Below are 114,663 nucleotides of genomic sequence, written 5' to 3'. Positions count from 1 at the left end.
AAAATTTATATATAATAATTTAAAATTAATATTATTATATATAATATTATTTTATATAAATTATAATTTTTATTTTATAATTTATAATTTATTTATTAACATTTTTTAAAATTTAAATAATTAATTATATATATATTAAATAAAATAAATTTATATCGAAATATAATAATATTTAAAAAAAAAATTATTAACGTATAAAAGATTAAATTAATAAAAAAAAGAAAAAAATATTAAAATTTAAAAAAAATTAATTAATTATATTAAATAATAAAAATATTAAAATAAAATAATTTGTTAAAAAGTTAAATAAAAAAATATTAAGTTTTTTTAAAATTTAAAAAGTAATTTTTTTTATTATTATTAAATTTTATTTATTTAAAAAGTAAAAAATTTATAATTTATTTTATATTTTATTTATTAAATTTTATTATATTAACAATTAAATATTATTTAATTTTAATTAAATTTTATAAAAAATAATTTTAATAAAATTTAAAAAATATTATGTAAATAAAATTAAAGATTTTATATAAGTTTAAAAAAATGTAAAATATTTAATTAAATGGAAAAGTTAATTAATTAAAAAGTATTAAATTTAAAAATTTTTTAATTATTTTAATAATAAAAATATTAAACAAATAATTTTAATATTTTATTAATAAAATTTAAAGAAATTAATAAATTTTTAAATTTTATTAAAAAAAATTATACTTTTTATTTAAAATTTTAACTTAAAAATAAATTTTTTAAAAAAAAATAATATTATATAAATAATAATGTTAAAAGATTATTAATTAAAAAAAACAATTAATAAAAAATATAAAATAATTATTTTAAAATTTATTAAATAAAAAATATTATAAAATTATATAATTATATATAAATAAAGTTAATATATTAATAAAGATTTGGTTAAACCAAAAGATATATATTTTAAATTGTTTATAAATAAGTCGAGATTTTTTTTTAAAAAAAAAAAAAAATTAAAAACTTTAAAATTTTAAAAAATTATTAATAATCTTAATTATATTTTAAGCCTTTTACAGCTTTTATTACACGAGCATTGATTTTATTTTTTAAAATATTATTAAACAGTTATTAAATAACTTGTAAATAATAAATAAAAATTAAATTTATTTTAATAGTTTAAATTAAATTCGTTAAAAATCGGGCTTATGCCCGATTACGCCATAAACGCTATAAAACGCCTGGCCTGTATAATTGTATTTATGGGTTATAAGTGTAAGTTTTAATAAATTTTAATTTAAAATAATTTAAGCGTTTTTAACCATGTTAAAATAAGTTTTTTTAAAAATTAAATTTTATATTTATAATAATTTAATATTTAATAATAATATATAAAATAACTTTTATTTTTATGATTTAAAGTTAATATTATGTTTTTTTTACTTTTTTATATTTTTTATATATTTATATAATATTACGTTATAATATTATAAGTTTTAACGTTTAAAAATACGTAATAATATTAAAAATGTTATATTAATATTTATATTTACGCGTTTATATTTATAACCACGTTTAAAATATTTTTTATTTTTATAATTTAAAATTTTTAATTTAATTGTTTAAACCTTTTAACTATTTTATATGTTTGTATAGTATTACGTTGTAATGTTATAAGTTTTAACGTGGTATATTCCCAAAAACGTTGCGACTGGTGTTGCAACCACCCCGGAACGTTCGAAACGTTTAAAACGCGTGTATTTAAACGCTTAAAAAGTTGGGCAAACGCGTGTATTTATTAATAATAAAGTTAGTAAATGTTTTAGATTAATTGAGACTTATTTTAAACGCGTTGATGTTATTATTTTTAATATTGTTTTTAATGTTGAATGATTTGATGTGGTAAAAATCGCCTGAGTTGTCTTAGATTAGAGATGCGAAATTCGTGGGGGGGGTAGGTTGGGGATGTGATTGGTTAAAAAAAAGGTGTGGCGGGAGGGGTATAACGAAGTTTGCGTTACTGGTCTGAGTTCATTGAGATAAGACTAGATATGGTAACAAAAAAATGGGAAGCAAAGTCATATGGCGAAGAGTTGCTCGCATTAGATCAGTCTAAAGAGATGATAAAGAAACTCGTTAACTTGAATGGCAGATCCCAAACAACCATAATTATCGATGCACTCGATGAGATTAGCCATGACGACTTAGCTATTTTCTTTGAGGTGTTGGATGGCCTTATGCAAATGAAAACACCCACATGCTTGTTAAAGGTAATTTTATCAAGCCGGCCAGAAACCCGAATTAGCAATGCTCTCGGTCATTGGCCTAAGATAGAAGTCGCCCCTATAAAGACGAAGAGCGATATTACTTTCTATATCGGTACTGAGGTAGAAACCCGGCTTAGAGATAGAGACCAATACGTCAAGGATAGGATCAAAACGACGCTTGCGGGACGAGCACACGGAATGTTAGTATTCCCTTCCTTGGTGGAAACTACCACTAGGTGGAGAGGATATTTTACAGGTCTGCCATCACCTGGTAGTTTTCAACAGGGAAAATGATCATTTCGACTTTAGACATTTTTCGGTTCTCGAGTTCATCAGGAAAGTTCAGCCGATCGATTATAATCCATTCGACGCGCACGCATTATTAGCCGAGACCTGTTTTCATGTTCTCTTCCAGGACCATGTCAGACGGATGCTGAGGAGCGGCCAAATCAAGTCGTGTTGGGACGCACTGGCGTATTACGCGATGATTCATTGGGCTTTCCATTGCCAGAAATGCGGTTCAGTAAGGAGTAACAAGAGCCCTCTCAAGGAGCTGTTTTCCTCTTTTATTGGGAAGGGTCTCGTAACTACTACATTCCAAGATTGGGTACGAGAAATTTCCCGATCATCGGTCATGCCACGCAAACCTTCCCATTGGTATCCCTTGATAGAAGCAGACTTCGAAATGAATATTCAAAAAGCGGAGTACCCACCGATAAGTCCCTTCAGCATGGCTTGCCTCTTCAACTTCTGGGAAGTTATGGAAGAAGTAATTATTGAAGATAAATGGTTGCCTATGGGCATCGCAATAGCGTCAAGATATGGGCATATAAGAGTGGTTAGCCAATTATTAGAAAAAAGATCAAAATATGACCTATTATTAAATACGAAGTCTCTCACATCGAGAGGTCCAAACACCGTTAATAGAGGCGGCAACCAGAGGCCACAGGGACGTTGTCTTGTTGCTTCTCGGATATGGTGCGGATTTAAACCTAACTGGGCATGATGGACGCACAGCTCTTCACATGGCCGCATATAAAGGGCATGCACTAATAGTTGAAGAATTGTTGGCACGAGGAGCCAAGGTCAACGCCCTAAAAAAATCGGCCGTGGCCCCTCTACATGCGGCAATCGAGGGGAGGCACGAGTCGATTGTTGCTAAAGAACAAAACAGATCCCAATTCTCGAGACAATCATGGAAGAACAGCACTGCACTGTGCAATAAAGCAGCATCTTGAGATATCGGTTGAATTAGCCCAAGAGTTGTTGGAGAATGGAGCAGACCCTAACATCCAGGATGCAGCAGGGGAGACACCTCTCCACGAAGCCGCAAATGTGCTTCCTCGTAGGGTACGCGGGGTATAAAGCACAGGCCGAGCTGCTTTTAAGAAATGGGGCGGACCCAAATATTCAAGATGGCGATGGCAGAACGCCACTACACATCGCTTTCACCAAATCGAACGAGATATTAGCAAGGATTCTTTTGGGTAATGGGGCTAACCCTGATATCGCAGATAAGGAGGGAGTTGCAGCATGGATTGACTTGGATTGATTGTCTTGCATGTTCGTGATCATGCGTACTCTAAACTCGGAATAATAGAATAATACCGTGGAAGCGTTCGGCACCAGATAGAAAAGAGGATTGATGATTTAAGAGGATGATATTCGTATATCAGATACCCTTCATCTAATAGTAAGCTGACAAGTTGGGAACGCCCGGACATGTGATATCGCGTTTGGGAGTGGGTGGATGATACGATGAGTCAAGCTTGCAGGGGATATCGTGATGTCATCGGCGTGCTTTCGCTAGCTATATGAGTTTTGACTAGAACTGTGTGAAATTGTATTACTTATCCTACTGTCGTATTTCTCAGAAATCTATAGTTATACGTTTCTATTTAAAGCTGATGACTAATTCGGGAGACACAAAGATATGCGGGGATCGGGATCCGCTAAAATTAACTTTCGGGACCGACCTTCCCCAGCTAAGCCTTAAGCTCCGCGTCCTTCTTTCCCTCCGGAATTATCGTCCGCCGTTGACTCAACTTCTTCTTGCTATATTGACTTAGCTACCTATTTGTACTTCCGACACAATAAACCTCAAAGGACCTCAAAGGGCTGTGGCAAGTACTTGAGTTGCATACTTTAGGTTAGGTACGTAGAGGCGCACAGAGCCTCGCGTTATTGGGAATACCGAGTGTCTACACTTAGTATCTAATATAGCTAACGGCATAGCGAAAAAGCGAAGAAACATCAGAAAAGGAACGTCTTCTAGTTAAACATATCAGACGAAAAGGAAATAAGCCATGGATGCCCGCTGTCAATGCGGTGCCGTCGCGTTTAAAACGCCCCTGCCCAAGCCCCTGGCTCTCTACATTTGCCACTGTGCCGAATGTCGCCGACAGACGAGCTCTGCCTTTGGCACCTCCGCCATATTCCCCCGTTTTCCTCTACCTCGCGCTGAGCTGATGTCTTGCTATACGTGAGTATATTATCTATTTGTTTTTTTCTCAGTATCTATGTTATGATATATATGGTTATAGATGGTTTGAAGTATGACTCACTGACTCGCTGGTGATGATATAGCCGGCCGACACCTTCTGGTCATACGCTTTATTGGTAATGACTATACCTCCCCCTCGATGATAGATTGATTGACTTATTCCCATTAGCTATTTTTGCCGCAACTGCGGGACTAGACTGCTTCACACGACACCGGTAGGTGCATGCCATCGGTAACACATGTAACATATACGCTAATAATATGCAGGGCAAGAATGTTGTCTCCGTCAAAGGAGGAGTAAGTATATCTTCAATATCTTCTTAATCTTTATCTTATTCGGTACATCAAACATATAGGCACCAATATATCCCCAACCCGTGACTAGGTATCTTATTTGACTCTAACAGGAATAATCACTAACTTCTCATGCTCCTAAAGTGTATAGACGGGCTCGACTGGTCAAGAGCTATCCACATATGGACCAAATCAGCCATGATACCCATACCCGAGGGCTCCGAAACATACTCGGAAGAGCCCACGGAGTCCGACTACTGCGCCTCTCGGGAATCTCTTGACCAACCTCTCGACCCGGCGGGCATACTCGTGAATAGCGGGGCGGCCCCAACGGCGGCTGATAGAGCAGGGAAAGCTGCTCATATGGGGCCTGTGAAGGGCGCCTGCGAATTGAGTGGATCATAGATGATGTTGAAAGTTTTGATGAGCGGCGTTGACGCTCGTGCCTGGTGGTTGGCCGATGGTAGCTGGTGGCGTAGTGATGGTAAATTTGAACCGGCAAAGTTATCCATGTAAAAGATACCCTCGTTTCACTCAAGTTCTATCTTTTAAGGGCTATTCAATCCGGCGGAGGTCAGGAGGGGGTTCTCATACCACTCTTCATCCGCTGATTTGCCTATTTTCGGTGATCTCCGAGTGTTTGGCCGGATCGAATACGTACATAGGAAACTCAAGGAACACCGTCCTCTTTACGATAGTAGGGAGCCGTTCATAGATCTGTGGCGGAAACGGGATAAGGATGCTAGTACGGTTTAAATACCGCCGATAGCCTTCCCAATTCAAACCCTTCTCGTACCGCTTCTTAGCGGCCGGGCGCTCGGACAGCGGCAGCCCCGAGACGAACATGAGCAGGATGGTGAGGAAGAAGGGACCCAAGATTGTGGCGTAAAGCGCATTGAATGCTTGTCCGGCGACGGGGCCATCGGCAGCGGGCGAGACGCATATCATATATATAGCTTTTACCGTCAGTTTAAATCCTCACTAGTTAATATCCAAGCGAAAACTTACAGAACTGAATAATGATTTCCCCAAAGTAATTCGGATGACGACTCCAGTAGAAGAATCCCGAGTCGCAAATTGCGCCCCGATCATCCCTTGACCGAAACACAAACTTCTGCACATCGCTTACGCTCTCCATAGCGAAGCCGATGCAAAATAAAACCGTGCCTGCTATATCCCGACCCGTGCCGAAGGAAACCTGCGGCTGGTAGCTGCGGACGGCGGGGGAGTTTAGGATAGTGACGGGCAGCGAGACGGCCCACACCCAAAGCATCTGGAAGACCCAAAAGCCAAGGAACGGAAAGAACCGATCGCGCGTGCCATCGAAGCGATCATCTTTGCCCGTCCGTAGTACGCGGTACAGCAAGAAGAGCGAGAGCCGCAATCCCCACACCATGATAAATACCGAGGCCACGATCTGTCGTGCATCGGGATTGCGGCTCAGGGCTAACGTGAGCACGGCTAGGACCACGAAGTTGGTACCTCCGGCGAAGTCTATAATATTATGAGAAGATGATCTTTAATTAGAACTCGATTGGGAAAGAAAGAAAATAGGGGCAGAACCTGTAAGTTTATCAAACTTGGAGCTGTATGCTAACGCGAAGAAGAACAGCTGATACGCGACGGTGACGAGGAGCGTGATGGAGAGGTAGTAGTCGTCGAGGACGTGTACAGGACCCGCCATCCTTTCGTGTTCCCTAAATCTATAATGATAAATCTATAATGAATGGTAGAAATTATACTAAGCTGTTATTTCTATTTTCATAGTATTAGTGGGTTAAGGTTGATGGAAAATTAGGTATGGTTGAGTATCAAACGCAGAAGACTAATATGAAACACTTCGATTCCAGGGGGATAGTAGATAGCGTCTTGTGACTTATTTAGGTATTTATGTCATTTCTAACCAAATTATCTATGAGAAGGGATTACAACATTATGAGACATTATAGGCCCTAGCATGAACTTAGCAATCGCTAGATTGAGCGCTAAATGGCTGCTTCAGCCCTACGACGTCACGACCTGTACTTTGTAGGAGATTAGAACAATTCAACAATGCTAATTCGCACTCGAGAAATGAATATGGAGACGATATATATTAGACGTCGCATGAATCATTTAGGTACCTAAAGCAGGATCTAACATTAGACGAACAACATCTGCATCGAGTCTTGAACCTCATCTCCTTTTCCCTTCCACCGATCAAGTAAACATACACTCATCAACCTCATTCCGCGACATCTAATTAAACACGAGCATAACCAGAATTCATTACTTATTGAACGTGAGACATGAAACCTCGGACCCTTATCGAAATGAAAACTATCAGATACAAGGGACCAAGCGACTCCCAAACCCCGCTGCCACCCAACCGACCGAATAATCATGTTTGTATGAGAATTGGACCTAAAAACGCCAGTCTCGACCTAAACCTTCCATGAGACGGGCAAAGACGCATATGTGCAATCTGTGCTCAGCAAGGTCATCTGCAACTGTACGCCCGAGGCGTCCCGACGCCTAATCTTATTTAATCAAATACCTTCACGGATAGAACAATCAACTTATCGCCAAGACAGAGTTCCCCTCTCCCTCCTCGCACCGCCTACAGCCGCCATGCCCGCGCCACCAATAGTAATGCGTCGCCCGCGGTTGCTGGCAGCCTCCAACCTCCTGTCGCTCGGGCTGGTCAGTGCGCTCGTACCCCTTACGCTGTTGCTTATATTCATCCGTCTGGCCTGGCCCGGCGTGAACGCTTTCGACTCGCGGGTTCCCATGTCCGGCGGTGAACAGCTGATGGGAGGGCTCCTATATCTTTCCGCGCTACCGCGTCGTAACCGCGAGATACCGTTCGTGCTCGACGCTAAGGGGGGGCCTGCGTAACTGTTGCTGGTCTTATGGTAGTTGCCGCCGATAGATCCGATCGAGGACACTCGCCTAGAGACCACAGCCGGACCCGTCACGCTTCCTGCTAGCGAAGAGAGCCGCCTTGGTCTCTTGTTGGCGTGGATTGCCGAGCGAAGCTTAGACGTGTCAATGATGGCCGAAGTCTCCGAGTCGGATGATGGAGGGTGATTTTCGTCTGACGACATACTTTGAGGCACTGGTATGGATGATTTTGGACTTGACGATAACCGTATCTTGGGGGAGTTGATATTACCAGCTCGCGACACGTCAAGGTTACGCAATGGGCTAATCCGGCCCGCGCTGCCGGGTGAGGACGTCAGGTTTATAGAGATCGTAGGTCCGGTGGGCGAGCCGTTAACTTCCGACGTACGAGATTTCGACAAAAATCCTGCCTGGAACCTATTAGGCTTCGCAACCGGAAGGCTTGTCGTCTCGGGGATCGTCAGCTCGGTACTGGAATCATCTGCAGTGTCATCTTTGTGTAAGTAAAACGGGATAGGGGGGATCGCAGGTACAGCCTTCTCGGGTGAGCTACGCTCCGGCGAAGAGTAGAACTTCTGGGGTGTTTTCTCGAAGTCGGCTAGGGTGCCCGATTCGCCATCGTCGTCACGCCATCGTACCGCACGCTTCGAGGTCTTCTTAACCGGAGTAAACGAGACGCCTTTACGCGCGTTAAGCGCTTTACGACGTCGGGGGGAACCCTTGACCGGAGAACCGAACATTTGTGGCTGGGAGGCTACGACAGCTGCTAATGCTGGGTTAGGGATTGGCTTTATCGCGTCTTTTCCCATGCTTATCCTCGTCGTCTTCTTCCGCTTCGGAGTCCCGCGCTTCGTTGGCGGAAATGCCTCTACCGGCATCTTGGCCCCGTCCGGCTTAACTACTTGGGAGGCGGCCGCGAATCCTGTCTCTAGTAAACGGTTGATGATACTTTTAGCATGTGCAACAGCCTCATCCTCGCTCATATCTACCGTCTCTGATAGCGAGGCGAGGATTTCAAACTGCGCGGTAAGAAGGACTTGCATAATCCCCGAGTCGCCGGCTTTATCCTGATCGAGAACCTCGCGGTCGGCTTCGCGCGCAAATTTGGCTTTCCATAGTTCGGCTTCTCTAGTGAGGCTTTCGATCTCGCCGTTATCCACATGTACGTCTCCCTTTGGTAGCTGGTTGATACTATGCTGGAGAGCTCCGTCGATAGCGCGCTCCCAATTCATCCTGTTCAACTTCTGGTGAATATGTTGCCGGCTATCCTCGAGTTCCAGCTGAATTCCCACCGCCGTTTTGCGCATAGCGGTAAGGTTTGACGGCATTGTATCCTCGTCCTCTCTCATATCGCAAACCGCGTCGAATGCGGCGATCCACGACGACAAAAGACCGATGCGACGCTCGACTCCTCTCTGCTTCTTCATTAGGTTCACCTTCTCCTGCCTTTCAGCCGACGAGTTCTCGTATGCCGCCTGGATCCTCTGAACTCCTTCCTTGACCGACCAATTCCTCTTCTCTAGTTGTTTCTGGAACTTAGCAAAGAATGTTTTCTCGGCATCTTTTTGCTGGGCTTTGAGTTCGTTGATCAACGCCATCTGCTCGTCGATCTTCACAAGGAAGTCCTTGACGTGTCGGTTGACATTGAAGACGTTTCGTGTCACCTTGGTTTGGATATTCTTTGCCCTGTTGGCATACCGTAGCGTATTCTGGGTTTCGTCGAAGTGTACACTCGACGGACTCACACAAACGATCATGACCGTTTTGCAGTTGCCGCCCAACGAGAATTTGAGAAGTCGTGTCAGCTTGCTGTTCCTGTAAGGGACGTGGTTCTTCTTTCGGGGATCGCAGAGTGCATTAATACAGCTGCCCAGTGCGAGCAAAGACTTGTTAATATTAGCACCCTCCAACAGGCGCTCGCCTCGATTCTTGGTGGCGCTGGCTCGCTCGCTACCTGCGAGGTCGATGATACTCAGAGTAGCCATCGTATGAGGTTCGTTGACGGCAGCGTTGCGGTCTTTCTGGGCAACGTTGATCTGCAGGACTGCGTGGGATCGTGAAGAAGTGGCGTTCGCCTCGGTTGGTGATACCGTCCGATATTCGTTTCCTTGAACGATCATGTCCATAACCTCTTGAACATCCTTGGGGTGATGGCTTGTCAGTCCTGAAACTGTTACGGCTTGGTTGGAGTCCTCGCGGAGCATCAGTCCTTGCTTGCTACCTCCGGGGACTAGCAGGTCTCGAATGGTTTCGTTGTAGATCTCTAAATACGACAAGGATATGTCGGTGTGCTTTTCGTCGCTACGGTCGGCAATCTTTTCGAAGAGTTCCTGCATTGTCAAGAATATGATGCCGGGCATCTGGGCTGTGCCAGTGATTGTGTGCGTTTTTCCGCATCCTGTAGCTCCATATGCAAATACAGTGGCATTGTAGCCATCTAGAACGCTGTCTAGTAAGTTTTTTGTCGTAGCCTCGTATACTTCTGTTTGTGTTGTGTTCTCGTCGAATATACGGTCGAAAGCGAAGACTTGATCTTTGACTTTCTTGCCATTGGGTACCACGGATCTCGAGAATTTTTGTATTGGGTTGTCCTCTGGCGGGTCAAACACTCTACAATATGTGCAAGTCAGTTACTATAATGTGGTATCTTTTGTGTGAATACTTACAAGCATCTGTCATCGACTACTTTAATAACGGATCGTATGCCACCTTGCTTGAGTTTCGGTGTGGGGACCGCAGCCAGAGAACCATCCCCTAGAAATAATGTGCCATCATCATTCTTTTGTCTATACTACTAGGTTAGCATGTCTATCTCGGTGATATGGAACCGGGATTGGCATACAGTTGTGCAGCTTCTCTGATGGTAAACGGTCGGACTCGAACTTTTAACACGTCAGCATCATCTAATTTACTATTTTATACGGCGAGTCTATCTTACCTGCGACCGTGATAGATGATGCTCCTGGGTCTATCACAGCCATTTTGGATAGTTTTATTTTTTTGTCCGTCTCAATTATCCTCCCTTGTAAAGTCGTCTGAAAATTAAGCTAGAAGTGTCGACATAAACAACGTCAATAAACAGGCAGCATATGTCGTTGCCGTGGGAAAGAAATTAGTGCTCGTCGCGATTTCGAGATTTCAAATCGATTAACGAGCGTATATACACCTGCTTAATGGGTGTCGTCGAGCTAGATTAGTTAGTAGTAAGAGGTTGCGTTGTGGGAGGTCCACGCGAAAAATATCGTCATCAGGAGCTAAAATGTGGATGGAAATTGTTGCAGGCGGCTAAGAGGTAATACATATGTGTTGAACCCATGTTGATTTTTGGCTCTAAAAATTCACCAGGGCAACCGGTATCCGCCTTGTTTGTAGTGTGCACTGTGCAAGCGTGGCAGCCCTAACCATAAATTTAGTGGGGCAGAAAAACAGACTTCTGGCAAGGTTCAAGCCTACCTAGGTACCTACATAGCTGGACCTACGCACCCCCGGACTTTTGTTTCAGCAGGCTCTAAGCCAATTAAAACCGGACTTACTGGCATAAAGTCAACATCAAGAAAAAGTATCCACTGACAACTCAGCTGTATTGAAATAGGGAAGGGGATTGCATGATCGAATATAGAACCCTAGTAAAGTTGAGGCTTGCAAAAGTATGAGCTAGGAAGAATTTAGGTAAGCGTTGAGAAATCTAATTTGCAAAAGCTTTTTACCCTACAAGCAAACGAAAAAGTTTCAGCACTATTGTACCCCTTTAAACTCCAGTCATGAGGACATTGTTGCACTGATAAATGAAAGTCTATCGCATAACCTTCATTTACTACTCTAGAACATGGTAGTTGAGGTTTTACGATGATAAGTAGGTAGAAATCGAATTTTCACCATATAACACATATTATGTGTTCACAACTATCCTACCTCTTCGCAGCTCCGCCAAGAAACCCTGGGCTATCTGCAAAGCTCGTTTGATTGTAAATACCTAGCTCGTCTCTCCCGACAAGGAAATTCTCGGGAGGGCCGAGATAACTGGGTCGCACGCCGCCTAGATCAAGCACGATCTTCTGTACGATGACGCTCGGCGCTAGTCCCCAAACCCTGAGCGTGTATGCTCCTTCTTGTGCGACGTTCCAGGTCGTCGTGGTTTTATGACCCGGTGCGAGCCCCCAGATAGCGTCGGCGACGGCGCGTCCCCAACCGGGAGGCATATCCGCTCCGATGCTCTCACCCACGAAGCGGACAACTTGTGGCTCAGCCTGCTCTGCGCCCGCAGGGAAAAGAGACACGGCAAACTCGAGGGGCGTCTTGTCGGAAAGGTAGTTTTGGGTGGGCGAGAGGTATAGCGTTACGTTGGCCTTCGAGATGTTGGTAAATAGATACAAGTCGTATTCGAGAGCCGGGGCCGACTCGGTAGTTTGGGGTGGCGTAGTCTGCGGCCAGAGAGTCACGCCGCCGAGCGTGCGCCCGTAGTTCTTCAGCGTGTGATATTTAATCTCCGAGTCCGTCACTACATCAGGCGGCGTGTAGATACGTTGGTAATTCGGCCCTTCGATGGCTACGTGCTTATCTGACTCGACAAATCCCTGGGTGAAATTTGACGGGACTGTACGTAGGTTAATGGGAAGTTGCACGATCGGTTTACCGTACCAGCTTGAAAAGCCTTCGCGGCCGCAGCCCGCTGAGAAGTTGATGCTGGCCACGGTGTTGTTGACGATTTGCGGTACCTTTTCCCAGTCTATCAAAACGAAGACGCGGGAATCCGTACCGTTATCAGGACCTACTGTCCCCTTGTATTGTGACAGTTGAACCCAAGGAATATCCGTTTCGGCCGACCAGTCGCAGTTCAACGTGCCTCGCGAAAATACATCAAACCACCGCGCAGTAGGCCCGTAAGGGTCTAATGGCGGAAGCACGAGAGTATTGCCCGAGTTACTATGATACTTATCATCACCAGGAATACTAGCATTTAACCCTTCCACGGCGATGCCAACGTTACCTGCTATCGAAGATACAGCAGTCTGGACGTAAGCCATGGCCGGAAGGACATTCCGCATCGGCTGCTGCCAGTAACCGTCATATCCAAAGTGAGTTTCTATAGAATTAGTAAATAATATCTAAGCAATTCGAGGTGGTTCGACTTACGATCCAGCATACGCTTCCACTTCCCATCTAATAGGCTATCCCATCTTGCCGTAAGACTACCGTCGGCATTGAAGCTAGATAGGACTTGGGAAATAAGATCGTTCGCCGCGTTTCGGTGCTGGTTTGCATAAACCATATTCTTTTCTGCACCAATATGTACCTGGTGAACGATTTGGCCACCGAGAATAGGGTGCAGAACCATCTCAAAGAACGCCGGCTGGTGGGCTTCATCCAACTGCTCGTAGATGGCTTGCGCATCGTCAGCCAGGCCTTGCCATTGACCCAATACCGCATCGCCTTCGTTATAATTGACGACCGAATACACGTATGGTTCCACCAATTCGAATTTCCTTCTTGCGGCAAACATGCCGAAGCGTGTCATGATCTCCGTGATAGCTGTAGCATGCTCTGGCCCGAATTCGCGAGCCGCCCAAGCAAGTGTCCAATTGGCCACTCCGTCTACATCCCACTGATTGATGTCATATGCCATGTCTAAGAAGTGACTGAGTGGGATTTCTAAGGGCTTTAGGTCTCCAACGTTGACGATCCATATCCTATCAGCACCGTGGGAATATGCAAGCTGCATCTGCTCTGCAGTCTTTTCCAGTTGGATGGTGTTTATCCATTTGTAATTTCTGGTATCGCCAACGTAATCAAAGTGGTAATATACACCAGCTCCTCCAGATCGCGTCGTCTCGTTGTCGATAGGCACTCTCCGAACATTACCCCAATTGTCATCCGCCCATAGGAGGGTAATATCCTCCGGAATCGTAAGTCCTTGGAGAATATACGACATGACTTCTTTATATAGGCACCATAGCTGAGGTGCCTCGGCGGCTTTAATATCTAGTACGTCTTCGATGATGGCCCGTTGGTTATGAACAAGAGTCTCTAACATCTCGACGATCACTTCGACGCCCAGGCCTTCAATAGCCGTGTCGCCAGACCCCCGCATACCCATAGTCCATAAACTATTACGCGCATAGGGCTTCGCACGTTCCGCTCCGTAAACGAAGTACTCGTCAATCGTTTTGTTATTTAGATTATACGCCCAGGGACCTAGGCCTTTGCTGGTGTAGAACGTGCCGAATTCATTCTGTGCGCGCATCATCGGCTCCGTATGCGAACTTCCGAGCACGATCTCCCACGCGTTAGCTAGTGGCTGATTCGCTGGGTCATCAACCTCGAACATGGTGCCCCAAAGGGCAGGCCATAGGTAGTTCGCCCGTAGTCGAAGGAGGAGCTCAAATACGTTTGAGTAAAAGTCGGCGTTGTAACCAACTCCATAGGGTGTGTCAGGGTAGTTCCATTGGACCCATCCTGATAATCCAGGCTGCTCATCGTTGATGAAAAAGCCACGATACTTGACTGAAGGAGACCCCTGGACTTTATCATCTGGTAGGACGTATATTTCCTTCGAATGCTTGATGGGGACATCGGCCCACCAATACCACGGGCTCACGCCGATCTGCTCGCTAATGTCGTATATGCCGAAGATAGTTCCACGAGGGTCGCTACCTGTTATGACAACTGCCTTTGAGCATCCGGCAACTGGATCTTCGACAATTTTAGTCGTGAATGATTCCCACTTTCCTTCGATATCCGAGACATTCAGCTTCCCAGCACTAACCAATTCGTCAATCGCTTTAGAATGTCCCAGCGTACCAGCAATTATGACGGTGCTTTCAGCCGACGGATCGGCATATTCGGGACCGCGGAAGTATTGCGTATCATTAACCGCATACTAGATCATATATGTCAATAGGTGATTGCTAGGAATATCCCATATCCATCACTACGCAAAGATTTATAAGGCAGAGATATTGAAGTTTAAAAGCTACTAAGCTTTCGACTGATCGCATGTTCCGTGTAATAAGGAGTTCTGAGGTTTACTTACGTGCGTGTAATTCCGCGTGATTGGCCTGTATTCGTATGATGCCGGTTCAGCACCAGATTCCCCGTTGCTTAATGTGAAGTTGGTTCCCGTCACTCGACCAAAGTCCTTGGCGAGATCGCCCGCAGCACGAATGACTCCCCAATATTCGTTGCTTGAAACCAGGATCTGAGGCTGGGAAATCGGCCCGCCAGCTACTTGGAAAGCACCCTCGCTACTAGTAAAGCTGATTATCTGCTGCTGTCCGAGGGCGTTAGTGAAGGGCGCGAACCCAGCCACTACGGACAGCAATTGACATCTCAGGGATTGTAAGCGCATAGCAGCATATAGCTAGTTAGCCCGTCTCTAGAGAGGTCTGCCCTGGGGAACAGGCAACGCTAAGCCAAGGGTATACAAAAGCCCCAAGTACGCCTAGTATCTCACGAGCGCACACAAAGATCACAACCATATAGCGGATCATAGAACAAATATATATAATTCCCAGCTGTTTGGTCTCGGCAGGATTAGAGCGAACTGCCCCGACCCGCAGCTGAACCATCGTGAAGGTGGAACAGACATCTCGGTTCCGCTAAGCTTGTTCGCATAATTTTTACGTAGTAACGCTCATAACGGAGATACTACCCAAGATCGTATTGGTTGATTGCCAAGTACGAAGGTGCCTGAATTGGCTATAGCATAGATAAATAATACTCCGCATTGGTGTTGAGGATCCATGTTTGGAGAGGTAGAGAAGCTCAAAATGGTGGAAATCGGTTGGCGGATAATTTGGAGAAATGTGATGGAAAGTCCTAAGATGGGGGAATTCGCAAATGCGCTAGAGGTTCCCCGCAGAGCGCTAAACTCGCTATAGTTAGAGAGATTAATAGTGTGCGGAGTGCCTTACAGTGGAGTACCTCGTGGAATAAATAGGCGGCAACCGTCCCGTACGGCCGGTATTAGAGCTTTGATACCGTCCTTGCCTTTCACATTTACCCGGGAATATAACCACCCAATCCGATGTCCCGATTTACATTTTAGGTCACCGCTAAAAGAAGTAAATTTCTAAGTAAATAAAATCAATTCTCATAATTCACATGTTTCGTGACGCTTCTAAGTCGGACAGGTCAAGGAGTCTGTAGATATCTCATATTTACTGATATATCAGTACATATCTATATACTGAAAAATGCTGGTCGTGACTCGGAGGCTTTCCATTAATAGGTTTCGGGGAATATATACCAAGATGGAGTACCACCAGCTTCTTGTCTTCGCCAATCTTTCATGTGGTGCTCCGGTCGGGGTTGGGACTCAGACGGCGTACTCGATTGGGTAGATACGGATTGCGGGTTCTGGCCATCTTTCTTAAACCAAGATTGTATATCAAACTTGGTCCCTTGAAATCGCCAGGGTCCCAAAGCTGGGTTAGGTAGAGAGCTAGGGAGGTCTTCGGTCGAGCTCAGAAGAGAGCGGGCTTGATAGAGATGAGAGCTCTTCGGCCACTTCGTGGAGAGAAATTGGCCAGCCACGATAGACCGAGCGCTTCTTGGCACCTCTGCCTCATGGCCAGACTCCCAGACGTGTACCATCTCGGTTTGGTCGAGACTAGGGAGCTCGCCTTTATAGAACCTATAAAACTGACGAAGTACAGCGTCAACCCAGTAACGGCGGCCTATATTATCATAAATAATTAGTATTATATTCTGGATAGCTTATTTCACGGCAAGATGCAAAGTAGATCCTCACCTCGGCCTTGTTGGAGTTGATATCGAGTTACGCCGGACTTCTCCAACTGATCTAACCAGTCCTCAGCCTTGGTATATGTATTAACCTCATTCCTAAAGCTACAGGCATAGCCCTCGAGAAGCTCAAACTCGTCATGATCCCTCTCCGCCATGCGCATAGGCGCCCCTTTTCGGCAAATGGTAATAGTATTGCCACAAGCATCAGCCTGTTTCAGTTCGATGGTGATGTTGTTACCATGGGGAAGTTCGAGAATAACTATCCAGTCGTTACGCTTTTCAAGATAGCCTTCTAAGTCATACGTGATCTCCCGCTCCCGGGCCGCAAGCCAGCATCCCGTTATAGGCTTAGCAAGAAGCCCACGCCAATCTACTTCATGCGAGAGAAATATCGTAGGAACGAATCCAGAGTTGGATGCATGGCGATGGCAGATATCGAGCAACTCTTCAGGTGTGTAGCGGATAAAACTGGAAGAGGCCATGGTAGAGATGGATACGCTGTTATCAGGAGTGAAGTAGGCGAGAGAAGGGTTGGGATAGGTAAGCCTATAACAGTCGATGATCATATCGTCCTAAAGAGTATTGTAATGGGCAGAGTAGTAGATAAAAATCCATTGTACGACCGCTTTTTATAAAGGGGCATTCAACGAGTATGCATCGGGAAGCTCCTGCAAGAGATCGTGAATCAGATGGAAAAGGATAATCTACGACGCGACTATTTACCCAGGCCGTGGATATCTAACAACACTCATGAAAACAGTTAAAATAAACGCTGTTACTCAGGGGGGTAAGGCGAAACTCGCAGGATAATAAGAACGTATCGTCTAGTTGAAGGCGAAGTTGACACACCGTGATACAGGGAACTCGGTGTCTAAGGCGTCAGTGAGCCTTCCTTAACATGGAAAGAATATTTACTAGCTATGCTTAATAACTAAACCCCAGGAGAGTTTTTACAACGACTTACTATTCGGGGTAACCTATATGACTATTTAGGCTTATGACAAAGGTTTTGGTCTTAAGTAAATACCTGGCTGCATCACTCGAGACATCAGCTACCTATGGAGAAAGCTCTTCTATATTACGAAACCCAAATCAGTTCGAAGATTGAGCGTCCCTTCTCACACTCTGGTGTTCGAGGAGATAGCACTCAAGTCATGTTACTATAAAGGTATGTTTGCATCTTTGTTTTTTATTGACTAGTATTAGACACTGAATTCAATTTTCCCATTTGTTAATCAAGCATATTTATCACACCTTTTCAATAAAATCTAGTGTACAAGTATAGTCGGCTGCCCCAACCCTTCAATTATCCGCCAGTCACTGCCTCTCCCTAACTTTTATGAAGACCTCAACTAGGTCCATGGGATCCTGCACGCCGCCAAGGCGATGCACTCCTTGGACGACGAATGCTGGAACACCCTCCCCTCCAAAAATCTCCTTGTTTTTCCTAGCCTCCTCGTCCACCACCTCCGCATCGGCGTCGGAATCCAGCCACACATCTACCTCGGCGCCATCTATGCCGGCCTTTACTGCGACAGCTCTTAAAACCCCGCGTTCCGAGATATCCTGTTCGCGCGCTTGATATGCATCTAAAAGGCCTTCGACAAGAGCATCGCGTATTTCGCCACTTTTAGTGGAGCCTAGCCGGATGAGCCGGTGGGCTTCCCGTGTATCGGGGCCGATCCTACCGCCCCACATGAAATTGATCCCGGCAGCGCGGCCGGCCCGGTTCATGTGTAGCGTAAGCGCCGCGCGCTGCTTAGGTGTTAAATGCGCAAGGCGCGTCTCGGCGAGTTCCGTTTTGTCAACGCTATGCGGCGCCTTGTTGTATTCGAGGTAGTAGGGCGACCATGTTATAGCGAAAGTATCCGATCTGCCGCCGGGGTACGTCTTCTGGTATAGCGAAATGGCGCGGTCGAGGTTGCGCTTACCTATGTAGCACCACTAATCCTTAGTGTCAGTCTAATGCAACATCTCCAGGTACTTTGTCGTCGTGATTTATGTGTGATATACGTACCGCGCAAAGGAAGTCGAAGACGACTTGAACTTCAATTACAGCCATTGGTTATTAAATGTGTATATACAACAGTGAAACTAGGCGATTATTTCTAAGAATAATTGAGTTTGTTGAAATTTTCTGGTTTTGAAGCATCTTGTTTCGGTCTTCGGCTCGTTTAGTTCACCGGCAAGGTATTGAATCCCCAGTTCCTCTCGCTTCATAAGATCACCCAAAATTGTGGGTTTTATTTCTCGGAGTGATATCTTTACCGGAATCAATGCGATGACGTCACAGCAATATGGTGATAATTAAATATAAGAAGTGGCAATTACAAACGTCGAAGTCTTAATCAATTCATATTCTATAAATATTCACTAATAGATTTTACTATGTACATATGGTACCGCCACTCATTAGAATCGTAGGAAACTCACATTTGAAGCTACTAAATTACATCTTGACTACCTACTTAGGTATGTAAAGTTGTCTTATATTAGATTTCGCTCATGTTCCGCTCTAAGCTTACGACAAGACAATCCCCCAATCATGCGCCACTAATAGCAAGCATCATCCGTAAGAGTGATGAAATATGTCAGCAGGTTATTATCTGAAGGATGCAGCACAGGATCAAGCTGCGTATATTCTTTGTTGTTTAACTACTTGCCTCAGTCACGGTGCTTATCGTCGGTGCATTTCCTTTTCAACTTTACAATAAATAGGCTATATACGAATTTACGTGCAGTCCTTTATTTCACTTTCTTTACAGCAACTAAACTTTTACATAATCTAGCTACCTTTTTTTTGACCACTTCCTAACATCATGGTATTCAAGTATCTTTTACTTACCTGTTTCGTCAGCATACTATCGCTTGTTTCATCACGACCTGTCCCAAATTTGATTTCACCTCGCGTAGATGAGGCCCTGAATGACAATACTTTGCCCTCATCAAAATGGCGAGACGATATTAGCCGGTCGATAAGACTGATACAGACGAACCTGGAGCCTCAGCATCTGCAATAACTCCACGTCGGGATCACTTACACCCACCGTACGCCCAAAGATAGCGCGGTATAATAAAATTTCAAAAAACTGTCATCAATGGTTATAGCTACCTAACCATGCCATACGACAGCATTATATCGAGTAAATGTCACTTTATGCGCCAAGAAAGATTCGCTCTAGAAAGAAATGCACACAAGACGGATCTCCGGTGGAGCTACAACGAAATCTTGAGGACCGGGAAAACATATGTTATTAGGGATCACTACAAAAGATATGCCTTTGTTGTTCCCGAGACTATCCCTAATTATCAGCCGTTTCCTCAATCATTGGGCAGTATCTATAGGGCGCGGTATTGCGAAAACCAGCGTCGGCACCCACATGCTGAAACCACTTTATCCGCCGTAGTCATTATTCATAAAAGGTCTCCATAGGTCGCGAACGACGCGTAGGTACTGTGCGTCTCATCATGGTCGTGCCGGGGACTGGGCGAAAGATTTGAACTGGGTTTATGGGCTGCGTCCAGTTTGAGCGACAGTAGTTGTTACAGCGGTGTTGGCTGAAGAACGAGCTGATACCATCGGGTCCAAGATCAGTCACGCCATAGTCGCGGTTTCGCGACAAGATGACGGGGTCAGAGAGGACAACCTCGTGCTGGTAGATGCCGCCCTGGAGATCGCACAAGACGAACTGGCCGCCTGTGACGTGGTAGCTGAAGTGACTGAGGGCCTGCATGACCTCTCCCCACGCCTCCGAGTCGTCGCTCCATCCGGTGTTGCTGTTGAACTTTTGATAGTTTTGGATGAAGGGTTCGCATAGGACACGTTGCCCCGCCCAGTCTGCCCTGGCATCCTGCGTGAACGTCCATACAGCGGGTACGTTGATCTTGACGGATTTGTTGACTACGTGAAGTTCATTGAACTTATTGACAATCTCCAGAGCCTTGTTGACAGCTTTGATGTCAAGAGTGAAGTAGTCTGCTTCGAAGACGGCGCCGGTCTTGAACCACTTGGCGACGCATGCCTGACCGTTGCGAGAGCCCGAAGTGTAGCTTCCCTTAGCTACCCACCGGAACGCGCCCTGAGCAAAGGGGTTGTCGAGCTCATGGCCTGGAAATCTGGCGTTGTTGGAGTTGTTGTATCTGCCGCTATCAAACTCACCAGTCAATGGAGTATCGACATGGTGTCCGTGAACGCAACCCGCGCATCGCGATACGCCAGCACCCTTGGAGAACTGGTTGGCTGAATAGGACGACCGAGGAAGATTGCGGTCGCAGGAAGCACACTTACGCATAGTTGAATCCATCTTTGCAGATGTGAAGATCGAAGTGTTGTTGTGGCTGCTGTACGTGTAGTTTGTTGTTGGGTTTGGTATTGTGTTTGAAAAGGTTTAGAAATTTACCTGGAAATGACATGTCAAATTTATACATGAGGCAAACACCAGGAAGGTCCATGTAACTTCTCCTCTAGTACCTTAGGTACCTACCTAACTTACCTACACGTGTGTTAGTGCCCGTGCATCGTGTTGTCAACCGTTACCAAGGTACGTATGGGACTTAGACCTTGCTAAGAAGGAGAGGGGTAACGGGAACAAATTTTTAGGTGTTTGAGGTAGCTTAGTAGAAAGTAATAATAACAATATACCTTCATCATAGAGTTTCATTTTTTCTTCTAAGTATAGGTACCTAGGTACCTGAGGGCGGCAGACTGCAGGTATCATGATGAGTCGTTGTACAAGAGAGAAAGGAAGTTGTCGAGTTCGGTCATGTCTGGTGGTGCATGTAGTTGGTCAAGGCGCCGCCGTTTGTATATTCTATATTGCTCTCGAACTTAGCAGAAGGCCTTTTCCTGGAAACTTAGAGTAGAATATTTTTCTCCCGCTTTATGGTTTACGGACCTCTACCTCGTGGACCTCAGCGAGTTCCACGAGTTAGGTCAAGTCAGATATATTAAATTTCGAGGCTTACCTAGCCGTATTGTCGATTTGGCCTATGTACCCTTATAAAACTACACTTAGCTATATCAGCCACCTAATATATTTCACCTAAAACCTTTACCAATAACCAATAATATTGCCTTAAGAGAATTTATATAAAATACCAAATAAATTTTTTTTACCCTTGGCTCGGATAGATATCCCTAAAAAAGGATCTACCTAGGCTAAATCAGGTTAGGTATAAGTTAGGTCAAGCTATCATCTGACTTGTGGAACTCGCTGCTCGTGGTTAAAATGTCTAGAGTAGTGGTTTCTAGAGGATGATGATATTATGAGGATCGATTCGTACGAGTGTTTGATTAAGACATAAAATATACCCCGTTGTTTTATACTGTCAATTTTGGCAATGATATAATTTTAACTCTCCCCCTAAGCATCATATCACGTTTCAGTCATTGTCCCCCTTTTCGCCTTTGCCAGGAATTGTGTACTAAACGGGTCCTCAATCCCCCTCCTTCATCCGGAAGACGAGGTCTGGGTTTGAGACGAAGCATCGATCGGGCACGATACTTGTATTATTGACCTTTTACTATCGGCATGGAGCCTAATCATCATCGTTAATCACTACTCACAATCAAAATTACATCTCATCACGATTAAATACCTTCCGTCTTCGATCATTAGTGGATCCAAGCATATGGCACGAAGCTGTTAGAGTTACGAGGGAGGCTTAATCACTCTCGGGTTATCCTCATATGTTGCTATCGTAATCCTATTTGATGAAAGAAATGCAAATCGTGGTACATATTTTATATATCATACACCTGTAAAGGGGCTGAATAACATCTGAGAGTAATCGCTTGAGCTAATACTAGAATACGCCAAAAGAACGTCAATAAACTCTTGAAGTGTATTATTTAGATTACTAGGCCTTACTCGAACTTTGCCTGCGAGTCGTGATACCTCATATGCATGAGTTTTAAAGCTTCTCGTATAATACATAATAGCGGACGACGTCGAATCTTCACTGTACCTAATATATCTTCACTACTTCTTAGATATCTGGTCGGGAATATTTTTATATGCGTCCCCGGATAGATCCGGTCCTATCTGGCTATAAGTGGGGGACTACCCCGACCTAGTGATGCCGTGAACTCCGATTCCGGGTGGGCGGAGAAGCCAACACTTGTCTTAGATAATATACCAAGTTTCATAGCAATCATGAATCCATTAGTCTAATATGCATAAACCTGCGACAAGAAACAGAAGCTACAGAGAAGAATCGCCGTAATTTCAATAGCTAGAAAGCCCCTGAAGACATCGCGATTCCCAAAAACTTTGATACAGAGATAATGGGGCCCTATCAGTTTACGGCAACCCAAGCGCTTGCGAAATTCAAAGACGGTTCAGTAACAGTGGAAGAATATGCTCGATCGCTACTAGAACGAATCGAAAAGAGAGACGATGCTGTCAAGGCCTGGGCATATATCAACCCGGAATATGTAATCCAGCAGGCAAAGTGGCTTGATTCTCTCCCCCCTGAACGTCAGGGGCCTTTGCATGGTGTCGCTGTTGCGGTAAAAGATATCATGTATACGAGACGTCGCTCTACTCTTCCTCACTACTGACATGCGGTCACTAATTCCTTGTAGACATGCCGACGCAACATAACTCCCCGATCTACGAAGGAGATGGGCCAAATGTCGATGCGGCGGCTGTCGCAACGCTGCGCCAAGCCGGCGCCTTAATACTAGGTGAGATTTTGATGGGTTTCTAAAGAGTAATGTGCTCGAGTATTAATTGGTTAATATAGGCAAGACTACCACAACAGAGTTTGCATCCACCGCAACTGGGCCAAAAACACGGAACCCGCACGACGCAACGCGGACCCCAGGCGGATCATCCTCTGGGTCTGCGGCAGCAGTGGCTGATTTCCAAGCGCCTATCGCACTAGGTTCTCAGACAGGCGGAAGCACAATTCGTCCGGGCTCATTCAACGGAATCTTTGCGTTTAAACCGACGTGGAACGCCGTCAGTCGCGAGGGTGTGAAAATATACTCGCTCAACCTCGACACAGTTGGCTTCTTTGCGCGGAGCGTGGAAGATCTCCAGCTACTAGCCGATGTCTTCGCGCTTGAAGACGATACGCCTACACAAGACGACTTCTCAATCAAGGGGTCCAAATTCGCGCTTTTGAAAACAACGGTATGGCCCCAGGCGGGACCCGGCACAGTCGCGGCGTTAGAAGCCGGCGCAAAGCTACTGCGAGATCATGGAGCAGAGGTCGAGGAGATCGAGCTGCCAACAGAATTCGACAGGATGTCTGAGTGGCACGGCGTTATACTTGACGCTGATGCGAGAGCAACATTCTTGCCGGAGTATCGGATTGCTAAAGAGAAGTTAGCGTCTCTCCTGGTTGACCATGTTGAGAATAACAATAAGATATCGCGGGCCACTCAGCTTGAAGCTTTCGACGGAGTAGCCGCACTAAGGCCTAGAATTGATGCGATAGCCGGAAGATATGCTGCTATTCTTACACCGAGCGTGGTCGATGAGGCGCCTGTGGGCATAGAGTTTACTGGAAACCCGGCGTTTAATAAGATATGGACGGTAAGTCATTGTTTCTAAGTGATAAGTTGACCATTGCTCACTTTCTTTTTAGGCTCTTCATGTGCCGGTAGTGAACATTCCTGGTTTTAAAGGCGGGAACGGAATGCCGATTGGTCTGTCGTTGGTTGCGCCGAGATACCATGATAGACGTCTACTTGCGGTTTCTAAAACTGTTGGGAATATTTTCCAAGCTGAAGGGGGTTTTCAGGCTCAGAACCTCGGATAGCTACAATTTATCACCTATGCGAGATGAAATCCTACTATCTTAACTAGTTGTACATAGCCGTTGAATTACTGGCAGGCTTTTGAATACTTGGGTATACACATAGATAGCACCTTTATTAAAATATCCAATGGTGAGAAGTATTGGGGTTCACGAGCCCCAGTATACGGGATGAAAATCACCTAAGATGCGCTTGAACTTGAATTTTCGTTGAGAAGTGAAACAAAAAAAATTGACGTGAATATTATTCAGGCCTATGGCCCAATTATGGACCTTTTAATCCGAGCCTCAATATTCCACAGCTATTGGTTTAGCTCAAATGCATGGTATGATCACCATATCTTCTCATTCTCAGCCAAGGGTTCGACGGGCACTGCCGGACCCCGAGGAATAATGATAGGGCCCTCGATCTTAGCGACCCTTGCCCTCGCGGTCGCGTATCCTTGAGCATACAAGTTAATCCACGGGGCGCTAGTCTTATGAAAGGCACCACCGGTCACTTTGCTGCCCTCGTCCCAGTAAAGCCGGCGTAGCCACTTGTTCAGGTGCGGGTAGTCGTGGCGGATACTCTTGAGGTTACATAGGAACACAGTGTAATACGCGGCGTCGAATCGTACTATCGTTGGGTACAGGCGCACATCGGCTTCGGTGAGCTGGTCCCCGAGTAGGAAGGGCTTGCCGTGGCCGGCCAAGATGCCCTCAAGACGGTCGAGCGACTTGAATAAGGGGTACACATTCTCCTCGTAGGATTCCTGCTTGGTGGCGAATCCGCTCTTGTACACGCCGTTGTTGACCGTGTTGTAGACCCATTCGTTGATCTCATCGATCTCCTTGCGCAAGTGTTCCGGGTAAAGACCGCCTCCAGGCTTGTTAACCTCCCGGAATTCCTCGGGGATGAAAGCGTCAAACGCAGAGTATAACATGCGGATGATCTCGCTAGACTCGTTGTTGACGATGGTTTCGGTCTTCTTGTCCCATAGGACTGGCACGGTAAACCTGCCGTTGAAGTTGGGGTCTACTTTGAAGTACAGTTCTCGTAGATATGTAAAGCCGTATAAAGGGTCTTTCGACAGACTACCATTCAAGCCGTCGAACCACCAACCCTTGTCGCCCATGGATGAGCTGAGGTAATATAGGTCAATGATATCTTCAAGGCGCTTTAAAGAGCGCAGGATGTTGGTGCGATGCGCCTTGTAGTTTAGGAGTTACGTTAGCAATCGTTGTATTGATATAAACTTAGACGTCAACTTCACATACCCACGGACAGCCGCCAGCAATATATAACGCATAGCGACCTTTCTCAGCAGGGAATTTTGAGTTGGGGTCTGCGGAGATGAAATCGCGGAATGTGCTATCAGGTCTGGTAAAGCGACCATCCTTTTGGTATTCGATTTGGTTCTTATTTTTATGGTCAGCTTCACGTACTGCAATCGGGGTTGATATGGGAAAAGGTAACGGAAGCTTACAGGTTGAGACATGCTTCTGAAATGTCAATGATGAATGATATAAACTTCTAAATAAATTATCTTGAAAGATGACTACTTTCTGAAACAATACCGAACTCGTGGGTATATAGCCTGTTAAATAGAAGAATAGGAGAATAGGAGACTCAAGTCTTCACTTTGATATGTAGGTTAGGTACTTGTAACTTGGTACCTCGCTCACCATGCGGAGCGGCGGTTGAAACCCCGACTACTCGGCTTAAGTGTGGTGTAAGTAAAGGATGACGCACTTGTATGTACTACTATTACGCCATCTTATTGCAGCTTTGCACTTTTTACCTATGCGCGTAGTTTGGTTAGAACTTAGGTTTCGTCTCTTACGATTGGAGCAAATCTCGGATTTATCATGCGTCGTTCGTCCGTTAGTATCATGACAAATCTTGCTGGACCGGATTGTTGAAATGATTCCAAAGCTTCAATTATAAGCTATTAAAGTGTTAGGTAATAAAATAGGCCTGCTTACCGCATCAGCGCATTGGTATTTACTAATACGAACCACGATATAAGTCTTCGTCTTTCTTGTTAGGTATTTAAAGGCACGCTTTACTTGGTAAGTAATCACACATCCACTATACGTGGTGACATTGATTTATTTTATTTTCATTATGGAATCGTATGTGGCGTCTATGCCATTACAAGATGGACCAATATTCACAGCTTCGACTCTTTCTTGCGAGCCCCCTCTTCCCCGCTAGTAGGAATATAGTCGCTTGTCTCGGCCTTGAGACTGACCGGGTCGCCTAGCTGACTTGGATTGGCATCAGGTCCTTGGAGCTTCTTCACTGCTTTCTCTCTCAGGGTCTCTCTATCTCTGTTCCCGTTACCCTTGCCATTTTTGCTGCTCTGTTTGGAATCACGAGAGGGTGACTCTGAAGCATTAGTAGCACCCTCTTCCTGCTTAGTTGGCATAGTATCACTTTGCTCTGCCTTGATGCTGATGGGGTCACCGAGTTGGCTTGGGTTGGCGTTGGGGCCTTGTAACTTTTTGGTTGCTTTCTCTCGTAGCGTCTCAGGCATATTGCGTTGCGTATTATTCAAGTAGAAATATGTTTTACACAGCCTTGGGTCAAATTAATTTCCCCTATTCTGGCAGCTATGTGTTTGGAATAATGAAATATTCTTGTGAATATAGAACAGATGAGACTCCGATAAGCAGATGAACCAAGTAATGATAATATTGATAAAGGAAAGAACATTAGATATTATCTAGGTCAGTAAGCCATCATACACCTTGCTTGTCTTGTTCTTACAGCTCATGATTCGTGCTCGCATATATATCGAAGTCGATGACCTCACCACGCCCCCAATTTACCTCGTACCAGCTGCAGATAGGCATTTGGGAAGCGCAAACTTTTAGCGTCTTTAGTGCCTAGCACTCCCTAGAACTATGAAAGTTTAGAGTAAACAGCGTTGGAGAATAGGCACTTACACGCTAAGATCTAGTAGTAGTAAATGTCATCACTTGCTACAGGTATCCGCGAATAGTATCACTCGTTAGGTACCTACATATGGTAACAAATCTGTTTCAATCAAGTATGACCTGATCACCTGTCCCTAATTTTAAGATTCATTAGCAATCAGAGGATGAAACGAGATACCTTATTATTAAGACACTAGCATATCACTAGTTCTACCTCTGTTATCATACCTACACGTCAAATCTCGTTGCCGGGAATGTTATTGTGTAAGTTAATCAAGTTAGCACTCATGACAATCTCGAAGCATTCACTACATCCTCAAAAGGAGATCTCGACTAGGAGAGAACACGATAGTGAAGAAATAACTTAACGTGTCAATGGGTATATACAACAGCATCATAAGGATATATACAGTTTCGTGGCGGCATCAACTGCCTAGATAACGTCTTCGACCCTTGGGTCTGACTCTTGTGGGGTCTGGTAGGGGCTTTTGCACCCGCCCAATTTCTGGACTCCTCCGTCGCGATCTTGCTAGACCTGGACTTCTATCGCGAACATCTCTACGAAGTGGGCTATGCTTAGATGATACTGTCTTTACAGCCTCACTACTTATGTATGAATCCGAGTGAAATTCGGTTCGGGGGGTTGGCGTCTCTAATTCGTTCTTATCGTCCCCCTGGACGTCACGTCCTAGAGATACTGGCTTGTTCTCATCCGCGATATCCTCCTCCACCTCCTCCTCTGGTTGAGATTCCAGGGACTCTAGATCCGACATATCGGACACATAAGTAATTGGAGTATCAGGCTCGTCTGACTGTGATGTTTCCTCGTCGTCGAAACCGCGAGACAGCGTTCCGGATAGCACCATCGCATCCGTCTCGGGTTCCGAGAAGGATAATGTTCGCGCTGGGGTTGACACCGCAGAATCGTCCGAACACATCGTAAGAGACCGGGGAGAAGGAGGAAGATGGCTAGCCGGAATACAAGAACTAGTATCGATAGCGAGGGGTTCGTGCGTCATGACAGGGACATCGTCCTCCAGATCGTCGAAGAATGGTTTCGATGTTGGATCGTCGGTGGATTGATGCCAGGGATGATCATCTGGAAGATAAGACGCGAAGTATCTTACAAGGGAGTCCAGCGACTTGGTGCGGAAAAGCTGCAGAGCGTATTGCCACTGTTGAGTACCGATGAGGCTCGGGTTAGCGATGATCTCGACAGAGGCGGACTCTAGGCTCTGGTTCAGCTCGTTCAGCCGGAGCTGCTTGCGGTCAGCTAGCATACAGTGGAACTCATCGACTGTGCTTGCGGTATTGGAAATCTCGTAAACATCATGGTGGAAGGCCTCGGGATCCTGAATAGAGAAGGCGATTGTGTTGTATCGATCATGAAGTCCGGTGAAGAGTTCGTCCCTCTTCATCCCAAACTTCCAGGCAGGCCATGACCATCCGGGATCGTCCATCCTCTGGCGGAGCGTGCGTTATCTCGTCAACCTCAGAGTCCCAATAGGGAAATGGGTATCAGGAGTCGGATTTTAATTCGACCGGGTAGATGTTGTGCTGTGGGCGGTATTCTAGGTGGTATAAGGAGTCGGTTTCGGTGGTATTAGGGCGGTTACTGATGCGTTAGAAAAGAAATGGTAATAGTTGGTACAAGTACAATATTATTGAATTGGGTCACGATACAAAGGCTGCTAGAAGTGAACGAAGCCATTTAAACACAAGATGTAGAATCCATTTCGAAGAGAAGAAAATTAAATGTTGTCTTGTTTGACGTTTTGGGAGTGTTTTACACCAAAGGAACGATTTCTAGCAGTGTCGAGGCTTTGTTGTGGTGTAGAAATATTCACTGCTGCGTGCCTTTGGTTAATTCACTATGTCTTTGTTGAAATCGTAGCTGCTGGGCGACGATGAGAAGGACAAAGTGGGAACTCGCTTGGTACCATATCTCCAAATTAGGTGCCTTAATTGCCTCAGGCATCAAGCTGAAGTGCCAATTGTGTGCCGTTGGGGGCCACAAGGACACCGCGTCCGGACAACATTGGCCACATTGCCGTGATGAAAAGCCAATCAGAAGAAGTTCAGGTTTTACTCTATTTACACTTGGCCAATCAACAATTATATACAGATAGCCAAGTGGAGTATCTTACCTCACGGACCCACACATGTGCTACACGGACCACACCATCTTCCTTCTTTTCCGATCCTTTTTTCTACCAGCTATCTCTTTCCACTTTAGTCTCTTCAATAAAGCACGCAACACGCAAAATAACCAAGCAACATTGCAAAAATGTAACGGCAGTAAGAAGCGAAAGGCTCCGACGCTTCCAACACGAGGTGTCGAGATCGATCCTGTATATCATACTCGCAACCGTTTCTATAAGACTCTTTCAAAATAGATTTCGAGGCTATCGTTCATTCTCTATATTCCTTGAATTGAAGCAGATGCACCGCTCAAACGATAGCGGTATGAAATCTCGAAAGCGATGAGCACACTCGGCAAAAAGGTCTGTATTGGGACTGACTGGCCAAGTACAGAGCGGTACTTCCAGTTTGAAGCAGGCTACGTCCGTTAGTCGGCGGTGGGATGATGGCTCAGCTTACCCAGCCGCCCAGCCACTATGGTGTCATTTAGAACGTTTAAGAATTGGGCTCTCCGTTCTCGCCGCCTTCTGTGCCTATTGTCGAATCACTTGACAGATCTAAGCCACCCGCACCCCTCAATCCCCTAACCGGCTAAATGAGACAGTGCGATTCCATCATGACTCCTATAGTCACTTGGAACTGTTCACGCAGCGGGCCGCGACCGTTACCTCCACTGTACCTCATACGGTGTCACAGTCAAGACCATGTCGAACACTCAGCCCTAGAAATCCGTAACATACAAGAAGTTTATTTCTCCCCGGGTACCTCTGCTCTTATATGAGTTGGTAAGCTACCTACCTAATCTGATATGGCCCCCACTGTCTCGATGCTATTTGCCTTGTTATATAAGGCGGACGTCTTACCGCGAACTAGCATCTCGTAGCAGGGGCATTAATAATAGGACATCTCTTCCCAGCCAGGTATAGTTCCGTGATTAGGAAGATAACCTAGGTAGGTTGACTGACCCTAGGCAGCCGATCTGTCCCTAAAGCCTCCAGAGCAAAAGGGCGGGATCAGCCGCACAGCATCTCATTTCTCTCCAAAGCTTTCCTAAAAATGACATTATGACTCTCTACCAGGGGCTTACCTGAGGTAGTTTTGACTGAGAGAATCCGGTCCTGAGGACAGTTCACCTGACGGTTCTCTCTTCAAGAATGCAGAGACACCCCAGTTTACTCTAAGTGCCCCAGAGAAGCTGGTCGTCGAAGCGCCTGTGTTGAGTTGCCCAATTTCTCTCGGAGTTTTATTTTCTTATTTTCTTCAACAATATCCAACCGCAAGTGAGCCAAGCAACAGTCCACGCCTATGCCATTGAATTTACCTAAATTTAAGCTCAAATCTTTCCTTTTCTTTTCTATACCGCGTATTCCTTTTCAAAGTCTCACAATGGCGGAAGTCTTCCCCTCCGAGGAGAAGACGGAGCCGTTTACTCCGGAAGAGCTCCAACAAAGACTCCTCGGAGGCATCCAAGTCGACGAGGTCGAAGATGCGCACCAAGATACCGTACCCCTGGACGACCTGGTCGTCGAGGAAGACCATCATAAGCAAGGTATCCGTATCTTGGTACGGCCGCTGACACGGAACCGCTCAGTGAGCCCCGGAAACGACAACATCCAGTGGTTAGCCTTGCGCGCCGAGGTGTCTGACCCTTCCCAGCCTATGTCCAAAGTACTCGCGGTGACTCAAACCTCCAAAGATATCAATTTCTCTATTAGAATACCGCAAGGCGATAATGAGAACAGGCCGCCGATATGGTGCGAGCTGTACTATAATCCGGTCAGCGATAGCTTAATTTTGTGGAACAAGTCGGATGTGCCTATCGTCCTCGCTAGGATATCCCAACTAGGTCCTCCCGCCGGCGTAAACTATGACCAGGAGCTCGTCCCGGGTAATACCAAGGACCTGTCGCCAGGTACCTGGCGAATCAGCGTCTACACAATCCCCGTCCTTGACTTCAGGATACTAGAGAAACGACCTGCGACACGTCTACTCCCTCATGACGGCACTGACTCGTCCGTAATCTCGAGCTCAGACGTCGTGAACTCTTTTGGGAAGCGGTCCTTTCTATCCGATGCCGGCGACGACGAGCCAGACAGCCCAGTCGCTGAGAAGAAGAAGAAGAAGGCTCGCAAGGAAGATGGTGAAGAGAAAGACGGCGTCATCATATTCATGGGCCCGGAGGATAAGCAGCTCATGTTCCCTCTTCCCAACGCGGCCAAGACGAAAGAGGTCGCCATACCCAACGGCCACGCTCTTCTGGAGATCCAGAAGGATGAGACAGCCTCCATCCCTGGCGGGTGTGAGCTCGACGAGTACCAATTGACGAAGCGCGAGCAGATCGCCACGACGGGTGCCTCGGCGGTGTTTACCGCGGAGCACTCCCACGTTTCGGAGGGAGTCATCACGGTTAAGGTGCTCAAGACCCGCAATCCTAACGCCTCGGATGCTCGGCCGCAGGAGACGCACCGTAACGTGATCCGCCAGGCGGATATCTGGTTACGCGAGTACCAGAGCCAGGAGGACCTGCGTCATGAATCTATCGTACGGCTATACGGTGGCGACGCGCGGTACTTGTCGCTATATATGGAGCACGTGGATGGCAAGGACCTCGCAGCCCGCGGTGTATGGCGGGACGGGGCCACTGATCTGTTCGTCGGCGGCCGCCACGACGCTGTGCGGATCCTGCGCGACATTGCTGGCGCTCTGCATTACGTTCACCAGAAGCGCAAGATCCACAACGATATCAAGCCAGCTAACATCCTGTACTCACGCGATCGCGGCGCCGTTCTCTGCGACTTCGGCTTGTCGACTCGCACTATCGATCCGGCCACCAACGGCGGTACGCCCTACTACGTACCCCCCGAGTTTATCGGTCAAAAGCTACGTGGTCCCGAATCCGACGTATGGGCTCTTGGTGTCACCATGTTATACGTTCTACGCAAGATCCCCTTCCCAGACGCCCGAGGGCGACAAGGCCACCCTAAGCAGTTGTACTGGATGATCGCAGACCTAAACCGGAAAGCTCCTCCTTTGCCACATAATCACGGTCATACAGGTAACAGAGCTACGCCGGCCGTTCATCAGATGCAGCAGTGGCTCAGCGAGGTCAACGAGGCTAAGGCTCGCCTAAACCAACGGGACCGCGTCGAGTTTTTAGTCCGACAGATGCTAACACCTAACCCGAACCAACGCATCACTATGGAAAAGGTGATAAGCGAGTTACTAAAGGAGAATGCAGCCTCGAATAAGTGAGCGAGAGCGTACGTATGGATGAATAAGCAAGCGAATCGAATTAGTAGAGTAAAACCCTTTCGCCCGCCTGTCACAAGCCAGTTTGATCCGATCCATCACGATCTCATTTCGATCACAATTCTGCTTTACCCAGAGCTTCGTCACAAACGCGCGATGTTGCTCCTACATGCTATTTATCTCTACGCCACTTAAGCCCGATATATCCTGAAGGAAATTTCGGAGAGAAGGGTCGGTGCTACTAGAGGGCTTCAGCTTCACATCTCTACTGATCATGGTATCGTCTGATTTGACGAGATCAGGTCCGGCCTGGAAAACGTTTTACAGGTGTTGGCTCTGTTCGATAGAATTGTATACGTCGTAGCAAATTGTTGCGACGAATTGGGATGAATTTAGCGATTCGAAGCGCTTTACTTGCTAGTGCTAGCAGTCGTAGCGACGAGCTAGACGTCGACTGCTATTGCATCCATCACCTTAGATTAAGCCAAGACAGTAAGTTGCAACACATATCCCTTTTTTTATTAGTGCCATCGCATTCGCGCAACTTGCAAACTAATGTGACATTACATCGGTGTAGCCATATCCATCCTCCAAGCTTTACGCCCAGGGGTGCTTTACATAATTATATGGCCAATAGCATCTTGCACAAGTTCGTTGTTGCATCTCGTCTAACTGCCAATTTCTCTCGGAAGGCAAATATCTCCTTTTATCAGACTACACTGGTGGCAAAGACACAGGCTAGACCGAGCATAGTTGCCAGTACAATTCCTTCTACGGCTATTCCCGTCGCCGAATTATGGGTAGAGGTGGAGGACGGGCAAGCCGCCGTGGCTGATGGATTAGAGGCTGCAGCCGACGAATGGCCAACAATGACGGCTGACATGCCCGTGTCGTTCTTGCACACGCCAGCCGGAACTTTTGCAGAAGATCGAAAGACGATGTCAGCACACTGGAGCGTTGTTAGCTTGAGGTCATACTTTAGATTCGCACGCATGTCACGTTAACGTGCCTATATATACTACTTACGTTATACAAAGCAGAACCAGAATCACCACTGGTAACAACTTGAATGGTGGCATTAGTGCCGTCGCTAACCTTCATGGGGACGGAGAGCGACGGAAGACAGAATCCGCCTTGGCCAGTGACGTTCATCAGGTCAGGCGTGAAGGACATGTTGAAGTTGGTGACAGAGGAGCCAAGGCCAACGTTGACGAAGAGATAGGTCCATGGATGATGGAGGGTGAGCTGGACAGCACCATCGGTGATGGGCCACTCGGTTCGGTTGCCGACGCCATCGGGAACGCCGCCGCCTACGTATCGGATTGTTAGCTTTAAGCAAATCTTTGAAGAGGACATGGTAATGGCACTAGACGATGGGTACATACAGGGATACGTCCACTGGGAGTAGTTGAGAGCTTCATTGAAGGTGTCACTACGCCAGGCCGGGTAGTTGATCTTGAAATGGGCGGATGCTTTGTGGGCAAGCGCAAGGACAAAGGTGATCAATGCGATGAACATCATGATGGGGGTGGGTTCGTGGTGTTGGTGGCGAATTAGACGAGTGTTGAAGTTAACAGAAGGGTATACTTCGATTAGATGTAGGTCAAGTTGTTGGGAGTTGAGAAGGGGGGTGGGTGGAAGAGAGTGTGGAAAGAAGGTAAGAGAGCGAGGGCGATGATGCAAGTGGAAATATTCAATTGTGATTTAGAATTTGTTAGATTTCTTGTCCAAGGAAGGCAGGACCCAAGCCACCGGGTTCCCATCTGCGTCAAGACAGCTACCTACTGCCAAATGTATTCAATATACTGGCAGGAGCGCTATCTCCTCGTGGGATAATCAGCTCAACCCGCGATCTAGAACATCAATGCATATACCAATGATGTATGTACCTTGTACCTACCTATCCGGGTGGGGGGGGTCTTAGGACAGTATGACTCTAGGATGTTGGAATGTATTACACTGTCAATTCGGGGAAAGCCTGTTAACAGAGCTGTACCAGAATTATATAGAATAATGTTAGCCTTACTTCCGATCCTTTTTATAAGAATACAAATTCTTATTAGCCACGCATTCTCGCACGGGCCCCCCTTACAAGAATAATACGTTGATCAAAATAGCCTCAATATCGTCAACTTTATACTGTTGCAGTAGGTGCTACTGTGGCCTTGAAATTAAAATAGGAAGGAGACTCTTGTGGAGGAGATAATGCTTGCAGAGATAAGAAAGACTGTCAGAGATAAAAAAGACTGTTAGAGATAAGATGCTATTGCCGTCGATAGCAGGTGACTCTTGCCAGTATAATAGGGCTTGTCAGTACGGCTATTACACCTACCTCGTTACGTTGATTTTAATTCAATATAGTCAGTATAATAGGGCTTGTCAGTACGGCTATTATACCTGCCTTACCACGTTAATTTTGATTCAATATAGTCAATATATCAGTCCCTATTTACCTGGAAGGAGTAGGTGCCTCAGTATACCTTATATAAGGTAATAGGTCACCTTCCCACACGCGTACGTAATGTAATGTAATGTAATGTAATGCCTCGTAGTCAATTTGAATAGCCCGTAGACTTGTAACCTGACTTCTAATCTGACTTGCAATCTGACTTGTAATCTGACTTGTAATCATTCGAATCCCATCGTGACTTAGTAAAAATAAACGATCTCAAGCACCTTGAAATAAGAGGTGTTTGAGATGGCCTCTTTTTAATTTTTATTCAATATATATATATATATATCCCTTGGTGCACAATACCTATTAAATGAATATACTAGTGGTGCCACTAGTATTATATCAGGGTGTGTATCACGTTAGTGTCCCTATTATAAGCATAACATGATTATATACCATATACACTCTGTTCGTGTAACCCCAGAATTGTGCAGCCAACACACTGTTGGAGACACAATACTGGTGGGGGGATAATACTGACCTAGCCTTACCAGACTATTATTTTTATTATTATATTTAAATTAAATCCACAACCTTGGGGATATCCTTATTAAAATAATCAGAATCTCCAGGTCGAATAGTGTCCGATACAAAACGTGTGAGTCTCTATTGTTTAAATAAATTATGGTATATGATTTGAAGTATGTTGACAGATTGGTATCAGTCTGTCCTAGGACCCCCCCCACCCGGGTAGGTACACTTGTACCTTAGGTACATATATCCACATCTAACATTGAACGTATACCTTGAGTGTCTTAATTCTATCGCATGTGATTTCAGGGTCCAGAGATGTCCTACGTTGCCTCTATTCACAAATCGAAATATCAGCTACAGGCCAATTTCTGACGTGGTACTTCCATCGCCTCTGAAAGAACTAAAGGCTACCTGCAGACTGACTGAGCAAGTTTCCAGCCAACCAAACTCCATCTTTAGGTCGCACGAGCTTAGCACAAGGGAAGACAGGTAGCTATAAGGTACCTGCATAATTCACTTGGTCTTTTTTTCTTATTTTTTACTTTAGTATACAAGTACTTGGATATACAGGTGCATGTAGATCTGGTCATACAATCTGGTTCCGGGATGTTGTTTCATGATCCCGTAATAAGACCTTATATAATCGTTGATGTCTTCAACGCTCACCGTTCTAGCGGAATCAGACAGATGCTATTAGATTATGGGGGTTGTCGAGGCTAGTGTCAGCCACGAACGCCTTCTAGCTAGGGGTGGAGTAAGGACGACTAGAATTGGAGTTGGGACACTAGAGGCTCAAGTGGAGGAGGAGATGGCTAGGACCAAAGGTAGAGAAAGGAATGATGAAGGAGACATGAATGTAAGTAGAATAGAATAGGACGAGCAAAACAATTGCCGAGGCATCTTCAACTAGCAACGTAATTGTGAAAGGGATAGGAGAGTAAAGATTTATTAAGAAGATAACTATATGTATTCGTTGAAAAGCAATATTCATGATGGGCTTATGTTAAGGTCATATATGATATAATATACTCGAAATTATTGAGTTTACTATCTTAAGAACTCCTACGGATTCAAATCAATGCTCGTCATTCGCTGGGTTGTATATTAACGTGCTAAAGATTGTTAGCTACTTGAAGTTATGCCCTCTCCTCAGTTCCAGGTATAGAGTAAGCTTCTCAAGAAACATACGAGGGACCTACTAGAATTTTTTTTTATCACCCCATCCCCAAAGAAGCCAGAAAGGAGAATAGACCACACTTCTCCATTAGCATATCCCCACATCGACACTTAAACAGTGTCACTATAGTGAACTCAAAAACTGCCTACGTACAAAACCTTACTTCTCCCACTCCCCGTCTCCAAAGTACCTATCGGGCATATCGACATCCCACAGCGGCCTCTCCACCAACGCCACTTCAAGAACCTTTCGTGATTCTAGCCGCGTCGCCTCATCACCTGCCCCATGTACGGATGGTTCCTCTCCTTCGCCAAGAGGCACGATCCCTAAGATCGGCCTGTATTTATACGTATGCCAGAAAGCTAAGCGATTACCCGGTTGCGACTCGGAGGCCGACTTCCCTTGGACACCGCGTAAAAGCGCTAGCTCGCCTTGATTTTCGGCATCAGAATCATCGCTCTCGCTCTCTTCTTCTCCGGGCTGGCTAACTTCGTCTTCGTCCATGGGATCGGACGCGGGTCCGTCGAGAGGGATTTCTTCGACTTCGCCGTCGACTCTGTGGGTGATCTTCGTAGGCCCGGCGGCTCCAATTTCCGTCCTGCTACCGGCACCGCTATCGAGTCCCCTCTTCCGCTTCGTTCCTTGCTTCACGAGTTCTCCGTTGGGGGACTCGTGGGACAGAACGGGCTCAGCTAGATCCTGGGATAAATCTAGCATGAAGAGAAACGTGCTGCCGTAAAGCCATACCCTTTCGCCCGACCAGAGAGCTCCCTTCACAAGATCGCGGATATTTCGAAACTCGGCCGGAAAGCGCGTAATCGGATTCCGTCTGGACCAGGGTGTTAGGGAGCCGAGAGTGGGGTTAATTACAAGTATTTGCGGTTTAGCGGTGATAGTAAGAAGTATATAATCATCTGTAGTGTCGTTGTCGTCTGATATAGAAGGGTTTGAGACTGGAACGTGATCGGAGTAAGATAGAACGGTAGGAGCGGCCTGCAGCTTAGGGATAAGAGACCCCTTTGGGTTACGGGTCCATCGCGGGCCTTCCGCGTCGACTGCGGGCTCTTCCTCATCCTCACTACCGGATGAGACCTCATCGTCATGAGTTCCGTTAACGCCGTTCTCAAGCTTCGGCCGTGTCGCATCCAGCACCCAGGTGTCTATATAACCGGCGAGGTCTGCAACGGCCAACATCTTGCTATCCGGAGAGAAGGCAATGTGAGTAACCGTTCTATCGTATTGTCCTAGACCGCCTAGAGCCGCATGCTTCTGTATCTTCCGCTCGATGCGTTGTAAGCGAAAGGCTTTAGAGTGGAGCGATGGCCTACTGTCTGCTGTGGAATCGCGCAGGATCGATGAAACGAGAATTTTACTGCCGCCTTGAACAGAGCACAGCCACCGTCCATCCGGGGATATCTGGATTTGAGTTGCGCCTTGTTTAGAGAAATCCTCCTGCAGCTCGAGCTTGATAATCTTGAGCTCGTCCTTCTTGGACTCGCTTCGAGGCTTTAAATGGAACGCTTTGATATCGGACGTTGTCGAGACTATCAGAAGGGAGCCATCAGAACTAATCGCCGCGGATGTAATGTTCGCTTCGCCCTTGACTAAGATGCGCGCCAGCAGCTTCCGATTCTTGTCCACGGCAGACTCCCCCTCCGGCGCGTCTACTAGATCTCGCAACGGTCTCCTCAGCCGCCAGACGTGAACCTCTCGCTCCCACCAGCTAACTATCAGCCTGCTCTTCGGCGCGCTCTGCAGCGGCGGACTCTGGGGTAGATGCGACAGAGTCCGATGATTCTCCATGCCGGCTTCTCGCAGGGGTAGCACGATGGGGCTGGCATCCGGTCCTGGGCCAAATTAGCAACGATGGTGGACTCAAATAGGATGCATGTACAAACCTCCCGAAACAACGACGCTCAGTCCATTCCCTTCGAATGATGCCATCGTTTTGACGTCGTGGTTGTGGTATCTCCTATGCCAGACCCTACTCCACCTTGCCGTCGCGCCTGAGGTCTTTCTGTAGAGGACGGTTCGGCGGTCCATCCCACCGCTAACGATCATCGAACCGTCGGCACTAATCGCCAAAGACAACACGTCTTGGTTGTGAGTCTGCAGCCTCTGCGCCTGGGTGTACGTCTTCCCATCCCATATGCAAACCTGGCCGGTCGAGTCGCCCGAGACAATGTCGCGCCCATTGAGACACTTGACGGACCAGACGATGATTTCCTTGGCACCACCGGAAAGGTCCGACCCCAGCGTCATCTTCCTCAACACGTTACCGTTGCGCATGTCATAGACTCGAATAGCGCTGTCCGAGCACCCCACCACCACTACGTTGCGGTTCTGAAAGGCGATACTGACCATCTTGGTCTTTTTGGAGGACGATCTTACTAGTATCCTGTCGAATCGAAGATCATCTTCGTCGATCGAGTATAGGACGAGGCTTCCGTCCATGGTCCCGGCCACTAGCTTCTTCCCGCTCTGGACGACACCGTTGGCGGACTTTTCGCCGTGCTTGGCGGGAGCGAGGAAGGGTTGAGCCGCTAAGCACCATATATCGCCGTGCATACCGCTTGCCTGCTTCCTCGGCTGTCCCTTCTCCAGATCCCATTCGGTAACGGTGCTCGTGTAGCCAATGCTAAACAACCTCGACTTTCCGACGAGTTTGGTACCATCTTGAAGGAGCTGGTCGGGCTCGGTGACCCAGACGAGGCCATCGATGCTCCTATCCTTTCCTCCATGCAGGGTGGTTTCATGATGCCATATTCCGTTTAAGGGATTCCATATCTCGATGTCGCCGTTCGCTCGACCGATCGCTAAGCGGACAGGTGCGCCTCTCTGGGATTTGGTGACCGTCGGGTAAGAGAATGCGACAGCATTGATGGCGGAGGGAGGATACGGCACAAAGCGACAGCGATGGATGTCCATTATCGCGATGTGGCGATGCTACTTGATCCGTCGTTTCCTCTAAAACACCAAGCGCGATGTATGAAGAGAAAACGGTTAATCGTTAATGCAGTTAAGAGTTTGGCCATTAAGATTTCTTTGCGTTAACTTTTTTTTTCTTATCGCCTTATCGCTAGGTACTTAGACAGCTAGAGCAATTTTTATGTAGTTCGTGCAGTTCGTAATCATGCATCTAGATCTGCCCCGCCAATAAAGGTACGTACCTTTTAAGTTCTCCCCTTTTTCTCCTTTCACTACTTTATACTCCCCCTTCTTTATACTATAGTCTTTTTATATCGTGGTACTTCCTCAACCATAACCTCATGTATAATCTTTTTTTTAATCTAACAGAACAAATAGTATCCCAAAATTCAAAAGACGAAGTCGCACTGGTAGCCTTCTAAGCTTTGTCCAACTTTGTCGATGTAACCAACCTTTTGTCATTTATACTTATATCCTTCAATTATGGCAGATAAATTATTAGGTATTTTAAAATTATTAAAGTGCGATAATTCATTTTCAAGCAGTTGACTACCTAAATGACTAAATATGACCGTAGAAGATATACAAGAATCATATCTCTACCACGCAAGATATTCTAGGTTCTAGCATTAAATATCATATCCTGAATGATTTGTCGAATGTTCTCGTCGCTCTCAGCCTCGGCCGACGAGAAATTGGCTTGGATATATGTTTGTTGGGTTCGCTCATGTACAGCCTGGTAAGCTAGTTGCTCGAGATCTGCTAGAGTAGGTCGGTCCGGTGGGTAGCACGCCGTGCAAGTCAATACCGATGTGAGCAAGCTTGGGTCTATGTGGCTGAAGTCTTCATTGTCAGGATCATCTGGACACATAAATCCCGCGGCCACTTGGATTGGTGGCTGGCCATTTCCCACCGAGAGGAACCCCGTATACATTTCAATACCACCATCCACTACAACTGTTACCTCGTCGCTATCTAGTGATATCAGTAGGCACATGAGCTGTCATCTGATTAGACCATCTTCTAGGTAATAACAAGCGAACGGGAGGGGAAGACGAAGCACAAGTAACTTACAACTCCTATCTCAAATACATTATGTCTTTCTCCTCTCCAAGCATAGCCACTGATCATCGGTTAGATATTGCCAAGTTTGATATCGAAACTCACCGACTCCTGAGGACAGTTAACTTACTCTTCATCTGGATAATCAGACATGTTTCCAAAGTCGATCAGCTTCATAACTGGGGTTAGGGCATGTTCGATGCCGCCATTTGGTAATAGGGGACCAAACATGACTAGTTGAGTAGGTAGGCATACGTTAGCATCAGAGATACAAAGTTTTTAGGAACGGAACATACCATTCTCGTCATGCATATCGCCGTGCTCTGTCTTCCTAGGACGACGACCAGGTCTGACACGCTCGGTTACGCTCCCGTTTGGCCCTTCATGTGGTGGGTATGCCATGGCAATACATGCGCGTATTACTGCGGTAGAGGTCATTAGTCGGTGTATATACATAATAGCGTGTCAGCGGCTTAACTTACAGCACAGGAATAATCTCCATAACAACCTATTCGGGAGCGGCTCGTCTAATATCTCGGAGACATTTGTTACAAAATCGCGCAAGGTCCCACTAGTGTAGAATATTTGATTAGCTATGTCTCTTCGATAGGAAACCTTCAGAATGTAGAATTGACATCTCACGATGCCGGAATATCCCAGACACTTACTTTTCTAAGTATTCGATTAAAATCCACCCCGCGAGGCCGTGGGGTTCGATACCTTCGAATCTTGTAGCAAGAGGGTCGTGAGGTGGTTCTATAAGGTTTACAATGTGCCTGGCCTTTTGCATCATCTGTGATCATGTGAGCTGCTATCTAGTAGTAGTTGACCTAAGACTAGGTAGTCATAACGAACCTTAAGAGCATTGCGCTCGTTCACGAGATGATGAGCGAAGGGGTTAAAAGTATACGGGATCCGGCCGTCCACCTCGTCATTATAGTCAATATTCTCATTGCTATTATTGTTCTCGTTGTCGTTAATGTTCTCATTACCGTCGTTGACCTCATCTTCCTCCTCATCTCGAGGGCGCTCCACCTTCAGGACTAAACGCCTTGTTCGTGTTTGCCCCTGTGCTTGTTCCTTATATTTGACTTTCCATGCTACTCCGTTCATTCCGGCCCCGATCACCCCTTCGAGTTCGAAGCGTTGTTCTGGGTCGCGTGAGAAGTAAGTTCTCAGAAGGTTTTCTGTTTGGGCAACATCTCCGATATTTAGACTTAATGCAAGTTAGCGACTCTTCTACGTGACGCCGTGGTAAAGATAGCACACACAATAGCAAGGTAATACATACGTCATCTTCACAATATTCTCCTTTTCTTTTCGGATATCTGTTGATTGGCTGTAAAAGGGAAGTCAAGCGTCCTCGCTAGTATTTTAAATCATGAGGCTATCGATTTATATTTTATAAACGCGACTGATAAAGCAGATCCTTAAGAGTAGCTCTTTGGGCTTTAGGTGCTTCCGCATCTACATCTTCTCAAAGAAAGAACCCATTGTATTTTAACTATCTATTGTCCTATTGATTAGACTTTGCTTTCATGATTCCGTAACAATCTATTATCTAATGCTTTAGTATTGGACAAGATTCCCGATAGCTAGAAGCTATTTCATTATCTCTTTCTCTAGAAATAGGGTCTATCATAATGCTATTTAAGCTAGAAATGGTTTAGCTAATTGCTGAATCGTAGCCTTACATGGTACCGATGGTAGAGTTGAGCTGGAGGCCTGTTTTTGGCCGCCACTCCCCATGTCTATCTTATAGTAAGTCCAAGCTCAAGAGAATACCGGCAAAACGATTGACCTAAGTAGGTACATTGACTTAAAAAGGACTGATTTCATTTGTTTTTGTTGAGTTGATGATTTTGCTTCATCTAGAAAATATTGAAAGTGCCTGTGAAAGAATTATAGATGAAACTTTTTACTCTTCTTCATATGCCATCTCAGTCCTACAAGCAGCCAGTCAACGACTACCATTCTCATAATAGATACAAGGGTAAAGGAAAGCGTCTTACCAGTCGTCATCCGTTATAGGGTAGAAACTACCTATCATCTGGCGGCCGGGGTTGTCTTTTATGAACGTTATTTTCTGGGACAGCCGTCCCTTGCCCTTCTTACTTGAGCTGGATTGCTGGCCGGTGACTTCATGAATGGTTCCAAACATGTACGGCTCCTTGGAGTGTTCTATGACATACTGGCGAACTCTAGCGTCGATTTCGTTAGAGAGCTCTATTAAAAAATAAATAGGTCATGAGAACGTGAAACAGAATTACCTCTCAGCTGTAAATTTCTCGCCATATGGGATTTCATGGGAGGCGTATCCACTCGGCGCGGTCAGGACCGGTTCTCCGCCATCATCATACCTCTTAAGGGCTCGTTTTAGCCGGTATGAGTTAATATATTCCCGAAGGTTTTGCTCGGAAAGAATTAATCGAGCCAGGCCGGTTAGTTCACGGGGACTTTCATCATTTTCGACATATATCTCCTTGACTCGTGATCTGTCGAGGGAATCCCAGTATACTTCGAAGTTGTGGTTGCGATATTTAAACAAGCGGTTTTCGTAGGCTATATTTGGCTCATTCGATAAGAATAATACACTCAAAGTTAGCAAGGGGGTGATACATACACGGGCTACGACGGGTGAGATCGATAGTATTGGTGCGCGTGGTGATGGCAGTGATCCCTCGCGGATTGGTGTACACTTGTGTTCCGTCGAAGGCAACACAAGCGCAATCGACATCAAAACCTGTTAAGATCTCACTAATTGACTTATAGAGCCTAAGTATAACCTAACCCGATGGGAATTAATCTTCCAGTAACTTATTAGAGGAAGATGAGTGATTCTAAGTTCCTACCTGTACATGACGGAATGGGTATCTCGGTGAAATGAAGGTGATCGCATTCTTCGAGCGCAGGGACAGGGCCTGGCCGGTAAATAAACGTTGATTCTTTCGAACTATGTTTTCTAATTCAAGGATACGTCTGACCGCATCATCCTCGTTGTCTAATCCGTAGAGAAATATATCAATATCACTTGAGCCTGCGGTGGTTCTGGAAAATAAATTAGCCTCCTACTTTAATAGTACAGCAAGTGCGAATGAGACGTACTGGTAGTAGGTTTCGAGCGGATTTTCTATTGCGTGATCATACTCGATATGCACGTCTCTGCGGTAAGAAAGAAGGGGGAGAAGCGCAGATGACCCGGCTACCACGATGTTGGACCAATCTATCTCAGAGTCGATGGCTTTAGTAGGTATTCGACTATTAAAGATGCGATATTATCCTACCTAGGCCTGCCAGTGTACCTATATTTTTATAGTCACCTATTAATAAATTTCTAAAAATGAGCCAAGGATAACTTTAGGGAGCCAACCATGTGTGAATCCATCGAAGTTATCCCGATAATCCGCTAATGATGATGTAATGGCTAGACTTCCATCGGCTTCTCGTTGATCATCCTTCAACGGCATGATATACTTGTCGTCATCAGCTAGCTGGCGATCTATTGTCCGGATCTTGAACATATCTTCTTGGCCATTATAGACCGGTACTAGGTTCGCTAGATCGTGAACCTGGGGGTCATTCTTTGCAAACAATTCTCGCAGTCGAGCCTCGTACGTTAGATATGGCTGTAAGAGTTTGCGCGTTGGGGTTCGGGGGTTTTTGGCAAGATACGAGATAAAGTGGGAAGACGGCGTCGGAGGCACGGAATTACGTCTAGAGGTTCTCAGAGGAAGGGCCATCGATGTACTCGCGCTGGTTGGTACATCGTTGGAACGACCTGGTGCTTTGGATCGCATCATATAAGCAAGTGCCGAGAAGCAGCACATGTTTGTGTCTGGAGATTGCTCTGCTATGGCGGCTTCAATGTAGCGCTCCCGGAAGTTGTCATATACATAGAGCAAGGCGTTTTGCATATCTAGCCCATAGATAACTTCAGTTAGTATAAACATAGTCTATATCTATAACAGGAAGGTTGCTCCGAGGCAACACTCAAATTTCTACACAGTTGGATACGGACAATTCGGATTAGTTGCAGTAATGAGCAAAGGAAGTGATTATCTACAGCCACGTCATCTCAGCTCATGACTTACAAGCTAATAAGGAAATCGACAGGGAAGAGAGCGTCCTCTTTACTCCACATTGGACTACTAGGAAGCAGGCTCTACTACAAAATATGAGTATTATTGGTTGCCTCACGATTTTGGGTATACTAGCATATCACCCCTCTGAGTCCTATCGTATGAGACAATGTTATAGGCCGATATAGTCTTTACGAGCTGATGGGAGAAAAATTCGGCATGCTCGTGTTTAAATAGTTATGTGCTTGGGGCAGATCTATAGCCTAAACTCTCCGCACCTCGAAATACTAGCCAATCAACAGACTTACTGTTTCTCATCGTCCATATTTCCCCATATAAGCCGGGCGAGCGTGAGACTAAACTACCTCATAGTAGAATTCCGTTTTGCAACTCGACTGTTCACTTCTATTTTTAAAAAAACGAAAAAAGAAAGACACGGCATTTAGGAAATTTAAGCGAATTATGGTGGACTCTGGTTTAATATGGCAAATTCCAGAACGGTCCAGACACCATCTGTGCAGCACCTGCGAGAAGTTAGATCTAGAAAGGAGGTTCGGTAATGAAACACAAGAACAGATCATCGGTGATTTTTCCGAGTATAAAGATCTTGGCTGCCCGTTCTGCGTTCTTGTTTCCAGGGCTATCGAACGTGCGTGGGGAACTGACTCGAGCTCTGCTAAGGTTTCGTGTCGGCTCTTCATCCAGAGTCGAAGTCCATTATCCGTCAAGGAAAACGGCCACACTCACCATCCCCAACCCAGGTTGCTAGTAGCGACTGATAAGAAGCCACCAGGGTTTCATAATAACAGAGTTCCACTTAGGCAAATAGATCGGGTAAGAAATCGGTTTATAATCGCCGAGATCGAACGTTTCCCGAGCGAATCGGAGCCGAACTACCTTCCTCGGCTAGAAATTGGAACCCGGCTCAACATCACGCTTCTGAAAAATTGGCTAAAGGAATGTCAGAAGCACGAGCATTCAAAGCTAGCCATAGATCGAGGAAGCAGTGATCTATTCCAGTCTCAACATCCCTTCCGTCTTATCGATGTCAATCAAGAGTGTCTAGTGCAGAAGGATACGAGATGCGACTATGTGGCACTATCTTATGTCTGGGGTCGACGCCCGACTCTCCAATTCCCTGGCAAAAACGAACAAGAGGTACCAATCCTCCTTAGTCTTCAAGAGAATGTGAAAGGACTGAGTGTTCCTATGGGATTATCCAAGTTGAGGCCGGAGACAAGGAAAACCGGAAGGATACCCCGGACAATCCGCGACGCTATGGAGTTTACACGACAGATGGGGATGAGATACTTGTGGGTTGACACATTGTGCATTGTACAGGACGACCTGGAAGACAAGGCACGATTGATAGGGCGAATGGACGATGTCTACGATTGTGCCGCTGTGACCATAATCGCCGCGGCAGGCTGCGATGCGGATGCCGGGTTAAGGGGGGTTAGTCCACGGGCAGGTCACCCTCTCAAGCCAACGAAGATTATTGACGCATCAGATGGATCCGTTCTCAATATTTCAACTTGCTTACGGTCCCTATGTGAGGAAGTGCGAAGTGCGACTTGGAATACGCGAGGCTGGGTTTTCCAAGAACAGTCGCTGTCGCAGCGCTGTCTTTACTTCACAGACGAGGAAGTCTTTTTCAACTGTCGCGAAGCGCAGTGGAGAGAAGGGTACGACTATGCACCAAAAAGGAATGCGCATGTCCACATCGATGTGAGGACAGGACCGCCGTGGTGGACGAGAAATCTCAGGAGGGATCTTGATCCAACACCATACCATTATCTCGGGGATGTAGGTGGAAAACTAGATATCCAGGCTTTTCAAACAGCAGTTCAGGAATACAGCCGAAAGAACCTCACATACGCCCATGACATACTTAACGCATTTGAAGGCATATTTAATAGGTTCAATGGGCATAGAGATGCCTTGGGATTAAGTATTCGTCAAGCGCAAGGAATACCTCCTCATTTATTATATCAGGCAATCCTCTGGTTTCCCTATGGCCAGCCTGAAAAGCGCCCATGTCAATCCGAACAGGAAGCTAACCGATTTTCAACATGGTCATGGTATGTGACCCCCTTGGTCCGATTTAACTAAAATTCGGTCTGAATCAATGTTATAATGCTGATCATACTGTTACAGGGTGTATTGGACTGGTCCTGTTGAGTTTACCTTTGCCGATAGCCTTTGGTTATCTCGAAACATCTCCCAAGCCCCTATCAAGCGAGTGTCTATCTACGTTCCTATTATATGCTGGTATTACGGAGGCTCTAAAAAGCAGTTCTGGACCAGAGATGTCTGGAAGACTATCTGCGAAACCCAGGATTATGCAACCATGAAGACCCCCGAAGAATTCAGACGCACGAAACACTATCTCAGCCGCATTGGGATGGATATCGATGTATTGCTGGACTGTTCGCGTAACACACAGCCGCCCGATCTTAACTGCGGCGAGCTTGGATTTGTCGGGTCTTATTTGAACGCAGGGCAGTTTGAAATAGCAACTGCGAAAGATGAACATGTCTGGATTCTAAAAATATCTTCTCATCAAGGCCAGTTCAGGTTTGATAGCGAAATTGAGGCAATCGACGAACTTGTTGTCATTGTTGCTGCCGATACTATTACCAAGCCGCCTGATACACAGTCGATTCTATTAGGTCTGACTACGCGGGATGGTGTTTCGAGGAGAGTAGGTATCGGGTATATATACTACTCCAGGGATGCAGATTTCATTAAACCGCAGTGGAACTATAAACTCTTTAGGGTTCAGTAAGTGTTGTTATACCACTGTTGATAGAGTAGAAATAAAATATGTAGGGATTTAGAAGAATTGACACTTAGTGAAGTTGTAATTCTTGTTTAGTATAATCAATTTACAGGAGTACAGTACCTAGTCATTACGTGTTATAGCCCTTCAATCTTTGAGAATGGCTCATCAATATGGTATCGTGAGTCAGGTGTTAGAGTTGCCTCTTGATGGTTTATTTGAGTGTTAATATGTAAGTACCTGTCACGAAATAGTATAGTTGCCCGCTTATTGGGTAGGTACATAGGTAGTTATCCATTATTATTACTACGCCACTATAAGTCTACGTAACAACTCTCAAGGATTAGCTCCAATATTGAGTTTACTCTTTGAAAAGCTCAGTATATAACTGTTTATTGGCACTAAAGAAAGTCTTACCTATTGTAGCTGCATCGCTTACTGTGTCTTATGAAGTCGCTTCTGCTGGTTATGGATACGCAGATGTCGAATCGTCGAAGCCATGTACAGCAGATACACTTTTTGACATCGCGTCGTCTTCCAAATCGCTTACTGCAGCGGCCGTCGCGCTGCTTATAGATGACGATGAAAAGTATCCCGAGGTGCAGTATGAAGCGATCATGTCACGCTTATTGCCGGATGACTTCGTGATGCCTAGTGCCGAGTACACAGAGAGCGTTACCGTGGAGGACATCTTGAGCCACAGGTCTGGCATGGCCAGGTAAGAGCTTCGTATCTTGCAACTTAGGTATAACCTGTAGTTGGAAATACTAACTGTAGAACCAGACACGACGATTCTTATATGGGTCCGCACGCAGCCCATCCAGATGATGCACGATCCGTGACCAGGAATTTGCGGAATTTGCCTTTGGCTGCCCCTCTGCGAGCAAAACATATATACTATAACATGATGTATACAGTAGCAGCATATTTAGTCGAGGCAAAGACTCAGCAAAGTTTCTCTAGTTTCCTAGAAGAACGCTTCTTCCGGCCGCTCGGTATGAAATCAACTAGCGTCCAGCCCACAAGAGCTCGGGTAAAGGGGTTCGCAGACCGCATAGCCACTGGATACTATTGGAACAAGGAGAAGTCGTCATATAAAGGGTTCCCTCCCCAAGATTGTCCAGAGGGAGAGGGAGACTACCAAGAAATTTTAAACGAGTTGATTTGGTTTGAGTTTATGCCTAAGGGAAAGGATTGATGTATTTATTTCTCCTACGCCCCGTCAAGTACATGTACCTACCTAATCTATCAGGTGCCTCCTAAGGTAACAAGTACATACCTAAGAGGTAAGAACCAAAAGTCTTTCCTTCCTTACAAGGTATGTACAAGGTATGTACCTACCTCAGGTACATATTTTTTACCTCGTCGTTGCCATGGCAAGGCGGCATTATAAGGCGATGGCGTATAAACTTAGGTACCTACCTATCTAAGTAACTCATTCCAGTTCTTCCCTATTCCTTGAGCCAAATTCTTCGACGGATTTTCAACTTCAAAATTTGTAACCAGCATCCAACCCTAACCAAACCAAACACACAACATTATATCCTTCTCCCTTATTTAATCCTAAGTCCTCCTCTTCTTCAACACCAACAAAAATATTTCTAAACCTATATAAATTCACCTATTACAACCAACTGCACTTCACCAAAGTCTACCGTCTCGGTCTTGGTACAAAAAGACCATTAGTCAGAGCCTATCGCGATGATACCTATTGATAACCAACTTCTAAGCATATCATCTTCCAGTTTCCAGATACCAGAGATACTACCCAGGGACATTGATACTATCGCTACCGCAACACCAAAGGTATAGTTTTTACATCACAACAGTTTGTGTATTCTCATTTGGTCACATCTCCAAAATCGAACGACAAAGCTGTCACACATTCACAACCCTATCCCAATCACATTGTCATTCAATCCAAAATGAGTCCCAAGACAATACCCAAGGTTGAGGTATTCCAAGGATTCAACTGGGGCGAATACCAACCTAATCCAACAATCACCCAGAATATCGCCAACCTCAATGACGTCGAGACGCTAAAACTATACGGGGAGCTGTTAGCCGAAGGAGACATCCAACAACTTGCGAAAGCTATGCAATTGGTGGATACACCAGACAAAATGCAGAAGCATAGTCAACTAAAACAAGCCATACACAACCTCGAAGGAATGTACTACAAAACTTAGTAAATACGACTTCACAAGCACGTGCTGCAAGAGATACACGACACATTCAAACGTCGGGCCACAGACTCCCAGGAAAAACAACGCAGCCAACTCACTAATGGCGACGGCGCTTTCTCATGTGTGGAGATGCTAAGAAGAACGATGATGTTAAGAAATGGTCGCTGCAGCAATGGCGCAGAACAACAAAACCCTATCAATCCCACGCTAGCGTTACGACCGGCCATTTATATTCTATTCTCATACGAACTACCTCGCTCTCTTAACATTATGCAGCTGCCGTGGGATGACGCGGAGAAGCAGTAAAAGGAGTATGAGGATCGCATTCATGATAGCATTATTATATTATAGGTCTTTAGACACCCGACAAGACCGATTAAAAGACACGGCCAACATGTTAGCTAAGCTAGAAAGATGTCCTTACATTGCATTAAATGGGAGCACAGCAAGATAGGGCAAAACCATAACGAACATGCTCATCTTGCAAATGGGACCAAGTTGGGCAAAACAATGCAGAGAGAAAACATTACTTGCAGAATATAATTTCCCAACATTATATATCTGTGCGGAGAATAAGATCAACAATACCTACCTACAACCTTTCAAATACGTTGTCTAACGAAGAGAGCAAATTCAAAATTTGGCGCTTCCGTCATGGAGAAGTGACGTCAAAAGGCTAAAATTCAAAGATGTATCCCGTGGTTGTAGGTACTATTATTTACCAATTTTATAGCCTCTCAACCAATGTATACTCTAATAACAGTGGATATAAGTAGAATAGACGAGAAACATGCTAAAAGTTAATTTTCTTTCATTGATCCGTGGAATGTTATATCGATTGTTTCCAAGTCTAAGCTTGCATTTTTGGTATATCGCATTATGTCATCAGCCTCGGGCAAATTCCCCCCTTTTTAGCAATTAACTATCAACTAAGTAAACCTTTATAGTCTGGATAACTATAGCAATCTTTAACTTGTAACGTAATCTTGTGTCCATTTTAGCCCAAGTACACAAAGACGAATGGCTCGTCAAGTCCGAAAGACAACTCGATAGATCTAGTCTTTGTGCGATCGTAATTAGTTACACTTCCGTGTTACACAGTCCAGTCTTGGCGATGGAGTCCTCTTTTGCTTCGTATTACAAACCTACCGACCTAGACGTAAAGTAGTGTGAGATCGAGAGCCACTTCACCGGTAGCACGTTACTATGTTACGTAAAGCAGACAATCAATTGAATATCACCGTCGCAAGTCTCGAATAACACAGGCGTATGTAATATCAAAGTGCACCAGCGGCAGAGTCTATTCTGGGCCAAGACGATGCTTTAAACAGCACATATGCAAATTGCGACGTGGCTACTCAGCCGATGACAAAGTCAGCAGGACATCTCCCGCTCAGATTTCATCTACTCGTCCTTTGCCAGGTTCCGCAGCCCCTTTTCATAGTACATACGATTTCCACGCCCCCAACTCCGGGCGTGACCATTGTCGTTCGTCAACCCGTTTCCGTCCAGCCCATTCATGCAGTTATATAACCTGAACGCCGGGTCGAGGAGAAGCCCGTGTTCTCCTCACCATTCTCCCCCCGAGTAAAAAGCAAAGAAAAAATGTATATAATGCTACCCAGCCCAAATAGGTCCGTTGCGCCGGTGATTTTAATCCAGAATGCCTATGACGATGCGGGCCACAAATGAGAACGACATATTCTGGCGTCGTGATAGTAGGATGCGTAGATAGGTACAGGCCGCAGGGGAATGCAGGGTAAGCTGTACTTCGACTGCGGTAGAAGTGATATTAGACAAATGAGAGTCGGTAATACGCCGGCCGTCATGTTCTAGGTGGGCGAAGCCAGGTAAGTTTACCGGTTTAGATGCTGGATGTTGGGGTATATATTTCGGTTCCTCTAATTATTAGGCGGATGCATGACGTTAGTGATCGGTAGTGATAAAATCAGTATTTTCTTTTAGAGCGCGTTATCTTCGGTGTGGATCTCTCGGATCCTGGAATTGTGGGTTGCGCCGACCGTTCTCTCCGCGAGCAGCAACCCATTCAGCATTACCGCTCTGCCGGGTGGGCTGTTCGGCAGGCAGCTTTTGATCATCACTAGCAGAAGAAGAGACGGGAGGCCGACTTGTAGAGCTAGATGTAGAGCTCGATGAGCCGGGAACCATGCGCGTAACTGCCTGCGTGATCGAAGCGACTACGTAGCCTCGAAGCTCGCGATCCTCTCTCGAGTCTTCCTTCTCTAATCGGAATCGCTCCTCCTTGCTCATGTTGGCGCGCCGGATAGTCTTGATTTCCTGCATGATATAGAGCATTACCTCTTCGGGGCACTTGTTCCTCTCGAGCGCGTGCTCACTTTTGCGCACGTATCTGCGGGTGACATCGGTTGCACCGTCTGCGCTGAAGGCAATGCAGTACGACATCTGCTTGCCCCAACCTTCAGTATAGAGGCGTGGGTTATCCCACGCTTCTTCGCATGCGTCGACGTGAATCCATCGCTGCTTATGTTCCGAATAAACCTCGGTCCACACGTGGTCCTCGGCGTTCCATACCCAGCGTACGCGGCCGCCAACGGCCCGGCAGAGCATGCTGAAGCAGTTAGCCCACTCGCCGCATCGGCCCCGTCTCGTCTGCAATAACCGCCAGACGTCGCTGTACCGCGGGAATCGCTCGTATGCTCTACACGCCTGGTTGGAACATTCGTATAACTCTACCCGCAATGCTCCAAAGGCGTTTTCCTCTGGCGTCGGTTGCGTCATGCCCTTTGCGACGGTTGGCGAGAAGCACACGGGGCACGGCGGGTTGTTGACCCATGTAAAGAATGTTCGCTTGAACCATCTGCAATCGAAGCGGGTTAGAGAGTCAATTCTTAGTAGAATTGGGGGAATTGAGTTAAGAGGTCGGCTCACCTTAATAGTGCCCGAACCACGCAATCTTGGTATCCCCATTCTGGCTTGCGACCGTCACCCATGCTTTCCGCCTGCGCCTGCAATACCTGAGACTCCTCTTCGGCTTCGCCGTATATCCTATCCAGCGGAATTGCCTGGAGCGCTTCGTCGAGTAGACCGGGGTTCTCATATTTCGTCGGCGTCTGCGACAGCGACAGGATCAGGCTACGAAATTTCTGCGACTCTTTGTCGTGCGGCGACGGCGGAGTGGGAATCTTGGGTAGGTTACGCAAGGAAGAGTACGAAGGTGGTAACGCGGGAGAGCTGCTGCTGTGGCTTGGTCCGTAAGAAGAAGATGGTCTACTATTACTACTACTGGAGGGCGACGCTGGTACTCGGAGGTTTGATGACGATGCTCTTTCTCGGGGATTTGGAGAGTCCAGACGTGATCGATTCGCTCGCGACTGCTCGATTTCGGTTAATCGCTTTGTCCTCAGCAGCTGTTCGAATTGGATTCGCAGATCCCGAGCCCAATCTTCTCCGTAATCGCCCTGGCCGCTGCCGGAGCCATCACTACGACTAGCCATGATGTTGCTGCCTAATTATCGAACCGGAGGACGGTTCGAGGTCGAAACGGCAAGGTGTTCTATAGCGTAGAATTCCTGAAAAATGGCCCGACTACTTGTCGGTTGGGACAATGCTTGCTTGCTAAAGATATTAAAGTCGAGCCTAGAACTAGGCGGACTCGAGATTACGCGGAGCGAGACGATAGACTTCGTCAGCTGGAGGATTGCTGATGATGTGGACTCGGCCACTCCCTCCGAGAAGTCAATCGCCACCGGTTAGCAAGGGGCCCGCTTCGTCGAACAAGACAAATCGGTCGTGGACAGTCAATTAATCCCCCATAATCATCGATCGCTGCATTCGTGTGTCGTTGCCTCTATGCGTCGTACCGTAGCGTATACTCCTCGTCTATTTCTTATTTAGGTAATCCTACAGAGATATGTGTCCCCTCGACGTCGCGCAGTAGAAGAAACGAGCGGACGACAGAATCGGCCAGTGGCGGCTGCCTGGAAGGAAAGGAGGCGACGAGATTCCGGCGAAGAGGCGTAAAGGCGGAGAGGAATGTGTGAAGCAGACGACGATGAGCAATGAGGAATATGCAACGAGGCGGAAAAGCGGGAAAAGGGACGGATGGGTGGATATGGATTATTAGATAGGGTAAGTTGTAAATGAGGTAAGGTAATCCAGGTAGCGTGTAGTAGTGTAGGGGGAGAACCTAGAAGATGGAGAATTATGAATTTACTAAGTGTAACATTCGTAAGTTAGGAGGAGTGTAAAGTGGTCAATGTCAATGGTGGGGGGCGTGTGGGTGTGTATTTCTTTTGCAGGGAGGGAAAAGCCGACGACGCAGCGCAAGCGGACAAGTCGCTACAAAAAAGTGACAAGAAAAGCGATAGGCAGCATACATAAAAGCAGGCAACGGGCCAAGTTAGTTGTAAGTTGTAAGTGCCAATGTAAGTGCCAATGTAAGTGCATGCGTACTCTATGCGGTACTATGCGTACTTGGATGCGCAACTCATAGTCCTCATAGTCCGGATAGGGATGGTTTTAGGACACATGTGGTAAGAAATGGGCTTGAAATGGGCTTAGGCTTGCTAAAGATGGGTAAGAAACGGGTATGGGAAAAAGAGGGAAAAAGGCCCATGGCAAGCAACGAAAGCAATGGAGCGATGGGCAGGGTTTGCGTAGGCTGCGTAGGCCTTCTCCGCCTGCTGTTGTCTAGGACTCGCGTAATTGGCCGGTACTCGCACTAAGTACAGTGCACAGCACTAGACCGGGCCTCATCGGTACTGTACTTCGCGGCAGAAAGCACACTAGGGCGCAGAAGAGAAAGCGTGAACGCGCGTCTCCCACGAACCTCTGACCAATCATCTAACACGCATTCGGCCTTAGGGACCTTAAGGAGTGGGGTCACCACGACTACACTTTAAGACGATGTTTCTTCTTCATCTTCCATCGACACCATCTGGACCCCTTCTTTTTTGGAGTCGCAATTCTTTTCTCCCACGCGTACATACATCCACGCAGTCTTATTTTAAATATGATATATTGCCTTCTACGTAACGCACGAAATCTCTAGTAGATCTTTTTATTTCACATATAAACCGCAAGAAACGGATAGTCAGGTACGTATTATACAAGAACCAGAACATTTAAATTTGGGTACATGATACATCATCTAAGTACATGTACGTACATGTAACCGAAGTCTTGGAGCGAACTCAGCGATTGGGCTAAATTATAGTTCCGGTCTAGGTACATCCGACATGGTTTTTGTACCTTTTTTGGTGGAGGCGATGACGAGGCGTGGCTTTTTTTATAGTGGCTGAAAATGTCTAGGTTAATGAGAATGGATGGAAGTCTGCCACAGGCGTTCCTCGCTTCGCCCGAACGGCTGTGCCACTTTCGGCTTTTTAGTTACATTCGTTGTTTTCTAGCAGCATTAACGATACGATCCTCTTCACTTATAATGTGGGCCTGCTTAATAGTAAGGCATGTATGTAATTGTCGGTATGCAAACTCTACGCTTCAACGCGTTCTCCTTTCTATAGCAGATATAGCCGTTACGATTCGGTCTTGGCCTTGTTACCGGACGCAGTTGTAAACTGACCCGTCCAATTACTGCTATAGATGTATATTGGTAAGTATGTTGATAAGTATGTCGGTAAGTAACCTTAGATGTAATGTTCGGGTTCGATGCCGGGTTACGTTTCGACGAATAGCATCAATACACCAATATCAACGTTATAACTGCGAGTCTCATCACGATTCCCACTTCTCTTTCAGCCTCATCCTCGAGCAGAGGTCCTTTCATGCTCGCGGCTGATACCTAGCACGTACACAAAATATAAAACATCTAACCAAGCCAACCGACCTTTCGGTAACCCGGGAGGATCCAGCTCCACGGCACCACAGATACCTAAACTTGTTGGTCAACACGGCGGTAAGCTTAAATCTGCCTACTATCACTCGACAATTCTCCGGGCCGATTGTACGAATGAGTTGTACGTGGTCAGCAATCCCACGTGTCGCACCGTATGCAGTTCAACGAGCGGTGCGTCACCTAACCTTTCTTCAGTGTTGGTCTTCTCACACGGACCATCAGCTGTAGTCTGTAGAAGCCTCAAAGTGACTGGTCAGTTGCTCTCATCGGAGTCCAGAGATAGTTATCTCGGATTACGTGAGAGATTGCATCGACAATTCGACTTCTCACTAACCGACGAGAGATTAAAGAAACAAGAAAAAAAACCTGATCGCCTTCAATTGCCTCGACCCTCGTCTCATGACTATTTCCAGATGCCCTTCTCAGGTTGTAGCCATACATCTTATATCCCATATCCCTATCCCATATCCCTATCCCATCAGAAGCTGTTATGGATCACGTGGAGATTTACGGCCCCCATGGCGTGGTCTTAGTTAGGCTCTCCTTTTAGTGTCGAGGCTGCTTGCGCGTCCTCCTCCTCTTCAGGAGACTTGCGTGTTTCTAGCCAATAGCAACATTGCCACCTCTTTCAAATGTCGAATCCCATCGCTCCTGTATGATGATTTGCTAAGCTAGTCGGCCTCTCATTCTGGGTCATGCTACGTTGCTTGCTTCGGCTCTTTACATATCGTCTAAATTTCGAGGCTTGGCGGTCCTTCTAATTCTAAAATATGCGGCTGACTGCTACAGATTGCCACGGACTGCCACGACTAGCGTGTCTACTGGTTATAGCATGTAACATTATCGACCCGATCAAATCCATCCCGCACCATTGAGTAAATTTACTTCGTCGCTATACTTAAAATATGAGGGGGCGGGAATATCCTTCGCGTCGAGGATATCAGATGAAAACCGCATCATAATAGATGCTACGCTGCTACGTATAGAGAATTACGACTGATCAGATATCTTCCCGGTTGCAGAGTATGTTTCATATTCGGCTTGATCCGACCCAAGATACTCATTCCCCTATGGGGGTCGTCATCCGGGTGGATTTATTCGGATGGTCCAAGGTTCCGAAGCCTACACTGGCGCCGCCTCTTGGATTTGAAGGCCCCTCTAAACAGGGTTGACGATCTTTCGTAGTTTTAAAATTACCGTCGCGAAAATCGCATTTCGTAAGCCAGCATGTCAGTTAGTGGCTTCATATTGCCGACCTTGTCGTCGTAATATGAGTGAGTACACTAGCAGATCGCTACGAATCGATATGTGCGAGACAGGCTGACAGGGACTGCGTTTGTATTCCCCAGGACGCGCGTCTCTGTCTTCACACGGACTTTGTCTAGGTAGCTAGTGGAGAAATTCGCCCTAGGCCGTACAGAGAAAATCCCTGTCAATCTCCAAATGACGGCATAAGATCGCACACCCCTGTTCGATATCAGTGTAGCGAGTTGCTACCCAATAAGCTACGATGCAAGTGATCGTAGGGGTCGTAATACGGTACGACTCCCTTCAAGACTCGAGACTCGGGTCTCGATGGCCACGAGGTGGCAATCCGGTGACGCGCAGCGGCGACCCTTCAAGAAGACGGCCGTATCCCTTCTACTCCGGATCCCAAATAACCGGGCGCACCGACATCTATGTCCTATATGCGGGCTTTCAGGTGAAGCGCCTGGACCTCTCAAAGTCCCCTCGTCTCTTATCATGCTATTAACCAGGTTTCGCCCTCACTCAGATACGAACGATATCTCGCCAAGCTTTTTATATATGATATTATCAAGCGAACCGCAGTTTATTCAACACGGTTCCTCCAAGAACTATATATGATAAGGCGCTCGCACCGGAAAACCCCCAAGGAACCCCCATCTTATCAACCCACGCGCTCTGTCTCGAGGTATCAATCATACGGTGAAATCAGTCCGGCTCGCTTATTTAGGAAGCCATCGCGATCTTCAATACGCCCAGCATGGCTTTCTTACACGTTAGGTTAAAAGGACCTCGGTGTTAACGCCGAAACTTGCCTTATCGTGACAATTAGCCGCAGGCGATGAGAAGATTCAGAACGTTCTCCTAGTAGACTCACCGACCAGTAGCCGAATATGGTGGTCTAGAGGGGAGACTTAATTTCACTTAGCCTAGGGACGTACCATTCTAGAAATATCCTAACACCTTAGTCATAAACATAATCCTTCCATTGTAGTCTCGTAGTCACTTAGAGATCTATTGCAAACCGCATGTATCTTTGTTTATACGAATACCTAGCGTCATGTAAGCTTCGGTACGTAGTTCTAAGGAATATGCTGAACGCGTGGCCGTCAAGTGACCCAATATCGAAGTCGAAGGATTATGATATCTACCTAAAGTAAGGCTCTAGGTATTGATTCTCTCAGTAGTCATACGTTAGGTACGTACGCATGTCAGTAAGGATTTATTCAAGAGCCTAATGTGTATAATATCACCTTCACACGTGTACATTTATAAACCTTACCGAATAATACACCGCCCCGGGTGGCTTCCCCGGTGCAGGAGTTGATGTACAAGAAACTCCGCGATAGCTTCAAATTAGTTTCCCACCTAGACCCATCCATCCAATACATCCTTGTTGAGGCATAAACATGGAGTAGGAGTCTAAAGAATGGGCAGTTTTCCACATCTCGTCCCTCGTTGTAACCGCGCTGGGATCGTCGATATCGTGCTTCAAGATTAGAACAAGAGCAGCCACATATTTTAAATACGGCCTCTTTACCACCATATCCATCTAAGATTCTTACACTACTCGTGTTGAGTTAGTTTTGCGTACTATACGATTAATTGTTCTAAGAATATACAACCTACTCCAAACCTAGGCTAGGGTCATTCACCTTTCTACATTTTAAACAGTGAAGACCGGCAAGCCGTGTAGAGTTAATATATTGTAAATGAAAAGTGTCTCAAGCCGGGCGTCTATTTTAAACCTATCTGCTCACTTAACCGCCGACTCTTATCTTCGACGAATGTCTTCGGAGACACTCCGAACACCGTAGGTGTCCGTGGGGTAGGATTGGCATGTGAAGTACCAAATAGCACCGTGATAGACCTAGCAGAGGGATTAATCGAGGGTCTCGGCTGAGTAGCATCTATGGTTTGTCAATGCGGTTGTAGCATCCAAGGTAGGTAGATCAAAATTATTCCTTCTACTCGGTTGCTTCAAGATTTATATTAGGATACGCGTCAAATCCGTAGTTATATTACTAGGTCCTTATCTTTTATCATGAATTAATAGCGAGATTGTACAGTAGAATTCCAAACCATGAGCCTAGAATACATTGGTAGATCTAGTTAGAAACTTTTATGAAGGTACAATTCCGTCCTTGGTCCGATGGTCTACCTACTTAGACAACGTATAACTCTAGTATATTGATACCTATAATTAGTATGAGAAACTTACTGGAATAATGCCGACTCTGAATTGAAGCATATTCTAGGAGGAAAGTGACCTAGGGAACTTAATGTTACTTTTGTCTCTCCCCATAAGTTGTGCACATTAGCTTCAACATTTATGTCTCCTTTTTTATTAGTTCGACCTTTAGTCCTAGTGCATTGGTGAGCTTATGGCTCTCTGTATGTTGTCCTAATTCCTAGCACTATTGTGCTCTCGCTGCTACTGGCAATGGGCACTTTTCGGGCCTTGTCGTTTAGGCTATAGTAACTCCTGGGTTAGGATTTGTTCGATTAATGGGCTTACCCCTGAGTTTGCTCCTTGAAGGGTATACTTCAAAGGCCTACCATTCTCCTGTTAAGGATATTTATGATATCTATCCAATGGTTGCATAGTTGCTAGATAGGCACCTGGCCGCCTAATAGTGAGGATGCTTGTACTTTGTAGTCTATTGACATGGAATCCTAGTATGGCTATGATTGAATTGCTATCACCTCGGGTTTGTTCTTTGAATCCTGATTAAGCAAATTCAATCCCTTAATTACTATTTACCTAGGTACCTATATTGGCGCAATATCCTAAGCTCATTAACTTATTTGCGCCAATGCTACGCTCCTCCAAGACCTTCTCAATAGTCGCGAAATACCTATTTAATAGGCATAGGAAATGACATGCCACTATCCCGTTAGATAGCGGGGCAATCAAGTCTGTCTAGGTCATTTGTAGTTGATCATATTCATGAGTTCGTCCGGAGTCTTCTCATCTTATATTTACTAGGTATTGTTCGAAACTCGTCATGAATTTGCTAGGTTATGTATTAGTTGAATCATCATTTATTCTTGCGTCTAACAGGTTTACTGAGATAACAAACTGGAGTTTTCTATCTAAAGACTTGAGCACCTAGTGAACTCTGTTTGAAGCATGATTCATTAAGCGCCAAACAGATTGAAATTGAGTAATCCTCATGGTTTAGTTTCACATGTCATATAATGACACAATCATAATCACTGCTATAGTCACAGCTAATCTAGGTCTGTTAGTTTAAAATGCCACTTAGATTGACTCAGGAGTGAGTTGGGCAGTTTTCATTTACAACTACATGACATAAATCCCACCCATAGAACCACATATAAATTTTCAGGCCACGAATAACTGCGTATGGAACCAAGCATAGCTCATCTACCACGAGTTTGCATACACTACCTAATATATACCATCCATCATCATGACAGACTCTAGACCAACCCTGCAAGAAATTATCGCCCGACACAAGACAATTCCACGCATGGACCCTTCCCAGAAGGAAGAGAACGGCCTGTCACTTGTAGAAGAACTCGAGAACTCCCGTGAGTTACTTCGCAGGCTTGAAGAAGAGGGTAAATGTGTGCGGGAACGAATCTCCATACTAGAAAAGCTGCTCGCTCAGCTACGGTGTACTCTTAGTCTCGTAAGTTTGAAGAGAATTACCTACTACGAAGCTTCTCTAAGGGAAAAGAAGGAAGATGGGGCATGATTTATCGACTGATTGGGTCTTACTACGACATTTAGTTATTGGCCTTCCTAGTTAGTCTGCGGAACGATCGACCTGTGTGTTAGTCTAGCAATCTATACGACTTCACATCGCCTCGAAAAGTCTTATATTAACTTCATGGTGAAGATTAATGTTTCTGTAGTTGTACGATGTATATCACGGACCTACCCTGCCTGGGTATGCATGCGTAATTGTTGACGACATTTCTCTTCGCGAGAAAGAAATATTTGAAATCAGTGATTTACCGTCATTGGATTCGAGAATGGTATCTCTGTCAGTAATATGGGAGGGGGATGCGAACACGTTTCCGGGCTATGATTGGTGTTGCATGAACATAGGAATGTTAATGCTGCTTATTACGAGGCCCTCATTCTATTAATCTTTACTCTATTATCTTACAATTTAGCCTTAAGTGAGTCTTCGAGTGAACAACCCCCATCCCTCATGGTGGCCATCTGCTTCCTGAGTATCTTCCCCGTCGCATTTTTCGGTAACCCCTTGATCTCCCAGACTCCTCCCCTGAGCTTCTTATAGCCGCTCACTTGGCTGTCAACCGCCTGGTGTACCTCCTTAAGAGCCATCTTCTTCTCTTGCGGAGTCTTGAATCTATCTTTCAATATGACCCAGGCTGTTGGGAGTTCTGTCAATTGACTTTCGTCCCAGAGCGCGCCAACACCCCCTTCCACCACGTTAGGATGGGCGTTAATGTAACTCTCTAGCTCTGCTGGAGATACCTGGAAGCCTTTATACTTGATCAGGTCTTTTGTTCTTCCTACTACGCTTATTCGACCTTCCGCATCGATGGTGCATACATCTCCCGTGTTGTACCATCCTTCCATCGGAAACCCTTTCTTGTTTGCTTCCTCGTTGAAAGCGTATCCTCGCGTGAAGTTCGGTCCCCTCAACCAGAGCTCGCCTGGTTGACCCTCAGGCACGTCTTCTGTACTTCCCTCTTTCTTGAGGCAGGCCTCAACGTTGGGTAATAACTTGCCTGTCACTCCATCTGGTGGCTCCTCGCTCGCTTTCTGGTAAGCGACGTATCCGGCGGCCTCCGTCATTCCATACACTTGGATGAGCTTCCACGGCGCCTTGCTTAGCAGCTGGTCTTTAAGATCATTCTTTAGCGGACCGCCAACATTGATGTATTTTGCACGACTGAAATCGAATCGACTGGTTACATCGGAATTTGCCATCTGAAGGACAACGCTTGGCACACCCTGGAAAGTCGTAGCTTGGTTCGATCCGACTAGCTTCGCAAACTCTTCGATATTGTAACTCGGCATAGCGTGGTGCAGCATCCCGGTGTAAGGGCCTAAGAAAAGCGGCAATGTGGTCATGGCGATGTGAGTCCATGGCGTGAAAGCTACCGTCCGAGAAGACGGATTAAACTGCTCTCGGTCATGTGCGACGAGTTGATAGCAATTTGAAACGAAATTGTAGTGCGTCAGCTCAACTCCCTTCGGTTTGCCCGTGGTCCCAGATGACAGGTGAATTGATGCAAGGCGATCTGTCGTGTCGCGCCAATGCGGAATTGGCAGACGCTCTGATGAGATGTAGTCATCTGGTATGTGAGGAAGTCCGTTTATTCGGTTGATAATCGTTATAATTTTAGGCTTCTCCCAGCTTACTCCTTGGTCGACAAGCTCTTTTTCGGCGACTCGTAAGGCTTCCGCGACAATTGGAACTGTGGCCCCGTAAGATACCACAAAGTGTGGTCTCGCGACGGCAAGTCCATGGCCGATCTCCGCAGCTTTCAACGCGTGATTAATAGGGCATACGACGCCGCCCGTCCAAAGTATCGCATGGAAGATCTCGAGAAAGTCAACACTATTAGGTAGAATGACGGCCCATCTTGCCTGGTCGACTGGGCTCAACTTTGTTTTGAGACCTTTCGCAATCCTACCAGCTCGGTCGCGTAGCTGTCCGATCGTAATGCTTCGATTCGTTAAACTATCTTTGGCGATTAGATGAGACTCGGGAAGGTCTGGATATGCTGATCTATGGAGGAGTTCTGTTAAATTCAGATCTTTAGGAATGTCTATTGTTCCGGAGCGATAGACTCTCATGGTTGCTCTCGAGAATTGCAAGGCCTGCGAATATAAACTTAACAAGGAGCTACCGATAGATATCTAGACCAGCGAGCAGATCGACAATTGAGCTGCCAAAATTGATATCACAAACAGCGTCTAACAGGACCCATGTCCCATCGCAATTATCTCTTCACACAAGTGACCTCATTCTCGTTAGTATTTACCAACCTCTTTCGCCAAGGTCAATGCTTGCTCCTACATATGCGTGTATAATAGTTAGTTACTACCGATATGATGCTATCTATGGGTGAATGCACCGCGAATCCCCCAGGGAAGTTCCGATAACAAGGTAACCAATGGAGTATTCTCTTCATTGTACAGGTAACCACTAAATACGACTATGTAACTGTAACGATCAAACGTGGGATGAGAGTGGGCTCCATGTAATTAATCCCCGCCTCAGGGGTAGAATATGCTTATGACGGGGTATTATATTATATATTCGCATCCTTATAGCGAAGCAGAATCCTAGGGGCACATTCATAGTTTGGACATATTTATTTTATTTGGTAAATTATTTATTCGAACAAAATTTAAACGGGCTTAAGAATATAAGCTTAATGGTTTCATTCCTAGAAATGCTTGAGGTAAATACCGTGGCTAGACCTCACTTTTCCAAGGATTCCTTTAGAAACCAAAGCGTCGACTGATCTAGAACTGACTGAGAGGAGAAACATCAAGAGTATGAAATTATTAGTCTCTGGGTGAGGTAGGTCAGCCGAGAACTATATTCAATTATTTAGCGATAGGATCGAAATGCCTGTATGCCACCCACTTCAGGCATTGCCGGCAACCGGGTTCTGGAAGAGAATCCGACAGCTTGAGTTTCGCTTAATAGACACTAGGTATGATGATGATGATGATGTAGCTTCATGCTGGCGCCGGAACGATGCTTTGGGAACTATGCCAAGACGACTCGAGAGACAATAATGCAGTTAAACAACTTTTCTCGCTTTTAATAATTATAGGTCCTATGTTTAATCAAGTACCTTTATCATGAGCAACGTAGATATGGTGGGAGATGTCCTTGAACGCTCGTGGTGGAAATAACTATTAATCGATCTCATTAAACCTATATATATCACATATATCCCTCTGTACCAGTGCGATATAGGGGCTACTTTAAGTGTTTTAGCATTTAGTTAGCAATTTTTTCTTGATCAATGCTGAACTGCCCCTAATGCCGAAGACCCTCCGCTACAATAGCTGCCGAAGCCGCCGTGGGGCAACTCAAAGAAAACGTCGTTCTCAGTATATCGAGGACTCCAAGTTTATATTAATATAGAAAGTCTTATATTTACGTAGCGATAGTGACCCGGCCATACTGCAACGTTATTATTTCTATAACATGTTTAGGTAAATGATATTTTTAAACGGCAATAATTTATGAGAAGTAGGGAATATTTGCCACGGAAGAACCCGATTCTAGGAACGATTCCTATATCCACTGCGCTCTAAGTTGTACTCTCTTTCACTTTAATGCTCCATAACAGCGGCGGTAGCGATGACGAAAATAAGGACTTCTTGCCCCTGTATGCAATGTTGATTGAGTATTCTCGGTCTAGAGTTCATTTTGTAATGATGCCAAACCAAATCATAGTTGCGGCACAGAACTTAGTTTCTACCGTGAGGTCTGCTTCGCCATAGTGTATCGACGGCCAATCTCGGTGTTAATTGCGATATCTGTTTTAAACTCCATGGGGGCTATCGACACTTCGATTCATGAATAGTCCCTTTCTTTTTAGACCCCAGAGATTCGCTATATGGTTCTGACAGCAGAGAGCAACGTTCGTCTCAAGGTCTAAGCGGTTCCATACTTAGTGGATCGCTTTCCTGGGGTGCCTGGCATTAACTGTGGTATTGGCATGCATGGAGTGGACTTGGCGGACCCCAGCCAGGTTGGCGAACTTCCGGATACGTTTAAGCGATCATATAACCCCGGTTTCTTCTAATGTAGGTAATTTGTTTTGGTCGTATCGATCACAAATCTAGTTGCGAATACAAGATTTTCGCCCCGTGGTTCGATATAGTACTATGTAGACCTTCTTGCATCCCCCACGCGTTCGCATGATTCGAACCGAGGGTCACATCCTGCTAACCAAGGTAACGAGAAGCCGAAGAACATCACTGTCGAGAATATCTGTTTCAGAGAAGAGGCTCCAAACCAGTCGTGATAGCATATTAGATCCATACCACTCTTCGAAACATCCCAATACGACACTTCACTACGACTAAACTCTAAAGTCATGGCGCCGACAGAGACAGAACCGCCGGCAACGCCGGTTTTCCTGAGACTATCGTATCCGGCACCGCGTGTGCTCCTGATACGAATGGATCGCCCAAAAGACTTGAATGCAATGTCTACGGCGGCTCAATGGGAGATGGATTCCGTCTGGAAATGGTTCGATCTCGAGCCTCGCCTGAGCGTGGCAATCATCACGGGAACCGGCCGTGCTTTCTCGGCGGGAGCAGACTTAAAGGAATGGAACAATTCCATGTCGGATAATGCAGACCCAAAGAATCGTATGGGCAACGCACCGGCTTTTAAACCATTGAGTCGTCGACTCGGAAAGAAACCCGTGATCGCGGCAGTAAACGGGTTGGCAATGGGTGGCGGATGCGAGTTTGTCATCAACTGCGACCTCGTCGTCGCCGCCGAAGACGCCTACTTTGCGCTTCCAGAGGTGAAGAGAGGGATAGCTGCAATCGGCGGTGCGCTGCCGCGACTAATCAGGACTGTCGGGTTACAGAGGGCATCAGAATTCGCACTTACCGGCCGGAACGCCACGGCACAGGAGATGTTCCAATGGGGCATCGTCAACAAGGTGGTGCCGAAAGAGCGCGTGGTAGAGGAGGCTATCAAGTATGCCGAGCTTATCGCGAAGAATAGCCCAGACGCCATAATATGCACACGTGCCGGCCTGAGGCAAGGATGGGAGACGGCCAGCGTGGAACGAGCCGTGGAGTGGACGCTGGAAAAGGAATTTGCTGAGCTACAGAGGGGAGAGAACATGTTGGAGGGCCTAAAAGCGTTTTCCGAGAAGAGAGAACCTCAGTGGAAGGGAAGCAAGCTTTAAGTTATCCCGCCGCGTTGCTTGAGCCAGGATGTAGCTTCAAACGAGTTTAGTTACGAGTCAGACAGATAGAGAATTCCCGGAACCGATCTGCACGAGGATGCAGAAGTATTCTGGAAGCATGGTATGCGAAGATCAGGGGAAACGATGGGTTGTAGATGCTGTGTTCGTAAAGCACGTCTGATTTCGTACATGACACCCACGTCAAGTATAGCATCATCTACATAATTATAGCACTCAAGCAATGATCATACTACAATTTCATTCAAGTATATATAAATGACAGCAGTTACAATTCCTAGAAACTTGTTGAAGGTTCAATATATTCCAAATGCTACTTTCCTCTATCGTAACCAACGTTGGGATCAATTTATAGTGTATTTGTTCAGGGGTGGCATGACAAGTGCCGCTTGGCATATGCAACTAGAAGGATATTGGATGGCATAACGGCTTCGCACTATACCTGAAACTAATTGACAAGAGACAAGGGCTCCTAACGTCTTGCAGTTCTTGGTAGACACCGTAGCATCTGAATTGCAAATCCTTACCCGGGGCACCGCGAACGAGAGGCACAGGCCCTAGCATTTTTCGCCGAGCCGCCAATGCAGCCCGCGGTCGTCCACTCGGGTTGATCTCCTCGTCTTCGGCCGCATCTGGACAACGATCTGCTCGGACCCCCCAGTATAGCAACCTACAGTTGCTTAGTATGGTAAGTTCATCATAGCCATCCTAGCTAAACTAACAGGCCCTTTCTATAGAATCCCGACGATCGCTAGGAAGACTAAAAAGAGGGATTCCCACTTACATAGTGTACTTTATTTTCCCACCGTCGATCACTCATTTCACGGCCGCATGCCCCTCGACAGAGCGGCAGCCTCCTTTCTATTGTCCCGTGCGGCTCGACTCTGTCTAGATTCCCTCGTTTAAAGCGTCTCTACAGCATGGACGATAGATCTCCGGTACCCGTTGAGCGGGTTGAGAAGTTTGGCAAGGAAGTGGATGACGATGCCTCGTCGATTAGGTCGGCGGCGCGGGGAGATGACCTGCCAAAGGGTTACTTCTACTCTTTTGGGTTCCTTGGAGCCGTAGCTGTGAGTAGTAATAAACTGTATAACTCAATATTTTCTTAATACTAACGATAACCAGGGGTTCTGCTTGTCGGCTATATCAGCTTTCATTTTCTTACTCCTGCCGACCAATGTATTAACGTACATCAACGCAGATATAGGTAAGACTAGAGAGGCATGAGAAGAGATGACGAGAGCTCTATTATATTAACAATAGATTAGGTCCAAGCCCCTATATCTCGTGGGTGAACATCGCTAGGACTCTATCTCTGTCCTTCACCTATACGATTCTCGGCCGATTGTCAGATCTCTTTGGACGACGGTGGTTCTTCATCGGGGGCAATATTGTTGCCCTCATCGGTATCATCGTGTGCTCAGTCGCCCAGAATGTCGACAGTTTAATCGTGGGCAGCGCGATCTACGGTCTGGGAGAGACAGTTCAGTTGAGCTTCAACGTAGCCGTGGGCGAATTGGTTCCTAACAAGCATCGGCCGATGGTCCTATCGTTGATCTTTGCAACGAACGCACCAATTGCCGGCATTGGCCCCATGATCGGTAAGCCATAGTTTAATTCCAATAGGCAGGAATAATGACTGACTTTGGGGATAGCTCGAGCTGTATTGCAACACCCTAACATGGGATGGCGATGGTGCTACTATCTCAACATCATTGTGGTTTCCGTAGCGATAGTCCTACTATTCTTCTTCTACCACCCCCCAACTTTCGATCTCCTTCACGAACGAAAGACTAAGACGCAACTACTGAAGCAACTTGACTGTGAGTTTTATTGCCCCTTAACCATTGACACGAAGCTTACGAGGATCAGACGTCGGAATCTTTATGTGGACTGCCGGTCTCACTCTCCTACTCATGGGTGTGAGCTGGGGTGGCACTATTTACCCCTGGAAATCGGCCGCGACCATCTCTTCGATCGTAATTGGAATTGTTCTGCTCATTGCGCTCTTCGTTTACGAGGCGTATGCCAAGCTCGAATACCCAGCCATCCCAGTTCAGTTCTTCGCCAACCGAGGGTTTATTAGTCTTGTCGCTTGCGCTACAGTTGCGACTATGTCTTACTATTCTGCAGTTTTACTATGGCCTCAACAAGTCAAGGCTCTCTATACTTCTGACATCACCTACGGTGGTTGGATCTCGGTAAGCATGCTTATGTGTAAAGAAGGTATCACTAAGAAACTAACCGTGAATCTACATAGTGTACCGTGGCTAGTGCTACAGCCTTGGGTCAAGCATTTGGCGGTTTCTTCATAAAGTGGGGAGGAAACGTTCGATACTGGATCATCTTCTCGACTTTTTCCATGGTCGCATTCGTTGGTGCCTGCGCGTCGCTTACTCCCGACACCTTGCACGCCGGTATTGCTTTCACGATGATCGGTCCTTTCTTCGTTGGCGTCATCGAAGTTTGCGCACTCGCACTCGCCCCCCTTTTCTGCAAGCCCGTAGATATCGGTCTTGCGTCCGGTCTGTTGGCTTCGATTCGATCCGCCGGTGGTTCTATCGCCGTGGCTGTCTATAGTAGCATCTTGTCGAACCGTCTTGCTTCGACAGTCCCTGCAAATGTTGGTCCGGCTGCAATTGCTGCTGGTCTCCCGGCGGAGAAAGTTCCTGCTCTCGTTACAGCCGTCCTGGGAAGTAAACTCGCTACTTTCCCGGGACTGAGCGACGCCGGAAAAGCTGCCGTTGCTAGTGTGTTGCCAATAGCATACTCGCAAGCATTCAAGACCGTGTACCTGGCTAGTTTGGGATTCGGAGGTATTGCCATTGTCGGCTGTCTCTTCTCTAAGGATGCTCAGAAGCATCTCACCGATAAGGTTGAGCGCAAGATGCACGGAAAGGCAACCGGGAAAGATAGCCCAGACTCCGCATCATCGGCATAAAGGGGGGATTGACTAAGTCAAGTTGTGTTTGTCTTTATCCTTAACGAAAGGACGACGTCTAACGCAGGATTCATTTGACATGATTTGAACGTATCGTATTTATCTAATGCTCATGTTATTACCGTTCTAAACAATGATACCAATTTGTATATATGTACCTAAGTAGCAATATTCTAGCGAAGGGTGGCAATCGGATTCATATTATTGATGTGCGAATAGTAGTTGGCCTGCTATTGGTCCTTAGGTCTGCAAACGCACTTCTATACTCGTCATGAGACTAATCTTATTTTTTGTACTCGTACGTGAACGTCGTTATAAGGCAATATTGTCATGGGCCTTCAGACTTATATAAGTGACTCGATATTTGGAACGGGTTACCGTAAAGGTTCAACGGGTATCTGGATTGCATCAACTATAAGCTTAATCGGTCCGGGTGTGGAGCTAAAGTTGGAGAGGTTACTGTTTATGGAAATGGAGCATTGATCTGATTGGTGGAGTCGAGAGACGATAGTGTTGTTGACGAGCCCTATAGAAGTATTCTGCGGGATTACTAGCGCTGAAGGATTAAGCTATTAAGCTCTACAGCGTGGTATTCGGTGCAGCATTTAGCGAAATCTGTTTGTTACCTTACATAGAAGCTACTGATCTCTATTCAACTATTTCAACCTGCCTCCGTTAACTTATATACATTTTTAGGTACTCAACATTTAGTAATTTCCTTGAACAAATCTCTGACATATTATAAATTCTAAAACTATATAGATTTAACAAGTGACATTAGGGAAAGCCTTAAAGTCTCAGCAGGATCGACATCACCCAACCACCTATTTAGCGAGATTGTTCGTAGCCAGATACCTGGGGAGCTGGGGAGCTGGGGAGCTACCCCGCAGTCGTCTCCTCATTAACCCCAGATTTGCTATGCAATGTTGGCGTAAATGTTGGCACACGATGGAGAAGTGCAACGTTGACCTGGGACTGTTCCGACTGTTCCCTCATGCTGCGAAGGATTCGACCTGGATCACCCTAGCTTTTTGTATAATTTGTTCACCCTCCTTGCATGTGTGATTTCGAACCGCGAATAGGATTCCATGCCTTATTCTTAGGCCCTCGCTAAGATGGAGCTGACTGCAGACCGCTTGGGCGAGATCCGGGCAAGAGCTGGGGAATATCGTTCCACGGCATCAGATCCGCATGAGAGGATGGGAAGGCAGAAAGGAGTATATAACATGAACAGATTCCATGCGAGTACGTTCCACCTAGGAACCTTCCCTCTTGCCTCTCGTTAGTCTAAGCTATACACTAGTAGAAGTTGGACTCCCTCCCCGGCTACGTCATGATGAAGGGCCTCTTATCCGCTCGGCTTATCACCCTCGCTTCTTGTTTGGGTATAAGTGCAGTCACTGCCCAGGTCTTCGACCCGAACAAGGGCAGCTCATCGGGATGGGACCCAGCCGTAGTCGGGACGAATAAGACCACCAATGCCACCTTCTCGAATCCCGTCATGACTCTCAATGTTGGAGATCCTTTCATGACCAAGTACACTGCCGACGGCGAGGACTGGTATCTTTTCACGTATACAACGAACTCTAATATTACGTTGAAGCGTTCGAGATACCTCACCGACAACTGGGATAATGCCGAGAGCAGGGTCGTCTTCAATCCGGATCCTACTAGCGGAGAACCATGGTCGACAAGCTTGTGGGCTCCCGAGATTCACAACATATCCGGTTCTTGGTATATTGTCTTCACTGCTACGTCTGACGGTGACAACCCGCCGCCGCTCCTCGACGCCATGTGCCCGATTAATTGTCCCGTACGTCGTAACCTTATAATAAGGCAATTCAGACGCTAACAGGAAACTGTAATAGGCAATTAATCATCGTATGTTCGTTCTTGCAGGTGATAAGCCCGATCCTTGGACTTCCAAATTCGAGATGAAACCTATGCTAGATACTTACGACATGTTCGCTATCGATGGCACATATTTCCACTTCGAGGATAAGCTGTACCATATCTACTCCTGCTGGGAGCAAAAGTACTCCTCATGGCCGGCCAACTTGTGCATCACGCGCATGTCGGATCCATGGACGATCAACTCGACGCTATCCGAACGCCGGATCATCAGCATACCAAACGAGCCCTGGGAGCAAGTCCCGTATGGCCGTCCAATCCGACTTGCAACAAACGAGGGACCTCAGCAGCTCACGAACCCCAAGACGGGCCAGAACTTCGTCATCTACTCGGCAGCACGCGTCAACACGCCTTTCTACTGTCTGGGTATGCTTGAGCTTGTCGGTAACGACCCAATGGAATACCAATCGTGGAAGAAACACAAAGACGGATGCGTCTTCCATCAAAATACAGCGACGGGCATTTACGGTACGGGTCACGCAAGCTTCGTCTCTTCCCCTGACGGCTCCGAGGACTATATCGTATACCACGCGCAGACGACGCCGAACCCGGCCTCGGACCTGTTTCGCACGGCTCGGATACAGAAATTCACGTGGAACGAGGACGGCACGCCTAAATTTCCACTCGCGGAGAATGGGCCCTTCCCTGTTCCTGCTGGACAGCAAGCTCTCACGCATTAATAGACGATAAGAGTTACGATAGAGTATATATTTGCATAATAATAATAGCAAGTATTCTTCTAGAGAAATGCGCCTCTGCTATATACACTTTCATATCCGAATGTCTGTATAAAACCCCTGATATATATGATGCATCCTCCCGTCCCAAGCTCTGCTTCCATTTATGCAAATTCGTTCCGAGTCGTATGAATAATACACATAATCATATATCATACTCCTTTTACCACAGATACCCAACCCTAAACGCCCAAGTTTATATACACCTACAAATCAACCTAACCCCGTCATCGCTTTTTGCTCGCCTATACTCGAGTATAGACACATCATACCAACCCCCACCACGCAACCATCGCCGCACCAACAACCAACACCTCAGCAGCCCTTGAGCCCACCCCTTTCTTCGTCCTCAGCGCCGCTGCACCGCTCTCCGGCCCAACCTCCCCGGCAAACGCGCCGATGATGTTCCCGCGCGGCCAGTACTCGCACGCAAGATACCAACCGTAATTCCCAGGACACAGTTTCGCTCCACACCCGACATCTGTCGTATCGCGCCATACCAACTGCGTAAAATGCCCCGTCGCCTCGCTGAATCCCGGGTCATCATAGTTATACTGTGCATCCTCGTTGCCCCATAGATCTACGCAGTCTCCTGCATCAGAGCATCCTAGTGCTAGGTTTTCGCCGTAAGGGCCTCCTGAGTGTTTCATGCGGCAGGTCTCTTTTTGGGAATATGGCGATGAGGAAGAATGTGAAGATAAGTATCCCGAGGCGAAAGCTGCTAGGGTGTCGTTCCAGCGGACGGTGGAGGCGTTGTGTGCGGTGCGGTGGAAGTTGGTGCTATTGATGATGGCAGAAGTGAACGTGTCGTGGTTGGTGAATGAGGGGGCTTCGCTAGGGATGGGAGGAGCGACGGTTATGACGATTACGGTTTGGCTGCTGACGAGGGGGGCAAGGAGGAGGGAAGATAAGAGGAGAGAGGGTATGAGGTAGCCGAAAGGGGGTAGGGCTTTGATTGGTGAACGGGGATATATAGCCACCATTGAGGCTATCGAGAGGTTGAAGATATTATATAAGTCGACAGTTGGTTAAGAATTATAGGCAACAAGTCTATATTCGACTTATACGTTATAGATTATTGATAGCAATATCCAGCTTGCTGATTGATTTTTCTTTCTAGAGCAATGAGATAAGAAAACTTGGCAATTATAAGTATATGGGTGATGTAATTGTATAAAACAAGGAAGAAGACAATACGACTCGACTCAACTCGACTCAACAAGAGAAATAATACCATGGTGACTTACAAAGGCTTTTTCATCCCGTCTTTAAAGGTGAACAAAAGAATCCAGGTCGACCCTGACTACGACCCGGACTCACCTGTAATATTCCTTACCTGTTAATGACAGTACGACTTCCAAGCGCGGGCGGCTAAGGACCCAGCTCAAGGCGCCATTTTGGGTCTTCGAAGCGCAGATGCGTGGAGCTGGCGAGTTTCTTGGAATATGAAGACTTATAATAGAGCTAAGCTTGACGCGGATGACGTAGCCGCTGGAGGAATCGTAACTGGCGCTTCTCAACCTATCATGAGTTGGCGCCACTGCCGAGGGGAAACATTTGGGATAACTTCCTTGGCAGGGGAATTTTCCGTCTATAAAAAGCTGAACAAATTAGGTAAGTATGAATTATATAAGGTTGCTGACAACTATATTTTTATTTTATTTTACTTCTATACTTGTTATGAATTGAGAATATCGTATCGTATCGTTATCGTATCGTTATCGTATCGTTATCGTAGACTTAAACCTTTCCATCTTGCTAATAATTCCACAACTAATATCCTTTTAAATAATATTCTCCCACCACTCTATTCAACGCTCACAATGCGCATCCCTTACTTAACCCCTCTCACGGAAGCAATACGCCCCTAAATCGGGCCTTATTCGCCGCACACGACTCCATCGCCTTCGCCGCGTCCGCAAGCGGATACTTCTCAACCCAGCATTTCACACCATGATCAACCGAGAACCGAATCGCCTCCTCGGAATCCAGCGCGTGTCCGTTTGACCAGCCGTGCACGGACAAGCTCTTGAGATTCATCAGCAGCGTATTGAACGGCACGGGATCGTGCGGCGGGCCCAGCACCAGCAATTTCCCGCCAGCCTGCAGCCCGCCGACTAATGGGCTGATAGCAGCTGCATTCGGCGCTGTGGACACGATCATCGCTGCGCCCCCTAATGCTTGCAGGGCTTTGACTGGGTCCTCCTCGCTCGCGTCGATGTAGCTATGCGCGCCGAGCTGCTCGGCGAACTTACGCTTAGAGTCGCCGGAGCTGATGGCCACGACGTGGTACCCCATCTTGTTCGCGTACTGCACGGCCAAGTGCCCCAAGCCGCCGACCCCCTGGACCGCTACCATGTTGCCCTGTTCTACGTGCATCTTACGCATCGAGTTGAAGACGGTGACGCCGGCGCAGAGTAATGGTGCGGTTTCTGCTGGGTCTACGTCTGAGGGCACGCGCACGACGGCTTCTTCTCGGAGGAGTGTGTACTCGGCATATCCACCGTCCCGGCTAACGCCGTTGATTTCCTGATTATCGCACATTTGGAACTGGCCGCGGGCGCACTGGCGACATGTCCAGTCGTGGCCTGCTAGCTGTTAGTCCTATTGAATTCTAGTATATAATATGAAAAGGGAAAGAGGCTGACCTCCATGCCACGGCCCACCCACTCGCTCACCACCCTTAAACCTCGTCACGTTGCTACCGATAGCAACAACATCGCCAACGAGCTCGTGCCCAGGTACGCGGGGATACACATCGTCGCCGTACTCGCCGCGTTGCGCGCAGACGTCCGAGAAGCACACTCCGCAGGCGAGTATTTTGACGAGGACCTGGCCAGGACCCGGGAGCTTTAGCTCTCTATCCTGGAATTCGATGGGTACGTTTTCCCCCGTTAGGACACCGGCTTTGAAGGTCTTTGGTAACGAGTCCGCCATTTTCTTCTTGGTTGGATTATTTTGAGGTGGTAAAATGCCCTACTAGATTAAGCAGGTAGGTTAGGTCGATATTCGTTCCAACGGCGAGATAACTGCTTCTCCTATCCAGAGCGAATTAAGTTGCTAAGTAAACGGCTACGAAGACTGGAAGCTTAAGTCGAGGTATAAGACGGTCACGATAAGACAAAATAAGACAGAACAAGACAAGACAAGACAAGACAAGACAAGACGAAGCTCTAATATACCTAGGTAGGTAGACGACTGACCAGTAAATTTATCTCCTACCTCACAAAGAACACTCCGATCCGGTTATCGTCGTAATAGCTATGTAAGGGCCACATGTCTACGATAAGGTGAGTTACTTTCACCCACCTACCATGTAAGCTTATACCCGCAACCCGTCCATCACCGAGCCAATAACGGGCGGAGAACCTCCGGGGGCGTCACCACCATCGCGCACGCTGTGTGATCCGTGTTCCGTGATACCGTGATGCCAGTGGTCGCCCCTCCCCAAGCGACGTCGTACGGCAGCCCACATAGTCGCAACGTAGATCGGGTAAATTGCCCAGCTCATTATTGGCATATACATACCATGTCTGAGCAGCAAAATCTGGGTCTCGGAGTGACGGAGTGGCGGAGTTGATGTCTCACCGGAACTGTTAGATGCTACATATATTACATATATTACATACGATAATTCACTTACCGCCTCAGCCTGCTCCTTTTTTTATTTTTTTATTTATTTTTCGGATATAGGATTTAATCGATCAAGACAAAGTGAACGTAAGAGGCCTTTATCTTGATCTAAATACCTCCCCGTAAATACGCTCCAACACCGCTACTATTATGCTCTTAGTCAATTACTTATTCTTAGACAATGACGCCAGTCTTAAGTAGGACTCATGTATATATCTAATAACGTTGGCATAAGCCGACATAACACATAGCATGATAACATAATTTTATCAATTCTCCATTAGTCTCCACTGGAAACACTTCAACCATGTAAGTACTGAGGTATCAATCGCATCATAAAATTTCATGCTATAACTATCGCGCTCCTAATGTAGCCAGCGCCGCCTGCAGCTCTCTCACTGCCGTTGGCACGTCCTCGAAATTCAGCGCTGAAATTGCCCACTTGGCGTGCTTCTGTGCTTGCACGATCGCCATGTCGTCAGTATTCAGCGCATTCGAGGACCCACTGTTACCGCCGTAGTGCTGCGCCGGGGCTACCGGCTGTGAAGGCTGTGAAAAGTAATTCCGTCTAGCTGGGGGTGCCTGGGGAGGGACCTGTCTCTGTGGCGGTCTAGGTGTATGGCGATAGAAGTCTTGGGGCGTTGAGGCCGCGTCTGGTGGCGAAAAGGGAGCAGGAGGTAATCCGGCTGGATCGTGAGAACTAGGACTGGGTATTACGGGGGGAGCTCCTGGAGGATTGAAGGTACTCGAGCCTGGAAGGGGCATATTCGTTGTGGATGGTAGATTTAAGTCATCTGGGGCACTGGCGAAATAGTTTCCTGGGTCTGACGTAGGCGGACCGGGAGGCGCTATAGGAGACACTTGCTCGGGCCCTAATGCTGATGGAGCTGGAGGTGAAGTCGGCGCAGATACAGGCGCAGGGAAGGTTTGATAAGATCCGGTCGATGTTGGATGTGGTCTACCATCTTCGTCGGGCTCGTCCTCTATGCTCACTGGTTTGGGATGTGTACCTCCAAGCATCTGCACTTCTGGGTCGTTCGGGTCTAGTGCCGGCGGCACCTCTTCATGCTGAACCTCTTCCTGTTTCGGATTTGACTCGTTGGGATCTCTTCCCTCTTTGACAGCCTTCAGTATGCGGGCGGCATTCCACTTTGCGTACTTGACCTTCTCTTGCGTCTCGGGGTCGGGCGTTGCCCAGATGTTAATTAATTGGAAGAACGTCGCTGCGGCCTCGAATGTGCTCGCCGTCTGCCTATATTAATTATTAGTATCAGTCTGTAGGAAGTACATTGTCCTATAAGTAATTCGTACTGTGTGACTTTGTTGGCTTTCAACGGTCGCAGCGCTCTCTCGAAGGTCTCTTGCGCAAACTGCTCTACGTACGCTTGACCAGCTACATCGTCATGGATCGCATCGTTTCCTGCCTGATCTTCCTTAATCTACACGAAGATAGAACCTGGTTAGCGCATTGTGGCTTGGAACAAGTGATAAATATCTTGTCATCGTACATTCTCGAGTTTCTCCATAAGATTCGTAGTAAAAAGGTGGCATTCTTCGTCGGCGGAGTGTAAGTTTTTACCAAGGATCTGATTTACAGCCCAGTAGAAGCCTTCCAGATAGCGATGTTAGCAAGTAGAACTCGTGTTGATGCGACGACGATAATTTGACTTACACCAATAAGCTATAACAGGTTTCGCGGCTTCGAGTTGCGTAGCGCGCACGATGAAGGGCGTGATGCCCGCCTGTTTTAGTTTCTGGGGTATGTTGGCCGCCATCGTGGACGTATATGATCTCCCTTAAGAAGCACAATTGAGATTCGACGGATTAAAAAGATCCTCAAGACGTATTGAGTGAGCTAGTATGTAGTATATAGACCGTAGCTATCAACGGTTCTTAATTTATGGCCGAATTGGGAGGAAGCTTATTAAGAGCAGTGTTAGGTAGGCTTTATGTTAAGTATACTAAGTCCCTCGATGCCCTCGGTCGTATAATAAGAACTAAAATTCGTGACAATGTCGGGTGAGGTTTAAAGTTAGGATAAAGTCGTCGACGTCGAGCCACCATTGATGTAATGCGCAACTTGCATTAGGCACGACATTTCCAAACTCCAAACTCCAAACCCCGCTGAAGTCACTACCTTACCTATCTGTGTAGTTCCCCACTTCTGCGGGTAGCTTCGGTGCTATTCCTCGAAGATAAGCTGATAAGATGAGAGCTCGCGCCACAGATTTCCATCGATACCTTCTCTAGCCACAATGTACCCCAGATTCTCCCATCTGACCAATCACCTTTTCTCGGGCAAGCGGGGCAGAGGGGCTTGCATGTTAGCGTCGTAGTTCTACAGCGAATCGAATCGAATTTCCACGGTGGCCTTTTTGCTCGATTCAGTAAGAAGCTTCACCTCTGTCTCTATCGTGTGACGCCAGACCGGATGATCTGTCATATCCAGCATCTCCTCGATTATAAACACACGAACGGGGAAACACCTCACGGTTTGATGTAACTCTTTCTTTCCGTTCATCTTATACATACCTATACACATACATAACCTACATATTCCTTGCTCTTTTGCTGGGACAGGCCATGTACGCCTTCAATATCAACCCCACTACAGCAATTGCTGCAGTAGCTCTGCTCTCCGTCCTGCCGACTGCTCAGGCTGGCTTATATCTCAAGAGCTCGCCCGTAGTCCAGGTAGACGCCAAGAATTATGATAGGATAATCAACAGATCAAACTACACTTCTGTAAGTATATATATGCCATAATATTAGGAAATTGACCAATACGACCAGCATCAACTAATGGGTTGTATTCAAGGTTGTCGAATTCTACGCGCCATGGTGCGGCCACTGCCAGAACCTCAAGCCCGCCTACGAAAAGGCAGCTAAAAATCTTGAGGGTCTTGCCAGGGTCGCCGCCGTAAATTGTGACGAAGATGAAAACAAGCAACTGTGCGGCATGATGGGCGTCAAGGGATTCCCAACGCTCAAGACCGTGCGCCCGGGCAAGAAGGGGAAGCCGATCGTGGAAGATTACAATGGTCCTCGAACCGCCAAGGGCATTGTGGATGCGGTTGTCGACAAGATCAACGACCATGTAAAGCGCGTAACGGACAAGGACATTGATTCCTTCCTTTCGACCAACAACGACACGGCCAAGGCTATTTTATTCACCGATAAGGGCACTACGAGCGCTTTACTAAAGAGTATCGCTATTGACTTCCTCGACGTTATCACTATTGCGCAAATTCGAGACAAGGAGACCAAGGCGAATGAATTGTTTGGCATCAAGTCCTATCCCACTTTCGTATTACTACCTGGTGGCAACAAAGAGAGTATAGTATACGACGGAGATTTGAAGAAAGATGATATGGTCAAGTTCTTGTCGCAAGCTGGCCAACCAAACCCGGACGCGGCACCCGCCAAGTCAAAGGGAGAGAAGTCCGAGAAGAAAAACAAGAAGGCGTCTCCCAAATCTTCCGAGCCCAGCTCCAAGACCACCTCGACTGAATCGGAAGAGTCTACCGATGCTCCTCCTGTAAAAAAGATCCTCGAGGTCGCTCCCCCTATCCCAGCTATCACCGAGGCGGACAAGTTAACTCAGGAATGCTTGAATCGAAAAGCTCACACCTGTGTCCTTGCTTTCGTTCCCTCTGCTCACGGAGAGACCGCAGAAAAGGCATTGGCTAGCCTAGCCGAACTGGCATTCAAACATGCCCTCGCCCACCGCCACCTATTCCCCTTCTTCGAGGTTCACCGCGACAATGAAGCCGCCGAGTCGGTACTCAAGAAGTTAGAGCTCTCGGGTGAAGTTGAGATTGTTGCTATCAACGGCAAGAGAGGATGGTGGCGTCACTACGAGGGAGATTTCAGCTTTGAGAGTGTTGAGAGCTGGATTGACGCTATCCGTCTCAGTGAAGGCGCCAAGAAGAAGCTGCCAGAGGGCGTGATTGGCGAGGTTGTCGAGAAGCCGACAGAGTCTGTTGAGGTAAAGATTAAGGAGGATGTTAAGGTCGAGGTCGAGACCGAATCTGACACGCCCACTAAGGGTGCCGAGCCAACTCCTGAGGCTACACCCGCGGCAGAATCGAAGGAGGTACCCAAGCACGAAGAGCTGTAAGCAAGGACCTTAGGTTAGTATAGTACTAGGTTTTAGTTTCGATCAGGTATAATAAAATAAAAATGCCATATTAAATTTCCTGGCAAGGGTCGACTTACCCGCGAGTAAATGAGCCTCCAACCTGAACACCTGTCATATACTATACCGCCAACCCAAACTCCTTCATAATTATCTTCTCGTTTTATTAACCAGCCTCCATCGGCGGAGCCTAAACATCAATATCCATAGCCATACTGGCACCCTTTTCTACCGCCCCTTCAGCCACCATCCTATGTCCCTTATCCCTCACAACCGAGTCTAGATACGCGCGTATATTCGCACAACCGTCGGCCGCCGCGACCATCATTCCCTCCAACCTGCTAACCTGAACTCTGCTCTCACAGACAAGCACGGCGACCTTATCAGTAGCGCCTAGCGTGCCGACCGTCAAAAACGGCAATTCTTGTTCTTCTTGGTTATTCAAGTCAATAAGCGGGTCGGCGCTCTCGTCGGCCGCCGAGTGCGAGGATGTGCTACCCGCGCTGCAGGCGACTAAGTAATCTGTCATAGGGACACCGGCATCGACGAGCGCGAGAGTCGCGGCGTTGATGAGGCAGGCTAGGAGGCTGCCATCTTGTGACAAGATGTGTAGGGATAGTGATATAGTAGAGCGCGGGAATAAGTGCGTGTGTAGGACCGCGGCGAGGGATTTAGCGAGGGTGGCTTGGAGTTCTTGGATGCGCCTGTTCGGACAACTCATTAGCATTTCTTGTCTCCACGTCTAGCTATCCAGGCTAGACACTCATTCAAGGAAAAGTGACATACTTATCGCTCCTTGCCCTCTTTTTCCTATCTACGGTACTAAACCCGCCGACAACAACACTAACCAAGATATCCGCAGCATTGGTCGCCGAAGCGGAAGTCGAAGAGCCGGAACCAGCGGCGGAGGCAGAGGAGGCGCCTTGGTTGCGTCGCTTGCCGTCTTCGCTGGGGCCGGTAACCACGCACATGATTTTGGTGTTGCCCATCTCGAGGTACGAGGATCCGTCGGCGGCGGCCTGCGTCCGGATCTGGCCGCGTAATTGGCGCAGCTCGTTCCATCGGCGGCCGTCAATGCGCAGGAGCGCGAGGTTGTAGGTTGATGTGTCGAGGGGCATTTTTTTATATTTTTTTTATCAAAAAAAACCTTCTCTATCCTCCTTCTTCCTCTGCTATTTCCAAATGGCCTTCAAGTGAATTTGTCGGTGAGTTTACTATTCAGTAGATTACCAGGCACCTAGTTCGTTGGTCGGAGGTGTAAGTTGATTGATTCGACTTTATTTGTCTTGGGTTTGAAATTGTTTGTTGTTTGTTGTCGGTTGTAAAGCTAGAAGCATGTCTGCCCGTCTGCCCGTTAGAAAATTTTGGTGGGGTTCTGTGCTACCTTCCCTAGGCCAAGGTCCAACTTTGCAGCTGCCTCTAACTTACCCAATAGCAATAACCGATATAATTCATATATCATTTAGAAATCAAAGACCTGTCAATAATCTATAATTCATCAACTTCTTAATTTCCACGCAATTGGACATAAAATGACATATCATATACTCGCTACCCGACGAACTATAGAGAAAAGTGCAATAGATAATACATAGTCTTCATTGAGATGCTATTGATTCCGCCCTATGCCGCTACATTACCCAAATGAGAGGTGAATTCCATACATAAGATAGGCTGTCATAGCCATCGCCACAGTAAAGAATAGTAAGGAATAAACAACCAGCCCCTTGTTACTTACTATCTGGCTATCCTTACCATTTGCCTATTCGAATTTGAGCGCGTTATAATACTTTCGATGCAGAATCCGCGTCCGCGTCCTCGTCCTACGCTACGACCATAATATCCGTATTTCCGTGATCCTTAAGAAGAGGGGCGTTGAGGTCCAGCGCGGGAGGTGGTTCTACCTCATCCGCATCAGTCCATCCTCTCTCCTTACCCCAAAGGATCTTCAACCCCCGAGATTTCACCACGTCGATTAGCCCGCGCATGAGCACGCCTGACTTCTTCACGTTGAGCCAAGCTTCGAACTCAATCCGTTCGACCCACGGCATCTCGTCGAGAACATTAGTTAGTAGCGACTTCGAGAATCGCTCATAGAAGTTGTCCGGCTGGCGGAATCCCCTAAAGAAATCGTTTCCTGGGTCGCACTCAACGTAGACCGTGATCTTAGTGATATTTACGCAGTCTGATAATCCTAACGCAGGGTTTACTACCCAACCGCGAGGAGGGCTACTCCAGCCTGGACCCAAGCGCAACTCGAGAGAGGTCAAGCTGGCTCGTTGGCATGGCTTCATACGGGCCAAAAGCGGCTTCTTGGTTTTAAAATAACGTCCGGGATGCGTCGGAAAGATGCGAACGGGGTGTGTACTGTAGAAAAAATAGGATGCTTCTCGGTATATGGTACTACAGGATCGCAGGATAGCTAATTTTTGGTGGATCCTCTTGTAGTTGTCCGGATCAAGGTCAAGTACTCCGCCGGTATTAGCAAAATGGTAACCGTATACCTTCAAGCGCAGTTCGGACGGTAGGTCGAGAAATCGAAAGGGTCGCGGTTTCTCTCGTTTCGGTTTGCGTAGGTTTGACGCTGTTGTACCTAGCGTAAGGGCGCCAATCGGTAATTTAGATACCTCGTCGCTAACATCGTATTCGGCTTCGGAAGCGTAGGTCGAAGGGTAGGCTGAACTAAGAGGAGTGGGAAGGGCGGAAGAGATAGGCGTCGGACCCGAGGCATGTCCTACAGCCCGCGAGCCCTTCGCCTTGCTAGGTTTATGGCGCATTCTGTATATAATTATGTATATATCGAGTTACGTTAGGGCTGCAGATAGTATACAATGTGGCGACTCGAGCAACGTGACGAAACTGCTGTTACGCGAAAGTCGATGTAGGTTTATAAGAGGCGATGCGAGGTGATGAGGAAGGCTCTGAGCCAGGATCGAGTTTGCAAAGATTCGCCCCTACTTAAATTAGGGCAATTGGTGATTGAATCGAGGTACAAGGTGGCATCCCGAGGGTGGTGCCATCGCGATATACTTCAACGACTGCGACCACCCTCTAGAACGCAGCACTCTTGGCTGCCATGTTGGATGAAGAAGGAAATCGGTCGTATGTAGCGTAATTCATAAGAGAGTTGAGTAATTGTGACAAATAGGCTAAGAATCTGCAGCCAGATAAATAGGAGATATCAATTGCCTCAGAGCGAAGAGAGGGGGGAAACTACCGGCAGAAGAGAACCGGAGGGAAGAATGAATAGTGAGAGGTAGGTAGTAGAAGTAGGTATTGGTGGTACCAGTGATGGTAATAGTTGGAGAAGGAGGTCGAGTCGATTTGATTCGATCTAATATTGGTCGGAGCAAAGTGAAGGTTCAAGGAAGTCTTACTAGTCAGATCGGATTCAGTACTGAACACCATGTACTTACTGATTGATGGCATTAGATAATGGGTAGCTAAGTGGGGTTGAGTCAAGTGATTCGGGGAAGGCGGATCAAGGGTGGCGGGAGCCCAATTTTCTCAGGTGGACCGGCATACCTATACTTAAATTAGGCTTAGTTGATGGGAGTCTTTAAGATGTTACGACGGAAAGTCCTGATGTATGTCTTATACGTATTAGTAGTCAATTCAGCTTTTACATAGTTTTCTTTATGTATTCCCGTTTCTATGTCAACAGGTATCTCTCTATAAACAATCTGATTGAAGGCTCTGCAAACTATTTGCTTGTACGGATTACAAAAAGGTTATAAAAGCTAACATTAAAACTTCCGATGACGTGATGTGGGGCATATACAAAACGGAGAAAATTGGCGCCGATGTACGGAGTATTCGAGAATTGAGGCAATGGATCCTAGTACAGATTCTATCTCATGCTAGCTAGGGTGGTACAAAACTTACGTAGTGCGGGCAGAACTTCGGTAACAGAAAAAATTTGGAGTTTGGCTTCGAAGGTTTTATCTTTTATCGTTTTATCGTTTTATCGTGCTGCGGGCGAGGGTCAAGCCTAGGGTGTGCTTTAAATTTTCCTACCAGCTGTTTAGGTATTCAATCTTCTCCGTCCCATCTTTTCAACGGAGGAGTCTCTGGTCTATAAATAAATCCGTCCCGGTATACAAAAGTTGGGATCTGTCATACGCATCGACGACAATAATTAAGTCATAAGTTGCTTGACCTGCGCAACAAGGTCGGCAACCCGACGTCATGTTGTCCAGAGCCCTCGCGCACTCTGCGCGATTACCAGCGCTCTCAAGATCAGCCATAGCAACTCCGGTATTTTCTAGAGTTTCCAGCAGAGCAATTCCAATCAGCCGGACAACTCCGATATGGGTGCGAGGTATGGCCAAGGACCGATCTCAAAAAGTGCCACCAAGTACGAGTTCAAATCCTCAGTCCACTCCCGACCAACCTTCACCTAGCGCTGCTCAGTCACAACCTGCGCAACCCTCTGAAGGCGCCGAACCCGAGTCCCCTGCCTCCAAACCCGACTTGAACTCTCTTCCAGATCTCACGCGAGGTATTCCGTCAACTCTCGAGTATGAGACGAGCGGCGCTACCGATAAGTCGGCGCTTGCAGCCATCGAGGATACGCCTGAAACCCAAGCTGGTGGCCGTGGTCGTGGGGAGTTACCTGCGTCTGCGTACGTAAGCTCAACGGAGAAGCGAAGGGCCAAGTTAGCCAATCGCATGTACGCCGCGTCGCTCGCACTGGGCATTGTTCTCTTGGGTTATCTAGGCCGAGACTGGGACGAGGAGGAAGCCAGAATGCATACCGATATTCCTAACGGCTGGTCGCTTGGGCTATGGTGGAAGAGAATGATGGCTCGATTTGGTGACGTTACAAGTTATTATAGTGAACCCGCCTTCGAGAAGCTACTACCCGATCCCGACCCTATGTTCGAACGGCCTTATACGCTCTGCCTTAGTCTTGAGGATCTGTTGGTACATAGCGAGTGGACGCGGGAGCACGGTTGGAGAGTTGCAAAGCGCCCCGGCGTAGATTACTTCCTACACTACCTCAGCCAGTACTACGAACTGGTGTTGTTTACGAGCGTTCCTTACGCTATTGGAGAGCCTATAGTCCGAAAGCTGGATCCGTTCCGATTCATTGTGTGGCCCTTATTTAGAGAAGCTACCAAATATAAAGACGGCGAGATTGTCAAGGTTGGTTCTACTCATTTCCCGCAACCGTGTTTGTTCAGTATAACTAAAACGTAGCCCCGAAGGATTTATCTTACTTGAACCGTGACCTTTCCAAAGTCATTATAATCGATACGGATCCTGAGCACGTTCGGAACCAACCCGAGAATGCGATCTTGCTTAACAAATGGACTGGAGACCCGAAGGACAGGGAACTTGTAGCATTAGTCCCGTTCCTAGAGTATATTCACACTATGCAATATAAGGATGTGCGCGAGGTTCTCAAGTCCTTCCAGGGCAAGCATATCCCAACAGAGTTTGCTCGCCGAGAGGCGATAGCGCGTGCTGAGTTCCAGAAGCGGTACGAAACCGAGAAGAGGAAGCGGAAGAGCGGGATAGGCGCTCTAGGAAATATGCTTGGACTGAAGCCGAGTAACATGAGTCTAATGGTTCCTCTAGAAGGCGATATTAGCCCGAGCGAAGCTTTTGCGCAAGGCAAGATGCTGCAGGATATCGCGCGGGAGAGAGGTCGACGCAACTACGAAATGATGGAGGAGCAGATCCGCGAGAACGGCGAGAAGTGGCTCAAGGAGGAGCAAATGGCGAATGAGAAGCTCCAAGCCGAAGCTATGAGCAGCATGAAGTCGTCTTTCATAAACTGGTTCCTACCCACGAAAGAGTCGGGAAATTCTACCGAGCCTAAGAAAGAGGCGTAGAGGAGTTAGGAATGCATGTAATCTATGAAAAATTGTATGATATGGAGAACGCTCATTGGGGGGCGTCGAATTGGTCGCATCATGGTTGTATAAGAGGACTATGAGAACAGCCACTACTACCACTATTACTACCATATTACCCCGGAACGAAACTCTACTCTGAAGCGGCGGCATCACATTTGCATAGGACGGATCATATCAAGATGGGGGAGAATCTACTACGGCTACGGCTAAAGAAAAAGGTGCTCATATCATATCCGAGGGTGTCCCTGGAGGAAAAGGGACAACTCGGAGAAGGGGAGAAAGACGAGGGATATACGCCGAGATAAAACCTAATCTCTGTATTATTGTAGTATAAGTGAGCAACTCGAGGCTCGCCCGCCCGGCCTCAGATTGCGGTGTATAGAATCCATCCAGCAGCTTCGAAGGAATCTTCTGAAAAGAGATGTCGTCATGATGTAATATTGTGATAAATATTTTGTATCGTGTTGTTTGTGTTGCAGTTACCCCTTAATACCGAAATAACAGATAAGATGTAAATTTGATCTCAGAATTCCACAAGGTGTACGTAGCAAAGTGAAATGTCCATCGCCGCTATCATTGTCGCCGTCATCCTTTTAGCCTCCCGTTCAAGTAATATCTCCCTATTGTTGCTTGGCATGAAGATAGATAATGATAGGGGGTAGCTTAGGTACTTTAAGCCTTCGACGACGACGTTGGGTTCTCGTCACCCCAAGCGTTGTGGTCACGACACCATTCGCAATTCACGTTGGTCTCGCATTGGAAATCGCTATGATGGTAGATTAGTCGGTTATAGATAGTATATATGACTCGATTGTAAGAAAATAAATGACGGGAGTAAAAGGCGGTCGTACTCGTCCTTGCACTTGCAGTACTCCTCGATCGAGGTGCAGTCCGGCGTAGCGGCAGCCGCAAACTCGGCAACCGGAGTCGGCGGAATCGGAGCTGTGTTAGATGGGACGGCCACGGCGACCACGCCGCCGCAGATGGCGAGGGCGAGGGCGAAGAAGCTTGAAGAATGCATTTTTGTTGGTTATATAAGACGGCACAGAACAAGATGTTGAGTGGGTTGCTTTGACGAGCAAGTTCTCGAGAGCTGATGTATAAAGATCTATATATTTATAGATAAGACTATCTGTAATGTCAGATATAGTTCCATAATCAAGATCCAAGCCGACTCCGTATGAATCTTAGCCGAGGGTATCACAGATTCCCCCTAAGTCATAAACGATCTTCGTTTACGGCAAGTAAACAAACCGGTTTGGTAGACGGGCGCTTCTTGTACTCGCCGACTCTGACTCAAGCCCTGACAGGCTACGTGAAACGGAAGCATGGTAGAATAGTTACAGCAGAGGTTATGGGACGATATGAGGACCAACTTATCCCGTGGTCTTCTACCGCTAGATTTTCACCGCTATTTGTTCTATCATGGGATTACGGCAGATATTGTAAGTAATCTCACAAGGCATCGTGTTTTCTTCCCCCCCCCCTTTTCTCTCTCTTTCGGGTATTCTTCCTCCATTTCAAGCCACTCGCTAAGCAAAAGTTTCGAAGAATCTTAGGGAAGCTTGCTCTAAGGTAGGTATAGGCAGAACTCGTGAGTCATTCTGCCGTAGCACGATATCGCCCATGTGGATAAGCTCCCCTCGTGCTCATAGTTGTTGTGAAGCATCCTCGCACCGCACAAGGGAAGCGAACCGTGGATGAGGATCTTTGTAGTAGTAACCGAAACAAGAATTACTTTGAAACAAGAGTATGGTGAGCCGACGGGGAGCTAGGTATAAAGCCGTTATTGTAACTGACTGCCCGTATACTGAATATTTCGTGCAACTAATCTGGTTTATCGCTGTGTTAGCTATCTGAAATAGGCCAATTTTAGAATCTATTGAATAAGGAGCCACAAGGTATAGATATGAACTGATAGGTTAAGTGTCTTTGACCTACAACATAGTTATTTTTAAAAACAAGGCATAATGGTGTTGATAAAGATAAATATCTTGCACCTCTATTACGAATATTGTAGGAGTGGCCGTAGGCTAATGAAAAACGAACTCTACTCTTTTAGATGAAATAATTCTCAGTATATACTATTTAGCTAGAAGAATATAATTAAGGGATAGCTACTCCGAATACCAAGATATAGAACTCCCCCGGTCATCTGATTTACGAAAATATATATCCCTTCCATATTAGATTCATCTAACGCAGCTTGAGTCGAACTAATGGATTAGCAACCTTTGCAGCATACCTTTCATAATCTCCGGATGATGAGCTATACGTAATCTCCTGAAATCACGTCAGCTTAGCACTTGTAGAGATATCAGAGCAGCAGAAGCAGGAAAGAGCATAAAGCTTCAACCCCCTTCAGTCCAGTACCTCACCCGTCCGTACAACCGAACTCCGGCCTAGAACAATCCAAAGGCCAGAGACGAATTAGAAAGCCATGTGCTACCATCCCACGGTATCACAACGATGACTCAGATCAAGACGCCAACCCCATCCCTCGATCTTCACGATTCACTTCTAAGCGCCCAACCCCCACATCTCAGATCCCTCACCCGGGAACGACGCCGTCACACCAAACAAAGGCAGATGACTAAGTAGCTGCCATACATGGCCTGCGTATGCATGCACGCAAGTACGACATTAGATCTACCGAACGCACGTACCCGTGTCGCCAAGCAGGGCGGCGTTCCACGTCGATCGGATCATGTAGCCTTCCGCCACCGCCAGCTTGACGCCTGTAAGGAACAGCATGCACCCCCCGTGTGCGGTGTGCGATTTGGACTACTTACCGAGATTGGATTTTGAATAGAAGAGAAAAAATAAAAAAGGATATGAGTAAGAAACATCAGCACACATTATTAAGGCATCAACGTAATGGCACCTCTCACAGATGGATCGCCATATTACGTGGCCGAACGAGCAATTAGCCTCGAAGCAGTAGGTGGTATCTTTACTCACGATTAAATACTAGGTATCCCGGTCCCCTATTTCGCCGCGCGCCCGTCTCCAGACCGAGGAGTCCCTCCCCTGAGTTTTATGTACAAAGATCTAGATATACAGTAGCCCCCTTTCATACCCCAAGCTGTCGTATGGTACATGACCGTCGTCAGAAGTAACCACTCGGATGACTAACGCCGCTTTAACCCCCCCGGATAAACATTCAAAATGCTAGCTAAGACTCTGCTATTGGTGATAACGATAAAAAAAAAGATATCCTCCCAAAAATGCGCGCTCGTGAGAGATAGCGAAACTTCATCTAGACGCCCGCCTCACCCGTAAATATAAATACTTTAGATTGCTTACAAAATGGGGTGACAAAGTCGGTATAAGATGCTATTTTTCAAGTACCGCTGACCCCGTCTGAAAAGAGAAGTAATGGCCACTGCATGGTGGCCGTAGTGGTCGCAGGGGTCCCGTTGATAGGTACTGCCATACCCAGCCCGTTGGCCCCGGTGCCGTCGACATGTGTACCTGGTCTCGGATCGGAACTACCTAGGGACATCAGAGCAGTAGCGCTATATCTCTCTTGGTTGTCTACGATGGCGGCCGTCCAGTCCTGCCAGGTATTTCCTCCCGAAGGCTGCTGTCGCCACATTATATGTGCTGGTTGCGTCATCTGCGTTGTTTGTGTAGCAAACGTTGTAAGTGGATTTTGGTCCGCTGCTTGGACTTGAGCTTGAGCTTGAGCTTGTGCCTGCGCTTGTGCTTGTGCTTGCGCCTGTGCTTGGGCGTGCGCGTGAGCATGAGCCTGCGCTTGAACTACGGCAACCTGCCCAGCTGCTTGCGCGTATAGAAAAGAGTTGTTCGGGTCGTAGGCGATAGTATTGGTTGGATGTGTAGTAGAGTCGGCGTACGAAAGCGAAGTGTATGTTCCGGACTCAGAACCTGCTTCTGTGTAATAATTGTTGCGCTGTGCTGCGATGACGTGGCTTGCCGAGCCATTCACCGACTCTGTATCGTTATGGCTGGGGTTAGAATTTGGCGCCGCAGGTAGACTGACATAAGCTGGCGAGTGCGGGGACTGCTTAATTATGTCTTGTGATAGAGGTGGTTGCTGAACAGGTTCGTTGGTCTTTTGAACTTGAGCGTGTTCTATCCAGGTGATGGTGCGGTCTATGATAGAGGATACCGCATCATGGAGACCCATGCCGCAGTCTATAATGGTAGGCATGCTATTAGTGACTTATGAAATTGAAACCGAATTATAAACTTACCCATCATATTGCCAGTCTCGGCGAGGAGAGTTAACCATAGTTTCATATCCTCACGAAGGGCTTGGACCTCGGCCGCGTTGGTCTCATGCCGCCTCTCCCAGTGCGCAACTAAGGTCGAAAATATCGCTGTGACGTATATAGCAAGACAATACCATGTGGTGTCTAGAGACTTTAATCTGTACAGTTTATATAGAATTCCAAGCAAATCTTTTGCAGTATCTTCACATATCTTCGTGTTTTCAGCTATTATTTTTGAATCATTTGCTATACAGGCGGCCGGGTGCCGTAATGTGATTCCTAGAACACTTTTATTAGTAACTGGTATATAGAAGATACCGCAAGGGGGCGAGCTATGAGGGATCATTTATATGATTATCGATAGAAAATCCCGGAATATAAATTATAGGTTGGGTTTGTCGTTGAGCGTTGGGGAGCGCTTACTAAATTCGAGGGCCATATATTCGGCGTAAAGAGCAAACATAGATTGATCATGCTCGGATTGCCCCACGCCGCGGTACTTTAAGCCGGGAGGGAGATTTTCTCTCCACGCTTCGAGTTGTTCTTCGAGCGCCTCAACCACGGGAAGGTATCTGCTCGGATCCTTTCTTGCGCAATATATGTTCGCAAACATCTCAAGAAATAACGCAGATATTCTAAAGGCAGAGACACCAATCTCGTAGCGGCACGTGGCTGTTCTTGTGGTATCAACTCCATCCTCAGTCAGAAGTTCATCCGGTATCGTCTCTGGAAATTCAGTATCGATATCGTCTAACCGAATGGGCATAGGACGTCCCATTCGGCCGTTTAATGTAACAGCTGTCGAAACAATGGCCCACCATATCCGCTTTCGAAGCTCATTCTCAAGGTTAGTTTCCTCGCCGGGGCTCTTCCAGGCGCGGTGCAAGTTAAGTTCGATAGCCATAGCTAGAGTATAGTTGCTTAACATATTACTAGTTGTAGACTTAGGAAACCGCATTGTGTGTACACAGAGCATAGCTAAGGCTTGAACGTCGTAGAGGGTTTTGGATGTGGAGAGGTCGAAAAACTTGCTTAAAGCAAAATGATAATGTTTATTAGATAGGTCGTTTAAGCGAGCCCTCTGGTCAGGTTGTTCCCGATTCCGGATTCCATATTGGAGGTATATCGAGGCAAATACTAGATGGATCATGGTAGTTTCGGCTACGGTGGGTTTGAAATTAGGGTCGTCGTAAAGACGCGATAGCTGAGGCGATTATTTAATATGAGTTTAAATTAAATTTGGGTATAGCAATGTGTACTTACGAGTGTCATAAAGGTGGGCTTATGTAGGACTGGGTGGAAGGGGTAAATCATAAGGAAATACCATTCGGCGTACGTGAAAGCGTCATCTCTAGGAGGATAGTCGACATGCAGTGCCGGGTTGATATTCGTAACAGACTGCATCATAGCCTGGGCAGATTTGTTGTAAACCGGAGTGTGAGCTGGAGCATCAGGAGAGGGCTCGTCCATGTCCGGCGCATCGAACGATCCGATATCTATGGTGCTTCCGAGAATTGATAGAGTCGTGCCTTTGATGGAACTTAGAGGAGCCTGGTCCGCACCAACTCCTATATGAGCGTCTGTCGGTCTTGGCTCGACAGCGGAACGCAATGTGCTTGCGTAAGGTATACTAGAGAGTCGATTTCGATCCTTCGTCCAGGCAGACGATCCGGGTTGGTTCCATTGTGTCTTTCCTACGGAATCTGGTATCTGACCGCTTAGATTATCAATACCTCCATCAGTAGAGTTTTTGGCCGAAGGGAATGGACGCGAGTGTTTAATTTCAACGCCATTTTGATAAAGCAGCTTTTCCAATTCTCGAATATGATTTAACATATCTGTCTTCTCGCGCTCTAACTGTTGCATATATCCTCTTCGCTCCGTCCGGCCTGTGACTCGATCTGTCACGTAACATTCGAGGTTCTGGTTGATGCAATGCGAGCAGCCCTCGGGCAGAGCGTCGCAGCGGATCTTGCGAACCTAACATGATCTATGTTAGATCTCGGCTGCTTGGTATTGGACAAAGGAGTGAAGAAGCACGGCGTGGCTAAATTCGACGAACGGTGTCGTTGGGGGATTCGGTGCAACGGTTGTCTCTCGTTCCTCCTTTATTTCTTCCTCTAACGTAACCGGATGTTCAGATTAAAAAACATACCTTACACCGGTCGCATGCTTGTCCGGTCCTTGTGTAGGATTGAAGCTTGCTCTTTACGACGCTCGAGAAATCGCTAGGAGCGGCACGGTCGCGGTCTAGGCGAGGCAGCTTGCATTTGGCGGCGCCATCGGAAGGGTCGAGGTCGGTAACGTCACCAGGCCGTTTCGGCGGACGGCCTGGAGGCATGGCAACACGAAGCTTTGGAGGCCCGCGATTTGGGAGGGAAAAAAACAACCTACAGACCTACAAGACCTGCGGTTCGTTGGCGCACAATGGTTGGAGCTTGTTTCGCGACAAATCGAAAATGGAGTTTCCCGAAACTCTAAGACCGGACGACTTGGGGAGGGCCTTACCTAATAAGAGCTAGCTAGCAGAGGTAGCAGGAGAAGGCAGTAGCAGCAGGAGGCAGTTCAAATTCAGTGCAAGCACTCAAGGTACGCAATGGCAATGCAGGCGTGCATGTATTGCATGTATGTACCTATATTAGCGTACATTATGTACATCTTACCCAGATAAGGGTGCATATTGTACATGCATGTGTACATACACGTACACGGACTTTGAAAGTCTATGTCAATCTGAGCTCAACTCTAGTAAATGAGCTTAATCCAAATTAGCTTTATGTGCACAGCCTCCCTCTTCAAGTTTATTTTTCAAGTTTAATATTTTAGTATAGGAAGGAATACGAAATGTCCGTCACAGGAAATATCAACAGGGAAACGGAATATGCCGCCGTGCTCGGCCTTGATTCTAAAAACCGTCGCGCATTATTCAGATCGAACGGGTCTCAACCAACGATACGGAGATGACGGGACCACGGGGATTATTTTTATTAATTGTTAGTGATAGTAGCGCAGGGTGCAGTCAGGGTGCCATCAGGGCGTCTGCTTGTCTCATTCGTCATTCGCTGCCCGCCGTGAAAACCTCCACCTAAGAACGACATGTCTGTTTCTGCATAGCTCGTGCCAGCCAGGACGCAAGGAGCCGACCAAGTCGGGGTTTTGTCTAAAATCAGGAATCCGATTGATATTTAGAGAATACGTGCGAGTGCGAATCCGAGCATCATCAGCAGACATACGAAGCTTCAAGCATCTTGATCGAACCATCCTGCAAGTCAATAAAGGTATCCATCGGTAGTCGGATTGGAATTCCAACGACAGCCGATTATGACGGACCTGTGGCTTACCAGGGAGATCAACCTCATACGATACGGATGTTTAGAAGACAAAGTCAGATCATAAGATTAACGGCGTAATTATAGTTGTCATATACTACACTATATTAACTCTACAGTTATAAAATTGAAGAAGAAGAAAAAAATGAAACTCTTGTTATACAGAGTTCCTGTTATACAAAAGCTGTGCTAGCGTCCTCCAGGAGCCCTCGACCTTTGCTTAAGCCCTAGAGATGGGGTCTTGGCTTGAAACCTAGGCGTAGATTAAACTGGGTTACTAATAATACGTAGGTAAGTATTCTGTAGCCCCGGTCACGATGGGGTTTCTAGAAGGATGGGTAACGTAGATGACGGAGCCGCCACAATTACGCAACAAAATAAGAACCTAAAATAGACTTACCATGACGGATATTAAGGGACTATGCTTCAACTTGAATAGGAGAGTATCGTTTTCATTTCCATTTACGTTTTCATAATTTGGCTATGCTAGTGAGTGTCGGTACCGAAGCAGTAAGAATCTTTATCTTAGGTGTCATAAGCTTTACCTGCTTCGTCCGCTTCACTTTTTTCTATATACCTATACACGGCAAAGAATGTTGGGGGCGATGGTGGCTTGAAACGTGAGTGATGAAACGAAGTGAACCAGATGGTCGGGTCAGCACATATCATCAGATATCCGACTTTAATTTTTCATTCTATCTATTCTACTTATTAGTATGTCATGGGACTTAGCCTCGTCATACCTACGCGGGAGGACCAATCCTCAAAATTGAGATGTGACGATGTTCTGAAAAAAGGGGGTTAAGTTACCAGGAAGATATCGATAACAGGTAACTACCAAAATACATACAACAGTACCTAAGCAAACCAGCTGCTGTCAACTGTTCGTCGTGCCCCTCCATACATACATATGTACCTAATGTATGTACCCCTCTCCGCTAGTGAAACCTAGTGAAACCCACTATCAGTTATCATCCCAAGCACCTACACTATGTACTGCATAGGTAGCTGCAGTATCATCACCATCCACCCCGGCGACTTGGATTTATAACTCTCTCAATACTAAAAAACGGAATTTCGGAATTTGCCAACGGGGTAACCAATAAAAATGGCCTCTCCAAGCGGTAGTCAACCAGCATCATCAAGCTTCGTAGAAACCGTCAAGCTCGAACACGTGCCTTCAACATATACAGTTCTCCTTGGTCTCTTTAAGGACGTCACAAACGCCGAGTTCTTACAACAGCAACTGCTTAGCCGGAATGCTGAGTATGAGTATGCCTTCATCGACGCTAGTTCTGTATGTCCCTCACCCCTTAAACTTTTATACATATCACGTCGTCTACTCTCATTTCCTAAGATAGGCGTGTAAATATATAAATCAGGATACGAAAACATCTACATAGTCATATTTGTGCTTTGAGCTTATAAGACTAGAAGGAAATAAAAATAATGTTAGAAAGAAGCTATACTAATCTGATTATCTCACTACCGATAGGTAATATCGCGCGTTCAAGTCTTAGCCGCCGTATACAAAGCGATAACGATACACATGAGCGGTAGCATGAAAACGCCCAACGTTCATTCTGAGATTGTGTGCTCCCTCAGTCCAAACAATAATGTACGTAGCAATACGTCTCGCTCTCTTCTTATTTTACACTCATCTATTAGCTTATCAACTTGCCTCCATATCTAACCCTGTCCAGATCTCAGAAGCTTACCGCCGCTTCGGTATCACTCCAAGTAGCAAAGACCTAATCGTCATCAAAGTACTAATATCATCCTCCGCCTTTACTCCCGAAGCAGTACAGCAGCACCTCCTCGACAACGTTCAAGGCACACCCGCCCCATTCACAGACGAGGTCCTGCAATCGGGCCTTACGGACCGGGCCAAGGTGCGCAAGTACTACAAGCTGAACGGTGTTGGCTGGCTAGACGGCATTAAGGACGAGTCCCTCCAACGTAGGGAGACCGAGCTACTGGTGCTTGGGAGCATGGCACTGAGAAGTCTTTAGTTATAGATCTTAAGACGAGACGCGAAAAGGACGTAGTTTAGGTAACCACGTATAACATTAATAGGTAGTGGCTATTGATAGCTTTCGGCGTTACAACCGTAAGTTTTCCCCTTGCAAATTGAGGTGATCCTGATCTCCCCTGATAGTAAATACCTATATCGGAATCCCATTAATTCGTAATTCATTACGCCTGCACACCTAGACTTGGTAGGGTATTTGTGTGCTTCTCTATCGAGTACCCTATTGGTACTCAACTTGCTTTATGCTGCACCTGTTCTAACTCGTACTCCCTAACCTTAATACACCTCACGCCGCTGCCAATCCCAGAGAGGTCTTAAACCGCCTCTTAATCTCATTCCACATGGCATCACGCCCGCTCTTCGTTCTTGCTACTGCGTCCTTGTTTTCGTTCGCTCTCCTGAGCAAGTACTTCATGCACTCGCCTGTAGTGCCCCAAACGATGTACTTATAAGCCTTTGGCACGTCGCCCTTGTCCCGGACATAGCCTTCGCATCGCCGCGACGCGCACACTAGCTCGCAACTGACCTCATCCGCCATGCCCTGTAGCTGTGCGATCGCCAACTCCGTGGTACGGTCGGACTGCTCGCTATCTCGGATTGCCCGTGCCCGGCGCACCGACTCTAGATTGTGAGACCCTAATATGATACTGACACGCGGGAATTTGAGGCCTTCTTCCGGTGACTTTAACACGGAACCCCACTGCCGGCAGATAAGGCTCGCCGCGATTCCATTGTACATCGCGTCTGTGTCGGCTTTGGTATCATGGATGATGTACCGTGGATCTGAGCCGAGGTATGCGCCACGCACGAGCTTGACACCTAACGTAAAGCCCTCCTTAGCCGCCACCGCGAGGTGTTCACCAAGTGTCGCTGCTGTAGATTTCAGATAAGCTTGATATGTGCCATAGATAAGGGCGTGCCCAGGTATCTTGTTATGCTTGCGCTGGTACTCTAAGGTCCAGTCGTCGATGCCGGCCTGAACTGTCATCTGTTCGGCATCGAAGAGCAGAGGCACATCCCTCTCCGCTGCCAGGGCACAGATTTCGTCGATAGCCTTGCGCAGATGCTTCGGCGGTGGTAGGCGATTCTTAAGCGCATACAATGCTTGCCGTCCGGCGCCAGTAAACTTGAGCGCGACGAAATCCCCAGGCTGCGCGAGTCTCACCGTCTCTAAGGTCCCTGCCGCCCAGGGACCAATTTCGCTACGTACGCATTCCTCAGCTACGGGCCCCTCTTCGCACGCCGAGAGCTTCTGAGTCTGTGCGTCGGTGAGGACGATCTCCCGGGCGTACCCCAGGATAACACCTGTGAAGCCGATCTTCTTGAGGCCGTCGATAGTATGATGGACCTCGGCCGCATTCTCACCCGCGCAGAATTGCGCGTAGAATGTCTTCTTTAAGAACCAGCGGAGCAAGGGGTTTTTATCCGGGTTGAGGACTGGCTGGTTGGAGTGTGCGAGGATGTTCATGATGGCCAATGAAGGAGGTAATAGAATTGGAGAAGATGATATGCTAGTAGTGGCTAGGTTACGTAGCACTGTGGATAGAGGAAGAACTGATAGTGGTGCGGATTTTGCCATCGGAAGTGAGTCGCCCGGTACTTCTGAGGGAAGATGGCTTACAGATGCCGTAGTAGCTAAAGTAGATTGGTCTGCGGGTGGTGAAGGTCTCGTTGAGGAAGAGTGTATCTTCCTTCTCGTCGTCGAGACTACCCTGAGCTTCTGGTTCGAGCCATTACGGCTTACGATATAAAGGCCGCATTGCGGATTCCTTATCGCATTTACATATATTGGTAGAAGGGACGACCTGCTTAACACCGAAACTCGTACCATTGTTAGCGTTTCGCGGTACTTAAACAACCTTGAAAGTTGAAAGTAAACTGGGCAGGCTATGAGAGATAAGGTATGGTAAGGTATGAGTGAGGGATGTAGGTAGGAATGACACGAATGGGAGCGCTTATGTAGGTATAATGAACAAACAGGAACAATGAAAAGTATCAGTATGGAGCGGGATGCTGTACTTTAACTACCTACATATGTATCTTAGGTTTCTACTGCTATGTATTCTAGGTGAACTCTTTATCTCCGGCATCGCAACGATCTCAGTCGCGTTGGTGAATGAAACCCGACTGGAGCGCATCGTCCGGCATCAAGGAAACACCTCGAGAATAGCGAATAGTCTACCTCGAAGCTCCGATATTCCAATCACGAATTCGATGACAATCCACCGGGAGTTCTTATCGTTGATGATCACGTGGACCCATCGAGTCCAAGAATGCCGTCTATAGCCGTGATGCAAAGATGCAGTAAATGCAGCCATTGTCCAATCAGAGGCCACGCCGTGGGGCAGCAGCATGAGAGGACCCGAAAGAGTGAGCAATAGACTGAGGCTAGTGCGCGTAGTCGACCTGACAGTCCCCTGGCATAGCATGGTCCGGTCCGGCTGTTGAAGGTGGCCGAATATAGCAAGAATAACCTGCGCAGATATTCTGCATGGTTCGAGGCCTCCGCGCTTAACGTGGGGTATACTAAGCCAAGCCGACTGGTAGACCCTGACATAGTTTTGCAGACAGAGATTACATATATGCGACGTTGGCCGAACCCGCTGATTCATAATGATGTTCTGTCGGGTAAACTATAACGTAACTTGATCTCGAGTAAGCCACGTGCCTTATTGGCTAACTAGCCCGTGATCATGTCTCTTAGACACAATCCTCACCAGGCAGAATGCCGTCAAAAACCATGACTTATACTGCGATGGCTAGTATCTTTTTTGACGGCATTCTACCAACGTCTTAGTAGCCATGACGGCCTTTATGTTCCCCTATAATGTACCTAGGTAGGTAGACACCGCGTCCCATCCGAACAAGTGGGTAAGCTGTCTAGTGCGGTTATTATAGCACTACTCCTATGCATGGAGCCGCAGTGTAGATATATGTACTGTCAGGGCCGAGACCGAGCTAAAGCCTATAGCCCTTTGCGACGCTCTCGGCACAACGCGGATGTAAGTGGGTGTCTACCTCAAATCCGTGATGTTAACAACCCTAGTTTCACGTCGTCTTCTCCTCAAGTTGAGTGACCTTTCCGATATGCCTCCGGATGAACTCGATATACCCAACAGACCGACCTTTGGCAAGAGACACCATGTCCTGGACAGCACCGTATGCGAATCCGAATATGAGGCCTTTTCTAGCAGTCCTCGCAGTTTCCGCAGCTGAAAAGCGATCTACATTAAGATAAACAATTAGATCAGGATAAATCAAAGCGACCGAATCAAAAGTGAAAAAAGAAAAGAAAACGCCATACTCCAAAAACTGAAGCCACCAGCCACAGCTAGACTGGCCATCACGGTGCTGAAAAGATCCTTGGTGCCTCGGTATACATCAAACAGATTCTCGGCGCAGAACATGGAGGTACTCAGAACACTGAGCCTCACACCGACCTTAAATCCTTCCTTCAACCCACCATATGCCAGATGGTAGTTCTTGCTCTTGTGATATAGGTACCACCCGGTTGTAGTTGTAGGTAGTCTGTGAGCATGTTCGGCTCTAAACCGTAAGCCGGCCATCTTACTACCTTGGGCGAGACCCAAAGTCATGCCTACACCAAATGCTGTCAACGCCGCAGCTGGAATGCGAATTAAAGGCGGAATGGATAAGCGGGAATCTTTCCATAGCTGAGAATATTCTTCTCGAGTGGGCGACCACTGACGCCTAACCTCGCTGTCGGATTCTGTCATATTGGACTGCACTACAATCTTGATATAAGTAGTTGTACAAGAAGATTGTACGGCGTTGATTATTCGGCAGAAAGAATTAATCTTTGCGGATTTAGGCAAGTGGGAAAGCCTTTATAAATTACCTAAGACTGCTATCGTAAAGTTATCCTGTACCTGCCTTGGAAAATTCAAAGCTGAAAAGTTCAATTAGACCCACTCGCCTAGGTACATGTACACCCTCAGACCCTGCAGGCACTTTACGCGGGCCACGTGCAGTCGCGATTTATTTGAGCTACAAGGTGGGTACATCACCTCTATCTTCATCTCCGCCGTGAATAAGAATTGTGGCGTCGTAAACCTGAGAATTTACCTAATAAAGAGTGGTTTTACCAATTATCATCTTAGCAACAAAAAAAAAAAGGTGCTTGAATATTTCTTGTGAATTAAGATGGTAAGTTCATGTTTACTCATATAAAGGCCTTATAACCGTAAAGTACATCTCAACGTTGTATATAAGCCTCTTGGTGGTCCTTCGAATTTCACGTCATACAGAAACATTCATTCGTTACTCATTTGCTCACTTTAGCATAGGATGTCAATGATATCGACCTATCTCTACGCTTCAAACATGGAATCCATACTATCTTCTTGTTTGTCGATCCATCAAGACCCTTCGGTAGCATAGCAGAGGATCTTTTGGAAGCTCTGAGGGCACGCTACCCTTCGGGATTGACTACTTTCCTTTCCTCACCGGACAAGACCGAGCTACCGAACGATCATTTACAGATCAAGTTCGCCTCACCAAAGATACCTACTGACCTCAGCCAAGGCTGGAATCCCCTTGAAGTTGGAGAGGAGGATACCCCGGTTAGCAAAGGCATCAAGGACAACAGCATTTTGGCGTTCGCATTCTGCCCCGAGGATGCAGATGAGGGCTACGAGCCTGAGTTCACGGTCGAGTTCCCTAGCTTCGAAGAGGAAATAGAGGAGCAATAAGAATAGCAGTAGAGGGATGATTTTCATGAGACATGACTTAGGATATGATGGCTAGCCGCGATGGAATGCAAGTTCGGCTTTCGGATCTCTAGGGACGCGGAATGGGCAGTTCTCAAACTCATAGCTAGGAAACCCTTGGGAAATCTTGCCTTAATCCGAGTACGGACAATACGCAACAAGGCACTCAAATTAGGTGAACCAAACATGAGTGAAGTCGTTGCTATTACAATAAATATGAAGCTGAACCTGTTTGTGCCTTCGGTTCGTATCGGCACATTTAGCGACAAAGCGACAAAACCGGCGCGCGGTTAAGGATCCCAAAGCGCTATAATGTCCGACAGCCGGTCCTTCTGTTAGTGGGCTAAGTGGGACATCGGTACCTACATACCAGGGCCGCCAGGGCCGCCAGGGGCTTAGACACATGCATGTAAGAGGATCGACCCCTATTTTTATCTTTTTTTCCCAAAAACAAACTTCTTTGACAACTCACAACTATGCCTGAAATGTTTATTCTTTTCCTTCTCGAGTACCATTCTTAGGTACGATTTGTTATCAACAGGCTTCGGCCATATGCCGTCTTCTACATGTCCCCTGCGACTCTTCTTCGCAATGCTTTGCGAGCCCTCATCCCTCTCGCGGTAGCTTGTACTTTTTACTTGTATCTTTATCCTGTCTTTCTTGGCTGTGCGTTCCCACTCCCACAGACAGAGGACAACGTCGCCGCGTTTCAGGACACGGTACGACAGCATGTCCTTCCGAATTCGAGTAATGCCGCACCGTTCCGGCTTCTTGCGCTTGGCGACCCGCAGTTAGAGGGCGATACGTCCATCCCAAATTATAACCGCGAATCTTTCCCTCACTTGACATGGGCCATTCGTCACCTTACCTACAAGACTGATCACCCGTCCCTGCGTAAACGCCTGCGACAGGTAGTTCACGATGTTGTTGATATCTTCTTCGACGATATTCCCGACACGCTCGAGTCGATTCGCAAGCGAATAGACTTGTTTGGAAACGATTTCTACCTTGCCCACATCTACCGGACGCTACGATGGTGGACAAAACCCACCCATGTTACCGTTTTGGGGGACTTGTTGGGAAGCCAATGGATCAAAGAGAAAGAGTTCAACCGCAGGAGTTGGAGGTTCTGGAACCGTTCGTTTAAAGGAGGAGAGCGTGTCCCTGACGAAGTTGCTACCTATCCCGCCGAGGAATATGATTTAGCTGGAATACTGGGTGTTGAGGATGACAATGCTGCGGCCTGGCGCCGCAGAATTATTAATGTGGCTGGCAATCACGATGTCGGCTACGCTGGTGACCTGACCGTCGAGCGACTGGAGCGATTCGAACGTGCCTTTGGCAAAGCTGCCTACGAGCTGCGATTCGAGCTACCCATTACCAATCCAGCAGCCAATGCGACTATCTACGACGAAGAGACTAACCCCGACTCTGATCGTTTAGCTCCCGAGCTCCGGATTCTTAACGTCAACAACATGAACCTTGATACTCCAGCTGCCGACCAGAGTCTCCAAGACAAGACGTATGCCTTCGTAAACGATATCATTAACACGGCTACTGCGGTCGAGTATCAGGGCCAGTTTACGCTTGTCCTGACCCATATACCGTTGTACAAGCCCGACGGTGTCTGCGTTGATGCTCCTTTTTTCGATTTTCATCCTGGTGGCGGTGTTAAGGAGCAGAACCATCTATCGGCGGATGCGTCTCGTGGATTCTTGGAAGGCATATTTGGGTTGAATGGCGATCCAAGCGCACCAGGGCACGGCATGGGTCGCAAAGGTGTCGTGTTGAATGGACATGATCACGAAGGCTGCGATACGTACCATTATATCAACCAAACGGAGGAGGGTGATGAACGTCAATGGCGGGTTACTCGGTGGCCTACCGCCAGAACAGGCGAGCTTCCCGGGAAACCCGGAGTGCCAGGTCTCAGGGAAATCACCGTTCGAAGTATGATGGCTATGTATGGTGGTAATGCTGGCTTGCTTAGTGTCTGGTTCGAAGAGGATACCTGGGAATGGAAATACGAGTTCGCTACTTGCGCCCTAGGTCGCCAGTATTTTTGGTGGTTTGTCCATGTATTTGACCTCATCGTGGTTGTCGCTATTGTAGTCTACGGCGTCTTGCAGGCAGCAGTAGCAGCTGGTTTTGACATCGATAAATGGCCAGCAGCGAAAACTAATGCCCCTCCTATTACCGTCAGCGTTACCGCAAACGGAAACGGTGTAAAAAAGCCCGTTCGGGTTGGTAACGGCGAAGCTAAGGAATAGATTATCTTGTATAACAAGCAACGGGTCTACGGTACGGAAGTGTAACGAGTCATGAGTACCTTGTACTAATATAAAACATAGATTAGACAACTAATAGAAGACCAATTTTAGTATCAGCATTGTTATACGTATGAATTTCTCTTTCCTATATGTGACTTGAGTTTCAAGTATAGAACTCGAACTAGTTAATATGAATGAAAGGAGTGTATCTTAGACCTCATTATAACTTGAAATCAATAACCACAACATCAACTCGGGGGCTCGACTCTATATCTGCCCCATTAGTAGCTCGTGTGAACACCGATAGTACGTTGTCATAATCCAGCCGCGTGGTGTCAACTAAGGGCTCCGTCGGCGGGAATCCGTTCTCCCGCCACGCGAGCTCGTACTCGGAGTAGTTAGATTCCTTAGACGCCTTTAAGACTGTCAAGACTGGCGCTGTGTGGTCCGGTAGGATAAGATACAGGTCGTCATCTTTGCTTACGGCCAGCCGTCCTCTCTTGCCCCCTTTAATGCCCTGGACGTGAGGGAGGGCACGTTGCGTCCAGACGCCTGTTTTTTTGGTTGGCACTTCTTAGCACATATTCCCATAGCAATAATTGGGGGAAAGGGAAATGTGAACGAGAGGAAAAAAAGATAGACAAACCTTTCGGTGATCGATAATAATGCTTCCACTTCTGCTCGCCATCCTCCGCATCCCGATTCAACACATGTACCCCTCCCTCATGATCGATAGCCTGCGCCTCCTGATTCGAGAGCCCCGAGCCCTTAGGAATCTCAAACGCCACGATTCCCGGTGCATCAGGTCGTACACTCTCGCCCTTCGCCAAATCCGCAATCAACTCTCCCGCCCCGTTCCGCCACGACTGGCCCCCGTCGTCGGAGTACGCATAGCAGATATTATGATTATTCTCAGCGGAGTTCGGCCCGCGTTGTTGCTTGTGCTTGATATCCAGCGGGTCGTCCCAGCCCTCGTACCACACGAAACCTCGGTACACCCACGTCGCGTGCAGCCGGCCGGCGCGTATGTCTAGGCCGTGGATATACGGGTTATTATCGACACCTTTAAGATTCGTGCCTAGAACCGTGTACCCATAGGATCTATCTTTCCGCGGTCCGTATACAGCCACGTGGTCGTCGCCTAGACCGGCCTTGCCAGTGCGGAACGAGAAGAGCAGGTTGCGGTTGAGTTGCACGAAGCGCGGGTATGTAACATAACTGAGCAGTTCGTCGTGTTCTTCCTCGAGACCGGGGAGTTGCGATAGGTGTGGTGTGAAAAGAGAGGCGGACCACGGGAAGGATTCTGGGGTGTGGGCGACACCGGGTTGGGAGTAGCGATATCTTATTCTACCGTGTTGTAAGTACAGGGTCTAGTAACTACGTGTTTTAGGTATTCCATGGTATCGTACCTGTCGCAGTGGTGGTCATACGAAAGATGGATGGTGCCGTCTCCGGGACAGATGCCGAGCTTACGTCTTACTCAGTATGCTTCTTTTCTCGACTCTCTTAAGGTATTTGTTTATATTACCTGTATAGTGTTATGGCCATCATCCGTTGTCTGAGGATAATCCTCAAAGATGAGAGTTTCCCACTTGCCCTCTGGAAGTTTCCTACGTGATAGATGAATATAGAGCGGCTCTTGAGCGGAGTCTACCGATAGAGAGCTGTAGAAACTTGCATACTGCCACCCGTTGTATGATTGGATAACATCCTGCTGAAACGCGTTGCCGTTCAGGACGCAGTTCCGGTGCGTCGGGTCCAAGCCAAGCACCGATACGGATGGCTCAGCCAGCATTTTCTTTTCTTCTATTCCGTTTTTCTTCTATTCCGTTAAAGAAAAAGATATGAATGGTAATGAGGCTCGAGAGATAAGCCTGGAAGGAATGTAGTAAACCGTGACGCACCGGTAGAAGACGGTAAGAGGCTAAATGAAATCACGAAGATCTGCCGTTCGATGTAACAATATCGACTTCTAGAACGAAATCGAGTGGTTCGCGATAGTGTCACAATATATTGCGCGCAGCTCAGACGCTAGTTAGCAGACACCATATTCAATTGTGACTATAGCCTATCTCCGTGGTCAATCGATTTTACAACAACACTCGTATGATGGAGCTAGCATTCAACTATGTATTGTTTAAACGACCAAGTGCCGGTATAGCAATCGCCCGAGTTGAAGGCCGATAGGGTGGACAAAAGAGCCTCGAGTCGATATGTGATCCGCAATAGTTGAAACGACCCATTAAACAATACGAAGTACCCCCCGCGCATGTAGGTGATGAGTATGAGATGGAGGATTTTATTCGATAATTACGACGTACTGCTTGCTTAAAGGTTGCTGTATACTACTTCAAGATACTTTTTGTAGCTTTAACTACTATCTTGTGATACGTATCTTTTATAATATTCGCCCCTGAATATATTTACACATATTGTCCTTGCATATAGTTCTATATCTCAACGTCGTAACGAGCTCTCGGGGACCTACTTGTATACTGAATAACCTCTGGCTCGAATTGCTTTCTATGTAGTTGGAAGGAATATACATATCCCATCAATATTTACACCGGTATCAAGATCGTCGTATATTCTTATTTGCGTAATAGTATCTTCACCATCAAATACCAAAGCTCTTCATATTCGTCATACGAAGTAATCGTCCCTAAGCTTACCTTTATTTGGTTGGTCCCGGCTTGTCTCCCCCGCATTGAGCCTAAAATGAAGTCCATCTCCGTAGTGGAGGTCGACCGTCACCCTGAACCGGCCAGGCTGGTTGGTCGGATCTACGCTGAAGAACTAGGAGAGCCTGCCACACCACCTCAATATTCGGCCCTGAGTTCCAACCCCCAGAGGTACATCTCCACTTCTCCTACAACATCGACTTCTAACCCTGTCAGCATATTCCTAGCTCTAGAAGGTGTTCTGCATTTGAACCCTTACGATTTATGTGATGGAACGATAATGGGTGTCATCTTTGCCGAGGATATAGAATCTGCAGCCGTATGAAGTTTCTCATGTCTATAGAAGAGAATATGGCTTCAAATATCTTAAATCTAAGCGCTATTGAATCTCTCTAGTAAGGATCTAACCCCAAATCTACGGAATAGTTCCCCAACCTTGGCTTCTCCAGTCCCCAGATCCTTTAGTCTTGGTGTCCCTGGCGGCCCATGGGGTAAAGAGGACCACAAGCCTACACAAGGGTGGGCTATCGGTGTACTTGCTAGGATTTCCTCGGTACAGCGAGCCCCAGCGCCTTTCATTCAGGCTATCTGGTTAATCTGTTTGGTGGAAGAATACAAAACCTGCCCATTTTCCATTTTCCACCCATCACATGGGTTTCCCAAAGGGGCTCCAGGCCCCAGATCTCCCATTCCGCTAAGCTGTGCGCTATCCTGACCCTGGCCCCCCAATAACGTGGTACTGCAGCAAGGCGAGAGAAACCTCTATCGGCAGCTCACCCACAACATGCATCTTTTAAAAGTAGGGCCTCGCCGCCCATCTCGCCCGGCACTGCTTGTTTATCCTTCTTCTCGCGTATCGCTAAAGATTCCCGGACGACAGCGGCGTGCCTGTTCACGATAAAAGAGAGCATCGCGGGCAAATAAGAGACGTCGACATAGGGAATAGTGGTCTGGGATTTATCCCATCTATCGACAATCATGTCGTCCTTATTAAGGTATATCGTCAAAAATGACGCCATGAAAAATGATCCCAAGGAAATCTATGGATGGAGGGTCTATCTTCTGGCCTGTTCTGTAAGCAATTGCTCTTTTATAATAAAATCATCTCTTATATAACTAACAAATGTTTTTATTAGGCTTGCTTTGGCGCTATGTCTTTCGGTTGGGATAGTGGTGTGATCGGAGGTGTCATTAATCTTGACTCGTTCATCGCGTGTGTCTCCCCATAAGAAACTACATTTGGGTGGTCTCAACCTAGACTTAGAATAACTTCTAACATCCCCTTCTGCAATAGCGCATATGATCTAGGGAGTAAAGACGACGTGGCGACGGCCAATCTTCAAGGAAACATTGTTTCAGTGTTGCAAGCTGGATGTTTCGTAGGCGCTCTCGTTGCTTACCCCCTAACGGATATATATGGTCGCAGGCCTTGCTTGATGGGCGGTGCTCTCTTCACTCTTGCTGGTGTAGCTATGCAGGCTGCCGCTTCTGGTCATCTTGAGCCTATGTATATTGGTCGATTCATCTCTGGTAAGTCCGTTCTGAATTTATAACTAGCACCCCCTTCGTGCGCTAATATCTAACCTCTAACCTACTGAATAGGTCTTGGTGTTGGTTGCTCTAGTGTCGTTAACCCGATATATGTTACCGAAAATGCGCCTCGAGCCATCCGTGGTCTACTTACCGGATTATATCAAATGTTCATCGTCACTGGTAGTATGATAGCGTTCTGGGGTAACTATGCAGTCAGTATACACTTAAGTGGTCCTGCGCAGTACATTGTTCCACTGTCGATCCAAGGATTACCCCCTCTACTACTCTTCTCCCTTATGACTATCTGCAATGAGTCGCCGCGTTATCTTGCGCGCAAGGATCGTTGGGAGGAGGCGAAGGCGGTCCTCACACGGATCCGGCATCTCGCGCCTGACCATCCCTACCTACAAGATGAATTCCGGGAGATCGCCGATCAACTTGAGTACGAGCGACGTCTGGTTGGTGACGCTGGTTTCTGGACGTTACAGAGGGAGATGTGGACGATCCCCACAAACCGCAAGCGAGCTATCCTGAGCATCGTCCTCATGATTTGCCAGCAGATGACGGGTACTAACGCCATCAACACATATGCGCCGCAGATTTTCAAGAATCTTGGCATCACGGGTACCTCGAACTCGCTGCTCAGTACCGGTGTTTACGGCATTGTTAAGGTTGTAGCGTGCGCTCTGTTTTTATTGTTCATGGCCGACTCTCTTGGCCGCCGCCGCTCGCTGCTGGTCTCCTCCGTCGGGCAGGCTTTCTGTATGTTCTATATTGGTCTATACGTACGCATCTCGCCGCCCGTCGACGGAGAGCCTGTGCCAAGCGCCGGCTATTTCGCGCTAGTCTGCATCTTCGTTTTCGCCGCCTTTTTCCAGTTCGGATGGGGTCCCGCCTGTTGGATTCTGGTCTCAGAGATCCCGGCTGCTCGCCTACGACCCATGAATGTCGCACTAGGAGCTGCCACACAATGGCTGTTTAACTTCGTAGTGGCTCGCGCCGTGCCTAACATGCTGGCTACCGTCGGAGAGCACGGATACGGCACCTACCTAATATTCGGTAGTTTCTGCGTGTGCATGTTTTTCTTCGTCTGGTTTTTCATCCCCGAAACTAAGGGTGTTTCGCTCGAGCATATGGATCAACTTTTTGGAGTTCCCGAAGAAGAAAGACTGGACGTTACCGAGGGTACGAAGCGAGATATGTCCAAGGTTGAAGTTGAGGAGCATTCCAACCGGTCGGACAACAAAAGCGTTTAAAGGAAATGATGGTGAATATGAGAATGGAGATACCCTTTGATGCTAGTTAACCTATTATGGCTCTAGGTAGCTAGTGATCTATGATTTTAAAAAATAAATTATTTTACTTGATCTCGTCTTTCTATCAACCCCTTACATTGTCAAGGGTATATAAACGTCAAAGACCACGGCGAAAAGCATATTCAGGGCCTCTCACAACTTCTCTAATCGTCTATCTCTATTACGAGGGCTAATGCCTTACATATGTTCGAAGGAAGCATCCACTCTCTAGATATTCATACAATCGAATCTCTGCTCGAAACTGAGACGGATACGCCGACTTCTCATGCCATCTCGACTTCCTGGAGCTGCTCCAGAGAGAGTTACAGTAGCATACATACCAGAGCAATAGCCACCCAAGGTGGAAGAAATGGTCAAAGTTGACAAAATTTCCGTCCAGACGTGTATGATGATTAGCATGTCTTGTAAACCTTTGGTTTTTGTGGTGGGCACAAAATCGCTTCCCTTGCTACTAATGAGCACCCTGGGAAAGACCTCGGGGGTTAAAATGAGAGCATTATTCGAAGCCAGCATGTTTGAAAAAGATGTTGAATTCCACTCTCAGTCCGTCTTGAGATTTAGGAACCACATACAAGAGATTTCAGCAGGCGAAGGAGTAAGTGAAACAGAAGCCCTCCTGCAGAGAGACATTGCCAAGACAAGGGGATCGAAGATCCGGATACCATTGGAGTTAATACATCCATTTTCGAGTTGGGATTCGCTTCGATGGACATCATTCGCTTGAAAGTCTATATCAAATTCCGGTTGGGTATTGCGATAGCCAATATTATGCTTATAAATAACCCTACCGTGCGAACGCTGGCGGCTGCCTTGGCCGAGCCAGACCCAGCACATCATTCACCTGGTACTGGTACTACAATTGTTACGCTAGACTCCAATGCTGCACAAGTTAATCTCATAGAGTCATCAGTAATGGAGACATATGACTACGACCCAGTTGTCGTCTTGAATCCCATAGGTACTAAAACGCCCTTTTGGCTCGTCCACCTTGGTCTTGGAGAAGTTCTCGTCTTTGTTGGGTTAGCCCAACACCTAGTAGCAGATGATTGCCCAGTATATGCGCTTCGCGTTCGCGGGTTTGAGTCCGGCCAAAATGCTTTCATATCTATTCCGTATTCCTGAGGCAGTCGACACATACGTAGCAGCAATTCGTCGGCTGCAACCCTGGGGTCCGTATGTCCTCGCAGGTTATAGCTACGGTTCCATGTTAGCGTTTGGGACGACTAAGAAGATGAACAAGTCCGAAAAGAATGTGGTGCAATTTTTAGGCATCTTTGATCTTCCACCGCATATTAAGACGCTTATGCGCCAGCTCGGCTGGAACATGGCCCTGCTACAGCTCGTTCAGTTTCTAGGTATCATAGCAGAAGACAGTGTGGATCCAGCAGACATCTTATCGTACCGCAATGCCTCCCGTAGCGATGCCATCTCACGGGTGTTAGGACTTGCGGATAACTCGCGTATGGAGGTGCTAGGCCTAAGTTCACATGGACTATCCCATGAGGTTCAGGGGGGATATTATACTATGCTTGGGCAGGATCATGTCTCTAGCTTTTCTGACAAGCTACGTGCGGCTTTAAGGGATAACTAGAGGACTATAGAAATACGTTCACCGATAAGGATTTATTTACAACATTCTCATCATCTTATTGGTAGGGACTAACATATGAGCTTCGTATGATGGCGTTTCCTTTATCTCAGTTTCTGTAGTAGCACCCACTCAAGAGATTCTATACCAGCTTGAAACTCATGCCACCGGGATTCGTGACCCCGCAGCCGCTTTCTCGGTTCCTGCACAGGTAACTCAACCAATTAACTATAATAGATCTGTGTCACAGATCTAGCAGCCGACGCGTCAGGGGTGGTTAACCTGGATGTCATTTCGGCTCCATCAAAGGCGTGGGGGATTAGACATGGGTTTCTTTGAAATGTTTCAAATATTCGAGTAAATATATTTATAGTTCACAATTCCAAGTAGAGTCTTTAGCTCTGAATGGCCTTGGGTAGTTATTTACCTGGTTATACAGCACATGGTGTCTTGGCGTAGAATGTATATATAAGAAGGACTTCCCTCCTCACTCATACAGTTGATAGACTAAGTCAATATACAACATACAGGTCGTATACCGTATCTTTTAGCACCAGCCGTCAATACCAGGCTAATGCCATCCTACTTGATTTGCATAGCACAAGTAGTGATGTTAAGAGAACTCATTCTCGCAAAGATAAGAGTTGGTTTATTGGACTCCTAGGTCTAAGATTTATTATCAACAGCTACTTGGGTTATTTTACGAAGGCAGCCTGATTTTAGATATATACAGCCAATTGAATAGTATGCGGACATTAGATATTAGCGAATCGACATTCAGTGTCGCTTCTAACCTGTCTCCGACCTGTGTGGATCAAGAAAATGGTTGAAGAAGCCATCCTCTGACGAGCCAAACGGCCATGCTGATAAGCATAAGCATAAAAAACCATGATAAACAATCTGCTGTTACGTGATCCCGGAACGTTTGCGCTGCGTCGCCTTTGCTATTATTATGCGGGAACGGACGATCAGGTACAGGAACGTTCAGGATTTTGCATAGAGGCTCCCACCCTTGGCTGACTTTGTAAAAGAACAGCTTCTCTGGAGGTACGACCTGCCTTAGATGCTCCTCGTGCCTGCGAAGCGTGTCCTCCTCGATCTTATCCTGGTGGTAGCGCCATTTCATAATTTGATGGAAGCGTTCACGCCAAACTCCGTAAACTTGAGTCTTATGCAACCATAAGACCACGATAGGGAGATACCACGTCCCCATTAGACTATTCAGATAGTTCATACTCTTCCACCAGGACCTTTCCTCTCTAGTCGTTGCTATTACTATGGCGTCGGGATAGACGCGCATGATTTCAGGGGTGAGAGTCGCAGCGGGGCAGTCCATGGTTGCAACGTAGCCGTCGAGCACCTCCGAGATGAGCCAATCAAGCTTCTTCTGCTCAGAGAACGTCTGCGCCTTCGGAGCGAGCTCCATGATATCGAGCCAAGCTTTTATTTGAATAATTAGGCCCCCAAGGGACTAGATCCCGGAGTCGTGGACGGGGCCATCGAGAAGAATGGTGAGAGCTTCGTTGAAAGTCTTCGTGCCGGTACGTGACCTATATGGAGTCAACGCTGTTTCTTAAGGATCACGACGGTACATGTATACTGCGCTATAATAATTCGGCCCATTTCATGTCCAGGGACATATGGTCCTAGAGTAAAAGATTATGCGACTCGCTTGGACTTACATTCCAGCACCAATGACGCGAAACTTCGTCCCAGGCGGACCCGGTAGCGAAGGACCTTGACCCATTATGACGACTTCAACCACCAATTAGGGGTTCACACGACTCCACAGGACTGCGATCTCACTGTCGATATCTCGATGTTCTAGACGCTCGAACTGTCAAAGTATTAATGGCGTCGTATGAGCTGAAAATGGTGTCATCAATGGTGTCAATAGCATTTTTATACTTTTGCCAATCGTACCCCCGTACGCAGCTCTCGACAGCTGCAGCAAGGTTACAGAGCGCCAAGAACCGGGAAACGTATAGATGATGCGCGTTTCTCGATTATATTACCTTGGTTACACGGGTGATCTTGATGGCTAAACTGCATATACTACGCATGCTCGAGTATCTACATGGCTATGGTCGATCACTCACTGCCGAACGGCTGAAGCGGCTTCCTCGTGCACTTTACTCGGTCTACAATATGGTTCCTAGCAGGCTGGTTGTCTCGTCTGTCTGTACCATAGCAACGTCCTCCGAAACTTCCCCAAAAATCCCCAATGCTCTCATCTTCTGCTTCAGCTGTACGCGAGTGCCAAGCCGGCTGAAAGCAGACCCAGGAACGCAGATCTGGCATACCTTAGGGCTTGCCATATGCCGACGCAGATCAAGCTGAGCAAGATCAGCGTAATCCCTCTCGTGATAATCTATAAAGCAGGGTGATCGTCACTCCTAGTTTCGCGAAATGGCTAACAGGCGGGCTTTCAAGGCCCGCACAATGCAACAAATTGGTTCCCGGACTTAGATAGCCCAGGGGGGCAGCAACGTTGCCTATTGGAATTTTCGGATTTAGATAAGAAAATAGGGCACCTCCATATCGCATCGGATCATAGTTGGAACTGTCGGAACCTTCACAGGAAAAACAGCGGATAATATGTTCCCTAGCTAGTCAAGAGTTACTAATACGGTCACTTCGTCACAACTTCACATGTTGGCGCTGGCCCAAGTTGATACTCATCTCGCGCCCTTCGGGCAATAATGTGCCTCAATTCAAGGAGACAACTAGATTATGAGTCATATATTAAAGTCTATGATTTTTAACATTTTCCAACGCGTCGTAAAATAAAACACCTACTGTTTGCAATATTTTCCAAAGCTATATCATACTTCTACCAGACATCCCATTACCTATCAAAGAGCATTGTCCAAAGAGTGCAATGAAGCTTTCGATATAGTGATAGCATAACGAGCCATCTTTATTGTAGTACTAAGAACGCCGCGATCTATAATGTTTGGCTACCTATCAGGAGTGTCTCCCGTGATATTGAAGTTACCTATATTTCACTAGTAACTTAATACAAGCTTAATATCGGCCAAGTAAGTTTGTTTGTTAGCGCCGTACAATGAGAATTATTTCGGTCTCGTAGTCTTATTAGTTATCAATACTAAGCATCGTGTTAGAAACACACAATCTACCACTCAAACGTATAAAAGTGGTATTCAGTGTAAGACTCTTATAGATTTAATATTCCGGAATTTAATACTCCGTAATAACCCCTTCGCATATGTTTCTTAATGAAATCCTCCCAATCTCGTCGTTATAGAGAAGTTCCATAATAGAATCGTTAAGTCATAAGATCACGAGGTGGAATAAATGCGTGGAAACAAAGTTGTCCTGAAAGAAACTTTAACCCTAACTACGAAAGCTCACAGTCATACATACTGAAAGTATCTTGTAATCTAGATGTCTTATTTAGAATCCTTACATATGTATACCAGGTTTTCGCAAGTGGTCGTCTTATACTTGAAGTGACGATTTAGAATAGCCTTGCGGACGGCCTCAGCAACAGACAACTGCAATTGTATGAAAACAAGTTATATCAGAACAGAGTTGCTTTTGTATAACAAGCATAGTATAGTTTTGGTTTATATTGATTTTGGGGTTTACTATATAGCCGTTACATAGCAACTCTCACAACAGTCCAGTCAATGGATTACAGCAAATTCAAAACGGCCTCGTGGCGCAACGGTAGCGCGTTCGACTCCAGATCGAAAGGTTATCCGTTCAAATCGGGTCGGGGTCAAATATTTTTGCCGTTGGGGTGTATTATCGTTGGAATCGTGGATCGGTTTCTAGTGCTTGGGTCTAGACGGTCTGAAAAGTGTATGCCCTCAATTTAGAGTGCAAACACTTACCTGTCTAAGTGGAGTACTTAGCCCTAAACGCCGCGTGCCCTGAGAGGAGCCGGACTCCGGCGCTAGATACGCACACGTACGCGCGCGACTAGTCCAGGGCCGTCTTAGACGCTTAAGTTAACCTCCGTATCCTTTACCGAGCAGTAGCTTGAACCTGACTGTCGGTGTTATTTTTATTGGCGCTCTACATATTAAAGGTCTTACGTGTCTTTGATTTGTTTGATGTGGAGCAGCTGGATATTAACTATGTAAACTAGCAAACAAGTTACGCAAACTCTACCTTTTTCATTATTTATCTTAGCGGCTTACTTAGAGGTAGGTACCTTGCATAAGTTGTTAAATTTTTAAGTTTTGATACTAGTTGGAATCATATGTGTTTTAGTATGAGTGATTTTTAGAGCCTTATTAATCACGGTTTTATCTAAGTATATGTAAGATGGTAAAATGGTAAAATGGTAAAAAGTGTAACCTTCGTTATAAATAGCCTTGATGCTCGACTTTTTAGTTGGATACATTAATAATTAAACTAATCGGATGATAAAGTTACGCCTATTATTCGGTTTAAGCTGTAATACCTTCGCCGACATGGAGCATTATTTTTAAATATAATCACGCCTTTTAAATGCCGAAAGATTCGGATTCGGGTTTAGGCGTATAAAATTTCTATATGGGTTTAGTTTAAATAATAAAGCCGGCATGGCAGCATTTTTCAAAAAATTTCTCTTATACCAAGACTTAACTCCGTTATTTAGTTTTTTATTTTTATTTTTTATTTTTATTTTTTGAGAGAGAGAGAGAGATACCTAGGTTAGAGCCTGGCAACTTTTTACATACGCTAAGGGCTGTAAGCTACCTTCCTATGTGGGTACGATCGTCGTGTTACCGTGCTATAATAGTGTTCGCATTAGTTGATGCGAATGTTGCGTCCCTTTTAAGATAGAAAAAGTTTAGGATTTGAATCCTCTAGATAAATGTAGGTTGTAGTCGTTGACTTGGTCTATCTTTTCTCAATTCTTTTACCCTTTTGCAATTATGCACTCCTTTCAATTTTAGAACACTCCCTATCTTAGGAGTAAACTAGTTTTTGTCTTCGAGCGTGCTTTTCTTTTGGATCGGGATATCTTACTGCAACTCTAAATGAAGAATTCGTTACTTCGGCTGTGCAACAGTAATGATTGAATAAGCGCCTTTCCACGTAACTAACTTGGTCACTTTGACGTGTCATATTATAATTGAGTAAATTTCCGAAAAAAGGTGATGATATAAACCCCATAGCACTGTAGGCTTATGTCGTCCTAAAATCTACACGCAGTGAAAGCCGAGAGGATGCATACGTAAGTGCCATAGGTAAGTAAGCAACCTTACGAATCAGGTAAACTTCCCGAACTCGGCTAGATCTTCGGCTCCAAGCGCGAAGTTATGTCGCGGTAACATTCAACCCTTCCATTGCTGATATGCTCAGATGCAAGGTTGAACTCGGGGTGCAACCCCCCCGTCTCGAATATTATTTTTTCAACGTCCTCGGCTATACCCTCCTGTATGAAAGTCCATATTTTGGACATAGGGAATTACCGATGGCGACGACAATTCTGTATCGTAAATATCCTAATTGGAAGATTACTACATTACATCATATGTACTATTCCAATGCTACTTCTATGCTCGCTGTGTAGGTACCGAGCGTATTCGTACATTAAGTAGTCGTGACTGGTACGTGGAAATTATTCTTGACGAGATACGAGATATAATAGTCGATTCTTACGGCGGCAACAATTCAATTAGAAAGCAATCGGTATAGGTTTGCTCGACTACGGTGTACTTCTTTCATAAGTATGGCTCGGGATGTCGGATAGTCTCATGTATGCTCCGTAGATCATACTTTCGGGATGTCAGCTACAAGACTATACCCCGTCCGATTACAAGCGGACTTTTACCATAATCTTAAAGTCGTATGTACGCGTCTCGAGATCTTCG

At 46.6% G+C, this 114,663-nt stretch overlaps 41 protein-coding genes and 1 non-coding gene across 42 annotated transcripts; 17 read left to right on the top strand and 25 right to left on the bottom strand.

Moving 5' to 3' along the window:
• Window positions 1-2,012: 2,012 nt before the first annotated feature.
• On the top strand, window positions 2,013-4,094 carry F4817DRAFT_350147 (uncharacterized protein). The gene has a single exon (XM_049304920.1). It carries the CDS (start codon window positions 3,357-3,359, stop codon window positions 3,597-3,599), a length of 243 nt encoding a protein of 80 aa, XP_049155126.1. The 5' UTR covers window positions 2,013-3,356; the 3' UTR covers window positions 3,600-4,094.
• F4817DRAFT_350146 (Mss4-like protein) lies at window positions 4,094-6,038 on the top strand. Its single transcript, XM_049304919.1, has 6 exons — window positions 4,094-4,383; window positions 4,523-4,716; window positions 4,821-4,853; window positions 4,907-4,952; window positions 5,005-5,034; window positions 5,176-6,038. Exons 2-6 carry the CDS (start codon window positions 4,541-4,543, stop codon window positions 5,434-5,436), a joined length of 546 nt encoding a protein of 181 aa, XP_049155125.1. The 5' UTR covers window positions 4,094-4,383; window positions 4,523-4,540; the 3' UTR covers window positions 5,437-6,038.
• On the bottom strand, window positions 5,534-6,896 carry F4817DRAFT_257184 (DUF1295-domain-containing protein). Its single transcript, XM_049299234.1, has 3 exons — window positions 6,595-6,896; window positions 6,040-6,525; window positions 5,534-5,987 (listed from the first exon to the last, which is right to left on the bottom strand). Exons 1-3 carry the CDS (start codon window positions 6,713-6,715, stop codon window positions 5,632-5,634), a joined length of 963 nt encoding a protein of 320 aa, XP_049155124.1. The 5' UTR covers window positions 6,716-6,896; the 3' UTR covers window positions 5,534-5,631.
• Window positions 6,897-6,987: 91 nt separating this feature from the next.
• On the bottom strand, window positions 6,988-11,265 carry F4817DRAFT_350138 (kinesin-domain-containing protein). Its single transcript, XM_049304918.1, has 4 exons — window positions 10,853-11,265; window positions 10,757-10,796; window positions 10,581-10,700; window positions 6,988-10,524 (listed from the first exon to the last, which is right to left on the bottom strand). Exons 1-4 carry the CDS (start codon window positions 10,893-10,895, stop codon window positions 7,590-7,592), a joined length of 3,138 nt encoding a protein of 1,045 aa, XP_049155123.1. The 5' UTR covers window positions 10,896-11,265; the 3' UTR covers window positions 6,988-7,589.
• Window positions 11,266-11,415: 150 nt separating this feature from the next.
• On the bottom strand, window positions 11,416-15,401 carry F4817DRAFT_257078 (glycoside hydrolase family 115 protein). The gene is made up of 3 exons (XM_049299233.1): window positions 14,945-15,401; window positions 13,048-14,791; window positions 11,416-12,997 (listed from the first exon to the last, which is right to left on the bottom strand). Exons 1-3 carry the CDS (start codon window positions 15,257-15,259, stop codon window positions 11,823-11,825), a joined length of 3,234 nt encoding a protein of 1,077 aa, XP_049155122.1. The 5' UTR covers window positions 15,260-15,401; the 3' UTR covers window positions 11,416-11,822.
• A 2,459-nt stretch (window positions 15,402-17,860) lies between these two features.
• Window positions 17,861-18,862, bottom strand: F4817DRAFT_350135 (thioredoxin-like protein). The gene is made up of 2 exons (XM_049304917.1): window positions 18,677-18,862; window positions 17,861-18,603 (listed from the first exon to the last, which is right to left on the bottom strand). The coding sequence occupies exons 1-2, from the start codon at window positions 18,719-18,721 to the stop codon at window positions 17,977-17,979; spliced, it is 672 nt and encodes a 223-aa protein (XP_049155121.1). The 5' UTR covers window positions 18,722-18,862; the 3' UTR covers window positions 17,861-17,976.
• Window positions 18,863-19,874: 1,012 nt separating this feature from the next.
• F4817DRAFT_257040 (kinase-like protein) lies at window positions 19,875-21,530 on the bottom strand. The gene is made up of 2 exons (XM_049299232.1): window positions 21,302-21,530; window positions 19,875-21,059 (listed from the first exon to the last, which is right to left on the bottom strand). Exon 2 carries the CDS (start codon window positions 20,961-20,963, stop codon window positions 20,070-20,072), a length of 894 nt encoding a protein of 297 aa, XP_049155120.1. The 5' UTR covers window positions 20,964-21,059; window positions 21,302-21,530; the 3' UTR covers window positions 19,875-20,069.
• Window positions 21,531-22,945: 1,415 nt separating this feature from the next.
• Window positions 22,946-24,429, top strand: F4817DRAFT_319889 (amidase signature enzyme; the record flags this gene model as incomplete). The annotated part of the gene is made up of 4 exons (XM_049301112.1): window positions 22,946-23,195; window positions 23,246-23,347; window positions 23,407-24,203; window positions 24,256-24,429. The coding sequence occupies 4 exons, from the start codon at window positions 22,946-22,948 to the stop codon at window positions 24,427-24,429; spliced, it is 1,323 nt and encodes a 440-aa protein (XP_049155119.1).
• Window positions 24,430-24,551: 122 nt separating this feature from the next.
• Window positions 24,552-26,015, bottom strand: F4817DRAFT_256995 (glutathione S-transferase). Its single transcript, XM_049299231.1, has 3 exons — window positions 25,893-26,015; window positions 25,684-25,824; window positions 24,552-25,616 (listed from the first exon to the last, which is right to left on the bottom strand). The coding sequence occupies exons 1-3, from the start codon at window positions 25,902-25,904 to the stop codon at window positions 24,759-24,761; spliced, it is 1,011 nt and encodes a 336-aa protein (XP_049155118.1). The 5' UTR covers window positions 25,905-26,015; the 3' UTR covers window positions 24,552-24,758.
• A 242-nt stretch (window positions 26,016-26,257) lies between these two features.
• On the bottom strand, window positions 26,258-27,628 carry F4817DRAFT_256862 (uncharacterized protein). The gene has a single exon (XM_049299229.1). It carries the CDS (start codon window positions 26,943-26,945, stop codon window positions 26,580-26,582), a length of 366 nt encoding a protein of 121 aa, XP_049155117.1. The 5' UTR covers window positions 26,946-27,628; the 3' UTR covers window positions 26,258-26,579.
• A 1-nt stretch (window position 27,629) lies between these two features.
• On the bottom strand, window positions 27,630-29,106 carry F4817DRAFT_256875 (uncharacterized protein). Its single transcript, XM_049299230.1, has one exon. It carries the CDS (start codon window positions 28,806-28,808, stop codon window positions 27,774-27,776), a length of 1,035 nt encoding a protein of 344 aa, XP_049155116.1. The 5' UTR covers window positions 28,809-29,106; the 3' UTR covers window positions 27,630-27,773.
• Window positions 29,107-30,876: 1,770 nt separating this feature from the next.
• Window positions 30,877-32,742, top strand: F4817DRAFT_319885 (kinase-like protein; the record flags this gene model as incomplete). The annotated part of the gene is made up of 1 exon (XM_049301111.1): window positions 30,877-32,742. One exon carries the CDS (start codon window positions 30,877-30,879, stop codon window positions 32,740-32,742), a length of 1,866 nt encoding a protein of 621 aa, XP_049155115.1.
• Window positions 32,743-33,208: 466 nt separating this feature from the next.
• Window positions 33,209-34,634, bottom strand: F4817DRAFT_350125 (uncharacterized protein). Its single transcript, XM_049304916.1, has 3 exons — window positions 34,125-34,634; window positions 33,766-34,049; window positions 33,209-33,688 (listed from the first exon to the last, which is right to left on the bottom strand). The coding sequence occupies exons 1-3, from the start codon at window positions 34,258-34,260 to the stop codon at window positions 33,449-33,451; spliced, it is 660 nt and encodes a 219-aa protein (XP_049155114.1). The 5' UTR covers window positions 34,261-34,634; the 3' UTR covers window positions 33,209-33,448.
• Window positions 34,635-36,727: 2,093 nt separating this feature from the next.
• Window positions 36,728-39,909, bottom strand: F4817DRAFT_350108 (WD40 repeat-like protein). Its single transcript, XM_049304915.1, has 2 exons — window positions 38,744-39,909; window positions 36,728-38,692 (listed from the first exon to the last, which is right to left on the bottom strand). The coding sequence occupies exons 1-2, from the start codon at window positions 39,771-39,773 to the stop codon at window positions 37,005-37,007; spliced, it is 2,718 nt and encodes a 905-aa protein (XP_049155113.1). The 5' UTR covers window positions 39,774-39,909; the 3' UTR covers window positions 36,728-37,004.
• Window positions 39,910-40,358: 449 nt separating this feature from the next.
• F4817DRAFT_350107 (uncharacterized protein) lies at window positions 40,359-41,082 on the bottom strand. The gene is made up of 2 exons (XM_049304914.1): window positions 40,912-41,082; window positions 40,359-40,838 (listed from the first exon to the last, which is right to left on the bottom strand). The coding sequence occupies exon 2, from the start codon at window positions 40,768-40,770 to the stop codon at window positions 40,390-40,392; it is 381 nt and encodes a 126-aa protein (XP_049155112.1). The 5' UTR covers window positions 40,771-40,838; window positions 40,912-41,082; the 3' UTR covers window positions 40,359-40,389.
• Window positions 41,083-42,323: 1,241 nt separating this feature from the next.
• Window positions 42,324-44,835, bottom strand: F4817DRAFT_350105 (uncharacterized protein). Its single transcript, XM_049304913.1, has 8 exons — window positions 44,206-44,835; window positions 44,120-44,137; window positions 43,941-44,058; window positions 43,688-43,883; window positions 43,459-43,621; window positions 43,106-43,397; window positions 42,848-43,036; window positions 42,324-42,781 (listed from the first exon to the last, which is right to left on the bottom strand). The coding sequence occupies exons 1-8, from the start codon at window positions 44,783-44,785 to the stop codon at window positions 42,754-42,756; spliced, it is 1,584 nt and encodes a 527-aa protein (XP_049155111.1). The 5' UTR covers window positions 44,786-44,835; the 3' UTR covers window positions 42,324-42,753.
• Window positions 44,836-45,223: 388 nt separating this feature from the next.
• On the top strand, window positions 45,224-47,819 carry F4817DRAFT_350104 (HET-domain-containing protein). The gene is made up of 2 exons (XM_049304912.1): window positions 45,224-46,995; window positions 47,072-47,819. The coding sequence occupies exons 1-2, from the start codon at window positions 45,377-45,379 to the stop codon at window positions 47,700-47,702; spliced, it is 2,250 nt and encodes a 749-aa protein (XP_049155110.1). The 5' UTR covers window positions 45,224-45,376; the 3' UTR covers window positions 47,703-47,819.
• An 809-nt stretch (window positions 47,820-48,628) lies between these two features.
• On the top strand, window positions 48,629-48,922 carry F4817DRAFT_350102 (uncharacterized protein). The gene has a single exon (XM_049304911.1). It carries the CDS (start codon window positions 48,694-48,696, stop codon window positions 48,892-48,894), a length of 201 nt encoding a protein of 66 aa, XP_049155109.1. The 5' UTR covers window positions 48,629-48,693; the 3' UTR covers window positions 48,895-48,922.
• A 2,714-nt stretch (window positions 48,923-51,636) lies between these two features.
• F4817DRAFT_256798 (uncharacterized protein) lies at window positions 51,637-53,804 on the bottom strand. Its single transcript, XM_049299227.1, has 2 exons — window positions 52,793-53,804; window positions 51,637-52,721 (listed from the first exon to the last, which is right to left on the bottom strand). The coding sequence occupies exons 1-2, from the start codon at window positions 53,356-53,358 to the stop codon at window positions 51,854-51,856; spliced, it is 1,434 nt and encodes a 477-aa protein (XP_049155108.1). The 5' UTR covers window positions 53,359-53,804; the 3' UTR covers window positions 51,637-51,853.
• A 7,239-nt stretch (window positions 53,805-61,043) lies between these two features.
• F4817DRAFT_350097 (acetyl-CoA synthetase-like protein) lies at window positions 61,044-63,135 on the bottom strand. The gene has a single exon (XM_049304910.1). The coding sequence runs from the start codon at window positions 62,770-62,772 to the stop codon at window positions 61,102-61,104; it is 1,671 nt and encodes a 556-aa protein (XP_049155107.1). The 5' UTR covers window positions 62,773-63,135; the 3' UTR covers window positions 61,044-61,101.
• Window positions 63,136-64,733: 1,598 nt separating this feature from the next.
• F4817DRAFT_350094 (enoyl-CoA hydratase/isomerase) lies at window positions 64,734-66,204 on the top strand. Its single transcript, XM_049304909.1, has one exon. It carries the CDS (start codon window positions 65,043-65,045, stop codon window positions 65,871-65,873), a length of 831 nt encoding a protein of 276 aa, XP_049155106.1. The 5' UTR covers window positions 64,734-65,042; the 3' UTR covers window positions 65,874-66,204.
• A 144-nt stretch (window positions 66,205-66,348) lies between these two features.
• F4817DRAFT_350090 (putative siderophore iron transporter) lies at window positions 66,349-69,124 on the top strand. The gene is made up of 7 exons (XM_049304908.1): window positions 66,349-66,579; window positions 66,629-66,961; window positions 67,017-67,098; window positions 67,160-67,492; window positions 67,547-67,714; window positions 67,764-68,092; window positions 68,152-69,124. The coding sequence occupies exons 2-7, from the start codon at window positions 66,812-66,814 to the stop codon at window positions 68,830-68,832; spliced, it is 1,743 nt and encodes a 580-aa protein (XP_049155105.1). The 5' UTR covers window positions 66,349-66,579; window positions 66,629-66,811; the 3' UTR covers window positions 68,833-69,124.
• Window positions 69,125-70,168: 1,044 nt separating this feature from the next.
• Window positions 70,169-71,423, top strand: F4817DRAFT_361574 (glycoside hydrolase family 43 protein; the record flags this gene model as incomplete). Its single annotated transcript, XM_049306430.1, has 2 exons — window positions 70,169-70,645; window positions 70,701-71,423. The coding sequence occupies 2 exons, from the start codon at window positions 70,169-70,171 to the stop codon at window positions 71,421-71,423; spliced, it is 1,200 nt and encodes a 399-aa protein (XP_049155104.1).
• A 161-nt stretch (window positions 71,424-71,584) lies between these two features.
• On the bottom strand, window positions 71,585-72,950 carry F4817DRAFT_256710 (PR-1-like protein). Its single transcript, XM_049299226.1, has 2 exons — window positions 72,728-72,950; window positions 71,585-72,618 (listed from the first exon to the last, which is right to left on the bottom strand). Exon 2 carries the CDS (start codon window positions 72,461-72,463, stop codon window positions 71,747-71,749), a length of 717 nt encoding a protein of 238 aa, XP_049155103.1. The 5' UTR covers window positions 72,464-72,618; window positions 72,728-72,950; the 3' UTR covers window positions 71,585-71,746.
• Window positions 72,951-73,177: 227 nt separating this feature from the next.
• On the bottom strand, window positions 73,178-74,639 carry F4817DRAFT_350082 (alcohol dehydrogenase). The gene is made up of 2 exons (XM_049304907.1): window positions 74,129-74,639; window positions 73,178-74,068 (listed from the first exon to the last, which is right to left on the bottom strand). Exons 1-2 carry the CDS (start codon window positions 74,415-74,417, stop codon window positions 73,329-73,331), a joined length of 1,029 nt encoding a protein of 342 aa, XP_049155102.1. The 5' UTR covers window positions 74,418-74,639; the 3' UTR covers window positions 73,178-73,328.
• A 501-nt stretch (window positions 74,640-75,140) lies between these two features.
• F4817DRAFT_350080 (DUF605-domain-containing protein) lies at window positions 75,141-77,197 on the bottom strand. The gene is made up of 4 exons (XM_049304906.1): window positions 76,786-77,197; window positions 76,622-76,722; window positions 76,425-76,552; window positions 75,141-76,365 (listed from the first exon to the last, which is right to left on the bottom strand). Exons 1-4 carry the CDS (start codon window positions 76,886-76,888, stop codon window positions 75,468-75,470), a joined length of 1,230 nt encoding a protein of 409 aa, XP_049155101.1. The 5' UTR covers window positions 76,889-77,197; the 3' UTR covers window positions 75,141-75,467.
• Window positions 77,198-77,484: 287 nt separating this feature from the next.
• F4817DRAFT_256641 (thioredoxin-domain-containing protein) lies at window positions 77,485-79,327 on the top strand. Its single transcript, XM_049299225.1, has 2 exons — window positions 77,485-77,858; window positions 77,932-79,327. Exons 1-2 carry the CDS (start codon window positions 77,697-77,699, stop codon window positions 79,231-79,233), a joined length of 1,464 nt encoding a protein of 487 aa, XP_049155100.1. The 5' UTR covers window positions 77,485-77,696; the 3' UTR covers window positions 79,234-79,327.
• Window positions 79,328-79,366: 39 nt separating this feature from the next.
• On the bottom strand, window positions 79,367-80,681 carry F4817DRAFT_350077 (ribosomal protein S5 domain 2-like protein). The gene is made up of 2 exons (XM_049304905.1): window positions 80,038-80,681; window positions 79,367-79,955 (listed from the first exon to the last, which is right to left on the bottom strand). Exons 1-2 carry the CDS (start codon window positions 80,367-80,369, stop codon window positions 79,442-79,444), a joined length of 846 nt encoding a protein of 281 aa, XP_049155099.1. The 5' UTR covers window positions 80,370-80,681; the 3' UTR covers window positions 79,367-79,441.
• A 40-nt stretch (window positions 80,682-80,721) lies between these two features.
• Window positions 80,722-82,685, bottom strand: F4817DRAFT_256595 (uncharacterized protein). Its single transcript, XM_049299222.1, has 2 exons — window positions 82,668-82,685; window positions 80,722-82,623 (listed from the first exon to the last, which is right to left on the bottom strand). Exon 2 carries the CDS (start codon window positions 82,026-82,028, stop codon window positions 81,075-81,077), a length of 954 nt encoding a protein of 317 aa, XP_049155098.1. The 5' UTR covers window positions 82,029-82,623; window positions 82,668-82,685; the 3' UTR covers window positions 80,722-81,074.
• A 411-nt stretch (window positions 82,686-83,096) lies between these two features.
• On the top strand, window positions 83,097-85,652 carry F4817DRAFT_256605 (NIF-domain-containing protein). Its single transcript, XM_049299224.1, has 2 exons — window positions 83,097-84,399; window positions 84,462-85,652. The coding sequence occupies exons 1-2, from the start codon at window positions 83,440-83,442 to the stop codon at window positions 85,089-85,091; spliced, it is 1,590 nt and encodes a 529-aa protein (XP_049155097.1). The 5' UTR covers window positions 83,097-83,439; the 3' UTR covers window positions 85,092-85,652.
• Window position 85,653: 1 nt separating this feature from the next.
• Window positions 85,654-86,242, bottom strand: F4817DRAFT_256597 (uncharacterized protein). Its single transcript, XM_049299223.1, has 2 exons — window positions 85,967-86,242; window positions 85,654-85,881 (listed from the first exon to the last, which is right to left on the bottom strand). The coding sequence occupies exons 1-2, from the start codon at window positions 86,134-86,136 to the stop codon at window positions 85,788-85,790; spliced, it is 264 nt and encodes an 87-aa protein (XP_049155096.1). The 5' UTR covers window positions 86,137-86,242; the 3' UTR covers window positions 85,654-85,787.
• Window positions 86,243-88,026: 1,784 nt separating this feature from the next.
• F4817DRAFT_350073 (fungal-specific transcription factor domain-containing protein) lies at window positions 88,027-92,104 on the bottom strand. Its single transcript, XM_049304904.1, has 5 exons — window positions 91,506-92,104; window positions 90,614-91,330; window positions 89,774-90,554; window positions 89,333-89,629; window positions 88,027-89,273 (listed from the first exon to the last, which is right to left on the bottom strand). Exons 1-5 carry the CDS (start codon window positions 91,689-91,691, stop codon window positions 88,459-88,461), a joined length of 2,796 nt encoding a protein of 931 aa, XP_049155095.1. The 5' UTR covers window positions 91,692-92,104; the 3' UTR covers window positions 88,027-88,458.
• Window positions 92,105-93,150: 1,046 nt separating this feature from the next.
• Window positions 93,151-94,756, top strand: F4817DRAFT_350070 (CGI-121-domain-containing protein). The gene is made up of 3 exons (XM_049304903.1): window positions 93,151-93,976; window positions 94,175-94,297; window positions 94,383-94,756. The coding sequence occupies exons 1-3, from the start codon at window positions 93,788-93,790 to the stop codon at window positions 94,689-94,691; spliced, it is 621 nt and encodes a 206-aa protein (XP_049155094.1). The 5' UTR covers window positions 93,151-93,787; the 3' UTR covers window positions 94,692-94,756.
• Window positions 94,757-94,997: 241 nt separating this feature from the next.
• F4817DRAFT_361565 (proline dehydrogenase) lies at window positions 94,998-96,542 on the bottom strand (the record flags this gene model as incomplete). Its single annotated transcript, XM_049306429.1, has 2 exons — window positions 94,998-96,450; window positions 96,517-96,542. The coding sequence occupies 2 exons, from the start codon at window positions 96,540-96,542 to the stop codon at window positions 94,998-95,000; spliced, it is 1,479 nt and encodes a 492-aa protein (XP_049155093.1).
• A 762-nt stretch (window positions 96,543-97,304) lies between these two features.
• Window positions 97,305-98,552, bottom strand: F4817DRAFT_256042 (uncharacterized protein). Its single transcript, XM_049299219.1, has 2 exons — window positions 98,016-98,552; window positions 97,305-97,935 (listed from the first exon to the last, which is right to left on the bottom strand). The coding sequence occupies exons 1-2, from the start codon at window positions 98,446-98,448 to the stop codon at window positions 97,760-97,762; spliced, it is 609 nt and encodes a 202-aa protein (XP_049155092.1). The 5' UTR covers window positions 98,449-98,552; the 3' UTR covers window positions 97,305-97,759.
• A 1,340-nt stretch (window positions 98,553-99,892) lies between these two features.
• Window positions 99,893-102,293, top strand: F4817DRAFT_256026 (uncharacterized protein). Its single transcript, XM_049299217.1, has one exon. The coding sequence runs from the start codon at window positions 100,008-100,010 to the stop codon at window positions 101,709-101,711; it is 1,704 nt and encodes a 567-aa protein (XP_049155091.1). The 5' UTR covers window positions 99,893-100,007; the 3' UTR covers window positions 101,712-102,293.
• On the bottom strand, window positions 101,816-104,105 carry F4817DRAFT_350062 (uncharacterized protein). Its single transcript, XM_049304902.1, has 4 exons — window positions 103,240-104,105; window positions 103,121-103,179; window positions 102,358-103,058; window positions 101,816-102,263 (listed from the first exon to the last, which is right to left on the bottom strand). Exons 1-4 carry the CDS (start codon window positions 103,504-103,506, stop codon window positions 101,932-101,934), a joined length of 1,359 nt encoding a protein of 452 aa, XP_049155090.1. The 5' UTR covers window positions 103,507-104,105; the 3' UTR covers window positions 101,816-101,931.
• Window positions 104,106-105,171: 1,066 nt separating this feature from the next.
• F4817DRAFT_256031 (general substrate transporter) lies at window positions 105,172-107,386 on the top strand. Its single transcript, XM_049299218.1, has 4 exons — window positions 105,172-105,466; window positions 105,529-105,605; window positions 105,687-105,922; window positions 105,995-107,386. Exons 1-4 carry the CDS (start codon window positions 105,371-105,373, stop codon window positions 107,179-107,181), a joined length of 1,596 nt encoding a protein of 531 aa, XP_049155089.1. The 5' UTR covers window positions 105,172-105,370; the 3' UTR covers window positions 107,182-107,386.
• On the top strand, window positions 107,386-108,124 carry F4817DRAFT_256332 (uncharacterized protein). Its single transcript, XM_049299221.1, has one exon. It carries the CDS (start codon window positions 107,591-107,593, stop codon window positions 107,963-107,965), a length of 375 nt encoding a protein of 124 aa, XP_049155088.1. The 5' UTR covers window positions 107,386-107,590; the 3' UTR covers window positions 107,966-108,124.
• Window positions 108,125-108,334: 210 nt separating this feature from the next.
• F4817DRAFT_319858 (Alpha/Beta hydrolase protein) lies at window positions 108,335-108,832 on the top strand (the record flags this gene model as incomplete). Its single annotated transcript, XM_049301110.1, has 1 exon — window positions 108,335-108,832. One exon carries the CDS (start codon window positions 108,335-108,337, stop codon window positions 108,830-108,832), a length of 498 nt encoding a protein of 165 aa, XP_049155087.1.
• Window positions 108,833-109,473: 641 nt separating this feature from the next.
• F4817DRAFT_350060 (uncharacterized protein) lies at window positions 109,474-110,532 on the bottom strand. Its single transcript, XM_049304901.1, has one exon. It carries the CDS (start codon window positions 110,253-110,255, stop codon window positions 109,644-109,646), a length of 612 nt encoding a protein of 203 aa, XP_049155086.1. The 5' UTR covers window positions 110,256-110,532; the 3' UTR covers window positions 109,474-109,643.
• A 1,973-nt stretch (window positions 110,533-112,505) lies between these two features.
• Window positions 112,506-112,577, top strand: F4817DRAFT_t142. The gene has a single exon. It is a non-coding gene; the product is annotated as a tRNA-Trp (tRNA).
• Window positions 112,578-114,663: the final 2,086 nt, after the last annotated feature.

This window comes from Daldinia loculata (genome assembly GCF_022478755.1).
Source record: "Daldinia loculata strain CBS 113971 unplaced genomic scaffold F4817scaffold_68, whole genome shotgun sequence".
Lineage (NCBI taxonomy): Eukaryota > Fungi > Ascomycota > Sordariomycetes > Xylariales > Hypoxylaceae > Daldinia > Daldinia loculata.
This window is presented reverse-complemented; position numbering and strand designations above follow the sequence as displayed.

Excerpts from the sequence above, each read along its gene's own strand:
- F4817DRAFT_256026 (XM_049299217.1), top strand. The coding sequence starts at position 100,008 with ATGTCCCCTGCGACTCTTCTTCGCAATGCTTTGCGAGCCCTCATCCCT.
- F4817DRAFT_256042 (XM_049299219.1), bottom strand. The coding sequence starts at position 98,448 with ATGACAGAATCCGACAGCGAGGTTAGGCGTCAGTGGTCGCCCACTCGA. Across the intron at positions 97,936-98,015 it reads TGGTGGCTTCAGTTTTTGGA|ATCGCTTTTCAGCTGCGGAA; the intron begins GTATGGCGTTTT and ends ATCTTAATGTAG.
- F4817DRAFT_350147 (XM_049304920.1), top strand. The coding sequence starts at position 3,357 with ATGCGGCAATCGAGGGGAGGCACGAGTCGATTGTTGCTAAAGAACAAA.
- F4817DRAFT_256710 (XM_049299226.1), bottom strand. The coding sequence starts at position 72,463 with ATGGTGGCTATATATCCCCGTTCACCAATCAAAGCCCTACCCCCTTTC.
- F4817DRAFT_256332 (XM_049299221.1), top strand. The coding sequence starts at position 107,591 with ATGGTCAAAGTTGACAAAATTTCCGTCCAGACGTGTATGATGATTAGC.
- F4817DRAFT_350094 (XM_049304909.1), top strand. The coding sequence starts at position 65,043 with ATGGCGCCGACAGAGACAGAACCGCCGGCAACGCCGGTTTTCCTGAGA.
- F4817DRAFT_350107 (XM_049304914.1), bottom strand. The coding sequence starts at position 40,770 with ATGTGCCTACTGATATCACTAGATAGCGACGAGGTAACAGTTGTAGTG.
- F4817DRAFT_350135 (XM_049304917.1), bottom strand. The coding sequence starts at position 18,721 with ATGGCTGTAATTGAAGTTCAAGTCGTCTTCGACTTCCTTTGCGCG. Across the intron at positions 18,604-18,676 it reads TCTTCGACTTCCTTTGCGCG|TGGTGCTACATAGGTAAGCG; the intron begins GTACGTATATCA and ends ACTAAGGATTAG.
- F4817DRAFT_256798 (XM_049299227.1), bottom strand. The coding sequence starts at position 53,358 with ATGGCTAGTCGTAGTGATGGCTCCGGCAGCGGCCAGGGCGATTACGGA. Across the intron at positions 52,722-52,792 it reads GTGGTTCGGGCACTATTAAG|ATGGTTCAAGCGAACATTCT; the intron begins GTGAGCCGACCT and ends CTTCGATTGCAG.
- F4817DRAFT_350090 (XM_049304908.1), top strand. The coding sequence starts at position 66,812 with ATGGACGATAGATCTCCGGTACCCGTTGAGCGGGTTGAGAAGTTTGGC. Across the intron at positions 67,099-67,159 it reads GTACATCAACGCAGATATAG|GTCCAAGCCCCTATATCTCG; the intron begins GTAAGACTAGAG and ends ACAATAGATTAG. Across the intron at positions 67,493-67,546 it reads CGGCATTGGCCCCATGATCG|CTCGAGCTGTATTGCAACAC; the intron begins GTAAGCCATAGT and ends CTTTGGGGATAG.
- F4817DRAFT_350146 (XM_049304919.1), top strand. The coding sequence starts at position 4,541 with ATGGATGCCCGCTGTCAATGCGGTGCCGTCGCGTTTAAAACGCCCCTG. Across the intron at positions 4,717-4,820 it reads GAGCTGATGTCTTGCTATAC|CCGGCCGACACCTTCTGGTC; the intron begins GTGAGTATATTA and ends GTGATGATATAG. Across the intron at positions 4,953-5,004 it reads GACTGCTTCACACGACACCG|GGCAAGAATGTTGTCTCCGT; the intron begins GTAGGTGCATGC and ends AATAATATGCAG.
- F4817DRAFT_256875 (XM_049299230.1), bottom strand. The coding sequence starts at position 28,808 with ATGGACGATCCCGGATGGTCATGGCCTGCCTGGAAGTTTGGGATGAAG.
- F4817DRAFT_350080 (XM_049304906.1), bottom strand. The coding sequence starts at position 76,888 with ATGGCGGCCAACATACCCCAGAAACTAAAACAGGCGGGCATCACGCCC. Across the intron at positions 76,723-76,785 it reads ACCTGTTATAGCTTATTGGT|GCTTCTACTGGGCTGTAAAT; the intron begins GTAAGTCAAATT and ends GCTATCTGGAAG. Across the intron at positions 76,553-76,621 it reads TTATGGAGAAACTCGAGAAT|ATTAAGGAAGATCAGGCAGG; the intron begins GTACGATGACAA and ends ATCTTCGTGTAG.
- F4817DRAFT_350108 (XM_049304915.1), bottom strand. The coding sequence starts at position 39,773 with ATGGACATCCATCGCTGTCGCTTTGTGCCGTATCCTCCCTCCGCCATC. Across the intron at positions 38,693-38,743 it reads GAGCGTCGTTGTTTCGGGAG|GACCGGATGCCAGCCCCATC; the intron begins GTTTGTACATGC and ends AATTTGGCCCAG.
- F4817DRAFT_257040 (XM_049299232.1), bottom strand. The coding sequence starts at position 20,963 with ATGGATTCAACTATGCGTAAGTGTGCTTCCTGCGACCGCAATCTTCCT.
- F4817DRAFT_350082 (XM_049304907.1), bottom strand. The coding sequence starts at position 74,417 with ATGGCGGACTCGTTACCAAAGACCTTCAAAGCCGGTGTCCTAACGGGG. Across the intron at positions 74,069-74,128 it reads GGGTGGGCCGTGGCATGGAG|GCCACGACTGGACATGTCGC; the intron begins GTCAGCCTCTTT and ends AACAGCTAGCAG.
- F4817DRAFT_350070 (XM_049304903.1), top strand. The coding sequence starts at position 93,788 with ATGGCCTCTCCAAGCGGTAGTCAACCAGCATCATCAAGCTTCGTAGAA. Across the intron at positions 93,977-94,174 it reads CCTTCATCGACGCTAGTTCT|GTAATATCGCGCGTTCAAGT; the intron begins GTATGTCCCTCA and ends CACTACCGATAG. Across the intron at positions 94,298-94,382 it reads CCCTCAGTCCAAACAATAAT|ATCTCAGAAGCTTACCGCCG; the intron begins GTACGTAGCAAT and ends AACCCTGTCCAG.
- F4817DRAFT_256862 (XM_049299229.1), bottom strand. The coding sequence starts at position 26,945 with ATGCCTGAGACGCTACGAGAGAAAGCAACCAAAAAGTTACAAGGCCCC.
- F4817DRAFT_350097 (XM_049304910.1), bottom strand. The coding sequence starts at position 62,772 with ATGAGAGTCTATCGCTCCGGAACAATAGACATTCCTAAAGATCTGAAT.
- F4817DRAFT_256641 (XM_049299225.1), top strand. The coding sequence starts at position 77,697 with ATGTACGCCTTCAATATCAACCCCACTACAGCAATTGCTGCAGTAGCT. Across the intron at positions 77,859-77,931 it reads ACAGATCAAACTACACTTCT|GTTGTCGAATTCTACGCGCC; the intron begins GTAAGTATATAT and ends GTTGTATTCAAG.
- F4817DRAFT_350138 (XM_049304918.1), bottom strand. The coding sequence starts at position 10,895 with ATGGCTGTGATAGACCCAGGAGCATCATCTATCACGGTCGCAG. Across the intron at positions 10,797-10,852 it reads ATCATCTATCACGGTCGCAG|TTCGAGTCCGACCGTTTACC; the intron begins GTAAGATAGACT and ends ACGTGTTAAAAG. Across the intron at positions 10,701-10,756 it reads ATCAGAGAAGCTGCACAACT|ACAAAAGAATGATGATGGCA; the intron begins GTATGCCAATCC and ends CTAGTAGTATAG.
- F4817DRAFT_350073 (XM_049304904.1), bottom strand. The coding sequence starts at position 91,691 with ATGCCTCCAGGCCGTCCGCCGAAACGGCCTGGTGACGTTACCGACCTC. Across the intron at positions 91,331-91,505 it reads AAGCATGCGACCGGTGTAAG|GTTCGCAAGATCCGCTGCGA; the intron begins GTATGTTTTTTA and ends AGATCATGTTAG. Across the intron at positions 89,630-89,773 it reads ATATATGGCCCTCGAATTTA|GAATCACATTACGGCACCCG; the intron begins GTAAGCGCTCCC and ends AAAGTGTTCTAG.
- F4817DRAFT_256605 (XM_049299224.1), top strand. The coding sequence starts at position 83,440 with ATGTTGTCCAGAGCCCTCGCGCACTCTGCGCGATTACCAGCGCTCTCA. Across the intron at positions 84,400-84,461 it reads AAGACGGCGAGATTGTCAAG|GATTTATCTTACTTGAACCG; the intron begins GTTGGTTCTACT and ends GTAGCCCCGAAG.
- F4817DRAFT_257078 (XM_049299233.1), bottom strand. The coding sequence starts at position 15,259 with ATGCGCTTACAATCCCTGAGATGTCAATTGCTGTCCGTAGTGGCTGGG. Across the intron at positions 14,792-14,944 it reads TCACGCGGAATTACACGCAC|TATGCGGTTAATGATACGCA; the intron begins GTAAGTAAACCT and ends TATATGATCTAG. Across the intron at positions 12,998-13,047 it reads GTGGAAGCGTATGCTGGATC|AAACTCACTTTGGATATGAC; the intron begins GTAAGTCGAACC and ends CTAATTCTATAG.
- F4817DRAFT_350062 (XM_049304902.1), bottom strand. The coding sequence starts at position 103,506 with ATGCTGGCTGAGCCATCCGTATCGGTGCTTGGCTTGGACCCGACGCAC. Across the intron at positions 103,180-103,239 it reads ATGGCCATAACACTATACAG|CTCGGCATCTGTCCCGGAGA; the intron begins GTAATATAAACA and ends GTAAGACGTAAG. Across the intron at positions 102,264-102,357 it reads TTATTATCGATCACCGAAAG|GCGTCTGGACGCAACGTGCC; the intron begins GTTTGTCTATCT and ends CCAAAAAAACAG.
- F4817DRAFT_257184 (XM_049299234.1), bottom strand. The coding sequence starts at position 6,715 with ATGGCGGGTCCTGTACACGTCCTCGACGACTACTACCTCTCCATCACG. Across the intron at positions 6,526-6,594 it reads CAAGTTTGATAAACTTACAG|ACTTCGCCGGAGGTACCAAC; the intron begins GTTCTGCCCCTA and ends ATAATATTATAG. Across the intron at positions 5,988-6,039 it reads GGAAATCATTATTCAGTTCT|CTATATATATGATATGCGTC; the intron begins GTAAGTTTTCGC and ends TGACGGTAAAAG.
- F4817DRAFT_350077 (XM_049304905.1), bottom strand. The coding sequence starts at position 80,369 with ATGCCCCTCGACACATCAACCTACAACCTCGCGCTCCTGCGCATTGAC. Across the intron at positions 79,956-80,037 it reads AAGAGGGCAAGGAGCGATAA|GCGCATCCAAGAACTCCAAG; the intron begins GTATGTCACTTT and ends TTGTCCGAACAG.
- F4817DRAFT_256995 (XM_049299231.1), bottom strand. Across the intron at positions 25,617-25,683 it reads TTGCTGGCGGCTGTCCGTGG|GCGCATCGCACCAACATCCT; the intron begins GTATGTGAAGTT and ends CTAAACTACAAG.
- F4817DRAFT_350060 (XM_049304901.1), bottom strand. The coding sequence starts at position 110,255 with ATGGAGCTCGCTCCGAAGGCGCAGACGTTCTCTGAGCAGAAGAAGCTT.
- F4817DRAFT_350105 (XM_049304913.1), bottom strand. The coding sequence starts at position 44,785 with ATGTTTATACTAACTGAAGTTATCTATGGGCTAGATATGCAAAACGCC. Across the intron at positions 43,884-43,940 it reads CCGCTCGAAACCTACTACCA|AACCACCGCAGGCTCAAGTG; the intron begins GTACGTCTCATT and ends TTTATTTTCCAG. Across the intron at positions 43,622-43,687 it reads ACCCATTCCGTCATGTACAG|GTTATACTTAGGCTCTATAA; the intron begins GTAGGAACTTAG and ends CCATCGGGTTAG.
- F4817DRAFT_256597 (XM_049299223.1), bottom strand. The coding sequence starts at position 86,136 with ATGCATTCTTCAAGCTTCTTCGCCCTCGCCCTCGCCATCTGCGGCGGC. Across the intron at positions 85,882-85,966 it reads TACTGCAAGTGCAAGGACGA|CGATTTCCAATGCGAGACCA; the intron begins GTACGACCGCCT and ends CTACCATCATAG.
- F4817DRAFT_350102 (XM_049304911.1), top strand. The coding sequence starts at position 48,694 with ATGAAATCAACTAGCGTCCAGCCCACAAGAGCTCGGGTAAAGGGGTTC.
- F4817DRAFT_256595 (XM_049299222.1), bottom strand. The coding sequence starts at position 82,028 with ATGCGCCATAAACCTAGCAAGGCGAAGGGCTCGCGGGCTGTAGGACAT.
- F4817DRAFT_350125 (XM_049304916.1), bottom strand. The coding sequence starts at position 34,260 with ATGATGTTCATCGCATTGATCACCTTTGTCCTTGCGCTTGCCCACAAA. Across the intron at positions 34,050-34,124 it reads CTCCCAGTGGACGTATCCCT|GCGGCGGCGTTCCCGATGGC; the intron begins GTATGTACCCAT and ends TCCGATACGTAG. Across the intron at positions 33,689-33,765 it reads CTGGTTCTGCTTTGTATAAC|TGTGCTGACATCGTCTTTCG; the intron begins GTAAGTAGTATA and ends ACAACGCTCCAG.
- F4817DRAFT_350104 (XM_049304912.1), top strand. The coding sequence starts at position 45,377 with ATGGTGGACTCTGGTTTAATATGGCAAATTCCAGAACGGTCCAGACAC. Across the intron at positions 46,996-47,071 it reads CGATTTTCAACATGGTCATG|GGTGTATTGGACTGGTCCTG; the intron begins GTATGTGACCCC and ends ATACTGTTACAG.
- F4817DRAFT_256031 (XM_049299218.1), top strand. The coding sequence starts at position 105,371 with ATGTCGTCCTTATTAAGGTATATCGTCAAAAATGACGCCATGAAAAAT. Across the intron at positions 105,467-105,528 it reads TCTATCTTCTGGCCTGTTCT|GCTTGCTTTGGCGCTATGTC; the intron begins GTAAGCAATTGC and ends TGTTTTTATTAG. Across the intron at positions 105,606-105,686 it reads AATCTTGACTCGTTCATCGC|CGCATATGATCTAGGGAGTA; the intron begins GTGTGTCTCCCC and ends CTTCTGCAATAG.